The following is a 121982-nucleotide window of genomic DNA, read 5'->3' as shown; positions in this document are numbered from 1 at the left end:
GACCAGTGGAAATCTGTCCTTTTGTCTGACAAGTCCAAATTTGACATTTTTGGTTCCAACCGCCATGTCTTTGTGAGACGCTGAGTAGGTGAACGGATTATCTCTGCATGTGTGGTTCCCACCGTGAAGCATGGAGGAGGAGGAGGTGTGATGGGTCTTTGCTGGTGACATTGTCGTTGATTTATTTAGAATTCAAGGCACACTTAACCAGCCTGGCTACCACAACATTCTGCAGTGATACGCCATCACAGCCGGTTTGCGCTTAGTCGGAGTATTCTTTGTTTTTCAACAGGACAATGACCCAACACACCTCCAGGCTGTGTAAGGCCTATTTAACCAAGAAAGAGAGTGATGGCATGCTGCATCAGATGACATGGCCTCCACAATCACCCGACCTCAACCAAATTGAGATGGTTTGGGATGAGTTGGACCGCAGAGTGAAGGAAAAGCAGCCAACAAGTGCTCAGCATATGTGGGAACTCCTTCAAGACTGTTGGAAAAGCATTCCAGGTGAAGCTGGTTGAGAGAATGCCAAGTGTGCAAAGCTGTCATCAAGGCAAAGGGTGACTACTTTGAAGAATCTCAAATATAAAATATATTTTGATTTGTTTAACCCTTTTTTAGTTACTACATGATTCCACATGTTATTTCTTAGTTTAGATGTCTTCAATATTATTATACAATGTAGAAAATAGTAAAAAAATAAAGAAAAGCCCTCAAATGAGTAGGTGTGTCCAAACTTTTGACTGGTACTGTAACTTTACAGGTCCTTCAGAAAGTATTCAGACCCTTATTAATCCAGTGCTAGCCTCTCTACACTGGTTTTCTCTTAAGGCAAGGGCTGATTTCAAGGTTTTACTGCTAACCTACAAAGCGTTACATGGGCTTGCTCCTACCTATCTTTCCAATTTGGTCCTGTCATATATACTTACACGTACGCTATGGTCACAAGACGCAGGCCTCCTTATTGTCCCTATATTTTCTAAGCAAACAGCTGGAGGCAGGGCTTTCTCCTATAGAGCTCAATTTTTATGGAATGGTCTGCCTATCCATGTGAGAGACACAGACTTGGTCTCAACCTTTAAGTCTTTATTGAAGACTCATCTCTTCAGTAGGTCCTATGATTGAGTGTAGTCTGGCCCAGGAGTGAGAAAGGTGAAAGGAAAGGCACTGGAGCAACGGACCGCCCTTGCTGTCTCTGCCAGGCCGGTTCCACTCTCTCCACTGGGATTCTCTGCCTCAAACCCTATTACAGGGGCTGAGTCACTGGCTTACTGGTGCTCTTCCATGCCATCCCTAGGAGGGGTGCGTCACTTGAGTGGGTTGAGTCACTGCCGTGATCTTCCTGTCTGGGTTGGCGCCCGCCCTTGGGTTGTACCGTGAGGGAGATCTTTGTGGGCTATACTCGGCCTTGTCTCAGGATGGTAAGTTGGTGGTTGGAGATATCCCTCTAGTGGTGTGGGGGCTGTGCTTTGGCAAAGTGGGTGGGGTTATATCCTGCCTGTTTGGCCCTGTCCGGGGGTATCGTTGGGCGGTGCCACAGTGTCTCCCGACCACTCCTGTCTCAGCCTACGGTATTTATGCTGCAATAGTTTATGTGTTGGGGGGCTAGTGTCAGTCTGTTATATCTGGAGTATTTCTCCTGTCTTATCCGGTGTCCTGTGTGAATTTAAGTATGCTTTCTCTAATTCTCTCTCTCGGAGGACCTGAGCCCTAGGACCATGCCTCAGGACTACCTGGCCTGATGACTCCTTGCTGTCCTCAGTCCACCTGGCCGTGCTGCTGCTTCAACTGTTCTGCCTGCGGCTATGGAACCCTGACCTGTTCACCGGATGTGCTACCTGTCCCAGACCTGCTGTTTTCAACTCTCTAGAGACAGCAGGAGCGGTAGAGATACACTGAATGATCGGCTATGAAAAGCCAACTGACATTTACTCCTGAGGTGCTGACCTGTTGCACCCTCGACAACCACTGTGATTATTATTATTTGACCGTGCTAGTAATCTATGAACATTTGAACATCTTGGCCATGTTCTGTTATAATCTCCACAGCCAGAAGAGGACTGGCCACTCCTTATATCCTGGTTCCTCTTTAGGTTTCTTCCTAGGTTCTGGCCTTTCTAGGGAGTTTTTCCTAGCCACTGTGCTTCTACACCTGCATTGCTTGCTGTTTGGGGTTTTAGGCCGGGTTTCTGTACAGCACTTTGTGACATCAGCTGAAGTAAGAAGGGCTTTATAAATTAATGTGATTGATTGATTGACTTTTTCTACACTTTGTTACGTTACAGCCTTATTCTAAAATGTATTAAATTCTTTTGTTCCTCATCAATCCACACACAATACCCCATAATGACAAAGCAAAAACAGCTTGTTTAAAACATATCTATTTTTTAAATATCACATTTACATAAGTATTCAGATCCTTTACTCAGTACTTTAATGAAGCAACTTCTTTTGCGATTACAGCATCGTGTCTTCTTGGGTATGACGCTACAAGCTTGACACACCTATATTTGGGGAGTTTCTCCCAATCTTCTCAGCAGATCCTCTCAAGCTCAGTCAGGTTGGATGGGGAGCGTTGCTGCACAACTATTTTCAAGTCTACCGAGATGTTTGATCAGATTCAAGTCCACTCAAGGACATGCCGCTGAAAAACATCCCACCACCATGCTTCACCGTAGGGATGGTGCCAGGTTTACTCCATACTTGACGCTTGGCATTCAGGCCAAAGAGTTCAATCTTGGTTTCATCAGACCAAAGAATCTTGTAAACTCCAAGTGGGCTATCATGTGCCTTTTACTGAGGAGTGGTTTCCGTCTGGTCACTCTACCATAAAGGCCGTATTGATGGAGTGCTGCAGAGATGGTTGTCCTTCTGGAAGGTTCTCCCATCTCCACAGAGGAACTTTAGAGCTCTGTCAAAGTGACCATCGGGTTCTTGATCACCTCCCTGACCAAGGAAGGCCCTTCTCCCCCGATTGCTCAGTTTGGCCGGGCGGCCAGCTCTAGGAAGAGTCTTGGTGGTTCGATGGGGACCTTCCATGACATTCTATAACCAGCGCGAATATAAAATAGAGTTCATCTGTATTTTAATGTTACATGATCATGACTTTGTTGTGCCTTTACACAGGTCGGATGTCAATAACAAACATGGTATGGCTTGTGCATATATGGGCATGTGCTACAGTATAGTGAAGGAGGATGTGGTGTGATATTGACAGTGATGCAACGGCGTGACAGAGACTGTAAGGGCACATTATCTGTCCCCACAGTGCTGCTGCACAAAGAAAGTGAGGGACAAAGACCTTCAAGTAAAAAACCTTGAATGGCACACCAGAGGGACAGGGGCCAAACATGACTCATTTGTGGCTTCATCAGTGTGATTTATGGTCAATTGTGGTTAGAATGCTATGAACAAGGCAAGGGTCCTCAAAGGCTTGGCACTTACTGACACACCTTTTAAATTGTAGGGCTATTACATACTCACAATTGGAAAAGTTAAAGTTAGAGGGTTGAGACAAAGAAATGAGCCCAATGGACAATGCATTGCAAATAGCTTTCTCAATATGAGAAAATAAAAGTTAGCGCTCCAAGGAGCTTGAAGAGCATAATTATACATAATTATACATGGGAATTATGGGCATTTCATGTACAGTATTAACCAGAGCAGCCGTTCAATCAGTTGTCTTGGTGTAACCTTTTGGGAGGTTTCTGAATATTTGTAGTGCCACCCTGTGGCTGGTTTGAGTCACTGCATACAGAGTTACAAGTGCCTGCTGGGTAATATGTGGTGCAACATATTGTTATAAAATTATATACTTGATTTTTCACTCAAGCAAGTGCTGTACAGTACATTGGTAAAATCAACAATGTCTTGCAGTTGCCTTTAAATGCATGATTTGGTCACAGTTATGTTAACCATACTGTTATCATTGTGCATTTAAAGACATGCTCTGGAACTTTGACAACTACTAAGCATTTTTTAAACCTCCCGCTTTGAGCTGAATGTGTCAATTTGAATACATGCATAATATATAATTACTGTTTTAGCTCAGTTACACACAAAATCTATAGTTTTCCCCCACGTGGGCCAGCCACCTAGTAAGTGGAGTTCAACCAATGAGCTTCAGCCCCTCGCCATATTAGTGAGCAAACTTAACATGTGTAAATATTTGTATGAACTTAAGATTCAAAAACTGAGACATGAACTGAACAAGTTCCACAGACATGTGACTAACAGAAATGTAATAATGTGTCCTCGGTGTAACGCTCATTCCTTCGACGATAAACACAAATCCGACCATCACCCCTGGTGAGACAAAACCGCGACTCGTAAGTGAAGAGCACTTTTTGCCAGTCCTGTCTGGTCCAACGACGGTGGGTTTGCGCCCATAGGCAATGTTGTTGCCGGTGATGTCTGGTGAGGACCTGCCTTACAACAGGCCTACAGCCCTCAGTCCAGCCTCTCTCAGCCTATTGGGGACAGTCTGAGCACTGATGGAGGGATTGTGCATTCCTGGTGTAACACGGGCAGCAGTTGTTTCCATCCTGTACCTGTCCCGCAGGTGTGATGTTCAGATGTACCGATCCTGTGCAGGTGTTGTTACACGTGGTCTGCCACTGCGAGGACGATCAGCTGTCCATCCTGTCTCCCTGTAGCACTGTCTTAGGCGTCTCACAGTAAGGACATTGCAATTTATTGCCCTGGCCACATCTGCAGTCCTCATGCCTCCTTGCAGCATGCCTAAGGCACGTTCATGCAGATGAGCAGGGACCCTGGGCATCTTTCTTTTGGTGTTTTCCAGAGTCAGTAGAAAGGCCTCTTTAGTGTCCAAAGTTTTCATAAATGTGACCTTAATTTCCTATTTATTTGGATTTTTACGAATTATCTTTGAAAGACAGGGTCCTGAAAAAGGGACGTTTCTTTTTTTTGCTGAGTTTATAATAATATATGCCATTTATATGCCAATTTTTGCAGACCACTTTTGGCTCGGGAGCGCTACTTTCAGAACGACTGTCTAAAAAGTATACAAAATTACTGGAGAATCTCTTTAAGGTGATGGTTTGTTAGTACATAAAGTACTGTATGGCAAGGTAATAAATTCCAATATTACAGTTGAAGTCGGAAGTTTACATACACCTTAGCCAAATACATTTAAACTCAGTTTTTCACAATTCCTGACATTTAATCCGAGTAAAAATTCCCTGTCTTAGGTCATTTAGGATCACCACTTTATTTTAAGAATGTGAAATGTCAGAATAATAGCAGGGAGAATTATTTATTTAAGCTTTTATCTCACATTCCCAGTGGGTTAGAAGTTTACATATTCTCAATTAGTATTTGGTAGCATTGCCTTTAAACTGCTTAACTTGGGTCAAACGTTTCAGGTAGCCTTCCACAAGCTTCCTACAATAAGTTGGGTGAATTTTGGCCCATTCCTCCTGACAGAGCTGGTGTAACTGAGTCAGGTTTGTAGGCCTCCTTGCTCGCACACACGTTTTCAGTCCTGCCCACACATTTTCTATAGGTTTGAGGTCAGAGCTTTGTGATGGCCACTCCAATACCTTGACTTTGTTGTCCTTAAGCCATTTTGCCACAACGTTGGAAGTATGCTTGGGGTCATTGTCCATTTGGAAGACCCATTTGCACCAGTCCCTCTGTTTCCTGTTTCCTCCAACATCTTCACAAGGTCTTTTGCTGTTGTTCTGAGATTGATTTGCACTCAGGAAGGAGACAGAACGCGTCTCCTTCCTGAGCGGTATGACGGCTGCGTAGTCCCATGGTGTTAATACTTGCGTACTATTGTTTGTTCAGATGAACATGGTACCTTTTTTTTGGCTGATTTTTGATTTTCCCATGATGTCGAGCAAAGAGGCACTGAGTTTGAAGGTAGGCCTTGAAATACATCCACAGGTACACCTCCAATTGACTCAAATGATGTCAATAAGCCTATCAGAAGCTTCTAAAGCCATGACTTCATTTCCTGGAATTTTCCAAGCTGTTTAAAGACACTAAGTTGACTGTGCATGTAAACTTCTGACCCACTGGAATTGTGATACAGTGAATTATAAGTGAAATAATCTGTCTGTAAATAATTGTGGGAAAAATTACTTGTGTCATGTACAAAGTAGATGTCCTAACCGACTTGCCAAAACTATAGTTTGTTAACAAGAAATTAGTGGATTGGTTGAAAAATTTGTTTTAATGACTCCAACCTAAGTGTATGTAAACTTCCGACTTCAACTGTATGTCCAAAGCACATAATAATAATAATAATAATAATGGCATCAGAAGCAATCAAATCAAATCATCAAATCAAATTGTATTGGTCACATACACATGGTTAGCAGATGTTAATGCGAGTGTAGTGAAATGCTTGTGCTACTAGTTCCGACAGTGCAGTAATATCTAACAAATGATCTAACAATTCAACAACAACTACTTTATACACACCACGTAAAGGGATGGAATAAGAATATGTACATATAAATATATGGATGAGCGATGGCCGAGCGGCATTGGCAAGATGCAATAGATGGTATAAAACACAGTATATACATATGAGATGAGTAATGTAAGATATGTAAACATTATTAAAGAGGCATTATAGTGACTGGTGATCAATTTATTAAAGTGGCCAATGATTGAGTCTGTATGTAGGCAGCGGCCTCTCTGTGTTAGTGATGGCTGTTTAATAGTCTAATGGCCTTGAGAAAGAAGCTGTTTTTCAGTCTTTCAGTCCCACCTTTTGATGTACCTGTACTGACCTCGCCTTCTGGATGGTAGCGGTGTGAACAGGCAGTGGCTCGAGTGGTTGTTGTCCTTGATGATCTTTTTGGCCTTTCTGTAACAACGGGTGCTGTAGGTGTCCTGGAGGACAGGTAGTTTGCCCCCGGTGATGCGTTGTGCAGACCGCACCACCCTCTGGAGAGCCTTGCGGTTGATGGCTGTGCAGTTGCTGTACCAGGCAGTGATACAGACCGACAGGATGCTCTCAATTGTGCATCTGTAAAAGTTTCTGAGTGTTTTAGGTGACAAGCCACATTTCTTCAGCTTCCTGAGATTGAAGAGAAGCTGTTGCACCTTCTTCACCACACTGTCTGTGTGGGGGGATTATTTCAGTTTGTCCGTGATGTGTACGCCAAGGAACTTAAAACTTTCCACCTTCTCCACTACTGTCTCGTCGATGTGGATAGGGGGGTGCTCCCTCTGCTGTTTCCTGAAGTCATCGATCATCTCCTTTGTTTTGTTGAGTGAGAGGCTGTTTTCCTGACACCACACTTCGAGTGCCCTCACCTCCTCCCTGTAGGCTGTCTCGTCATTGTTGGTAATCAAGCCCACTACTGTTGTGTCATCTGGAAACTTGATGATTGATTTGGAGACGTGCATGGCCAAGCAGTCACGGGTGAACAGGGAGTACAGGAGGGGGCTGAGCACGCACCCTTGTGGGGCCCCAGTGTTGAGGATCAGCGAAGTGGAGATGTTGTTTCCTACTTTCACCACCTAGGGGCGGACCGTCAGAAAGTCCAGGACCCAATTGCACAGTGCAGGGTTGAGACCCAGGGCCTTAAGCTTAATGATGAGCTTGGATGGTACGATGGTGCGGAATGCTGAGCTGTAGTCAATGAACAGCATTCTTACATAGGTATTCCTCTTGCCCAGATAGGATAGGGCAGTGTGATGGCGATCGCATCGTCTGTGGACCTGTTGGGACGGTATGCAAACTGAAGTGGGTCTAGGGTGGCAGGTAAGGTGTCAGTAATATGATCATTGACTAGTCTCCCAAAGCACTTCATGATGACAGAAGTGAGTGCTACGGGGCGAAAGTCTGGGTCTAATATGGACCTGAATTAGTATTTACCACCATCTCTACTTGATCTTGCACAGTTGTCTTCCCTATCACCTTTCCTGCCTCTGTCTATCCATAATCCTCCAGTCACCCTGTATCCGTTCCTCTCTTCTTCTCTCGTCTATCTCTTGTCTTTCCTCTTCTTGTTGGGTTTCTTGTTGAGGATGTGTCTCAGGGTTCTGCTCATGTAGAAGGGTCTGGCTGCAGAGCCGTTGTGCACCTCCAGATCCACCACTGGGGACAGGAACACATAGCCAGTCACATACCACAGAAACTCTGTTAAATACCCCCATGTATTTAGAAAGTTGGGCCATTGCGGTTTCTGCATTACGTCACATTTAAATAACAACACAACATTCTATGGCATCAGTGGCAGCACCCTATTAACATTACAATGGGAATATTCAAATAATGACATGTATAGAATTAGAACAATATAAAACATTCTAAAAGCTGGCCAAACTCTAAATACAAGACATAACCTACTGCTAAACATTCTGAAACGCAGTCATATACCTCAACCTCACTGTTATTGTAAATTCCTTCAAAACCATTTCAAATACCAAACTCAAGTTTAGATACTTACCCTCAAATCACTGTTTCATAAAAGCCCTCTTGATCCCAACCAAGACACCTCTGATTTCCTCAAACCCACTGTTTGATAACAGGCCTACCCCAAAAACTTGAATATCCCAAACCAACGATCAATTTAAATGTCATTAACTCTTAAATACAATATACAAATAAAATATACAAATTAGGTATGAATCGCCTAGAAAATTTGCTATAATGAAATCATTCACATTTATTTAAAAAAAAGATTTCACATTTTCATGGTGTCATTGATACAAAAAGTGTTATCCTGTACAAAAACCTTAAATATCCTCAGAACAGATGTGTTACAGTACCTAGTATTAAAAACCGCACTACTGCAGTTCTGCACTATTCCATATAAAAATACCAAAAATGGCTTTAACATCCTTTTATAAACGGTATTTCAAAAGGTTCTCGGCGGTAGATCGTAAAACCACAAAACAATAAAGAGGAACATTTCTCCATTTAGAACTAGGCACATTTACTAGCAACTGCAGTCGGAATCCCTGAAAGGTGTCAGGGTCCATTCAAATCATTCACCATGAGCATCAAATGTGTTCAGAGGTCTTGACCTCCCTGAGCCTACATTATAACTGTCACTTACAGTGTAAAACCAATATCTAGTGTTACACCTTACAGTGTAAAACCAAAACATACTAAAAGTGTCTGTAACCATGTAATTTGTATTAATTTATTTTACCTTTATTTAAACTAGGCAAGTCAGTTAAGAACAAATTCTTATTTTCAATGACGGCCTAGGAACAGTGGGTTATCTGCCTTGTTCAGGGGCAAAACGACTGATTTTTACCTTGTCAGCTCGGGGATTTGATCTTGCAACCTTTCAGTTACTAGTCCAATGCTCTAACCACTAAGCTACCTGCCGCCCCTCAATTTAGGAGTATGTTCAGTTTATCTATCTGTAGCATTGCACTTTAAGTTTTGAACGATGTCTGTAACAGTGGCAATAATACATATGGTGGACCAAAAGTGCCTCTTCAACCAAAGACTAAACAGACATTAAAAGAATCATGCTAGACAGAAAAGCCACCTCAGGGTTATTTTCCAACACATGAGAGCACCTAAAAATAGCTCTGGGATGAAGTTTCCCCTAGGTACAGATCTAAGATCAGCTTGCCCTCCCCCAATCCTAACCTTAACTATTGTTGAGGAAAATGCTAAACTGACCCAAGATCAGTGTCGAAGGGCAACTTCACCCTACACATGACCTTACATTACAGTACATGGAACCATTGCACAACCACAGTAGTGTCACACGGGGGCGCCCTTGCCCTGCATCACCCCACAACCATCTGCAAAAGTACACCAATTGCATCCGAAATACAGAGATCTCCTTCTGCAGTGTATGTGCCTCTTGCAGTGTATTGGGCTAATGGCAATTTCACCCATGTCCACTGTGCTGCTGCAGCGCTCTCTAAGTAAGGCAGAGGCCAGCAGAGTGTGGACACAACAAAGAAAGGGACAGAAGCACTGCAGAGAAAAAAAGACTGATATTAGAAGTATCAGTGGCGGTGCAGGACAGAGCTCCGCCTCTTTCTAAACCCCACCCACATACACCACCCTCTTGGGTCCTGCCATGTCCTGCCAAGGCCTTCCTGGTCAGTCCTGACCAGTCAGGTCAACTCCATTCATGAGTCCAGCCCAGCCATAAGGCCCTGCTCTAGTATCCTCCAGACCACAATCACCCCCACACACAGACACTGAATGGGTCAGTCCAGTGTATCAAGTGTTCTGGCTATCAGGAGAAAGAGGTTCAGTGTTGTAGCCTATCAGGAGAAAAGGTTCAGTGTTGTGGCCTATCAGGAGAAAGAGGTTCAGTGTTGTGGCCTATCAGGAGGAAGCGTAGAGCTTGGCGCCCTGCTCTCTGCGGAGGATCCTGTGCAGTTGAGGGGACATGTAGAAGGGCTTGAGGGGCGAGCCGTCGTTCCTCTCCAGGTCTTCACCTGATCCAGGACCGACGGAAGACGAAGCATTGTCACAGAGGAGGAGAAAAGGAAGAGAGACAAGGAGGAGAGGAGCAGACAACGTATGGGTAGGAAGGCAGAGAGAGAAAGAGAGAAAGAGAAAGGAGTTTGAGCCAAACGATTTAGAAAGCCAAGCAGGGAAATTAATTAGGAAAAAAAGTTGATATAGGTTTCAGTCAGCCAAAATGGCCAGTGCATTATAGCCAACTGGTTCAGTGATTAGTATGCAGCGGAGGAAAAGTTCGATAAATATAATGCATATAGCACAGGCCCTATACAATAGTCTTCACTGCAAGAACATGCAATATAAATGATTGAATTAGTAAAACAATGACATTAGTGTAAAAAAAAAAAAAATCACGCAGTGCAAGAATAACCTTTTTCTGTCTTATGAAAAAAACTGTACACCGCTAATGATATAATAGAGAGCAACATCAAGTAGAAATGGAGAAGCATTGAATTAGCTCACAAAGCTGCAGTCAGTTCCAACACAGCCCCTGGAGTGTACTCCCTGTGTATCATATAAACACCCTCACACCCCAGACTGGCCTGTATTTAAAGAGATGAATGGTGTACTTACAGAAACATAGGAATAAGGTGTCCACACACATAGCATAGACGTTGAAGAAGCCATGGGCGATCAGGTAGGATCCTAGTATCACCGTCTGACAATGGCAGAAAAGTCCAAGTCAGTAAGCACAATAAAGCTTACCGTATGCTTCCCAGTCAAAACAGTTTGCTCATATATTATCACAAAATTGTGTGACGTTTGTGTTATTTTTGGTTTTCGGGAGTTTTTGTTCCAGCTGTTTGTGCAGACAAAAATATTTCTTGAGACAAGTCGAAGTTTGGTTGATTGGACAATAGTAATACTCCTAGTCGGAGTGGGATCGTGAAGTGTTTGTCAGTCAACGAGTGATGAGTAGTTTTAATGCACATTTTTTCTGCACCAAACATTTTATCTAAATGTAAAATTGTGCGAACAACATTAAGATTGCTGTTTTTTTCTAGTTATTCAAGCGAATGTCTTTAGGGAGTATAAGAGCACAGAAGTTGCGTCGCCTAGCCAAGTTCGGCTAGAAGCAAACAGAACCTACGTATGCGGACGCATTTATCAACAAGCAATGCTGACTCATATAATGTAAGTCTATTTCTTACCAGTAGGGGGACCCAGTAATAATTTAGTGATGGCACCTCCTCTTGAATAACTGGAATCTTACGGGTGAAGAAGAAGAATGCTAGAACACCTGGGGGGGGGGGGGGGAATCGGAATCCTTAATAACAAAATAACAACCTGAGCAAACACTGACAAATGTACAATTAGTGTAACATAGTATCTATGGACATTGTCTTATAGAGAAGGCCTCTGCCGAGTAGTTGTAGTACTATTTTCCAGCGTGTGTTGTTTGTTTAGTCTTGTTCATGCATTGGGTGATTTTAACATCAGCCCTCATAGTTAAACATACCACCAGTGTGTGGGAAAGGGAACTCACCAACACTCCCTGAAATAAGCACTTTTCCCAAGAAGAGGAGAAAGTCTGTCACCTTATCCAGCACTGCCACCCTACAGAGGAGACAACTCATTGGAGAAGCCCAGAGGCCCAGAGAGAGACAGTCACCACCATGAAAGACAGACAGACACAAAAAAAACTGTCTGAGGGACAGACAATCAAACGAACCGATACAAAAGACCTTGTTTTACCTTACTACGTTCCTCATCAGGAGGAAGAAAGCATCTTTGGCCGAAGTGCAGAAGCTCTTTCCATATATCGCCATCTACGGTGAGAAATTCAAAGTAAGACCATGTTATTCACGATTCCAACACTTTCTGTGAGATGGTTATCAAACTCACCATGATGTAGGCGTTCCTGTTCATGAACTTGATGAAATGTTCCAGGCACCAGAAGCAGCATTTGAGACAGCAAATCAGGAAGCGGGCAAAAGCATTGTGAGCACCTGAAAAATACATGATGATCATCTTCATGAAAATCTGCCATATAAATATACATACGAAAGGCAGTGGGTTAAGTACGAGCAGAAAACCCACCTTTGAGTTTGTGATCCAGATACTCTAGAACGATGCGAAACATCTGCACTAAGGCCAGGATCAGAGAGCCAAATGCCAGAGAGCCTGTGTGGTACCTGGGAGATACACAATACACTGTATTACTAATACAAAATAGAGCTTTATATCCACCACACGCACATACACACTTCCCATCATAGGTGTAAAACCCTCAACACACGTAGGAGCAGTTTCCTCGACACAGATTATGTCTCGTCTTGGATTTAAAGGCTTAATGGAGAATCTGAAATAGTTTATTAGTGTAGTACTAGGATAACTCCCTTAGGGAATATCTCTCCAAGCAAGATGTGCCATTATAAACTATACTGAACAAAAATATAAAAGCAAAATGCAACCATTTCAACAACTTTACTGAGGAAATCAGTCAATTTAAATTCATTAATTAGGCCATAATCTATGGATTTCACATGACTTCACATGATGATTTCACATGATTGGTCACAGATACCTTAAAAAAAAGGTAGGGGCGTGGATCAGAAAACCAGTCAGTATCTGATGTGACCAGTATTTTCCTCATGCAGCGTGACATTTCCTTCGCATAGAGATGATCAGGCTGTTGATTGTGGCCAGTGGAATGTTGTCCCACTCTTCTTCAATGGCTGTGCGAAGTTGCTGGATATGGGCAGGAACTGGAACACGCTGTTGTACATGTCGATCCAGAGCATTCCAAACATGACCAATGGGTGACATGTCTGGTGAGTATGCAGGCCATGGAAGAACTGGGACATTTTCATCTTCCAGTAATTGTGAACAGATCCTTGCGGCTGTGTATTATCATGTTGAATCATGAGGTGATGGCGGCGGATGAATGCCACAACAATGGGCATCAGGAGCTCGTCACGGTATCTCTGTGCATTCAAATTGCCATCAATAAAATGCAATTGTGTTCAGTGTCTGTAGCTTATACCTGCCCATACCATAACACCACCGCCACCATGGAGCACAACGTTGACATCAGCAAATCGCTCACCCACACAACGCCATACACGTGGTCTGCGGTTGTGAGGCCGGTTGGACGTAGTGCCAAATTCTCTAAAACTACGTTGGAGGCGGCTTATGGTAGAGAATTGAACATTAAATTCTCTGGCAACAGCTCTGGTGGACATTCCTGCAGCCAGCTTGCCAATTGCACAGTCCCTCAAAACTTGAGACATCTGTGGCATTGTATAGTGAAAAAACGGCACATTTTAGTGGCCTTTTATTGTCCCCAGCACCTGTGTAATGATCACGCTCTTTAATCAGTTTATTGATATGCCACACCGGTCAGCTGCATGGATTAATTTAGCAAACGAGAAATGCTCAATAACAGGGATGTAAACAAATTTGTGCAGAAAATGCATATGGAACATTTCTGGGATCTTTTATTTCAGCTCATGAAACATCGGACCAACACTTTCCATGTTAGTTCATATTTCTGTTCAGTGTCCAACTCAACACCATCTTCACCTTCCTTATGCGTTAAAAACCTATATGACTGAGTCAGCCTACCGTACAGCCCTGCTAAAGGAGGAAAACAAGGGGCATGATGGTATGTCTTGGGGCTTCTTCAGGGCCCAGTAGTAGGAAGCGAAAGCCCCGGCCAGGGTGCACTGTCCCAGGGCGATGGTAAAGTTGACCAGCCACAGGAACACCAGCAGGTTGCACAGCTGCAGCACAAAGATGTAGTGGTGGTAGAGGCTCTCGCCTCCGTAGAAGGCAAAGGTGCACTGGGAGCCGGGGCACACCGTGGTCACGTTGGTCAGACTGAACGTCTGGGGAGAGATAGGGGTGAGTTATTGGGTTAGAAGGAAATCGCACCCTATTCTCTATTTACTTCTGGCCAGAGTTTATAATGGCACCCTATTCCCTATACAGTTCACTACCTTTGGCCAGAGTTTACAACGGCAACCTATTCCCTATATTGGGAATAGGGTGCCATTTCAGTTTTAAATTGTAATGAAAGACCAAATGTAGCCAGAGTTAACAGATGTTGTCACTGGCTAGCTACAGTTGAATTCGGAAGTTTACATACACCTTAGCCAAATATATTTAAAATCAGTTTTTCACAATTCCTGACATTTAATCTGAGTAAAAATTCCCTGTCTTAGGTCAGTTAAGATCACCACTTTAATTTAAGAATGTGAAATGTCAGAATAATAGTAGAGAGCATGATTTACTTCAGCTTTTATTTCTTTCTTCACATTCCCAGTGGGTCAGAAGTTTACATACACTCAATTAGTATTTGGTAGCTGTCACGTCCTGGCCAGTATATAAGGTTAATTGTTTTGTAGTTTGGTCAGGGCGTGGCAGGGGGTATTTGTTTTCTGTGGTTCGGGGTGGTGTGTTTGTGTAAAGGGTGTTTAATTTAGTAATTCCGGGTTTTGGTTTATGTTTAGTAATTCTATGGTTAGTCTAGGTTGTGTGTTTCTATGTTTGGTTGATTGGGGTTGGGACTCTCAGTTGAAGGCAGGTGTTGTCTATCTGCCTTTGATTGAGAGTTCCATATATTAGGGTGTGTTTGTATGTGTGATTTGTGGGTGATTATTCTGTGTATAGCCTTGTGCCTTACCAGACTGTTTTTGTTGATCGTTCGTGTTTTTGTTATTTTGTATGTTCGTTTTGAAAAATAATTAAAAATCAAGATGAGCATTCACGTACCTGCTGCGTTTTGGTCCTCATTCACCGACAACAGCCGTGATAGAATCACCCACCACCAAAGGACCAAGCAGCAGAGGAAGGAGCAGACGGAGTTCGAGTTGGACTGGCGGGAGAAGTGGACTTGGGAGGAAGTTCTGGACGGGGCCGGACCCTGGCATCAGGCTGGGGATTATCGACGCCCGCAGGGGGAAATTGAGGCAGCCAAGGCAGAGAGGCGGTGGTACGAGGCCAAGTACGCGCTGAAGGAGAAGCACGAGAGGCACCCCCAAGAAAATTTTGGGGGGGGGCACACGGGTAGTTTGGCTAGGCGTAAGAAGAGCCGGAAGCCAGCTACTCGTGGTTATATGGAGGAGCGTATGGGGTGGAGAGCGCTATGTTTCGCTGAGGAGCGCACTATCTCACCCATACGCACGCACAGTCCGGTGCGCGTTATTCCAGCCCCTCGCAGGTGCCGTGCTAGAGCGGGCATCCAGCCTGGTAGGAGGATGCCTGCGCAGCGCATCTGGTCGCCGGTACGCCTCCGAGGACCAGGCTACCCAACTCCCGCTCTACGCACGGCTACCATCAGGCCCCTGCACAGCCCAGTCTGCCCTGTACGAGCACCCCGCTCGTACAGGGCTACTAGTTCCATCCAGCCAAGGCGGGTTGTGCAGGAGGTAAGATCTAGACCGGCTGTGCGCCTCCATAGCCCTGGGTTTCCAGCTCCTGTCTCTCGTGCGGACCCGGAAGTGCGTCAACCCAGTCCGACTCGTCCTGTTCCCGCTCCCGCACTAGCCTGGAGGTGCGTGTACATAATCTGGTAAGCCCAGTACCAGCACCACGCACCAGGCTACAAGTGCGTCAATCCAGCCTCGCCAGTCAACAGTCTTCATCAGAGCTGCCCGCCAGTCAACAGTCTTCATCAGAGCTGCCCGCCAGTCAACAGTCTTCATCAGAGCTGCCCGCCAGTCAACAGTCATCATCAGAGCTGCCCGCCAGTCAACAGTCATCATCAGAGCTGCCCGCCAGTCAACAGTCATCGTCAGAGCTGCCCGCCAGTCAACAGTCATCGTCAGAGCTGCCCGCCAGTCAACAGTCATCGTCAGAGCTGCCCGCCAGTCAACAGTCATCGTCAGAGCTGCCCGCCAGTCAACAGTCATCGTCAGAGCTGCCCGCCAGTCAACAGTCATCGTCAGAGCTGCCCGCCAGTCAACAGTCATCGTCAGAGCTGCCCGCCAGTCAACAGTCATCGTCAGAGCTGCCCGCCAGTCAACAGTCATCGTCAGAGCTGCCCGCCAGTCAACAGTCGTCAGAGCTGCCCGCCAGTCAACAGTCGTCAGAGCTGCCCGCCAGTCAACAGTCGCCAGAGAGGTCAGACTGCGCTGAACTGCCGGAGTGGCCAGACTGCGCTGAACTGCCGGAGTGGCCAGACTGCGCTGAACTGCCGGAGTGGCCAGACTGCGCTGAACTGCCGGAGTGGCCAGACTGCGCTGAACTGCCGGAGTGGCCAGACTGCGCTGAACTGCCGGAGTGGCCAGACTGCGCTGAACTGCCGGAGTGGCCAGACTGCGCTGAACTGCCGGAGTGGCCAGACTGCGCTGAACTGCCGGAGTGGCCAGACTGCGCTGAACTGCCGGAGTGGCCAGACTGCCCTGAACTGCCGGAGTGGCCAGACTGCCCTGAACTGCCGGAGTGGCCAGACTGCCCTGAACTGCCGGAGTGGCCAGACTGCCCTGAACTGCCGGAGTGGCCAGACTGCCCTGAACTGCCGGAGTGGCCAGACTGCCCTGAACTGCCGGAGTGGCCAGACTGCCCTGAACTGCCGGAGTGGCCAGACTGCCCTGAACTGCCGGAGTGGCCAGACTGCCCTGAACTGCCGGAGTGGCCAGACTGCCCTGAACTGCCGGAGTGGCCAGACTGCCCTGAACTGCCGGAGTGGCCAGACTGCCCTGAACTGCCGGAGTGGCCAGACTGCCCTGAACTGCCGGAGTGGCCAGACTGCCCAGACTGTCCCGAATTGCCAGACTGCCCAGACTGTCCCGAATTGCCAGACTGCCCAGACTGTCCCGAATTGCCAGACTGCCCAGACTGTCCCGAATTGCCAGACTGCCCAGACTGTCCCGAATTGCCAGACTGCCCAGACTGTCCCGAATTGCCAGACTGCCCAGACTCTCCCGAATTGCCAGACTGCCCAGACTCTCCCGAATTGCCAGACTGCCCCGACTGCCCCCGGCGAAGCCAGAGTGGCCCGACAGCCTGGAACGGCCGGAGCCAGAGCCACCTCCAGAAATAGGTGGGTTGGGGAGGGGGTGTAGCACAGTGCCGTCGTTGACGGCAGCCACCCTCCCTTCCCTCCCTTTAGAAAAGGGGACTTTTTGTTGGTGTTGCTTGGGGTTATTTTTTTGTTAAGGTGCTTCTGGGGTAGCACCTTTAAGGGGGGTACTGTCACGTCCTGGCCAGTATATAAGGTTAATTGTTTTGTAGTTTGGTCAGGGCGTGGCAGGGGGTATTTGTTTTCTGTGGTTCGGGGTGGTGTGTTTGTGTAAAGGGTGTTTAATTTAGTAATTCCGGGTTTTGGTTTATGTTTAGTAATTCTATGGTTAGTCTAGGTTGTGTGTTTCTATGTTTGGTTGATTGGGGTTGGGACTCTCAGTTGAAGGCAGGTGTTGTCTATCTGCCTTTGATTGAGAGTTCCATATATTAGGGTGTGTTTGTATGTGTGATTTGTGGGTGATTGTTCTGTGTTTCGCCTTGTGCCTTACCAGACTGTTTTTGTTGATCGTTCGTGTTTTTTTGTTATTTTGTATGTTCGTTTTGAAAGATAATTAAAAATCAAGATGAGCATTCACGTACCTGCTGCATTTTGGTCCTCATTCACCGACAACAACCGTGACAGTAGCATTGCCTTTAAATTGTTTAACTTGGGTCAATTTTTCAGGTAGCCTTCCACAAGCTTTCCACAATAAGTTGGGTGAATTTTGGCCCATTACCCCTGACAGAGCTTGTGTAACTGAGTCAGGTTTGTAAGCCTCCTTGCTCGCACACGCTTCTTCAGTTCTGCCCACAAATGTTCTATAGGTTTGAGGTCAGGGCTTTGTGATGGCCACTCCAAAACCTTGACTTTGTTGTCCTTAAGCCACTTTGCCACAACTTTGGAAGTATGCTTGGGGTCATTGTCCATTTGGAAGACCCATTTGGAACCAAGCTTTAACTTCCTGACTGATGTCTAGAGATGTTGCTTCAATATATCCACATAATTTTCCTCCCTCATGATGCCATCTATTTTGTGAAGTGCACCAGTCCCTCCTACAGCAAAGCACCCCCACAACATGATGCTGCCACCCCCGTGCTTCACGGTTGGGATGATGTTCTTTGGCTTGCAAGCCTCCCCCTTTTTCCTCCAATCATAATGATGTTTATTATGTTAAAACAGTTCTATTTTTGTTTCATCAGACCAGAGGACATTTCTCCATTCTTCCTTGCTGAGCGGCCTTTCAGGTTATGTCGATATAGGACTTGTTTACCTGTGGATATAGAAACTTTTGTACCTGTTTCCGCCAGCATCTTCACAAGGTCCTTTGCTGTTGTTCTGGGAATGATTTGCACTTTTCGCACCAAAGTACATTCATCTCGAGGAGACAGAACGCATCTCCTTCCTGAGTGGTATGACGGCTGCGTGGTCCCATGGTGTTTATACTTGCATACTATTGTTTGTACAGATGAACGTGGTACCTTCAGGCGTTTGGAAATTGCTCCCAAGGATGAACCAGACTTGTGGAGGTCTAAAAAGAAAAATCTGAGGTCTTGGCTGATATCTTTTGATTTTGCCATGATGTCAAGCAAAGAGGCACTGAGTTTGAAGGTAGGCCTTGAAATACATCCACAGTTACACCTCCAATTGACTCAAATTATGTCAATTAGCCTATCAGAAGCTTCTAAAGCCATGACATCATTTTCTGGAATTTTCCAAGCTGTTTAAAGGCACATTCAATTTAGTGTATGTAAACTTCTGACCCACTGGAATTGTGATACAGTGAGTTATAAGTGAAATAATCTGTCTGTAAACAATTGTTGGAAAAATGACTTGTATCATGCGGAAAGTAGATGTCCTAACCGACTTGCCAAAACTATAGTTTGTTAACAAGACATTTGTGGAGTGGTTGAAAAACGAGTTTTATTGACTCCAACCTAAGTGTATGTAAACTTCTGACTTCAACTGTATTCACAGCTGGATGATTTGTACTGCTGCCAAGCACACTGAGCTGAATTTCAATAAGCTGTAAACTGCTCCAATTCAGGGTTTCAAGGCCAATAACATACAGTATTCTAGGAGTGTGCAATACAGCAATAACGTCAATGTGACAAAGAGGAAGACAGTAAAAAGAAAAGCGAACCTCTGGATCACAGGTGAGGTTGGCATACATGCATTTGTCCTGCGTCGACATGACCTTGTAGACAGCATCGCCAGATGACGCTAAGAAGCTGAGGGCAAAACCAGTCAAGTGCAACACGGAAGAATAGAAGCAGTGATAAGTAACAAAATGTGTGCCTGCCTATGAGCCATCTACATTGGGATTTCCACTACGGGTTCAGCAGTTTCAATAGGTTCAATTCATCCAGTCTTTATCTCTATGATGCCATTGGTGACAGTTCAGGATGCTTCACATGTGTAGCTACAATGGGCAATGCTGCATGTAAAGATAACTGTGTAAAAGTGTACACACACAGTGAGGACGAGGCTGAGAAGACCTACATAGAGAGGATACACAGCAATGACTGCCCAGTATGCTATGCAGATGGCCAGCAGCACAAAAGTGATGATCGGGTAGAAGAGAGTGGACATGATGTAACCAATGGCCCTGGAGAAAAGAGAGAGACAGAGAAGGGGGAGAAAGTGTGAAAAAAGAATAGTTAAAAGTTTGAACTCACAGATGCTGGTTTCATTGGAAGTGACACAACAAGACGTCCGACTTAATCTCCTGAGAGAAGAACACCACTCACCTGCTCCCCTCCTCCAGCAGAGCGATGGCAATGCGTACTCTCCTCCTCAGGAATATCAGGATTACTATGATGACCGCCTCAATGACTGATAGGGAGATCACTGCAATACAAATTATTACTATTGAGTAGAAAAATGTATGTTCCTTTACAGCAGAGGTGGACAAAAAAAAAAATCGATCCTCTCAGGCCACAGCATCTCCTGGGGTTTGCCAAATTAATTTAAACAATATCAGGTTTAATTTTGTATTTTATGTAAATTCAGGGCTTGTCTGTAAAAGAGACCTTGGTCTCAGTATGACTCTCTGATAAAATAAAAGTTAAATAAAAATAAATCAATAAAATACAGGAAGGCCTACGGTTTCCCTGCTCTAATTCATTTGCTGATTGAGAAATAAAAACAAAACCAGCAGACACACCCAACTGCTTCCCTGCACCTTGTGACACACACAGTAAACTGAGTTGTGGCAGCCTTGTGCTAGGCTAGTGGGCCGTGATTGTTACTGTTGATGATATCTGGAAATGTGCATGTACACCCTGGCCCATCTACTGTTGCTAGACCCAATTCTGACTTGTGCTCTGATATCTGTTTCACTGATTTCTGCTCTTGTAAAATAATGTGTGGGTTCACAGCTCCAATCCAGATGTGTTGGTCATTACTGGGATGTGGTTAAGGAATACTGATGTTAACCTTTCTGGTTATCACCTTTTTCGGCAAGACAGATTTTCCAAAGGTGGGGGAGTGGCAATCTTTACCAAGGATCACCTTCAGTGCTCGGTTGTCTCCACCAAGTCTGTCCCCAAACAATTTGATTTGCTGGTTTTAAGCATTAAACTTTCAAATATCTCTTTGTTGACTGTTGCTGGGTGCCATGGTCCTCCATCAGCACCAGCCTGTACCCTACCTGCCCTAAACTCTCTCCTGACCCCTTACACTAAGTCTGAATTTGTCCTGCTAGGTGACCTCAACTGGGACATGCTTAAACCACCTGACCAAGTCCTAAAGAAATGGGACTCCCTAAATCTTTCTCAGATTATTACCAATCCCACAAGGTATGACTCCAAACACCCAGAAAAGGCTACTCTCCTCGATGTTATCCTCACAAATAATCCTGATAGGTATCAGTCTGGTGTTTTCTGTAATGACCTTAGTGATCACTGTTTTACAGCCCGTGGTCGTAATGGCTGCTCAGTGAAACGATCTGTCCTGATTTGTAATAGATGCTTGCTAAAAAACTTCAATGAGAAAGCCTTTCTTCATGAACTGGCCTCCGTAAAATGTTATAGAATCAGCTTGTCGAAGATGCTTGGACCTTCTTTTTTGATATTTTCAGTGGTATTGTCAACAAACACGCCCCCATAAAGAAAATGAGAATTAAAAACAGGTTCAGCCCCTGGTTCAACCGTGATCTTTTTTTTCTTAGTATTTTTATTTAACCTTTGTTTAACTAGGCAAATTAGTTAAGAACAAATTCTAATTTTCAATGACGGCCTAGGAACAGTGCGTTAACTGCCTTGTTCAGGGGCAGAACGACAGATTTTTACCTTGTCAGCTCGGGGATTCGATCTAGCAACCTTTCGGTTACTGGCCCAACGCTCTAACCAATAGGCTACCTGCCGCCCCAAAATTACTCCCCCTCAAGAATTGCATTTGGCGAAAGGCTCCACACGCGCATACTCAGGCTGACTGTGTCTGGATTAACAAGAAGTGTATCTTTAATCGTGTGTATAACACTTGTATCTTATATCAATGTTTATGATGAGTATTTCTGTAATTTGATGTGGCTCTCTGCATTTTCACCAGATGTTTGTTTGAGACAATGCATTTCTGAACATAACACGCCAATTTCAAATGAGGTTTATGCACATAAAGATTAACTTTATCGAACAAAACAAACATTTATTGTCTAACATGGAGACCTGGGAGTGCCACCAGATGAAGATCATCAAAGGTTAGTGATTCATTTTAATGCTATTTCTGACTTTTGTGACACCTCTCCTTGGTTGGAAAATGGCTGTATGGTCTTTGTGGCTAGGCGCTGACCTAACATAATCGCATGGTGTGCTTTCACCGTAAAGCCTTTTTGAAATCGGACACTGTGGTTGGATTAACAAGAAGTTTATCTTTAAATGGTGTATAATACTTGTATGTTTGAGGAATTTTAATTATGAGATTTCTGTTGTTTGAATTTGGTGCCCTGCAATTTCACTGGCTGTAGGCCAGGTGTTCCGCTAGCAGAACCCCCTTCCCAGAAAGGTTAAACTTCACCCCAAAAAAACATCTGGGTCATCGCCAAGCCTATCTCAAACCTTTTTAACCTGTTATGGATAGGGGGCAGTATTTTCACGTCCGGATAAAAAACGTACCCGATTTAATCTGATTATTACTCCTGCCCAGAAACTAGAATATGCATATAATTATTAACTTTGGATAGAAAACACTCCAAAGTTTCTAAAACTGTTTGAATGGTGTCTGTGAGTATAACAGAACTCATTTGGCAGGCCAAAACCTGAGAAGATTCTGTACAGGAAGTACCCTGTCTGACCATTTCTTGGCCTTCTTTGTCATCTCTATCCATTACAAAGGATCTCTGCTGTTACGTGACACTTCCTACGGCTCCCATGGGCTCTCAGAGCCCGGGAAAAAGCTGAATGACGTAATTCAAAGCCCTGGCTGAAACACACGAGCGCTTTTGCTAAGTGGTCTATCAGCGGACAAAGGGCTTCATGCTCGTGCACGAGACGACACCATGTTTTTATTTGATTTGGACTATTTTACACCATTTTAAAGACAAGACTCTCGTTAATCTAACCACACTGTCCGATTTCAAAAAGGCTTTACAACGAAAGCAAAACATTAGATTATGTCAGCAGAGTACCCAGCCAGAAATAATCAGACACCCATTTTTCAAGCTAGCATATAATGTCACAAAAACCCAAAAGACAGCTAAATGCAGCACTAACCTTTGATGATCTTCATCAGATGACACACCTAGGACATTATGTTATACAATACATGCATGTTTTGTTCAATCAAGTTTATATTTATATCAAAAACCAGCTTTTTACATTAGCATGTGACGTTCAGAACTAGCATACCCCCCGCAAACTTCCGGTGAATTTACTAAATTACTCACGATAAACGTTCACAAAAAGCATAACAATTATTTTAAGAATTATAGATACAGAACTCCTCTATGCACTCGATATGTCCGATTTTAAAATAGCTTTTCGGTGAAAGCACATTTTGCAATATTCTAAGTAGATAGCCCGGCATCACAGGGCTAGCTATTTAGACACCTAGCAAGTTTAGCACTCACCAAAGTCAGATTTACTATAAGAAAAATGTTATTACCTTTGAAGTTCTTCGTCAGAATGCACTCCCAGGACTTCTACTTCAATAACAAATGTTGGTTTGGTCCAAAATAATCCATTGTTATATCCAAATAGCGGCGTTTTGTTCGTGCGTTCAAGACACTATCCGAAAGGGTAAAGAAGGGTGACGAGCATGGCGCATTTCGTGACAAAAAAATTCTAAATATTCCATTACCGTACTTCGAAGCATGTCAACCGCTGTTTAAAATCCATTTTTATGCCATTTTTCTCGTAAAAAGCGATAATATTCCGACTGGGAATCTGCATTTAGGTAAACAGACGAAAGAAAATAAAGCATGGGGTCGACTCGGGCACGCGCCTAAGCCCATTGTCCTCTGATCGGCCACTTGCCAAAAGCGTAAATGTGTTTCAGCCTGGGGCTGCCTCGATATCATTCAGCTTTTTCCCGGGCTCTGAGAGCCGATGGGAGCCGTAGGAAGTGTCACGTTACAGCAAAGATCCTCAGTCTTCAATAAAAGAGCCAAGATGAACAACAACTTGTCAGACAGGCCACTTCCTGTAAGGAATCTTCTCAGGTTTTTGCCTGCCATATGAGTTCTGTTATACTCACAGACACCATTCAAACAGTTTTAGAAACTTTAGGGTGTTTTCTATCCAAAGCCAATAATTATATGCATATTCTAGTTACTGGGCAGGAGTAGTAACCAGATTAAATCGGGTACGTTTTTTATCCGGCCGTGTCAATACTGCCCCCTACCCCCAACAGGTTAAAGGTCCTCAATTATGTCACCATTGACCTTGATTCTAAGCAATATTGTGCTGCTATTTTTATTGACTTTGATACGGTAGACCATTCCATTCTTGTGGGCCGGCTAAGGAGTACTGGTGTCTCTGAGGGGTCTTTGGCCTAGTTTGCTAACTACCTCTCTCAAAGAGTGCAGTGTATAAAGTCAGAAAATCTGCTGTCTCAGCCACTGCCTGTCACCAAGGGAGTACCCCAAGGCTCGATGCTAGGCCCCACGCTCTTCTCAATTTACTTCAACATGATAGCTCAGGCAGTAGGAAGCTCTCTCATCCATTTATATGCAGATGATACAGTCTTATACTCAGTTGGCCCCTCTCCAGATTACGTGTTAAATGCTCTACAACAAAGCTTTCTTAGTGTCTTACAAGCATTCTCTACCCTTAACCTTGTTCAGAACACCTCCAAAACAAAGGTCATGTGGTTTGGTAAAAAGAATGCCCCTCTCCCCACAGGTGTGATTACTACCTCTGAGGGTTTAGAGCTGGAGGTAGCCACCTCATACAAGTACTTGGGAGTAAGGCTAGATGGTACACTGTCCTTCTCTCAGCACATATCAAAGCTGCAGCCTAAAGTTACATCTAGACTTGGGTTCCTCTATCGTAATCGCTCCTCTTTCACCCCAGCTGCCAAACTAACCTTGATTCAGATGACCATCCTACCCATGCTAGATTACGGAGACATCATTTATAGATCAGCAGGTAAGGGTGCTCTCGAGCGTCTAGATGTTCTTTACCATTCGGCCATCAGATGTGTCACCAATGCTCCTTATAGGACACATCACTGCACTCTATACTCCTCTGTAAACTGGTCATCTCTGTATACCCGTCGCAACACCCACTGGTTGATGCTTATTTATAAAACCCTCTTAGGCCTCACTTCCCACATTCTGAGATATCTACTGCAGCCCTCATCCTCCACATACAACACCCGTTCTGCCAGTCACATTCTGTTAAAGGTCCCCAAAGAACACACATCTCTGGGTCGCTGCTCTTTTCAGTTCGCTGCAGCTAGCGACAGGAACGAGCTGCAACAAACACACAAACTGGACAGTTTTATCACAATCTCTTCATTCAAAGACTCAATCATGGACACTCTTACTGACAGTTGTGGCTGCTTTGTGTGATGTATTGTTGTCTCTACCTTCTTGCCCTTTGTGCTGTTGTCTGTGCCCAATAATGTTTGTACCATGTGTTGTGCTGCTACCATGATGTGCTGCTGCCATGTTGTGTTGCTACCATGTTGTTGTTATGTTGTGTTGCTACTATGCTGTGTTGTCATGTGTTGCTGCATTGCTATGTTGTTGTCTTAGGTCTCTCTTTATGTAGCGTTGTCTCTCTTGCCGTGATGTGTGTTTTGTCCTATATTTATGTTTTATTTTTAATCCCAGGCCCCTGTCCCCGCAGGAGGCCTTTTGCCTTTTGGTAGGCCATCATTGTAAATAAGAATTTGTTCTTAACTGCCTTGCCTAGTTAAATAAAAAAGGTTAAATAAAATAAATAAATAAATAGTATCCCCCTGTGCTTAAATAGCGGGATAGTGGATGGTAACTCACTCAAGATGAGCCAGGTTTGACTGAGCTGCAGGTAAACCCTGAAGTCCGTCTGAAAGCCGATGTCAGAGATGGTAACATCACCATCACTGTGTGGCTTCCCTCTCAGTGTACTGAACTCCCAGTAGCAGTGCCAGATCCCTGAGAGAGAGAGAGAGAGAGAGAGAGAGAGAGAGAGAGAGAGAGAGAGAGAGAGAGAGAGAGAGAGAGAGAGAGAGAGAGAGAGAGAGAGAGAGAGAGAGAGAGAGAGAGAGAGAGAGAGAGAGAGAGAGAGAGAGAGAGAGAGAGAGAGAGAGAGAGAGAGAGAGAGAGAGAGAGAGAGAGAGAGATGTGAGAGGTTATCTGCTACATTTGGTTTTCCATGACAACAGGTGTTGGTTTGCCATGACAACAGAGGTGTTGGTGACAGTTGGATGTTAGAAGATGTGGACACTGACCCACAGAAATCTATATACAGTAGCGGTATGTTACTATAAGTACAGTATGGGCTAGTGGAGTGTGGGTACTGTACTCAGACTAAAGACAGCATTAGGCTCTTTTACTGAGGCTAAAGTTGCTGTTGATTAGTGGCAGAGTGTACTGTACTGTATTACTAACCATAGCCCACCACAGCGATGACTCCAAAGATGATGAGCCACAGGAGAACTCCGGCTGTGAACCGTAGCAGCAGGATAAAAGCCAGGCTGACCACCATAGTTATCACCAGACCTCTAGACACACACACACCTTTATGTCATAGTGACAACCACAGTAAAACACACATATGGCACTCACAGACGCACAGAAACGCGGCTCTTACATTAAGATCCAGTACCAGGAGCTGGCGTAATCCTCAAATATCTTCATGCCAACCTCCTTGGCATCTAGCAGACTGGTAATGCCACTGTGAGAGAGGAAGAGGAGGAGTGGGATAGACAAATATAGTGGGGTGGGAGAATTGTGGAAAGAAAAAAGGGAGATAGAGAGGGAGATGAAAGAGAGGGAGGGAGAAAGAGAGAGAGTGAGAACATGTCCACAGAGGCAGAAACATTGACTTATACTGACCTGTGTTGTATAACAGTGACTCTCTTGTTCACACAGCAGGTCATGACACACTGCAGTTTATTAGGGGGTTGTAAAACCCTGGGAGACTGCACAGGTTGTAGGCAGGCCTCCCTTATAAATGTCACAAGTCAACATCAGTGTTATCAAAGTGCTAGGAAGCAGTGATGCTCTCTATGACTCTGAAGCAGCAGGTTACTACTCTACAGCAGTTACAAATGAAACGTCTGATTAGAACAGGACAAAGAAATGGGTCTGGATTATTAATTATTCCTGAATCTCTTTCCGTCAAAACTACATGAACAAGCAGGGTATGGTAACGGTTCAATGTACAAACTGGAGAAAGAGGTAATAGCAAAAACCACCGAGAATAATTTGATCAGATATCCACTGTAACTACAGAGATTCTGTAAAATCATGCAAATATCTGGCTTTGTGATTCCTCATTATTGCATTGGTAAACTGGCAACGTTAACACAAGTTATATTGTTCATCATTTAAATTGTAGATATCTGAACTAAAATATTCCCAGATGCTTTTGCTCAGTAGATGATCAGATTCTACAGGACTGGTGGACAGCAGTAGCAAGAGACTAGAACCAACCTTCCACTGGAACTGTGTAGAATGCCTCCAGAGTCAAGCACTAATCTGTTTTATGAGGACAGCTACCTCACGTCAGGAGCAAAGCTCACTCTAGGCGTTCATTTAATCTGGGCCAACGTACTTCTATAAAAATCCCTATAGTAGCACAAAATACAATTTACTTAAGTAATTTTGTTGTTATGAAAAAGAGAGTCCCTGATCTCCATCAGTACTAATGAAATCATTTGTTAACTTGTATTTAACCAGGGAAAAACACATTGAGACCTAGGTCTCATTTGCAAATGTGCCTTGGGAACGATACAAAAAAATTATATTAGACAATTTAAAACACAAAATTAAATAAATAGCAAATATTATATACACAATCAAACAAAACAAACACCTTTATCAATATAAAAATCCCTAACCGTTCTCCTAAACTGACCCAGAGACAATAACACATCGAAACATTACTTGGAGATTATTCCACATGATAGAGACCTGGTAGGAAAAGGCAGATTTCCCCAACTCTGTGGATACACGTGGAGTACTGTGCTAATGTGCCTAATGCACTCCACAGACCAGAATTTAACAGATGGAGTTCAGCCAAACCTCCAGTCGAAAGCAAAATAATAGATGCAATGTTGAAGTGGTTGGTTGTAGGAAGTGTAATTGGCCTGAAATGCTCTGTCCTTGGACAGCTTGTTGAAGCTCTTGACATTCAGGGGGAAATATGGGAAAGGCACTGGGGTGGACAAATCACGTGTAAGGGTGAGATGAGTCCAGCCATGCCTGAGGGGTTCACCACCAGGCGAAAAGCTGAGAGATTACAAAAAACGGACCTTTAAAATTGCTGTATTTTTTTTAAAATGGGAAATGAAGGAGCTGTCACCCTAACAACAGTGGTTGAGGTCATACAAAGTTCAACATTTGGGTGAGATGAAAGATAGCATTACACCTGTCATAACAAAAGCATCACACCAGTCATAACAAAAACATTACACCAGTCAAAACAATAGCATTACACCGGTCATAACAAAAACATTAAACCAGTCAAAACAATAGCATTACACCAGTCATAACAAAAACATTACACCAGTCAAAACAATAGCATTACACCGGTCATAACAAAAACATTAAACCAGTCAAAACAAGAGCATTTCACCGGTGATAACAAAAACATTACACCAGTTAAAACAATACCATTACACCAGTCATAACAATAGCATTACACCAGACAAAACAATAGCATTGCACCAGTTAAAACAATAGCATTACATCTGTCAAAACAATAACATTACACAAGTTAAAACAATTGCATTACACCAGTCAAAACAATAGCATACCAGTCAAAACAATGAGGATGACATTAGACGACTAGTCAACAATAAGGACATCAATCTGAACCCCTACAAATCAGCCGGGCTAGACAATCTGGACCCTCTGATTCTAAAATTATCTGCCGAAATTGTTGCAACCCCCATTACTAGCCTGTTCAACCTCTCTTTCGTATCGTCTGAGATTACCAAAGATTGGAAAGCTGCCGTGGTCATCCCCCTCTTCAAAGGGGGAGACACTTTAGACCCAAACTGCTATAGACCTATATCTATCCTACCCTGCCTTTCTAAGGTTTTCGAAAGCCAGGTTAACAAACAGATTACCGACCATTTCGAATCCCACTTCTCCGCTATGCAATCTGGTTTCAGAGCTGGTCATGGGTGCACCTCAGCCAAACATACCCTCGTTAAACTGACTATCCTACCGATCCTCGACTTTGGCGATGTCATTTACAAAATAGCCTCCAACACTCTACTCAACAAATTGGATGCAGTCTATCACAGTGCCATCCGTTTTGTCACCAAAGCCCCATATACTACCCACCACTGCGACCTGTATGCTCTCGTTGGCTGGCCCTCGCTTCATACTCGTCGCCAAACCACTGGCACCAGGTCATCTACAAGTCTCTGCTAGGTAAAGCCCCGCCTTATCTCAGCTCACTGGTCACCATAGCAGCACCCACCCGTAGCACGCGCTCCAGCAGGTATATCTCACTGGTCACCCCCAAAGTCAATTCCTCCTTTGGCCGCCTTTCCTTACAGTTCTCTGCTGCCAATGACTGGAACGAACTGAAAACAAAATCACTGAAGCTGGAGACTCATATCTCCCTCACTAGCTTTAAGCACCAGCTGTCAGAGCAGCTCACAGATCATTGCACCTGTACATAGCCCATCTGTAAATAGCCCACCCAACCACCTCATCCCCATACTGTATTTATTTATTTATTTATCTTGCTCCTTTGCACCCCAGTATGTCTACTTGCACATTCATCTTCTGCACATCTACTATTCCAGTGTTTAATTGCTATATTGTAATTACTTCGCCACCATGGCCTATTTAAATAAAGGTGATACATTTTTTTTAAATAGAGCAGTCATAACATCAAGGCACAAGTACAGCAGATAAAGTGAGTGCCACTGAGTCTGGTGGCTTGACGCTTAGAGATAGATCTTCCTGGTTCAGAGACTGAGGGAAGGATAGGTTAGAGGACATCATCCCTGCTCTGTCAGAAGCAAAGAACACACTGTCAGAAACGGTCTTCAAAACAGTTTCATCTCATGACAAGGACATCAGAATACCACTTTCATTTTCAGCTTCGAAACTCAAGTTTTGTGTTCAGATTGACTTTCATAGACTGAGGTAGGCCTAAGAGCTATATATAACTTGTGCTAATTACTGTGGTAATAACGCTAATTACTACACTAATCTGAGGGTGCTCTTTTCCAGTTTTACTAAATGAAATCTTTGCAAACATTATGATAAGAAAGAAGGAACATGTTGACGAAGGAGCACATTGATGAAAGCCAGGGGGTGATGTGACACTCAGCTTTGAAAGACCAATGGTACATCAGCTGTAAGCTACATTGTTACTCTTTGTTAGGGCTTTGATATCGATGTAAACTCCACAACATACAACATTTAGAGGTAATCTGTCCCCTTTCCTTTCCACAGCCATAGTCAGAGGAGCAGCAGCAGATTACCGATGATGCACAGTCAAGTGGGAAGGTTAGTTTGAAGACAGCGAACTCGGGGCTACAGAAGGTTGAAATACTGTAATTAGTTTGAGACCTTTCCAATCCTTGCTGCATGGCGATAACTTGGCTATGAAGGAAAAGCATTCAACTGGTCATCAATTCCTTGTTTCAAAGGCAAACGGGTTTAAATCTATGCAACCATGGAATTTCATGCACTAATGATGGCAACTCATTGATACAAAACTATCAAGACACTGCATCTGTCTTAATTGCTCCTCTAATCATTCCCACCAGTTAATCTAAATTTATTGAAAGTTTTAAAGACTGTACATGCATAAGCATGAAGAAAGTCACTTAACTGTACTACTGTGAAGCTACAGCATACGTTGGATTTTCATGCAGACATGCATAGACGGCTTTCAATATGCATGAATGATCCACACTCCACACGCTATTGGGCATGAGTCTCATTGCCCAGTTATCCTACCCTGCAATAGCTGTCCAGTTGACTCTGGGTTCAAGGGTGGAATCCCTATGACCCAGGGGCACAACGTTCACTGGGGACGGAAGGGGTCATGTCCCCCCCACATTCTGAAATAGCATTTTTGTCATCCCAGTTTTATCATTTGAATATGATACAAAACGAGGTAACCGTGTGCTTTAGGACTATGCGGACGCCTCCGAGCGGTAGGCTGTTTGGAGTGTTTATCCAACTAGATAAAATAACAATAATAATAATAAATTATTATGTCCCCCCCACCTCTAAAACCAAAGTTGCGCCACTGGTTTCAATGCATTCGCATTCCCAAACATCAATGAGGCCTCAGTGAACAGATTTGTGCAGCGTTAATCTTTCAGGTCTGCTGGTCAAAATTATTCAACCATTTCATACCATCACCCATAATAGGTCTTCCACTTATGCAACAGTCTCCCTCAGCCTCGACAGTATTTCCACTACACAAAGAGACGTTGAGGAGAGCAGGACTTGGACAGAAATTACAACTATCAAATCAAGCTTTATACACTGCTCAAAAAAATAAAGGGAACACTTAAACAACACAATGTAACTCCAAGTCAATCACACTTCTGTGAAATCAAACTGTCCACTTAGGAAGCAACACTGATTGACAATACATTTCACATGTTGTTGTGCAAATGGAATAGACAACAGGTGGAAATTATAGGCAATTAGCAAGACACCCCCAATAAAGGAGTGGTTCTGCAGGTGGGGACCACAGACCACTTCTCAGTTCCTATGCTTCCTGGCTGATGTTTTGGTCACTTTTGAATGCTGGCGGTGCTTTAACTCTAGTGGTAGCATGAGACGGAGTCTACAACCCACACAAGTGGCTCAGATAGTGCAGCTCATCCAGGATGGCACATCATTGCGAGCTGTGGCAAAAAGGTTTGCTGTGTCTGTCAGCGTAGTGTCCAGAGCATGGAGGCGCTACCAGGAGACAGGCCAGTACACCAGGAGACGTGGAGGAGGCCGTAGGAGGGCAACAACCCAGCAGCAGGACCGCTACCTCCGCCTTTGTGCAAGGAGGAGCAGGAGAAGCACTGCCAGAGCCCTGCAAAATTACCTCCAGCAGGCCACAAATGTGCATGTGTCTGCTCAAACGGTCAGAAACAGACTCCATGAGGGTGGTATGAGGGCCCGACGTCCACAGGTGGGGGTTGTGCTTACAGCCCAACACCGTGCAGGACGTTTGGCATTTGCCAGAGAACACCAAGATTGGCAAATTCGCCACTGGCGCCCTGTGCTCTTCACAGATGAAAGCAGGTTCACACTGAGCACATAACAGACGTGACAGAGTCTGGAGACGCCGTGGAGAATGTTCTGCTGCCTGCAACATCCTCCAGCATGACCGGTTTGGCAGTGGGTCAGTCATGGTGTGGGGTGGCATTTCTTTGGGGGGCAGCACAGCCCTCCATGTGCTCGCCAGAGGTAGCCTGACTGCCATTAGGTACCGAGATGAGATCCTCAGACCCCTTGTGAGACCATATGCTGGTGCGGTTGGCCCTGGGTTCCTCCTAATGCAAGACAATGCTAGACCTCATGTGGCTGGAGTGTGTCAGCAGTTCCTGCAAGAGGAAGGCATTGATGCTATGGACTGGCCCACCCATTCCCCAGACCTGAATCCAATTGAGCACATCTGGGACATCATGTCTCGCTCCATCCACCAACGCCACGTTGCACCACAGACTGTCCAGGAGTTGGCGGATGCTTTAGTCCAGGTCTGGGAGGAGATCCCTCAAGAGACCATCCGCCACCTCATCAGGAGCATGCCCAGGCGTTGTAGGGAGATCATACAGGCACGTGGAGGCCACACACACTAGTGAGCCTCATTTTGACTTGTTTTAAGGACATTACATCAAAGTTGGATCAGCCTGTAGTGTCACGTCCAGGCCAGTATAAGGGTTAATTGTTATTGTAGTTTGGTCAGGACGTGGCAGAGGGTATTTGTTTTATGTGGTTCGGGGTGGTGTGTTAGTTAGGAGGGCGTTTGATTTATTATTTCCGGGTTTTGGGTTATGGTCTATGTTTATGTATTTCTATGTGTAGTCTAGTGAGTGTGTTTCTATGTTGAGTTAATTGGGGTGGACTTCCAATTGAAGGCAGCTGTTTGGTGTTGCCTTTGATTGGAAGTCCTATATTAGTTGGGTGTGTTTGTCTTGTATTTTGTGGGAGATTGTTCTTGGATTGCTGTGGTGCCTTCAAGGCTGTCATTTTGTCGTTCATCGTTTTGTTTATTTTTGTATACGTGTTTGTTTGGTTTTTCCTTCTTTTCCGGTAAATAAAGAAGATGAGTATACACATACCTGCTGCATTTTGGTCCTCCATTTCTAGCGACGACCGTGACATGTAGTGTGGTTTTCCACTTTAATTTTGAGTGTCTCCAAATCCAGACCTCCATGGGTTGATAAATTGGATTTCCATTGATTATGTTTGTGTGATTTTGTTGTCAGCACATTCAACTATGTAAAGAAAAAAGTATTTAATAAGATTATTTCTTTCATTCAGATCTAGGATGTGTTGTTTAAGTGTTCCCTTTATTTTTTTGAGCAGTATATATACACAGCACATTTCAGACATGGAATGCAACACAATGTGCTTTACAGAAAAATAAAAAGTAAATAAAATAAAAGCTGAAATATTTACTGCACAACAAACATAAGATAACAAAACTAAAGAATGACAGAAACTGAACAACTAAAAAGTACCCTAAGGAAACGCAAAGCTAAAAAATATTGTTTTAAGATCTCTTAAATATGTCCACAGTTTCAACCCCCCTCAGGTTCTCTGGCAGGCTATTCCAGAGGCTGGGGGCATAATAACTAAAAGCTGCCTCTCCATGCCTCTTGGTCCTATGCTTTGGGACAGTTAAAAGGCCAGTACCAGAGGACCTGAGAGCATTACAGTAGTCAAGTCTGCTTGTAATAAAAGCATGGATGAGTCTCTCTGTATCAGCCGGAGAGAGAAACGGCCACACCTTGGCAACGTTCCTCAGGTGGCAAAAAGCTATTTTAATCACGTTCTAATGTGTGATTCTAAATTTAGATCAGTATCTAAAATAACACCTAGGTTTTTTACCTGGTATTTTATCTTTATTGCCCAAGGTGCTTTGGCTCCAACAATAAGAACCTTGGTCTTGTCTTGATTTAGCTGGAGGAAGTTGTGAGACATCCAAGTATTTAAATCACTAATACAATATAATAATTTATACATGGAGCTAAAATCCTCTGATGACACAGAAATGTAAAATGGTGTATCGTCTGAGTAGCAGTGAAAATCAATGCTGTGCCTTCTGATAACGCTGCCAAGGGGTTACTGAACAGTATTTTTCACTGAGTTATGTTCACCAATGATGACAAAAAACTCTCGACAGGTAGGTCCTAAACCAATTTAGAACTGGACCGAAGAGGCCAACCCACCTCTCCAGTCTGTCCAGAAGGACATCATGGTCAACAGTGTTGAATGCAGCACTTAAATCTAAGAGGACAGAGAGCTGTTTGGCATCTGTGTTGGCTCCAAGATCATTTACTACCTGAACTAAGGCTGTCTCTGTGCTGTGGTGGGCACAAAACCCAGATTGGAATTTTTCAAAAATACAGTTGTCACATAAAAAAAATATTTAGCTGTTTGAACAGAAATTTCTCAAGAATTTTGCTTAGGAATGGAAGGTTGGAAATTGTCAAAAAATTGCTAAGAGCTGATGAATCTAGATGACTTTTCTTCAGAAGGGGTTCCACCATAGCAGTTTACAGTGCAGTGGAGAAAGTGCCTGTGAACAAGGAGTGATAACTAAAGGCTGCCTCTTCTTCAGATATGCAATTAAAAACAGTTTTGAAGAAGATGGTGGAGATTGGATCAAGAAGGCAGGTAGAAGGCTTAAGTTGTGAGATCACTTTGCTGAGCATGTCTGTGTCAACCAGGGAAAATTACTCTATAATGCCTTTGCATGGTAGGCTAGGGCACATATCATCAAGCTTCTCATCAGGTCTTGCTTGACTGATACCCAGCCTAACGTTGGTTTTCTTACCTCTAAAATATCCCACAAACTCATCACATTGAGATGTGGAGGAAAGTTCACATACTGTAGGTTGGCAGGGGGAGGATTTACAGGCCATCAATGGTCGAAAAGAGCACTGTCAAATTATTCGGATTAATTGTGATCAAGTAAAAAAATAAAAAATTGCCCGCCAGGCATTTCTAATTGCCCTTTAATATATGCCATATACAGTGCTTTCGGAAAGTATTCAGACCATTTCACTTTTTCCACATTTTGTTATGTCACAGCCTTATTCTAAAACAGATTAAATATTTTTTATCCTCATCAATCTACACACTATATCCCATAATGTAAAAGTGAAAACAGGTTTCCAGAAAGTTTTGCAAATGTATAAAAAAAACATCAAAATTAAATACCTTATTTACAAGTACAAGTATTCAAACCGTTTGCTATGAGACTCGAAATTGAGCTCAGGTGCATCTTGTTCCCATTGATCATCCTTGATGTTTCCACAACTTGATTGGAGTCCACCTGTGGTCAATTAAATTGATTGGGCAGAGAAGAATGGGAGAAACTCCCCAAATACAGGTGTGCCATGCTTGTAGCGCCATACCAAAGAAGACTCAAGGCTGTAATCGCTGAAAAAGGTGCTTCAACAAAGTACTGAGTCAAGGGTCTGAATACTTATGTAAATGTAATTTAATCAGTTTTAATTTTTTTGAAATTTGCAAAACAAAATCTAAAAACCTGTTTTTGCTTTGTCATTATGGGGTGTGTAGATGGATAAGGGAAAAACAACAACAATTTAATCAATTTTAGAATAAGGCTATAACATAACAAAATGAGGAAAAAGTCAAAGAGTACTGTCACGTTTACTCCCACTCAGGTGCTCGACGTCGGCAGTTGTCTCATCATTATGCAGACCTGCCACAATCGTTATGCGCACCTGCGCCTCATGACACTCCCCTGGACTCCATCACCTTCCTGATTACCTCCCCTATATCTGTCACTCCCCCTGGTTCTTTCCCTAGGTGTTATTGACTCTGTTTCAGTTTCGTGTCTGTACGCTTTTCCTGTTTTGTATTATGTTCTACTTATTATTATATTTGCACTCCCTGCACTTGCTTCCCGACTCCCAGCGTACACGTTACAGGTCTGAATATCTCCCGAATGCACTAAATATGTCATTAATAAATAGAAAGTAGCTTAGCTACTAAATATGTTAATTTTGTTGCAGTATTGGTTTACTTGAATTCCTATGGGTTATAAATGACCTTTGCAGTAAGTCTGATATCATTTGTATGGTAGCCTATCAGTCTATAAATAGACACAATAAATAGATGGCAATAGCTAGGTTTCAATCCAATTGGTGACAGATTTTCATGTGAATATTCTAAAATCCACATAAAGAAAATATGCTAATTTTCCACCAAACTGCCTCAACAACATTTTGACTACAACAAAGGGACGTTGAGGAGAGCAGGACTTACTTGGCAGCGTCCCTGAGATCGATCACACTCCTCGTTTTACCTAACCCGTCTTTGAAGTCCGTCTTGTTGGCGACGGTTAGCGTCCCGTTCCTGGTGATGAAGTCAGGGAAGCACCTTTGAAGGACTGAAACACACAAACAAATACTTAATGGCTAAGAATAATGTTTCAATGTCATACACTGTTGATAAGTATCACTTTCCTTTCCCAACCCCTAACACATAATGCCCCCTCCCAAAGAACCTAAGTCTTAGAATAGACAGTCTGAATCTTAAGTCACCATAACGATAGTGGAGGAACTGTGTGTAGAACCTGGATTCACTTACAAGGTCTGCTTGGCACTATCATAGATGGGCAGTCCTCATCTCTCAAGACGTGTGCAACTGACTAAAGGGAGACAAGAGAGGAAGAAGACGTCAAACAATATAAATTCAGTGATGTCAAATCCTCAGAGTTTAGTTTTTATACCAACTCATAGGTTAGGATGACTGGTAAGACATCCTATCACCATATCCTATGAGTTTGCCATTATCCAAAAGGACCATGAGGAGAGTGGGCGTGTGGCTGAGCTGAATAGGAACAGAACAGAAGGCTGTCATACATTAGACTGGTAGGGAACCCTTCCTGAGTCATTTGTCGTTTTATCACTCTGGTCTGGGTGCAGACTAAGCGCACACTCTTTTCCTCTCTCTCTTCCTCCCTCTCTCCCCCTTTCAGTCCCTCCCTCTTTGTCACAGAACTTTTACATCTCATTATGTTTCCTTTACATAATACATTACATAGGCCTAGTACTTATAAAGCAATATCGTGTTTTTCCGTATAATTAAATGTACAAGATATACTCTAATTGCAGCAACTAAATGACTAACTGATTCTAATAAGATTGCCATTCCAGAAGAGTCTTGGTCACTACTGACTTTTAGATGGATAACCATTACAGATGACATCTGTTCAGAACACTCAAGGACTTAATGAGGTGAGGCCATAAGTGTCTTGAGGCATCAGGTCTCTGTACCTTTCTAGGATTGTCGAAGCCCGGCTTGCAGAACTGCCTGTAATACTCCCAGTAGCTGTTGTTGTACCTGTAGTTGTACTGCATGTCTAGGTATGTGGCAAATCTGTCTGGGCACTTGGAGACACAGAGCTGAGAAGAGAGAGGTAGAGACAAACATTCATCAACGCTTAACAACAGAGAACACTGACCTTGTATAATCAAGCAAGAAAGAACAAGCAGGAACATAATAGTGTGCCGCGTAAAGAGGGACCTCTTACCTGGGTTGTAGGGCACTGGAGGTTAATGAGAACGGCAGGATTGGCACATTGCAATATGTTGAAGTAGAATAATATGGCTTTGTTGCTGTAACCACAGGGAAAGGGAGAGAATAGTCATTCGTTTTCCGACACATACACAATGACAGTTTTATTAGAAAACGCTGAGAACAAATGTTGTATTGAACTAATGGCAGATTGAGCTGCCTGTCAAACAGAGGCAGGACACAGTGTAAACACACAGGGTGCAGGGAAGCCTGTGGTTAATGCTACTTTAAATGCACTTTTCATACATGCCACACAAAGCCCTATACAAACAAGAGGGGGGATTACTGTACAGCAGGGCTCTGTACCCTGTTCCTGGAGAGCTACCCTCCTACAGGTTTTCACTCCATTCCCATTCCTGGAGAGCTACCCTCCTACAGGTTTTCAGTCCATTCCTGTTCCAGAAGAGCTACCCTCCTACAGGTTTTCACTCCATTCCTGTGCCAGAAGAGCTACCCTCCGAAGGTTTTTACTCCATTCCTGTGCCAGAAGAGCTACCCTCCGAAGGTTTTTACTCCATTCCTGTGCCAGAAGAGCTACCCTCCGAAGGTTTTTACTCCATTCCTGTGCCAGGAGAGCTACCCTCCGAAGGTTTTTACTCCATTCCTGTGCCAGAAGAGCTACCCTCCGAAGGTTTTTACTCCATTCCTGTGCCAGAAGAGCTACCCTCCGAAGGTTTTTACTCCATTCCTGTGCCAGAAGAGCTACCCTCCTGCAGGTTTTCACTCCATTCCTGTTCCTGGAGAGCTACCCTCCTTTACATTTTTGTCATTTAGCAGACATTCTTATCCAGAGCAATTTACAGTAGTGAGTGCATACATTTTGTACTTATTTTTCTTACAGGTCCCCCGTGGGAATTGAACCCACAACCATGGTGCTGCAAGCACCATGCTCTACTAACTGAGCCACACGGAAGCCACACCCTCCTGCAGGTTTTCGCTCCAACCCCAGTTGTAACTAACCTGATTCACCTTCTCAATCTGCTAATTATTAGAATCCGGTGCGCTAGATTAGGGTTGAGTGTAAACCTACAGGACAGTAGCTCTCCAGGAACAGGGTTGGAGAGCCCTGCTGAACATAGAAGGGTAGTTTAAAATGACTATGTTTCAAATATTACAGACTAATACAACTGACATTTACTGAGACCGGATATTAATCGTAGAGAAAAGCAGTTTGTCAGCATTATGATTTCTCGCACATTGTTCCTGCTGTATTGGAGGTGTCAAAAGTGTTTAAGCCGACACCCCTCGCAGGCTGTTTACAATCTCTTCCAAGTGCAGAATTCTTTTAGAGGATATTAATGTGAAGCCACACTTGTCCTAAGTGCAATGCAATGATATAGTACTATAACTATCCATAGTAACTATATAGTATCCATAGTACTGTAGATACAATACATTTTTCTCCAAACACAGATAGCGGTCTTTCTTTCGACTTACGCGTTGGGGGTCCCCTGCTGTCCACAGAACTGTCCGTGGCTGTCAGTGGGGTAGACCACCTTCCTGGGGTCGCCATGGATCCAGGCTGCAACCAGACAGACGGCCACATCATTAGCCTCATTCACAGCCCTGTCATATGTCAATCCCTCTGGACATGAATGAGTGATAGGATCTGCCTGACTGTGTATGTATTGGAATATTCTGACAGTCTGTAATGCACATGCACAAGTTGTCTCGACCTCTGAATGCTCAGCTATGAAAAGCCAATTGACATTTACTCCTGAGGTGCTGACCTGTTGCACCCTCTATAACCACTGTGATTATCTTCTTATGGATGGTGGCAGTATTGAGTAGCTTGGATGACTGACGTGCCCAGAGTAAACTGCCTGCTACTCACGCCCAGAAACTAAGATATGCATATTATTAGTAGATTTGGATAGAAAACACTCTGAAGTTTCTAAAACAGTTTGAATGATGTCTGTGAGTATAACAGAACTCATATGGCAGGCAAAAACCTGAGAATAAATCCAAACAGGAAGTGGTTTGTAGTTTTTCAAGTGATTGCCTATCCAAACTACAGTGTCTGTGGGGTCATTTTGCACTTGCTAAGGCTTCCACTAGATGTCAACAGTCTTTAGAACCTTGTTTGAGGCTTCTACTGTGAAGTGGGGATGGATAAGAGCTCCTGGAGTCAGATGACTGCCAGCAGGGCATGAGCCTCAGCCATGCGCACTCACGTGAGAGGTAGCTCAGTTCCATTGCATTTCTGAAGACAAAGGATTTCTCCGGTTGAAACTTTATTGCGGATTTATGATAAAAACATCCTAAAGATTGATTCTATACATCGTTTGACATGTTTCTACGAACTGTAATTGAATTTTTTGAGTTTCGTCTGACCTGCGCGTCGTGAATTTGGATTTGTGAACTGAAGGTACGAACAAAAAGGAGGTATTTGGACAAAGGATGGACTTTATCAAACAAAACAAACATTTATTGTGGAACGGGGCTTCCTGGGAGTGCATTCTGATAAAGATCATCAAAAGTAAGTGAATATTTATAATGCTATTTCTGAATATTGTTGACTCCAACATGGCAGATATATTGTATGGCATGTTTTTGTGTCTGAGCGCCATACACAGATTATTGCTTTTTCGGTAAAGCTTTTTTTAAATCTGGCACAGCGGTTGCATTAAGGAGAAGTTTATCTAAAGTTCCATGTATAACACTTGTATTTTCATCAACATTTATGATGAGTATTTCTGTAAATTGATGTGGCTCTCTGCAAAATCACCAGGTGTTTTGGAGGCAAAACATTACTGAACATAATGCGCCAATGTAAACTGAGATTTTTGGATATAAATATGAACTTTATCGAACAAAACATACATGTATTGTGTAACATGAAGTCCTATGAGTGCCATCTCATGAAGATCATCAAAGGTTAGTGATTCATTATCTCTATTTCTGCTTTTTGTGACTCTCTTTGGCTGGAAAATGGCTGTGTTTTTTTGTGTATAGGCGCTGACCTAACATAATCATATGGTTGGCTTTCGCCGTAAAGCCTTTTTGAAATCAGACACTGTGGCTGGATTAACAAGAGGTAAAGCTTTAAAATGGTGTATAATACTTGTATGTTTGAGGAATTTTAAATATGAGATTTTTGTTGTTTTGAATTTGGCACCCTGCACTTTCACTGGCTGTTGTCATATCGATCCCGCTAACGGGATTCAAGTCATAATAAGTTAATATCTGACCCTGCTGTTCATCTATGACTGTTTGAACATCTTGAAGAACGATCTGGCCTTAATGGCCATGTACTGTTATAATCTACACCCGGCACAGCCAGAAGAGGACTGGCCACCCCTCAGAGCCTGGTTCCTCTCTAGGTTTCTGCCTTTCTTGGGAGTTTTTCCAAGCCACCGTGCTTCTACATCTGCAATGTTGCTCTTTGGGGTTTTAGGTTTCTGTATAAGCACTTTGTGACAACTGCTGATGTAAAAAGGGCTTTATGTGACTGATTTGATTGACTACCATAATCACCTCAGCCCACAAGTACTGTACATCAGTATAAAAGAAGGTCAAATGGGATCCAATGTAGACTGCTGTTATGAATCACAATCAGAAGCCAGATATGAATATATTAGTGTGTCAAGCTGAGACCTGGCTGTTCAGCCATTACAGGACAACCCGAAAAAGTCTGTGAGAAACTTAGAGATTACAGAGTGATAATACGACTGAAAAGCACTAACAAAACCAAGGCCAAGGTAATCCAATCACTCCAACACTTTTTCCACCAGTCTGCATCTTTTGAGGCTTCAATTCACAATGCAATCCTGTGTTCAATAGTTTTTCTAACCTGTTCAAAACATAAACAGCAAATAATTACCTAGGAGGACAATAACATATTATTTTCTAGCCTGCCTCACACAGCTGGGAGGAAGAGAAAGAGAAGTTATGCACGAGGAAGAGCACAGGGGAGGAGAAAGAATGAAAAGCTCTTCACATAATTGCTGACATGCCAGTGTCTATTTGAAGTCACCTCCATTTTCATGGTTCTGGCTCTCTTAAAGTAATTGGGCAACAGACAGTCCTTCCTCTGCCCAGACTCGGACGTGACTACACTGCCAATGGAAGTCTGAGTGGGACTCCACTTTGAGAGAAGACATCACCGTTGATTTCATTTGACTCACTCAGGGTGTGTGTGTGTGTGTGTGTGTGTGTGTGTGTGTGTATGTGTGTGTGTGTGTGTGTGTGTGTGTGTGTGTGTGTGTGTGTGTGTGTGTGTGTGTGTGTGTGTGTGTGTGTGTTAGTCTGTATGTACAGACTTAGGTGTGTGTGTGTGAGGAGATTCACATGATTGATTCCAATCTACTGAGAGGAACACACTGGAGTATGGCTGTGTTTAGCTGCTCTAATTAAATGCCTTAAAAAGGCATGGAGGCCAGAGGACATCACCCATTTCTCTAGAGAACATGCTCTAACCTCCAATCAGAAGATTAGAAGCACAGATTAGGGAGAAGCCTTAGAGCAGTGGTTCCCAAACTTTTTATAGTCCCGTACCCCTTCAAACAATCCACCTTCAGCTGTGTACCCCCTCTAGCACCAGGGTCAGCACACTCTCAAATGTTGTTTTTTGCCATCATTGTAAGCCTGCCACACACACACTATACGATACATTTATTAAACATAAGAATGAGTGTGAGTTTTTGTCACAACCCGGCTTGTGGGAAGTGACTCTTATAGGACCAGTGCACAAATAATAATAATAATCAATAATTTTGCTTTTTATTTAACCATCTTACATATAAAACTTTATCATTCATTGAAAATTGTGAATAACTCACCACAGGTTAATGAGAACGGTGTGCTTGAAAGATACACATAACTCTGTAATGTTGGGTTGTATTGGAGAGAGTCTCAGTCTTAAATCATTTGCCAAACAGCCTGTGCCTGTATTTAGTTTTCATGCTAGTGAGGGCCAAGAATCCACTCTCACATAAGTATGTGGTTTCAAACGGCATCAGTGTCTTAACAGCGTGATTTGCCAAGGCAGGATACTCTGAGCGCAGCCCAATCCAGAAATCTGGCAGTGACTTCTGATTAAATTCAACTGTCACAGAACCGCTTGTTGCTATTTCGATGAGGCTCTCTTGTTCAGATATCGGTAAGTGGACTAGAGGCAGGGCATGAAAGGGATAACGAATCCAGTTGTTTGTGTCATCCATTTCAGAAACCTACCTGTGTAATTGCTTCGCTATATCACATTTGACATGGTCCGTAAGCTTGAGTTCATTTGTACACAAAAAAATCATACAATGATGGAAAGACCTGTGTGTTGTCCTTGTTAATGCAGACAGAGAAGAGCTCCAACTTCTTTATCATAGTCTCAATTTTGTCCCGCACATTGAATATAGTTGTGGAGAGTCCCTGTAATTCCAGAATCAGATCATTCAAGTGAGAAAAAACATCACCCAGATAGGCCAGTCGTGTGAGAAACTCGTCATCATGCAAGCGGTCAGACAAGTGAAAATTATGGTCAGTAAAGAGAACTGTAAGTGAGCTCGTCTCTCAACTCCAAAACAATGTGTCAATACTTTGCCCCTTGATAACCAGCGCGCTTCTGTATGTTGTAAAAACGTTACATGGTTGCTGCCCATATCATTGCATAGTGCATAAAATACACGAGAGTTCAGGGGCCTTGCTTTAACAAAGTCAACCATTTTCACTGTAGTGTCCAAAACATCTTTCAAGCTGTCAGGCATTCTCTTGGCAGCAAGAGCCTCTCGGTGGATGCTGCAGTGCACCCAAGTGGCATCGGGAACAACTGCTTGTATGCGCGTTACCACTCCACTGTGTCTCCCTGTCATGGTTTTTGCGCCATCAGTACAGATATCAACACATCTTGACCACCAAAGTCCATTTGATGTCACAAAGTTGTCCAGTACTTTAAAAATATCCTCTCCTGTTGTCCTGGTTTCCAGAAGAGGATGTCTTCCTTAATTGACCCCCCATAAACGTAACAGACATATACCAGGAGCTGTGCCAGGCCCTCCACGTCTGTTGAGTCATCCAGCTGTAATGCATAGAATTCACTGGCTTGTATCCAAAGCAGTAACTGTTTCAAAACATCTCCTGCCATGTCACTGATGCATCATGAAACAGTGTTGTTTGATGAAGTCTATGTCTGTATAGTGTTGTGGGCCTTTTCCCCCAGCATTGTCCCAGCCATATCCGCAGAAACAGGAAGAATTAAATCCTCCACAATAGTATGGGGCTTGCCTGTCCTAGCCACTCGGTAGCTCACCATATAAGGCGCTTTTAGCCCCTTTTATTAATGGTATCTGTTGCTTTTATACATGTCTTACTACTCAAAAGTCGTCTTAATTCTTGCTCAAAAAACTCTGTGGCTCATTTTTCAAATTTGCATGTTTTGTTTCTAAATGTCTGCGGAAGAGTGAAGGTTTCATTGAGTTGTGAGATAGTACTTTTGCACATATAACACACTGTGGCTGAGGAAAGGCACTACTCCCAATATAAGTGAACCCCAAATCAATGTAGTTCTCATCATATTTGCGCCTCTTCGATGGTCCAACGTCCCTGTTTGTTGTTCGGTGCTTTCCCGGGTAAGGGGGCAGTAGCTCTTCGGCTGCATCAGATTCACAACTGTCAGTGTCCATACTAGCTGGGCTAACAACAAATGTAGTTACTGATGCTAGCATTAGATGTGCTCGTGGAAGCAGAACACAACTTGTGTCGTCAACAGGTGCAGGTGTAGTACTGCTGGTAGTAGCAGTACTACCAGTAGAGCTGGTATGAGTCTCTATGGAAACGCGGGCCTTACTTTTTAAACCATTTATCAATTTTTGAGCAAACGGAATGAGCAGCAGCTACGTTTGGCTACATACAGACCGTTAGTGGAATTCCCGCGAGAGAGTAACGGTTAATGTGATTGGATGTTAATTATTTGACTAGGCTACCTGTATTTGACATTGTGTTGTTATTTCACTGAACACTAGATGGTTTAATTTTATTTTTGGCAGTGAAACGAGGCTACTCAGGCGAGAAAAAAACCTCACCCAAATGTATAGCTCCGTTGGAAAATATAAATGGACTGTTTGAAAATGTGAAGAAAAAAAAAAGGAAAAAAAAAAGTACATTTTGAAATGTGAATCACATTTTTATTTGGCGTACCCCCGACGGCATTGCAATACCTGCCATAGAGTAACCTCAGAAAACAGAAAGTGCCTCACATACAAACAGACTGATGTTACTAACTCCCGCTAATTAAGGAATGGGTCTGTCTCTGGGGAAATTCAGGCGCTCATATTTCTACCTCCCACACACTACACAATCAGAGGCTCTGTTGCTCAATGCAAAAATGGCATCAAATACAACACTAGCATCGATATGGCAACACAGTTGGTGGAATATATAGAACACAAAGACTGTCTAGATGAGAGCTAGGCACGCAGAAACTCACTAACTAACAAACATGAACACAGACGAACTCACACACACACCAACTTTCCTCACACCATCTGCTTAGACCAGTGTTTCCCAACCCTAGCACTCGAGAACCCTCAACAGTACACATTCTCATTGTAGTCCTAGACAAACACACCTCATTCAACTCATTGAGGGATTGATGATTCGTTGACAAGTTGATAAGTTGAATCAGGTGTGCTTGTCCAGGGCTACAATGAAATAGTGAACGGTTGGGAGTACTTGAGGACCAGTGTTGGGAAACACTGGCTTAGACCACATCCTTCTTTGAGGTACAACAGAGTGAAGCCTTCCCTGTGGCTCAGTTGGTAGAGCATGGTCTTTGCAACGCCAGCATGGTGTGTGCAACGCCAGGGTTGTGGGTTCGATTCCCACGGGGGGGGCCAGTAAAAAAAAAAAATGCATGAAATGTATGTATTCACTACTGTAAGTCGCTCTGGATAAGAGCGTCTGCTAAATGACTAAAATGTGAGTGGGACACTGGGACTTTATTGTTATGAAACCTCTATGTTCGATGAGATAGGCAGCAACATGACAACTCACCCACGGTGCCCAGAGCAATGTAGCCGAGGATGACGATGACGATGATGACACAGCACAACACATCCGTGCAGGCCCTGGGGAGAAGAGAGAAACAGAGAGAGTGTAATAGTTACTGTTATTGTTTATTCCACTTTTGTTTATTATCTAGTTCACTTGCTTTGGCAATGTTAACATACGTTTCCCATGCCAATAAAGCCCTTGTCATGACTGCCCTTGGGGGAGGATCATAGGCGCCCCCCCTCTCTCAATTCAAATAAATTCAAGGGGCTTTATTGGCATGGGAAACATATGTTAACATTGCCAAAGCAGGTGAACTAGATAATAAACAAAAGTGGAATAAACAATAAAAATGAACAGTAAACATTACAATCACAGAAGTTCCAAAATAATTAAGACATTTCAAATCTCATATTATGTATATATACAGTGTTGTAACGATGTGCAAATGGTTGAAGTACAAAACGGAAAATAAATAACAGAAATATGGGTTGTATTTACAATGGTGTTTGTTCTTCACTGGTTGACCTTTTCTTGTGGCAACAGGTCACAAATCTTGCTGCTGTGATGGCTCACTGTGGTATTTCACCCAGTAGATATTAGAGTTCATCAAAATTGTGGATCTGTGTAATCTGAGGGAAATATTTGTCTCTAATATGGTCATACATTTGGCAGGAGGTTAGGAAGTGCAGCTCAGTTTCCACCTAATTTTGTGGGCAGTGTGCACATAGCCTGTCTTCTCTTGAGAGCCAGGTCTGCCTACGGCGGCCAATAGCAAGGCTATGCTCACTGAGTCTGTACTTAGTCAAAGCTTTTCTTAAGTTTGGGTCAGTCACAGTGGTCAGGTATTCTGCCACTGCGTACTCTCTGTTTAGGGCCAAATAGCATTCTAGTTTGATCCGTTTTTTTGTCAATTTTTTCCTATATGTCAAGTAATTATATTTTTGTTTTCTCATGATTTGGTAGGGTCTAATTGTGTTGCTGTCCTGAGGCTCTGTAGGGCCTGTATGTGTTTGTGAACAGAGCCCCAGGACCAGCTTGCATAGGGGACTCTTCTCCAGGTTCATCTCTCTGTAGGTGATGGCTTTGTTAAGGAAGGTTTGGGAATCGCTTCCTTTTTAGGTGGTTGTAGAATTTAACGTCTCTTTTTTGGATTTTGATAATTAGCGGGAATCAGCCTAATTCTGCTCTGCATGCATTATTTGGAGTTTTATGTTGTACACTAAGGACATTTTTGCAGAATTCTGCATGCAGAGTCTCAATTTGGTGTTTGTCCCATTTTGTGAATTCTTGGTTGGTGAGCGGACCTCAGACCTCACAACCATAAAGGGCAATGGGTTCTATAACTGATTCAAATATTTTTAGTCAGATCCTAATTGGTATGTCGAATTTTATGTTCCTTTTGATGGCATAGAAGGCCCTTCTTGCCTTGTCTCTCAGATCGTTCACAGCTTTGCGGAAAATACCTGTGGCGCTGATGTTTAGGCCAAGGTATGTATCATTTTTTGTGTGCTCTAGGGCAACGGTGTCTAAATGGAATTTGAATTTGTGGTCCTGGCAAGTGGACCTTTTTTGGAACACCATTATTTTTGTCTTACTGAGATTTACTGTCATGGCCCAGGTCTGTCAGAATCTGTGCAGAAGATCTAGGTGCCGCTGAACTGGGCAGGGTGTCTATTAATCTGTTGCTCCTGTTGGGGCTGCTTTTGAGAGCGATGTCCTTTAGGGTCCGGGCGAAGGTGGCTTGTATAGCTGAACCTGGTCATAAAGGTTTTTCAAGTCCAGGGTGGAGTGGTGGGCCAGGTAAACATTTGGTTTTGAGGCACATTCACGAGAAATACTTGCATTTACCCGCTGTATAGTAGCAGGGTGGAAGTATTTTTGTGGTAGCAAGGTGGGGATAACCACTTGTGCGTTGGGGAAAGTGGAAGAAGATTTTGTGGAAGAAGTGCTGTGGCCACCCTTTCCTGCTGTGCTCTCAGGTCATTTGTGCCTGTGTGTAATATTATTTGTCTGGGTGAACCTAGTTGGGGGTGCTCAGAGGGGGTGGGATCCCTAGGCTTGGGGTTCTTCATTAAGTCCCTCTCCCCCTTTGGACATGCAGTATGAGGAGAGAGGATTTCACAGTGGAACAAAGAAGCTGTTCTGACAAACTCCTACATCCCCAAAATTGGAGAATTAAACAATATTTCTTGAGAATGTGGAACCGGTCAGTGGGGAAGCAAAGAATGACCATGTCGAAATTGTTTCATTTGGGGACCTCATGAAAGACAGGAGACATACATTACTGTTTCTTTGTTTTTATACACAACAGTGTGATCTTGGTCTTCTAAATGAGAATCGTTTTTCATATAAAGTGACCACACCACGTGAATACAGACATTTACATCGGCGTCATGTAACACCCCCTTTTCTATTTCAGTATAAAAACCACGATGAAATTTACATTAGATCAGAAAACACGTAGCTGTAACTACATGTTGAAATGGTTGGCAATTTAAATATAGTCAAGAGAACACAGGGACCAGGTCCCCACGTTGGGATGGCTATCCCTCTATAGACCAAGCAGATTAAGGCGTGAGCCAAAATGGTTTAAACTACAACTCTACAAAAGGACAAGACCAGAGAACGTGGAGATCATCCACACGCTGAAACAATGAAAAAAATCTCCAAACTAAAGACCAATTATTCAGGCTGCACCTGTTTAAATACTTTAGTCTGGTAAAAGCATCCATCCTAAAAACATTTCCGAATGGTACTCTGTCTTATCCATTATAACAACCAACAACTACGGAAGACTTTGATCTCTGGTGGACAAACCAGACACTTTCTGTCGACAATCTATCTAGCAGATGGACCGGCGATCACAGAGAGGGACAACAAAGGCATACACCAGTCTCAACGTCAACAGTTAAGAGGCAACTCCGGGGTGCTGGACTTCTAGGCAGAGTTCCTCTGTCCAGTGTCTGTGTTCTTTTGCCCTATTTTCTTTTTATTGGCCAGTCTGAGATATGGCTTTTTCTTTGCAACTCTGCCTAGAAGGCCATCATCCTGGAGTCGCCTCTTCACTGTTGACGTTGAGACTGGTGTTTTGCGGGTACTATTTAATGATTCTGCCAGATGAGAACTTGTGAGGCATGTGTTTCTCAAACTAGACATTCTAATGTACTTGTCTTCTTGCTCAGTTGTGCACTGGGGCCTCCCACTCCTCTGTCTATTCTGGTTAGAGCCAGTTTGCACTGTTCTGTGAAGTAGTACACCGCGTTGTACGAGATCTTCAGTTTTTTGGCAATTTCTCGCATGGAATAGACTTCATTTCTCAGAACAAGAATAGACTGATGAGTTTCAGAATAAAGTTATTTGTTTCTGACCATTTTGAGCCTGTAATCGAACCCACAAATGCTAACGCTCCAGATACTCAACTAGTCTAAAGAAGGCCAGTTTTATTGCTTCTTTATTAAGCACAAAAGTTTTCAGCTGTGCTAAAACATAATTGCGAAAGGGTTTTCTAATGATCAATTAGTCTTTTAAAATGATTAACTTGGATTAGCTAACACAACATGCCATTGGAACACAGGAGTGATGATTGCTGATAATGGGCCTCTGTATGCCTATGTAGAAATTCCATTAAAAATCTGCCGTTTCCAGCTACAATAGTCATTTACAACATTAACAATGTCTACACTGTATTTCTGATCAATTTGATGTTATTTTAAATGGACAAAAAAAATTGCTTTTCTTTCAAAAACAAAAGGAATTTCTAAGTGACCCCAAACTTTTGAGTGGTAGTGTATGTAGTGGGTCCATTCTGTTCTCCCGCTCTTTCTTATCTGTCCCCACCTCTTTCCTTTGCCTACCAAGCCGTCATATGGTTTCGTCCACTAGGGACTTTTTCTTGGTATCATGTTAGTAACCAATGTATGACCTATTGTGTGAGTTTATGTAATTCTGTGATTGATTAGTTAGTAAATAAATAATTAAGCCAATTTGTATAACGCTGATTCATGATTTATGATGCTAGGGTTCGTACAGATATCTAAGGGTTTGCGACATTCAGGAATGCGATTGATGCGGTAATAAAACATTAATAGAAGACCGTAATCGATAAGATATGAAAATATCTGAAGAGTTAATTTGGGAAATAGAGACTCCTATAAACATTTTACTGTGGTGCCCCGACTTCCTAGTTAATTAAAGTTACATGATTAGTTTAATCACATAAGGAATAATTACACAAAAAATTGATTTGATAATTTAACAGTCTTCACATTTAATGACAGCAAACGCTACGACACCCTTAAATTAAATTGAGAGATAAATAAAGAGAGAGATAAATAGAGAGAGAGAAAGAGCGAGATCAGCGAGAGAGAGAAAGATCAGCAAGAGAGAGAGAGAGAAAGAGACAGAGGAAGAGAGAAAATAGAGAAAGAGAGATCAGGGAGAGAGCGCGAATCAGATCAGAGAGAGCGAATTAAATTGAGAAATAGAGAGACAGCGAGAGAGAGAGAGAGAGAGAGAGAGAGAGAGAGTCGATTAGATGAGACTAGTACCCAGGGCTCTGCCCCTGCCATGGCATACATCCCTGATAGTAGGCTTTTACTTGAGCTCCTAAGCTGGGAGCAGCATTTGCCAGCAGACCAGACCAGGTGGCATGTTAAGACTGTGAGCTCAGAGAAAAACATTCTGAGCTACACTGAATTTCTAATGAGACAAAGCCCCCATTTTTCCATATCTACCTACACACGTATCTACCTACAGACGATTAACGTTCTGGAAAAAAAATATATACAGTGGGGGAAAAAAGTATTTGATCCCCTGCTGATTTTGTACGTTTGCCCACTGATAAAGAAAGGATCAGTCTATAATTTTAATGGTAGGTTGAGCTTTTTGGCATCAACTCAACTCGCCGTGTTTGGAGGAGGAGGAATGCTGCCTATGACCCCAAGAACACCATCCCCACCGTCAAACATGGAGGTGGAAACGTTATGTTTTGGGGGTGTTTTTCTGCTAAGGGGACAGAACAACTTCACCGCATCATTTGACGGGGCCATGTACTGTCAAATCTTGGGTGAGAACCTCCTTCCCTCAGCCAGGGCATTGAAAATGGGTCGTGGATGGGTATTCCAGCATGACAATGACCCAAAACACACGGCCAAGGCAACAAAGGAGTAGCTCAAGAAGAAGCACATTAAGGTCCTGGAGTGGCCTAGCCAATCTCCAGACCTTAATCCCATAGAAAATCTGTGGAGGGAGCTGAAGGTTCGAGTTGCCAAACGTCAGCCTCGAAACCTTAATGACTTGGAGAAGATCTGCAAAGAGGAGTGGGACAAAATCACTCCTGAGATGTGTGCAAACCTGGTGGCCAACTACAAGAAACGTCTGACCTCTGTGATTGCCAACAAGGGTTTTGCCACCAAGTACTAAGTCATGTTTTGCAGAGGGGTCAAATACTTATTTCCCTCATTAAAATGGTAATCATTTTATAACATTTTTGACATGCGTTTTTCTGGATTTTTTTGTTGTTATTCTGTCTCTCACTGTTCATATAAACCTACCATTAAAATTATAGACTGATAATTTCTTTGTAAGTGGGCAAACGTACAATATCAGCAGGGGATCAAATACTTTTTTCCCCCACTGTATAACATGTGGAAAGGGGGAAAATTATTATTATTTGTTTTTCACAAGCGTAGCAGGATGGGCTATTAGCTGAACAATAGACTATTCAACCATATATATATATATATATACAGGTCTTGGCTCCCAAGTGGCGCAGCGGTTTAACCTGTTAGGGCTAGGGGGCAGCATTGACACGGCTGGATAAAAAACATACCCGATTTAATCTGGTTACCACTCCTACTCAGTAACTAGAATATGCATATACTTATTACATATGGATAGAAAACACCCTAAATTTTCTAAAACTGTTTGAATGGTGTCTGTGAGTATAACAGAACTCAAATGGCAGGTCAAAACCTGAGAGATTCCTTTACAGGAAGTGGCCTGTCTGACCATTTGTTGAACTTCTTTTCCACAGGATAGCCGTGGCTGTTACGTAGGTGGGACGAATTCGTCCCGCCTAGCCTAGAGAGGCTAAGGCACTGCATCTTTGTGCAAGAGGCTTTACTACAGTTCCTGGTTCGAATTCAGACTGCATCACATCCGGCCGTGATTGGGAGTGACATAGGGCGGCGCACAATTGGCCCAGTGTCATCCGGGTTTGGCCGGGGTATGCCTTCATTGTAAATAAGAATTTGTTCTTACATGACTTGCCTGTTAAATAAAGGTTCAATTTAAAAAAACAACTGGCGGCAACCGCAGCGCAATCAATAGGAGGTGAACAGTGGTTGATGCTGAAAATATAGCTAACTTGTTAAGCAAGTGCTGCACACCAACAGATGGAGAAGACCTACACCAATCGAGCAATTCATTTCAACAATAATCTTCATTTTAGTTAGACTTTACAAACAACAAGAGGGCTTAATTGGAGTCTATTTCTTCTGAGCCTAGACCTATATAAAATAACTGGCTGAGGTAGGCTCTGAGGCTTAACAGCCTAATAGAAGTAGGATTTTTTTTAAATTAGGCCTACTTACAATTGCAACCGGTCTCTCGTCCGCACGACACAGGGGTTCTTTAGCTAAATAGCTCAGTACTGTACTGCCGACCGTCACGTTGTACAGCGCCATATTTTCCGTTCCATCCTAACAGAAACCCAGAGGTTTTTTCATGGAATAGAAACACCATAATATTAATGTAATTAATTAAGCAAGTACCAGTCAATAGTTTGGACACACCTCCTCATTCCAGGATTTTTCTATATTTTTACTATTTTCTACATTGTAGAATAATAGTGAAGACATCCCCACCGTAGCAGGTGTAGCCCATCATGCAAATGTTTCCTATTAGCAGGACAATAGACTTTTTATAACCCGGCAGATTACAGATTGCCTTTGCCGATCGCTCATCATCTTCATTCATCAGTGAGTCGATGGTTTGAATAGTCTTACTGGAAATTAAATACAAGTTGAAAATGTGCAGCGTACAGTAAAGACCAGCAGTCGATTTATTTAAGCATTATTTTTAGCATTATTAGGCCTACATTAAAGTATTGTCGCTTACTGTACCTGTTCATTTTCCTGGGCTTCGAGTTCAGCGTAAAACAGGCATCTGATGATAGTTTTTGCGAATAGCTGTCAGTGACCAAAATCCCCAAGTCTACCAGTATTTTTGAAATGTCTCCAGAAGATTTTTCGTTCCTCCTGAAAGCCCTAATCTGCTCACTTAAATGAATAGAGATCCTGGTCATGGTGCTACAGTATAATCAAAGTGAGGACAATCGGCAATCTACTGTATACTTATAGCCTATAATAACCTGAAAGTCACACCTTTCCTCACCCCGCCCAAAACTCCACCCTCAACACAGTTACCATTCAAAAACGAGCTGTTTATCTAAAAAAAATGACATTGCGACCAAAGAGAACAGACGAAATGTACATCGTTTTCATCAAACCAGCTTCTTTCTATGGTGCTACTCATTCCAGTGTTGGACTGTAATCACCAGAGGACTTGAAAATGAGCCGGAGCTGAGAGGATCACCAAAACTAAAGGTATTTTGGTTTCAGAGCATTTTATAAAAAATAAAAAAAGGTATATAGCCTATCAATGTGTAGACATACTGTGTAATAAAATCGATAATTGTGTACTAAAAACATTAACGTATTTTTGCAGAGCTTACAACCATGCCGACAACCATCCGTGGAGATCAGTGGACAAAGGGCTGGGCAACGGGCAGCATCGGAAAAACGCATAGTTGCAAAGAAAGCGGTTAGTTAAGCTAGATTCTTAAAATGTGTATGCAACATTTGTGTGTTGGAGTCACTTTTAAATTCTTAATAGATCTACCGTTTCTATCATAGGCCACTGAAATCGATGGGTGCTCAGGGCGGTACCATTCTGCTCATCTGATGAAGGTGCTCATGGGTGAGATTCAAACTTTGAAGACTGAGATCGAGTCACTGAAGGCAGACCAGCAGAAAGTGAAACATCTGAGGGCAGAGATACGTGTGACAGCTGATGCACTGGTCCAGAGCCAGGCGGTATTGGCGGAGAGTCACTCCTCATTAGCGGAGAGTCAGGCGGCATTGGCGGAGAGTCAGGTGGAGAATGACGCATTGAAAAGGGCGAGGAACGAGATGGAGTCACAATCCATGCCAGGCACACCTGTGAGCTCTGGAACTCCACCTCCTACAGGCAGAGTCAACATACGTGGCGGGTTCGTCAGGTCGTCGGTTCACCCTGACCTTTCCATTCCTCTTCTGACAACAGAACTTGACCAACTGCTCACCAGGCACAGCAAAGACCGCCCAGACAGATAAGCTGTTCTGCTATTCCAAGGATGTGAAACTGAAGAGAGATACCACGAGTAGGCACAGAATACAAACTGGGATGGATCCTGAGGCAGATATGGCTTACCAGTGAACCTCCGGGTGTTCATCATTAATACTGTGTCTCAGAAGTTTCCATCCATGACTGATGCAACCCTAAAAAGCATTAAAGACAGAGTTAATGAGTACTTGAGGTCACCGAGAAAGTCTTGACATGGCCTGCTCTCCCTTATGTAAGGAATTAGGCACTTTATGTAACGGTCGGCGTATGAAGTAGACCAAGGCGCAGCGGGTTGAGTGCTCATTTTAACGTTTTATTTTAATAAATTGAACACTTAACAAAAATAACAAAACGGACGACAGCTAAACAGTATTGCAGGCTAAACACAGCAGTGCAAAAACAACTTCCCACAAGGGACATGTGAAAACAGGGCTACCTAAGTATGACTCCCAATCAGCAACAACAATGTACAGCTGTTCCTGATTGAGAGCCATACCAGGCCAACACAAAGAAATACACAACATAGACAGATCATAGAAATACAAAACATAGAACATAACCAAAAACCCCGGAATACTCTAAACAAACACCCCTCTACATAAACACATATCCCAACAAACCCCGAACCACATAAAACAAACACCCCCCTGCCACGTCCTGACTAAACTACAATAACAAATAACCCCTTTACTGGTCAGAACGTGACACTTTAACATGTTTACTACAGTATTTACTGTAGGCTATGTTTACTTGTCAAACTGCACAGTAGCCTAAAAAACAAATACAGGTGGCTTATATCTTCAAAATGCTTTAAATGCTTTATTATCCAAATGTGAAAGCATATACTGTACAGTACTGTATTTCTTCATCAGCATCTTTATGCTTTCGTTAATAAAATGATAAATATACTCTTTCAAAATGCTGATGTTTATTTAGTTATGGATCCATAACGAATTACTTGTTCAAATATTCCATGATATTCTTAAGATATGTGTTGATGGAATATAAGCAAGTGATGTCTGCTAAATAATCAATTTAGGTTTCTCCAGAAATAAATAATAAAAAATAACAAACTGGCTTTATTTACATATAAGTGAGAATTTCTCACTCCAAGAATTGCCTTTTTCCTCGCTCACTCTAGGTTAAATGAAAACGAAATCTCCAAAATATTTTTACTTTTTAAACAAAGCAATTATTATTATTAATTAATTTAGAATTATATAAAAGCCCCTTAGGATATGTGAGAATATCTAACGGAAAATGCCCCTTAGATATTAGAGTCCTCCAATCCTCTAAATGTAATTATTGGCAGAGTCACGTCATTGGAAAAAATATTTTCGATATACTTTAGGTCTACCGTAGGCGAAATGAGTCTCACTAATGTTGAGTAATGTGCTGTTAAAAATGGTGTAGGTCTTATTTATTTAAATAGGATATAGAAGTTAGAAGCAAAAGCCTACAACTATTTAACACCGTTTCGCGCTGCTCTGAGGCAAGCATGGAGACTGGTCTTGATAAATCAATGAGATTTTTATTTTCACTTAATCTCCATTTGGGTATTGATTAGACAATAATTAGAAAATGAGGGTGCAGAAAACAATGGCTGACAAATAGATAACGTGCCACAGAATGCTGCAGCAGCCCACAAGGTGTGCTGGAGTATGACAACTTTTCTGTATATACAGAAATAAGACAGATTTACATTTGAGTCATTTAGCAGACGCTCTACCAACTGAGCCACAGGGAACTTAATGTTGTTTACACTGTGCCAAAGTGTCAGAAGAATTATATTTACAATAATACTAACAATTTTTCCTTGATCTAATTATTTATATTAATATTATTATGATGATGATCATTATAATAATAAGTAAGGTCATTATCATTAGTAGGTTTAGTATAGCAGCCTTATATAACCACCATTATAATAATAAGTAATGTCATTATCATTAGTAGGGTTAGTATAGCAGCCTAATATAACCACCATTATAATAATAAGTAATGTCATTATCATTAGTAGGGTTAGTATAACAGCCTTATATAACCACCATTATAATAATAAGTAATGTCATTATCATTAGTAGGTTTAGTATAGCAGCCTTATATAACCACCATTATAATAATAAGTAATGTCATTATCATTAGTAGGGTTAGTATAACAGCCTTATATAACCACCATTATAATAATAAGTAATGTCATTATCATTAGTAGGGTTAGTATAGCAGCCTTATTTAACCACCATTATAATAATAAGTAATGTCATTATCATTAGTAGGGTTAGTATAGCAGCCTAATATAACCATCATTATAATAATAAGTAATGTCATTATCATTAGTAGGGTTAGTATAGCAGCCTTATATAACCACCATTATAATAATAAGTAATGTCATTATCATTAGTAGGGTTAGTATAGCAGCCTTATATAACCACCATTATAATAATAAGTAATGTCATTATCATTAGTAGGGTTAGTATAGCAGCCTTATATAACCACCATTATAATAATAAGTAATGTCATTATCATTAGTAGGGTTAGTATAGCAGCCTTATATAACCACCATTATAATAATAAGTAATGTCATTATCATTAGTAGGGTTAGTATAGCAGCCTTATATAACCACCATTGATCTGTAGGTCTAAGAGCCCATCCTGCTTAGTCTTAATACTGTAACTTACTGAGGCCTATTTTTCAATACTTATATAGGCTACTGTATCAATCTATAATGTATATGTTCATGTCATCACACAGCATACGAGTTATTCATGATGTGAAATACAATCAAGAATTGTAGTTTTAAAATAACTGTAGTAAAGGCTTTTCAGAAAATAATAATAATACATTCAGACTCTCTGGTACGCTTATAATTTATTGTGTTGTCAACATTGTTCAAACGGTCCGAAAAATGACATCGTAATCTAACGGCACCTGTTAGGCACACATAGGCTTGATATGTACGCAGCGTTTGCTCTATACCTTACTTTTCTTGATATTTTCCGAAGGCAGTGGTATTTTCATACATACAGTGCCTTCAGAAAGTATTCACACCCCTTGACTTGTTTCACATTTTGTTGTGTTACTGCCTGAATTAAATTGAGATTTTGTGTCACTGGTATACACACACACACTACCCCATAATTTTAAAGTAGAATTGTTTTGAGAAATGTTTACAAATTAAAAATTAAAAGCTGAAATACCAAGACATTGTATTTTTGTATAATTCTTTTTATTTCACCTTTATTTAACCAGGTAGGCAAGTTGAGAACAAGTTCTCATTCACAACTGCGACCTGGTCAAGATAAAGCAAAGCAGTGTGACACAAAGAACACATGGAATAAACAAACGTACAGTCAGTAACACAATAGAAAGATCTGTGTACAGTACGTGCAAATGAAGTAAGGAGGTAAGGCAATAGATAGGCCAATAGTGGCGAAGTAATTACAATTTAGCAATTTACACTGGAGTGATATGCAGATGAGGATGTGCAAGTAGAAATACTGGTGTGCCAAAGAGTGGCCTAGTTACGAGTTTTTACTTAATTTGGCTGAAAATATATGGCAAGACTTGAAAATAGCTGTATAGCAAAGATTATAACAACCAACTCGACAGAGCTTGAAGAATTTTAAAAATAATAATGTGCAAATATTGTACAATCCAGGTGTGCAAAGTCTTAGAAACTTACCCAGATAGACTCACAACTGTAATTGCTGGCAAAGTTTATTCTAACATGTATTGACTCAGGGGTGAGAATACTTATGTAAATGAGATATTTCTGTATTTCCATTTCAATACATTTGCTAACATTTCTAAAACATGTTTTCACTTTGTCATTATGGGGTATTGTGTGTGTAGATGGGTGAGAAACAAAATCAATTTAATCCATTTTGAATTCAGGCTATAACAACAAAGTGTGGAATAAGTCAAGGGGTATGAATACATTCTAAAGGCACTATCTGTTTTACAGCGTAGAAATTAAAGCACTTTATGTAGCTAGTCCCCCCCGGGTGCTAAACCTCATTTAGATATATCATTGAATAATGTGGCAATTTAGCAAGTTGGAGAGACTAAACTGCTGAGTGTAACCCTAGATAGTAAACTGTCATGGTCAAAACATATAGACTCAATAGTTGCTCAAATGGGAAGAGATCTGTCAATGATAGGGTGTTGGTCTGTATTCTTGACATCTCAGTCGACCAGACAGGTCCTACACACCCTAGTTTTGTCGTACCTGGACTACTGCCCAGCTGTTTGGTCATGTGTGGCAAAGAGGGACATTGCAGAAGGTCGAGAACAAAGCAGCATGTATCGCACTTAGATGTCCACACCACACAGTTCAGACACTCATCGGCACAACACATGCAACCAGAGGTCTCTTCACAATCCCCAGGTCCAGAACAGAGGCTGGGAAACGCACAGTATTAAATAAAGCCATAACAACATGGAACTCTGCCACCCCAGTTAACTCAAGCTAGCAATAAAACCAGATAAAAAAACACCTTACTGCAGAAAAGGGGACTGTGAAGGGACAGACATTTTATATATCTTGTATTGTAATTTTCACTGCATTATGCATTTGACCTAGATATTATGTGTATGTACTGATATTTAGGCTATGTGTGACGTCTTAAATGTATGTATTTCAGTCCTTGACTAATAATGTTCCCTACTATGTATTGTGTCATGTTTATGTGGACCACAGGAAGAGTAGCTGATGCTTTTGCAGCAGCTAATGGGGATCCTAACGCCGTACCAATACCAATGTTGAGTAATTTTTTCTTTCTAAGTGAGCAGTTAAGATGTTTCTGAACACTTCTAAATGAATCCTAATAACGTCATCATTAAGAAAAATCATGAATGAATCATGAATAATGAAGAGTGAGATGCCGTTCAGAAGCTACAACAAATTAGGGTTAGCATTTGAGGGCTATGATCTGTGCCTCTAACCTTCTCGCTCATTATTCACGATTCATTCATGATTATCCACAATCATGTTCTCATTCACATGAATGTAGAAGTGTTCAAAAACATATATTTCTACTTCTTACACCAAAATATACTGCTAAAAAAAATAAAGGGAACACTTAAACAACACAATGTAACTCCAAGTCAATCACACTTCTGTGAAACCAAACTGTCCACTTAAGAAGCAACACTGATTGACAATACATTTCACATGCTGTTGTGCAAATGGAATAGACAACAGGTGGAAATTATAGGCAATTAGCAAGACACCCCCAATAAAGGAGTGGTTCTGCAGGTGGTAACCACAGACCACTTCTCAGTTCCTATGCTTCCTGGCTGATGTTTTGGTCACTTATGAATGCTGGCGGTGCTTTCACTCTAGTGGTAGCATGAGACGGAGTCTACAACCCACACAAGTGGCTCAGGTAGTGCAGCTCATCCAGGATGGTACATCAATGCGAGCTGTGGCAAGAAGGTTTGCTGTGTCTGTCAGCGTAGTGTCCAGAGCATGGAGGCGCTACCAGGAGACAGGCCAGTACATCAGGAGATGTGGAGGAGGCCGTAGGAGGGCAACATCCCAGCAGCAGGACCGCTACCTCCGCCTTTGTGCAAGGAGGAGCAGGAGGAGCACTGCCAGAGCCCTGCAAAATTACCTCCAGCAGGCCACAAATGTGCATGTGTCTGCTCAAACGGTCAGAAACAGACTCCATGAGGGTGGTATGAGGGCCCGACGTCCACAGGTGGGGGTTGTGCTTACAGCCCAACACCGTGCAGGACGTTTGGCATTTGCCAGAGAACACCAAGATTGGCAAATTCGCCACTGGCGCCCTGTGCTCTTCACAGATGAAAGCAGGTTCACACTGAGCACATGTGACAGACGTGAGAGTCTGGAGACGCCGTGGAGAATGTTCTGCTGCCTGCAACATCCTCCAGCATGACCGGTTTGGCGGTGGGTCAGTCATGGTGAGGGGTGGCATTTCTTTGGGGGGCCGCACAGCCCTCCATGTGCTCGCCAGAGGTAGCCTGACTGCCATTAGGTACTGAGATGAGATCCTCAGACCCCTTGTGAGACCATATGCTGGTGAGGTTGGCCCTGGGTTCCTCCTAATGCAAGACAATTATAGACCTCATGTGGCTGGAGTGTGTCAGCAGTTCCTGCAAGAGGAAGGCATTGATGCTATGGACTGGCCTGCCTGTTCCCCAGACCTGAATCCAATTGAGCACATCTGGGACATCATGTCTCGCTCCATCCACCAACGCCACGTTGCACCACAGACTGTCCAGGAGTTGGAGTTAGTGTTCCCTTTATTTTTTTGAGCGGTGTACATTACTGTTCAAAAGTTTGGGGTCACTTAGAAATGTTTTTTAAAGAAATTCACATTTCTTGTCCATTAAAACACCATCAAATTGATCAGAAATACAGTGTAGTTATTGTTGTAAAATGACTATTGTAGCTGGAAACGTCAGATTTTTTATGGACTATCTACATAGGTATACAGAGGCCCATTATCAGCAACCATCACTCCTGTGTTCTAATATCACGTTGTATTAGCTAATCCAAGTTTATCATTTTAAAAGGCTAATTGATCATTAGAAAACCCCTTTGCAATTATGTTAGCACAGCTGAAAACTGTTGTGCTGCTAAAGAAGCAATAAGCAATGTCTAGTTTGAGAGACAGATGCCTCACAAGTCCTCAACTGGCAGCTTCTTTAAATAGACAAATAAACAAAACACTAGTCTCAATGTCAACAGTGAAGAGGTGACTCCGGGATGCTGGCTTTCTAGGCAGAGTTCCTCTATTTTAATGGACAAAAAAAATCTGCAAAAACAAGGACAATCTCTCAAAAACAAGGACATTTCTAAGTGATCCCAAACTTTTGAACGGTTGAATGTAGCCCTTCTCTGGATACTGTGTTAACAAACCTCCAGACGAGCTTCAATGCCATGCAACCCTCCTTCCGTGACCTCCAACTGCTCTTAAGTGCAAGCAAAACTAAATGCATGCTCTTCAACCGATTGCTGCCCGCGCCCACTTACCCACCCGTCTAGCATCACTACTCTGGGTGGTTCTGATTTAGAATATGTGGACAACTACAAATACCTAGGTGTCTTGTTAGACTGTAAACTCTCCTTCCAGACTCACATTAAGCATCTCCAATCCAAAATTACATCTAGAATCGGCTTCCTATTTCGCAACAAAGCCTCCTTCACTCATGCTGCCAAACATACCCTCGTAAAACTGACTATCCTACCGATCCTTGACTTCGGGGATGTCATTTACAAAATAGCCTCCAACACTCTATTCAGCAAATTGGATGTAGTCTATCACAGTGCCATCTGTTTTGTCACCAAAGCCCCATATACTACCCACCACTGCGACATGTACGCTCTCGTTGGCTGGCCCTTGCTTCATATTCGTCGCCAAACCCACTGTCTCCAGGTCATCGATAAGTCTTTTATAGGTATAGCCCCACCTTATCTCAGCTCACTGGTCACCATAACAACACCCACCTGTAGCACGCGCTCCAGCAGGTATATTTCACTGGTCACCCCCAAAGCCAACTCCTTCTTTGACTGCCATTCCCTCCAGTTCTCTGCTGCCAATGACTGGAATGAATTGCAAACAAATCACTGAAGCTGGAGTCTTATATCTCCCTCTCGAACTTTAAGCATCAGCTGTCAGAGCAGCTTACCGATAATTGCACCTGTACATAGCCCATCATTAAATAGCCCACCCAACTACCTCATCCCCATATTGTTTTTGTTTTTCTGCTCCTTTGCACCCCAGTATCTCTACTTGCACATTCATCTTCTGCACATCTATCACTCCAGTGTTTAATTCCTAAATTGTAATTATTTCGCCACTATGGCCTATTTATTGCCTTACCTCCTTAATCTCACTACATTTGCACACACTGTATAAATACTTTTCTATTGTGTTATTGACTGTACGTTTGTGTATCCCATGTGTAACCCTGTGTTGTTTGTGTTGCACTGCTTTGCTCTATCTTGGCCAGGTCACAGTTGTAAATGAGAACTTGTTCTCAACTGGCCTACCTGGTTAAATAAAGGTGAAATAAAAATAAAATGAAAAATTGTGTAAGTACACACACATTATTCACCATTCAGTTCCTATTGGGCAAAACATAATCCAAAACCAGGGCTGTCAGAGTTAACCAGTTTACTCTGGTTCACTTTTTCTGATTTGATTGCACTAATTGTTTTTAAATCGTGATTAATCGCAATGTCGTAAATCATTCAAAATACACAACCTACACAGCAAAAAACAACAATATGTCAAAACAAGTTGACATTGACAAGTTACCTGATTTTGCTAACCGTTACTTTTTACAAAATCAAGACGTCAATATTTTGTAATGCTTCTTGTATAACTAATCTTAAAATTACAGCTCAATTAGATCAAATTATGAATTTCCTATTAATATCACAGCGAATCCTGCGATTTACTTAATGTTTTTTTATTGTTTGAAATCCCGATCCAAAACAATCCGCAAATGCATCAAACTAGATTGTAGTCACAAGCTTGACGTAGTCATTGCGTGCTAGAAATGCACAAACGTTTAGGTAACTAAATGTGGCTCTTAAACAGATTTAGATGGCATTGCACAGTTTAAGCTTTGCATCACAAATTATCCTGGAATGTTTTGCAAAGTGCTGTTGCAATTAAGCAGAATGTTTATGGCCCTACATAAATACCGTAGGTAATTGCCACTGCATTAGCATTCCACTCTAATGAGTTGTTATGTGAAAGTGGGGCATGTTGGAGTTCAACAATAAAGACGATTGAGATTCCTTCCCAGTTACCGTGTCTTCAGAAAGTATTCACACCCTTTGACTTTCTCTACAAATTTGTTGGGTTAAAAAGTGGGATTAAAATGGATTTGTCCTTTTTTCAACAATCTAGACAAAATATTCTGTTTTCAAGCCGATTTCACTCAAAACTGTAACTAGGGCACTCAAGAAAATTCAATGCTGTCTTGGTAAGCAACTCCAGTGTATATTTTGCCTTGTGTTTTAGGTTATTGTCCTGCTGAAAGGTGAATTTTCCCCCCAGTGTCTGTTGGAAAGCAGACTGAACCAGGTTTTCCTTTAGGATCCTGCCTGTGCTTAGTTCTAAATGGTTTATTTTTATCATAAAAAACTCCCTAGTCCTTGCCCATGACAAGCATACCCATAACATGGTGCAGCCATCACCATGCTTGAAAATGTGAAGAGTGGTACTCAGTGATGTGGTTTGTTAAATTTGCCCCAAACATAATGCTTTCTACTCAGGTCATAAAGTTAATTTCTTTGCCACATTGATTGCATTTTTACTTTAGTGTCTTGTTGTAAACAGAATGCAAGTTTTGGAATATTTGTATTCTGTACAGGCTACCTTCTTTTCACTCTGTCATTTAGGTTAGTACTGTGGAGTAACTACAATGTTGTTAATCCATCCTCAGTTCTCTCCTATCACAGCCATTCAATTCTATAATTGTTTTAAAGTCACAATTGGCCTCATGGTGAAATCCCTGAGCGATTTCCTTCCTCTCTGGCAATGGAGTTAGGAAGGACGCCTGTATCTTTGTAGTGACTGGGTGTATTGATACACCATTCAAAGTGTAATTAATAAGTTCACCATGCTAAAAGGGATATTCAATGTCTGCTTTTTAAAACTGTTTTAGCCATCTACCAATAAATGCCCTTCTTTGCGAGTCATTGGAAAACCTGTGTGGTTGAATCTGTGTTTGACTGAGGGACCTTACCGATAATTGTATGTGTGGGGTACAGGGATGATGTAGTCATTCAAAAATCATGTTAAACACTACTACTGCACACAGAGTGAGTCCATGCAACTTATTATGTGACTTGTTAAGCACATTTTCACCCCTGAACTAATTTTGGGTTGACATAACAAAGAGGTTTGATACTTACTGAATCAAGACATTCCAGCTTTTCATTTTGAAATAATTTGTAAAAATGTCTAAAAATATAATTCCACTTTGACTTTATGGGGTATTGTGTGTAGACCAAACAAAACGACATTTAATCCATTGTAAATGTAGGCTGTAACATAACAAAATGTGAAAACAGTCAAGGGGTGTGAATACTTTCTGATTTTACGGTAAATAGATGAGATCCAAAAGTACAGACCTATAACACACATCTGTCTCACTGCTGAATTAAATGTCTATCACCAATCTCATCTGAATTACATGAAGTCTGGAGACATCATAATTAAATTGTGAACGTCCAATTTGAGATATCTCCTCAAATTATATTGCCCATAAATCCCCTTCAGCTAATGACTGACCCATAGACCATCTGTTCAGATCAGCATCCTCCTGTCAAAGACACCATTACCCACAAAAACTGTCAATTCAAACCCCGTGTGTTAAGGCAAGGGTTGTTAGTCGGACACCGTACAGTTGTGCTCGGGTGTGCCGAGTTGTGGTTTATTACCTATGTCAATGACATTGGGAGACATATTGTGTGGATGACACTGTTTTCTGTTCAAGTGGCAGCAGTTTGACTTTGCTTTTGAAAAACATACACATGGTTAGCAGATGTTATTGCGAGGAGCGATGCATCAATACGACATTTATGGCCGTTATCAATATCCAATATTTTACATTTTAGCAGCCTTTTAAGCATTCTAGTAGAGATAAATAGTTAACACACACACGGACACTGTGGTCTAAGGCACTGCATCTCAGTGCGAGAGGCGTCACTACAGTCCCTGGTTTGAATCCAGGCTGTATCACATCTGGCCGTGATTGGGAGTCCCATAGGGCAGCGCACAATTGTCCCAGCGTCGTCCGGGGTAGGCGGTCATTGTAAATAAGAATTTGTTCTTAACCAACTTGCCTAGTTAAATAAAGGTTACACACACACACACACACACACACACACACACACACACACACACACACACACACACACACACACACACACACACACACACATACACACACACACACACACACACACACAAAAGTAAATTATTGGCATTTACATATGTCCCCATTACCAGTAAAACATAATCAAAACCTACTTCTTTCACTTACTTGCTGTGCTGTTTCGTTCAGTCGTTTCATTCTCAACCAGGATTTCATCATGCATGTCAAGCAGTGAAGTTTCATCCGTGGCCTCTCTTCCTCGGTGCGTACTGTCACTGTGTCCATTTCCATCTTGTCCAGCTGTGTCTGTAACATTTCACGTAAACCCTGTTCCTTGTCTACATCGAAGTAGCGGTCCTTGTACCTAGCATCGAGCATGGTGGCGACACAGTAAAGAGACTCAGAGAGAATGCCACCGAATCGCTTGTTCACTGCTTCGAGTACTTTTGCAAGTTTTAACCCCACGGTCTGTCAGCAGTTTTGTTGAGCAGGCGTTTCAATGCCATGACAGAGGGTACCACGTCTGCTGCAGACTCAGTTTAGCTTATTTCTCCAGTCAGTTTTTCTAATGGAGCTAGGAGTGTTCATGTTTCCATGTTTCAAACATGTTCTCAAATGCCATTGAAAAATGGCAGCAGCGATATGAGAACCAGCACATTCTTGAGCATGCAATACATCTTTCCTCAGTATGAAATCCTCGTGGACCCACTGTGCTGTCAGACTCATAATGCTCATGGGGCTGACATCGCTGGTCCAAATGTCAGTCGTGAAACTAATAGCAGTGACGCCCATAGCAAGTAGCTCATGGATGTGAGTCTCAACAATACTGTGTAAATCCGGTAGGGCAACATCTGAAAAATAGTGTGTACCGGGGATGGACCAGTCGGCGAAAGCAAAAATCCTCCACGACAGAGCACAGCTGATTGTCAAGGGAAATGAATTCCATTATCTTGGCATTAACGGATTTTGCCTTCGAGTTGTCTCGCCCAAATTTTCTTAATCTTTCAAATGACTGTGTCACGTTCGTCGTATGAAGGAGACCAAGGCGCAGCGTGCGTATCGTTCCACATCTTTATTATATAGTTGTAACGCCCTGGCCATAGAGAGGGGTTTTTGTTCTTTATTTTGGTTAGGCCAGGGTGTTACATTGGGTGGGCGTTCTATGTTATTTTTCTAGGTTTTTTGTATTTCTTTGTTTTGGGCTGTGTGTGGCTCCCAATCAGGCACAGCTGAAGTTCGTTGTTGTTGATTGGGAGTCACACATAAGGAGCATGTTTTTCCTTTGGGTTTTGTGGGGGATTGTTTTCTGTCTCGTTCGTTTTTGACCAGACAGGACTGTTAGCTATCATTGCTGTTTGATGTTTTGTTTATAGTGGTTCATTTTATTAAATATTTATAATGAATCCACAACCTCCGCTGCATCTTGGTTTTCTTGCGACGACAGCCGTTACAATAGTGAAACTTAGCCAAACAAACAATAAACTATAAACAAACAACAAATCGTGACGACAGAGGTGCAACATGCACTAACTCAAAATAATCTCCCACAAACACAGGTGGGAAAAACAACTACTTAAATATGATCCCCAATTAGAGACAACGATGACCAGCTGCCTCTAATTGGGGATCATACAAAAATCCCAACATAGAAAAAAGAAACTAGAACCAAATCAACATAGAACTAAATAAACTAGATAAACCCCCCCAGTCACGCCCTGACCTACTCTACCATAGAAAATAAGAGCTCTCTATGGTCAGGACGTGACAGACTGCTTGACTTGAACTTGTTTAGTTGGTGGAAGTGTGCGCTAGGTATTTTTCTGTTTTTGTTCTGTGTGGTGCTGTATTTTTCGTGTCGTCATTACGTCATCTACTTACGATATATAGGTATGCACATCAGCTTTGACATCGGTTTTGCACAAATCTGCATTGAACTAGACATCGGGGCGATGTTGGCATTTTTAGCTAATATCGTCCGATTCCGATATGCTCACCGATATATCGTGCATCCCTAATTGTGAGTGTAGCGAAATGCTTCTGCTTCTAGTTCCGACAGTGCAGCAATATCTAACAAGTAGTTCTCTGATAATTCAACAACAACTACCTAATACACACAAATCTAAGTATTGGGATGGAATAAGAATATATACATATAAATATATGGATGAGTGATAGCCGAGCAGCACAGGCAAGATGCAATAGATGGTATAAAATACAGTATACATATGGGATGAGTAATGCAAGATATGTAAACATTATTAAAATTACTAGTGATCTATTTATTCAAGAGGCCAATGATTTCAAGTCTGTATGTAGGCAGCAGCCTCTCTGTGTTAGTGACGGCTGTTTAACAATCTGATGGCCTTGAGATTGAAAAATAGCTTCGGTCTCTCGGTCCCAGCTTTGACGCACCTGTACTGACCTCGCCTTCTGGATGGTAGCTGGGTGAACAGGCAGTGGCTCTGGTGGTTGTTGCCCTTGATTATCTTTTTGGCCTACCTGTGACATCGGGTGCTGTCGGTGTCCTGGAGGGCAGGTAGTTTGCCCCCGGTGATGCATTGTGCAGACCGCACCACCCTCTGGAGAGCCCTGCGGTTGTGGGCGGAGCAGTTGCCGTACCAGGCGGTGATATAGCCCAACAGGATGCTCTCAATTTTGCATCTAGAAAAGTTTGTGAAGGTTTTAGGTGACAAGCCAAATTTATTTCGCCTCCTGAGGCCTCCTTGCTCACACAAGCTTTTCCAGTTCTGCCCACAAATGTTCTATAGGATTGAGGTCAGGCCTTTGTGATGGCCACTCCAATACCTTGACATTGTTGTCCTTAAGCCATTTGCCACAACTTTGGAAGTATGCTTGGGGTCATTGCCCATTTGGAAGACCCATTTGCGACCAAGCTTTAACTTCCTGACTGATGTCTTGAGATGTTGCTTCAATATATAATTTTACATCCTCATGATGCCATCTATTTTGTGAAGTGCACCAGTCCCTCCTGCAGCAAAGCACCCCCACAACATGATGCTGCCACCCCCGTGCTTCACGGTTGGGATGGTGTTCTTCGGCTTGCAAGCCTCCCCCTTTTTCCTCCAAACATAACGATGGTCATTATGGCTTTCATTATGGCTTTTTTTATGGTTTCATCAAATCAGAGGACATTTCTCCAAAAAGTACAACCTTTGTCCCCATGTGCAGTTGCAAACCATAGTCTGTTTAAAGACACAGTCAACTTAGTGTATGTAAACTTCTGACCCACTGGAATTGTGATACAGTGAATTATAAGTGAAATAATCTGTCTGTAAACAATTGTTGGAAAAATTACTTCTGTCATGCATAAAGTAGATGTCCTAACCGACTTCCCAAACTATTGTTTGTTAACAAGAAATTTGTGGAGTGGTCGAAAAAGTAGTTTTAATGACTCCAACCAAAGTGTATGTAAACTTCCGACTTCAACCGTATATAGGCCCATTATCAGCAACCATCACTCCTGTGTTCCAATGGCACGTTGTGTTAGCTAATCCAGGTTTATCATTTTAAAAGGCTAATTGATCATTAGAAAACCCTTTTGCAGTTATGTTAGCACAGATGAAAACTGTTGTGCTCATTAATGAACCAATAAAACTGGCCTTTAGACTATTTGAATATCTGGAGCATCAGCATTTGTGGTTTCGATTACTGGCTCAAAATGGTCAGAAACAAAGCCTTTCTTCTGAAACTCGTCAGTGTATTCTTGTTCTGAGAAATGACGGCTATTCCATGCGAGAAATTGCAAAGAAACTGTAGATCTCGTACAACGCTGTGTGCTACTCCCTTCACAGAACAGCCCAAACTGTCTCTAACCAGAATAGAAAGAGCAGTGGGAGGCCCCGGTGCACAACTGAGCAAGAGGACATTAGAGGATATTAGTGTGTCTAGTTTGAGAAATAGACGCCTCACAAGTCCTCAACTGGCAGCTTCATTAAATAGTACCCGCAAAACACCAGTCTCAACGTCAACAGTGAAAAGTGTCTTCAGGATGCTGCCTTTCTAGGCAGAGTTGCAAAGAAAAAGACATATCTCAGACTGGCCAATAAAAATAAAAGATTAAGATGGGCAAAATAACACAGGACACTGGACAGAGGAACTCTGCCTAGAAGGTCAGCATCCAGGAGTCACCTCTTCACTGTTGATGTTGAGACTGGTGTCAAGGTGTCTGAATACTTCCCGAATGCACTGTATATATATTTGATGGCAGAGACTCAAAGAATGACATGTCTATAGCGTGATGGTTATGGAACTCAGACTTCAAAGGCTATGCCACATTTTGAAAACAGACCCAGACAAAGGGAGTTAAGGCAGAACTCCATCACACTGACTACATTCCTGTAGAGACTTCATGTAGAGATGGTTAATTTGATACAGTGTGAAGTGGAGCTATGCCACCTCAGGCACTGCCTGCTCTAATATTAAACACTGTATTAAAAAAGAGATGAGGGACTACTTTTTCATTTCATTCAAGGCAAGGAACAAGAGCTGTTAGGAGTTGAGTCAGGTACTGTAGTGGACCAGCGGGTAGCTAGGAATTATGGGTGATTAGTCGCTGAGATCCAGGGGGTGGGACTCCGAAGCAGACCTTCTAACACCTCTTCACTGCCTTACTGTGAGGTCAGTCTTCACTGTCTTCTACCCAACCCCCCAGGGCCTAGAAACTACCTCATTAAGGCAAAGTCAAAGCTGGCACTACACAGCTAATACAAATAACCACCTTTGAGTCATTCAAAGGTGAACGCTGAAAGGAAGATGCCAAAGGAGAGAAAAAAAACAACGTCTCTTTTATCTACGAGAAGCAAACGCAGCCGGAATGCAAATGTGGTCCACTGTCAAATTCCTTTTCTAGTCTAAACCCATTCTGATTTCCAAACCTGGCCTGCCTTAGATCTCCCTCCATATCTGAACCAAAAGCCAATCGGCTAGAACAAGTTCTTTCCACCTGCTGGGTTGGTGTTTGTGTGTGCTGCTAGTCTACATGCTGTGAGGCAGTGAATACTGGCTGGTATTCTTGCAATGCCATGTGAAGCTGTGTGACAGAGTGTATTATTCGTAAAGCTCACTCCACTTAGAGAGCCATGGCTGTGGTGGTGATAACTGGTTAGACGCTGCTACAGAGTAGCCTGGGTGCCATTCTGGTGTGGTGGTGATAACTGGTTAGACGCTGCTACAGAGTAGCCTGGGTGCCATTCTGGTGTGGTGGTGATAACTGGTTAGACGCTGCTACAGAGTAGCCTGGGTGCCATTCTGGTGTGGTGGTGATAACTGGTTAGACGCTGCTACAGAGTAGCCTGGGTGCCATTCTGGTGTGGTGGTGATAACTGGTTAGACGCTGCTACAGAGTAGCCTGGGTGCCATTCTGGTGTGGTGGTGATAACTGGTTAGACGCTGCTACAGAGTAGCCTGGGTGCCATTCTGGTGTGGTGGTGATAACTGGTTAGACGCTGCTACAGAGTAGCCTGGGTGCCATTCTGGTGTGGTGGTGATAACTGGTTAGACGCTGCTACAGAGTAGCCTGGGTGCCATTCTGGTGTGGTGGTGATAACTGGTTAGACGCTGCTACAGAGTAGCCTGGGTGCCATTCTGGTGTGGTGGTGATAACTGGTTAGACGCTGCTACAGAGTAGCCTGGGTGCCATTCTGGTGTGGTGGTGATAACTGGTTAGACGCTGCTACAGAGTAGCCTGGGTGCCATTCTGGTGTGGTGGTGATAACTGGTTAGACGCTGCTACAGAGTAGCCTGGGTGCCATTCTGGTGTGGTGGTGATAACTGGTTAGACGCTGCTACAGAGTAGCCTGGGTGCCATTCTGGTGTGGTGGTGATAACTGGTTAGACGCTGCTACAGAGTAGCCTGGGTGCCATTCTGGTGTGGTGGTGATAACTGGTTAGACGCTGCTACAGAGTAGCCTGGGTGCCATTCTGGTGTGGTGGTGATAACTGGTTAGACGCTGCTACAGAGTAGCCTGGGTGCCATTCTGGTGTGGTGGTGATAACTGGTTAGACGCTGCTACAGAGTAGCCTGGGTGCCATTCTGGTGTGGTGGTGATAACTGGTTAGACGCTGCTACAGAGTAGCCTGGGTGCCATTCTGGTGTGGTGGTGATAACTGGTTAGACGCTGCTACAGAGTAGCCTGGGTGCCATTCTGGTGTGGTGGTGATAACTGGTTAGACGCTGCTACAGAGTAGCCTGGGTGCCATTCTGGTGTGGTGGTAATAACTGGTTAGACGCTGCTACAGAGTAGCCTGGGTGCCATTCTGGTGTGGTGGTGATAACTGGTTAAACGCTGCTACAGAGTAGCCTGGGTGCCATTCTGGTGTGGTGGTAATAACTGGTTAGACGCTGCTACAGAGTAGCCTGGGTGCCATTCTGGTGTGTCACCACCGCCTGTCTCCAGCACATAATGAGAATTAACAGGGAGTTAACAGGGAGAGAGTTTGGGAGAAAGGATTCCCACATGCTGTAACACACTGGGAAATGTCTAACCATCTGGAGAGCCAACAGGGATAGCAATGGAAGGCAGGAGGGTTTTGAATGTTTTTTAACTTTCCTGCCTTGACTTAAAAGATGTGCAGTCCACTGTTCACCGTCAATTACATTATTTCAACTCATACATTATTCAGACGTACTTTACAGATTGATATGCCGCTCGTACAACAGCAGAATTGTAGGCAGAATTAGTCAGAAAGCTACAATATGTGCCCATTTCTCTACTCTTGGAGAACTGTTAACCACAGGTACGGACTTCATTTTGGCAGTGAGCTTCACTTCTCTCCCAGTTCTAATTAAAAAAGCCTACAAGCAAGAGAAACATAAAAGTGCCTTCACTCAGTCCACACAGATGTAGGAGTTATACGAGCTGGAGAGGGTGGGATAGAGAGGAGATGGAGAGGGTGAGATAGAGAGGAGATGGAGAGGGTGGGATACAGAGGAGATGGAGGGATAGAGAGGAGATGGAGAGGAGATTGAGAGGGTGGGATAGAGAGGAGATGGAGAGGGTGAGATAGAGAGGAGATGGAGAGGGTGGGATACAGAGGAGATGGAGAGGGTGGGATAGAGAGGAGATGGAGAGGAGATTGAGAGGGTGGGATAGAGAGGAGATGGAGAGGGTGGGATAGAGAGGGTGGGATAGAGAGGAGATGGAGAGGATGGGATAGAGAGGAGATGGAGAGGGTGGGATAGAGAGGAGATGGAGAGGAGATTGAGAGGGTGGGATAGAGAGGAGATGGAGAGGGTGGGATAGAGAGGAGATGGAGAGGGTGGAATAGAGAGGTTAGGATAGAGAGGATATGGAGAGGGTGGGATAGAGAGGAGATGGAGGGATAGAGAGGAGATGGAGATGGAGGGTTAGAGAGGAGATGGAGATGGAGGGTTAGAGAGGAGATGGAGACGGTAGGATAGAGAGGAGATGGAGACGGTGGGATAGAGAGGAGATGGAGAGGGTGGGATAGAGAGGAGATGGAGAGGGTGGGATAGAGAGGAGATGGAGAGGGTGGGATAGAGAGGGTGGGGTAGAGAGGGTGAGATACAGAGGAGATGGAGGGATAGAGAGGAGATGGAGAGATAGAGATGGAGAGATAGAGATGGAGAGATAGAGAGGGTGGGATAGAGAGGGTGGGTTAGAGAGGAGATGGAGAGGGCGGGATAGAGAGGAGATGGAGAGGAGATTGAGAGGGTGGGATAGAGAGGAGATGGAGAGGGTGGGATAGAGAGGAGATGGAGAGGAGATTGAGAGGGTGGGATAGAGAGGAGATGGAGAGGGTGGGATAGAGAGGAGATTGAGAGGGTGGGATAGAGAGGAGATGGAGAGGGTGGGATAGAGAGGAGATGGAGAGGGTGGGATAGAGAGGAGATGGAGAGGGTGGGATAGAGAGGAGATGGAGAGGGTGGGATAGAGAGGAGATGGAGAGGGTGGGATAGAGAGGAGATGGAGAAGAGATTGAGAGGGTGGGATAGAGAGGAGATGGAGAGGGTGGGATAGAGAGGGTGGGATAGAGAGGAGATGGAGAGGATGGGATAGAGAGGAGATGGAGAGGGTGGGATAGAGAGGAGATGGAGGGATAGAGAGGAGATGGAGAGATAGAGAGGAGATGGAGATGGAGGGTTAGAGAGGAGATGGAGATGGAGGGTTAGAGAGGAGATGGAGACGGTAGGATAGAGAGGAGATGGAGACGGTGGGAGAGAGAGGAGATGGAGAGGGTGGGATAGAGAGGAGATGGAGAGGGTGGGATAGAGAGGGTGGGGTAGAGAGGATATGGAGAGGGTGAGATACAGAGGAGATGGAGGGATAGAGAGGAGATGGAGAGATAGAGATGGAGAGATAGAGATGGAGAGATAGAGAGGGTGGGATAGAGAGGGTGGGTTAGAGAGGAGATGGAGAGGGCGGGATAGAGAGGAGATGGAGAGGAGATTGAGAGGGTGGGATAGAGAGGAGATGGAGAGGGTGGGATAGAGAGGAGATGGAGAGGGTGGGATAGAGAGGAGATGGAGAGGAGATTGAGAGGGTGGGATAGAGAGGAGATGGAGAGGGTGGGATAGAGAGGAGATTGAGAGGGTGGGATAGAGAGGAGATGGAGATGGTGGGATAGAGAGGAGATGGAGAGGGTGGGATAGAGAGGAGATGGAGAGGGTGGGATAGAGAGGAGATGGAGAGGGTGGGATAGAGAGGAGATGGAGAGGGTGGGATAGAGAGGAGATGGAGAAGAGATGGAGAGGGTGGGATAGAGAGGAGATGGAGAGGGTGGGATAGAGAGGAGATGGAGAGGGTGGGATAGAGAGGAGATGGAGAGGGTGGGATAGAGAGGAGATGGAGAGGGTGGAATAGAGAGGGTGGGATAGAGAGGAGATGAAGAGGGTGGGATACAGAGGAGATGGAGGGATAGAGAGGAGATGGAGAAGGAGGGTTAGAGAGGAGATGGAGACGGTGGGATAGAGAGGAGATGGAGAGGGTGAGATACAGAGGAGATGGAGGGATAGAGAGGAGATGGAGAGATAGAGATGGAGAGGGTGGGATAGAGAGGAGATGGAGAGGGTGGGATAGAGAGGGTGGGGTAGAGAGGATATGGAGAGGGTGGGATAGAGAGGAGATGGAGAGGGTGGGATAGAGAGGAGATGGAGAGGAGATGGAGAGGGTGGGATAGAGAGGAGATGGAGAGGGTGGGATAGAGAGGAGATGGAGAGGGTGGGATAGAGAGGAGATGGAGAGGGTGGGATAGAGAGGAGATGGAGAGGGTGGGATAGAGAGGAGATGGAGAGGGTGGGATAGAGAGGAGATTGAGAGGGTGGGATAGAGAGGAGATGGAGAGGGTGGGATAGAGAGGAGATGGAGAGGAGATTGAGAGGGTGGGATAGAGAGGAGATTGAGAGGGTGGGATAGAGAGGAGATGGAGAGGGTGGGATAGAGAGGAGATGGAGAGGAGATGGAGAGGGTGGGATAGAGAGGAGATGGAGAGGAGATTGAGAGGAGATGGAGAGGGTGGGATAGAGAGGAGATTGAGAGGAGATTGAGAGGGTGGGATAGAGAGGCTCAGGAGGACCTGAACATGCTTTCCCAGCTGCTTGTGAAACTGGTCTTGAATATATTCTACAGTATGAAGTAATGATACGCTTCAGTGGTCCAAAGAGAATAAGCACAACTTTGAAAGGCTATCAGACATACGCAGCTGCATACTAAGTTACCAATGTTGTTTACTATGTTGTCTTGTGAGATGACATAGTCAAGTGAGAACCAAACAAATGCAAACAAGACATAGCAACATGGCATTGGTCAATGGGCCAGATAAAGGTCAAACATTCAACCTCTGACTGCTTCCTTGTTAAATGAAAATAGGTCAAAACAGGATCTTATATTGCAGTTCACACGCTAAACCCCCTATGATATGTGAGTGTGTAAACTCCAGACCACCATGTGACTAATAGCCATTGATCTGTGTGATGTAGCAAAGAGACCTGCCAGCCCTCAGCCTCTCTCGATTAACACTGTCTGGCAAACGATCAATGTGTTGACACGCAAAGAAGCTTATGAAACAGTGTGGTTCTGAAAGAATGCACAGTTAAATTCTAGGTCAGTTTTACAAGATGACTATAGGTATATCTTTGGGGCAGAGAAAAAAGGAGAGAGAAAAAATAACACTTTTGTAAAGAAGAATCTAGGCCTCACTATCAATAGGCTGCTGAACGTCCATCATGCCGCTTATTACAAGCTTATTACTGTACATGTCTGGTCCCGTGTGGCTCAGTTGGTAGAGCATGGCACTTGAAATACCAGGGTTGTGGGTTTGATTCCCACGGGCGACCAGTGCGAATTACAATGTATGCACTCACTACTATAAGTCGCTCTGGATAAGAGCGTCTGATCAATGACTAAAATGAAAATGTAATGTCTCTATAGCTTCTTCAGCTGAAAAAAGTCAAAATAAACATGCAAGGGAAGTTGGAGTTGACCAGTGAGTACAGTACCTGTTATGGATAGGTCCTCTGAAGCTCGGGTCAAAGTTGCGTGGCTCACCTGTAAGGGAAGCAGATCATAGTGTGGTTCCCATTCGTAAACCAAGAGTCTGTTACCTCTAACATGCAACACAGCGGTGTCTTGCAGAACTACTCGGCTTAGAAACAGGGAAATCTATAATATTGATAAGACAATTTACATGTACGGTGAACAAGTATATGCCGCCTTTCTGATTTACTCTATTTTTGTATATTTTTGATTCTGAATGTTATCAGATCTTCAACCAAAATGTAGTATTAGATAAAGGGAACCTGAGTTTACAAATACATATATTTTTTTATGAACAAAGTTATGCAACATCCCATTCCCCTGTGTGAAAAAGTAATTGCCCCTTTACACTCAATAACTGGTTGTGCCACCTTTAGCTGTAATGACTGCAACCAAACACTTCCTGTAGTTGCTGATCAGTCTCTCACATCTTACTGTGGAATGCAGTGTTTGGTTTTTCTCCAGACATAAATGGGACCCATCTCATCCAAAAAGTTGACTCAAGTTTGCTGAAAAGCAACTGGATGATCACCGAGACTCTTTGAAGGAAGAATGTTCTATGGATAGATGAGTAAAAAGTATAACTTTTTGGATGGCATGGGTCCAATTATGCCTGGTGAAAACCAAACACTGCATCCCACAGTAAGAACCTCATACCAACGGTCAAGCATGGTGGTGGTAGTATGATGGTTTGGGGATGCTTTGCTCCTTTAGGACCTGGATGACTTCCCTTAATAGAAGGAACCATGAATTCTGCTCTGTATCAGAGAATTCTACAGGAGAATGTAAAGCCTTCCGTCTGAGCTAAAGTGAAGCTGGGTCATGTAGCAAGACAATGATCCAAAACACACAATCAAGTCTACATTAAAATAGTGAAATAGCAAAACATTTGAAGTTTTGGAATGGCCTAGTCAAAGTCCAGACCTAATCCCAATTGAGATGTTGTGGCAGGACTTGAAACGAGCAGTTCATGCTTGAAAACCCACAAATGTTGCTCAGTTAAAGTAGTTCTGCATGGAAAAGTGGGCCAAAATTCCTCCACAGTGACATGAGAGACTGATCAACAACTACAGGAAGTGTTTGTTGAGTCAGTGCAGCTAAAGGTGGCACAACCAGTTATTGAGTGTAAAGGGGCAATTACTTTTTCACACAGGGGCTTTGGGTGTTGTATAACTTTGTTTAGGAAATAAATGAAAGAAGTATGTAATCATTGTGTTATTTGTTCACTCAGGGTCCATTTATCTAATGTCAGGTTTGGGTTGAACATCTGATGGCATTCAGTATCAAAAATATGCAAAAAAGTAGAGAAAATTAAAAAGGGGGCAAATACTTTTTCACAGCACTGCATGAGATCAAAAGAGAAGTTATTGTATGTAGACAATAGAGCAGAAATAAAGTGTTCAAAAACGGTCCTCCAGCAACATACAGTAACTGCAAATGGTCTTACTGACAGGAACGGTGATCAATGAGAGAGAAACAACACATGTACCAGTTGGCCCTGCAATAAGCATAACATTCAACTGCCTGGGAGGGCACTAACAACTAGGTCAGTTCACAGCTCCTCCCTGTAGCTTCAGTCCAAATGGCACCCTACTCCCCTAACAGTGCATAACTTCCTACCGCTAAAAAGTAGTGGACTATGTAGAGGTCTGCCATTTGAGACACATCCTGTGTAGCAGGACTGAGATGCTAACATGATGCCAAGCTACTATGTGTATGTGTTCGTGCTTGCTTGAGTGTGAGAGTGTGTCCACGTGCACATCCCAACGTGTGTTTGTATGTGTGCTGTATATGTTTGCCGGTGCCCCCGTGGAGTTGCAGTATGAACTGTTCCTGTGAGCACATTCATCACACAGAGAGTGTAATTTCTCAGAGCAACATGAGTGGGCCTATCTCCCATCTGTCTCTGAAGGCCTGCTTCTGCTCTCAGAGATACAGCCCACTTGGCAGAACCCAGCACCGGGGACACTGTACTACGCACTTGGCCTCCTCACTGAGCACTCATGAATCACTGGGTGTCATTGGCTGAGAGAGAGAGTGAGAAATATACATGGCAACGCTCTCATGTTGACGATCAATCACGTGACTGAGGTGTTCAACATTTCCGGTTGAAGACATTGTCTCCATCAGCACTGTCCCGATATTCAGGCATCACATTCAGAGGAGGTAATTAGTTATTTATGCAATGCAAAATGTAAAAGTACCAGATTTGAGGGACTTGAACCCATAACCCCCTGTGCCAGAGACGCTGTGCTCCTCCAATCCACTGAGTATTCAGTCGATTGTTCTCTACCGCAATGACGTTGTATTTTGGTTCTAAATAAAGACGCCCAGGACCTTGGAGATTTTCTAGGATTAATCTGCATCTCTCAGCCAAGGACAGAGTCACAGGACCAGGTGCAGTCAGCAGGAGACTACAGCAACCTTGGAATTCAGATAAGAGAGAGCGTAGATGTAGACTTGTGTTAACAGCCTGGTCACGTTTTGCATGACAATGACCACAGGACAAGACATCACAAACAGATCTGGGACCAGGATACCGAGTTAGCTATTTCCTTATATAGCACATCAAGTTATTTTAACAGGCAAACCACATCGATATGTTTGACACACGGATGCACATCTGTGCTGTAAAGATATGAGACATCAATGATGCAGTGACAAACCACTGTGATGATTTAGCCTGCCATGTTCCCAGCAGTGACAAACCACTGTGATGATTTAGCCTGCCATGTTCCCAGCAGTGACAAACCACTGATGATTTAGCCTGCCATGTTCCCAGCAGTGACAAACCACTGTGATGATTTAGCCTGCCATGTTCCCAGCAGTGACAAACCACTGTGATGATTTAGCCTGCCATGTTCCCAGCAGTGACAAACCACTGTGATGATTTAGCCTGCCATGTTCCCAGCAGTGACAAACCACTATGATGATTTAGCCTGCCATGTTCCCAGCAGTGACAAACCACTGTGATGATTTAGCCTGCCATGTTCCCAGCAGTGACAAACCACTATGATGATTTAGCCTGCCATGTTCCCAGCAGTGACAAACCACTATGATGATTTAGCCTGCCATGTTCCCAGCAGTGACAAACCACTGTGATGATTTAGCCTGCCATGTTCCCAGCAGTGACAAACCACTGATGATTTAGCCTGTCATGTTCCCAGCAGTGACAAACCACTGTGATGATTTAGCCTGCCATGTTCCCAGCAGTGACAAACCACTGTGATGATTTAGCCTGCCATGTTCCCAGCAGTGACAAACCACTGTGATGATTTAGCCTGCCATGTTCCCAGCAGTGACAAACCACTATGATGATTTAGCCTGCCATGTTCCCAGCAGTGACAAACCACTATGATGATTTAGCCTGCCATGTTCCCAGCAGTGACAAACCACTGATGATTTAGCCTGCCATGTTCCCAGCAGTGACAAACCACTATGATGATTTAGCCTGCCATGTTCCCAGCAGTGACAAACCACTGATGATTTAGCCTGCCATGTTCCCAGACACCAAGGTCATGACAGCAACACCATCTATTTCCTCAGGAAAAAGCAGCAAAACATCCGCATTGTCCTGAACTACCATCTAACCACCTTCGTATCTGTGTGACCCGGACACAGATGTTTACACATTTCCCTTTGATGAGTGCAACATGTCGGGATGGACCCCAGGACACCAGCACAGTCATAGAGAAGGTTTCAACAGAACTTTCAAAGACAGTTCACTTAACTGCCAATGGCAAATGGCCAAACTAATTCACCATTGACAGTTCCTACAATATATGGCTTCAGAGCAGATATTAGGAACCAGGTCCTGTGCAGTAAGAGATTGGTTTGATCTGTGTCAGCACGTCCGCATGGCGCATGTTGTTGTTTGTATATCCCGGTGGATGTTCCTACAAACCAGCGGCCAGCAGGTAGCATTAGATGAACGAACATCAGAGATTATTAGAGGTCCAGCTGCCGTGGGTTGTGAGCTGACTACTGTATCAGTTGGACCGGGATTCAAGCAGCCAGGTAGATTATAAATCGAGAGAAAAATCATTTTCATTGACCTTGTTGTGTGAACATTTCAAGCGACTGAGTGCTCCCTGGTCTTTGTCATCCATCGTGGTGAAAACAGACTGGTCTGCACGAAGGGGGGGAATTGCGGAAGCTAATTCATACAGAGATGAAGGGAAGCTAATGTTGAGAGGACAGATTGCGCAACAGTGAGGGGCAGGAGAATATTGTTTCGGGAGGGCTTGCAATATCGCTCCCCACTTCATTGACAAACACCACAGTGTCCAACAGGGGAACGAATGGGGGGCCGTGGGCCTCGGCCAACTGTTAGGGTGTAAAGAGAGGACACCAGCTTGGCGTGGGTGGCTCATCATACTATTGTCTGAATACTCTCTTGGACGTAAAACACAAGTTATCAGGGGACTCAGTGAACACCTAAGAACATTATTCAACAACATGAGTAGCTGAAATGCACTAGATTCTCATCAGTACACACAAAACCAGGATTTGCTTATTGGGCACCACCTGTGAGACCTGACTGCTTGGCTTTATTGCCTGAGTGCTTGGCTCACCACAGTAGCCTGCCCTGTTCCTCCTCTCAGAAGAATTCTGAGCTTTACTCTGATTCTGAAAAGTGATTTCAGTCCCATTATACAGTACCGAGGGCCTGCCAATCAATCGGTAACACTGGACCACCAGTAGAGTCGGCCCTGGATGACGACTTAACCAGTGTAGAGAGTAGTGGATGTGTGATGTGCTGGGGTCAGTCAGGCTGAATGAAGGGCTGTAGTCAACAACATTTGGAAAATGCCTCCAAGGCATACTGTGGAAGTTAGCTAACGTAGTGTTTTGGCTAATGTTGCCTGGTGCCTGCTAGGCTACTCTACTCTCAGTGTGTTGGCTCTGTTGCCTGCTAGGCTCCTCTACTCTCAGTGTGTTGGCTCTGTTGCCTGGTGCCTGCTAGGCTCCTCTACTCTCAGTGTGTTGGCTCTGTTGCCTGGTGCCTGCTAGGCTCCTCTACTCTCAGTGTGTTGGCTCTGTTGCCTGGTGCCTGCTAGGCTCCTCTACTCTCAGTGTGTTGGCTCTGTTGCCTGGTGCCTGCTAGGCTCCTCTACTCTCAGTGTGTTGGCTCTGTTGCCTGGTGCCTGCTAGGCTCCTCTACTCTCAGTGTGTTGGCTCTGTTGCCTGGTGCCTGCTAGGCTCCTCTACTCTCAGTGTGTTGGCTCTGTTGCCTGCTAGGCTCCTCTACTCTCAGTGTGTTGGCTCTGTTGCCTGGTGCCTGCTAGGCTCCTCTACTCTCAGTGCGTTGGCTCTGTTGCCTGCTAGGCTCCTCTACTCTCAGTGCGTTGGCTCTGTTGCCTGCTAGGCTCCTTTACTCTCAGTGTGTTGGCTCTGTTGCCTGCTAGGCTCCTCTACTCTCAGTGTGTTGGCTCTGTTGCCTGCTAGGCTCCTCTACTCTCAGTGTGTTGGCTCTGTTGCCTGCTAGGCTCCTCTACTCTCAGTGTGTTGGCTCTGGTGCCTGCCAGGCTCCTCTACTCTGTGTGTTGGCTCTGTTGCCTGGTGCCTGCTAGGCTCCTCTACTCTGTGTGTTGGCTCTATTGCCTGCTAGGCTCCTCTACTCTCAGTGTGTTGGCTCTGTTGCCTGGTGCCTGCTAGGCTCCTCTACTCTCAGTGTGTTGGCTCTGGTGCCTGCTAGGCTCCTCTACTCTCAGTGTGTTGGCTCTGTTGCCTGCCAGGCTCCTCTACTCTCAGTGTGTTGGCTCTGTTGCCTGCTAGGCTCCTCTACTCTCAGTGCATTGGCTCTGTTGCCTGCTAGGCTCCTCTACTCTCAGTGTGTTGGCTATGTTGCCTGCCAGGCTCCTCTACTCTCAGTGTGTTGGCTCTGTTGCCTGCTAGGCTCCTCTACTCTCAGTGTGTTGGCTCTGTTGCCTGCTAGGCTCCTCTACTCTCAGTGCGTTGGCTCTGTTGCCTGGTGCCTGCTAGGCGTCCTCTACTCTGTGTGTTGGCTCTATTGCCTGCTAGGCTCCTCTACTCTCAGTGTGTTGGCTCTGTTGCCTGGTGCCTGCTAGGCTCCTCTACTCTCAGTGTGTTGGCTCTGGTGCCTGCTAGGCTCCTCTACTCTCAGTGCATTGGCTCTGTTGCCTGCTAGGCTCCTCTACTCTCAGTGTGTTGGCTATGTTGCCTGCCAGGCTCCTCTACTCTCAGTGTGTTGGCTCTGTTGCCTGCTAGGCTCCTCTACTCTCAGTGCGTTGGCTCTGTTGCCTGCTAGGCTCCTCTACTCTCAGTGCGTTGGCTCTGTTGCCTGCTAGGCTCCTCTACTCTCAGTGTGTTGGCTCTGTTGCCTGCCAGGCTCCTCTACTCTCAGTGTGTTGGCTCTGTTGCCTGCCAGGCTCCTCTACTCTGTGTGTTGGCTCTGTTGCCTGCCAGGCTCCTCTACTCTCAGTGTGTTGGCTCTGTTGCCTGCCAGGCTCCTCTACTCTCAGTGTGTTGGCTCTGTTGCCTGGTGCCTGCTAGGCTCCTCTACTCTCAGTGTGTTGGCTCTGTTGCCTGGTGCCTGCTAGGCTCCTCTACTCTCAGTGTGTTGGCTCTGTTGCCTGGTGCCTGCTAGGCTCCTCTACTCTCAGTGTGTTGGCTCTGTTGCCTGCCAGGCTCCTCTACTCTCAGTGTGTTGGCTCTGTTGCCTGCCAGGCTCCTCTACTCTCAGTGTGTTGGCTCTGTTGCCTGTTGCCTGCCAGGCTCCCCTACTCTCAGTGTGTTGGCTCTGTTGCCTGTTAGGCTCCTCTACTCTCAGTGTGTTGGCTCTGTTACCTGCTAGGCTCCTCTACTCTCAGTGTGTTGGCTCTGTTGCCTGGTGCCTGCTAGGCTCCTCTACTCTCAGTGTGTTGGCTCTGTTGCCTGCTAGGCTCCTCTACTCTCAGTGTGTTGGCTCTGTTGCCTGCCAGGCTCCTCTACTCTCAGTGTGTTGGCTCTGTTGCCTGCTAGGCTCCTCTACTCTCAGTGTGTTGGCTCTGTTGCCTGGTGCCTGCTAGGCTCCTCTACTCTCAGTGTGTTGGCTCTGTTGCCTGGTGCCTGCTAGGCTCCTCTACTCTCAGTGCGTTGGCTCTGTTGCCTGCTAGGCTCCTCTACTCTCAGTGTGTTGGCTCTGTTGCCTTCTAGGCTCCTCTACTCTCAGTGTGTTGGCTCTGGTGCCTGCTAGGCTCCTCTACTCTCAGTGTGTTGGCTCTGTTGCCTGCTAGGCTCCTCTACTCTCAGTGTGTTGGCTCTGTTGCCTGGTGCCTGCTAGGCTCCTCTACTCTCAGTGTATTGGCTCTGTTGCCTGCTAGGCTCCTCTACTCTCAGTGTGTTGGCTCTGTTGCCTGGTGCCTGCTAGGCTCCTCTACTCTCAGTGTGTTGGCTCTGTTGCCTGCTAGGCTCCTCTACTCTCAGTGTGTTGGCTCTGTTGCCTGCTAGGCTCCTCTACTCTCAGTGTGTTGGCTCTGTTGCCTGCCAGGCTCCTCTACTCTCAGTGTGTTGGCTCTGTTGCCTGCTAGGCTCCTCTACTCTCAGTGTGTTGGCTCTGTTGCCTGGTGCCTGCTAGGCTCCTCTACTCTCAGTGTGTTGGCTCTGTTGCCTGGTGCCTGCTAGGCTCCTCTACTCTCAGTGTGTTGGCTCTGTTGCGTGGTGCCTGCCAGGCTCCTCTACTCTCAGTGTGTTGGCTCTGTTGCCTGCCAGGCTCCTCTACTCTCAGTGTGTTGGCTCTGTTGCCTGGTGCCTGCCAGGCTCCTCTACTCTCAGTGTGTTGGCTCTGTTGCCTGCCAGGCTCCTCGACTCTCAGTGCGTTGGCTCTGTTGCCTGGTGCCTGCCAGGCTCCTCTACTCTCAGTGCGTTGGCTCTGTTGCCTGGTGCCTGCCAGGCTCCTCTACTCTCAGTGTGTTGGCTCTGTTGCCTGCCAGGCTCCTCTACTCTCAGTGTGTTGGTTCTGTTGCCTGCCAGGCTCCTCTACTCTCAGTGTGTTGGCTCATCTCACGTTGAGGTGTTGTTACATAAGACAGATGATGATGCAGGTTGTGTACATAGAGCACAGACAATATGTTGATGTGTGTAGTATGCATGCATAAACAAAGTTTAGGAATGAGGATGTTAGCAGGGTGTATATGTAAAGGATCAAATCACATTTTATTTGTCACATGCGCCAAATACAACAGGTGTAGACCTTACCGGGAAATGCTTACTTACAAGCCCTTCTTAAAACTGCGTCGATGGTTAAGAAAATATTTACCCCCAAAAATAAAAGACCAACAATAAAATAACAATAACGAGTCTTTATACAGGGGGTACCAGTACCGAGTAAATGTGCGGAGGTACAGGTTAGTTGAGGTAATATGTACATGTTGGTAGGGGTAGTGACTATGCATAGATAATAAACAGCGAGTAGCAGCAGCGTACAAAAAATACAAATAGTCTGGGTAGCCATTTGATTACCTGTTCAGCAGAAGTATGGCTTGGGGGTAGAAGCTGTTAAGAAGTCTTTTGGACCTGGACTTGGCGCTCCTGTACTGCTTGCCGTGTGGTAGCAGAGAGAAAAGTCTATGAGTAGGGTGGCTGGAGACTTTGCCAATTGTTAGGGCGTTCCTCTGACACCGCCTGGTATAGAGGTCCTAGATGGCAGGACGTTTGGCCCCAGTGATGTACTGGACTGTAAGCACTACCCTCTGTAGCGTTTTGCGGTCGGAGGCTAAGCAGATGCCATACCAGGCGGTGATGCAACCCGTTAGGATGCTCTCGATGGTGCAGTTCTAGAACTTTGAGAATCTAAGGACCCATGCCAAATCTTTTCAGTCTCCTGAGGGGGAATAGGTTTTGTCGTGCCCTCTTCACAACTGTCTTGGTGTGCTTGGACCATTATATTTTTGTTGGTGATGTGGACACCAAGGAACTTGAAGCTCTCAACCTGCTTCACTACAGCCCTGTCAATGAGAATGGGGACGTGCTTGGTCCTCCTTTTCCTGTAGTCCACGATCATCTCCTTTGTCTTGATCACGTTGAGGGAGAGGTTGTTATCCTGGCACCACACTGCCAGGTCACTGACCTCCTCCCTATATGCTGTCTCATCATCGTTGGTGATCAGGCATACCACCGTTGTGTCGTTGGCAAACTTAATGATGGTGTTGGAATTGTGCTTGGCCACTCAGTCATGGTTAAACAGGGAGTACAGGAGGGGACTAAGCACGCACCAAAAATGGGTCCCCGTGTTGAGGATCAGCGTGGCAGATGTGTTGTTGCCTACCCTTACCACCTGGGGGCGGCCCGTCAGGAAGTCCAGGATTCAGTTGCAGAGGGAGGTGCTTAATGATGAGCTTTGAGGGCACTATGGTGTTGGACACTGAGCTGTAGTTAATGAACAGCATTCGCACATAGGTGTTTTGTTTGTCCAGGTGGGAAAGGGTAGTGTGGAGTGCAATAGAAATTGCTGTGGATCTGTTGGGGCGGTATGCAAATTGGAGAGGGTCTAGGGTTTCTGGGATGTTTGTGATGATGTGAGCCATGACCAGCTTTTCAAAGCACTTCATGGCTACAGACGAGAGTGCTACGGGTCGGTAGTCATTTAGGCAGGTTAGCTTGGTGTTCTTGGGCACAGGGACTATGGTGGTCTGCTTGAAACATGTAGTTATTACAGACTAGGTCAAGGACAGGTTGAAAACGTCAGTGAAGACACTTGCCAGTTGGTCAGCGCATGCTTCGAGTACATGTCCTGGTAATCTGTCTGCTCTTGCGGCCTTGTGAATGTTGACCTGTCTAAAGGTTTTACTCACAAAGCGGGGGAAAATCCCCGCCTTATCTCAGCTCACTGGTCACCATAGCAGCACCCACCCGTAGCACGCGCTCCAGCCGGTATATTTCACTGGTCACCCCCAAAGCCAATTCCTCCTTCAGCCGCCTTTCCTTCCAGTTCTCTGCTGCCAATGACTGGAACGAACTGAGAAAAAAAAATCACTGAAGCTGGAGACTCATATCTCCCTCACTAGCTTTAAGCACCAACTGTCAGAGCAGCTCACAGATCACTGCACCTGTACATAGCCCATCTGTAAATAGCCCATCCAACTACCTCATCCCCATAATGTTATTTATTTTTGCTCCTTTGCACCCCAGTATCTCTACTTGCACATTCATCTTCTGCACATTCAGCCAATATTGTAATTATTTCGCCACTATGGCCTATTTATTGCCTTACCTCCCTTATCCTACCTCATTTGCACACACTGTATATAGACTTTTTCTATCGTATTACTTACTGTATGTTTGTTTATTCCATGTGTAACTCTGTGTTGTTGTTTGTGTCGCACTGCTTTGCTTTATCTTGGCCAGGTCGCAGTTGTAAATGAGAACTTGTTCTCAACTAGCCTACCTGGTTATATAAAGGTGAAATAAAATTTAAAACATACAAAAATTGGCTACGGAGCGCAAGATCACACAGTCGTCTGGAACAGCTGGTGCTCTCATGCGTGCTTCAGTGTTGCTTGCCTCGAAGCGAGCATAGAAGTAATTTAGCTCGTCTGTTAGGCTCGTGTCACTGGGCAGTTCACGGCTGGGCTTCCGTTTGTTGTTACGCTGCTTGCTAAGCAAGTACCGCTTCCTCCTGAGTCGGCACACACTGAGGCTCGAACCCAGGACTTCTGTCTTGCTAGCGCACGTGACCACCCTCCTCAAGCATCTTACCAGTGTTTTCCATTTCTCCAAGAGAAAAAAAACCCAATAGGATTTCTTCAGCCCAGCAAATGAACTGTGGTGATTATAGCTACTCTCTGGGGCGTTGAGGGCAGACTGGGTATGACATTACACATCAGGTTCAGACAGAGGATTTGTCACTAATCCTCATACTCCAATCCCATTTGCATCCTCAGTCTGCCATAGCGATAGCATTATGGGTCAATGTACACCACAGAACTGACTGCATTGACTGTGACATTCTGTACAGAACAGATGGATAGTTTCACTCCAACCACATTCCACTTCCAATCATTCTGTGACTAATCAATGGATATAGGACAGCTTCAACTAGACAATCTCTAGCATCCTTTCAAAGCCCTGTAAATGTGACATTGTACAGAGATTAATTCTGTCATTATCATTGGTGGAACAGGATGTTCTTGGTAGAGGGCTATGAGAGGGCTTGAAAAAAGGGATGCCAGACTGAATGCATGTGTCTGTTATAAAACATTTTTCAGGTCACAAAAACAGCTGCATATCATTTTATTAAAACACCTCTTAATTGAGATATTGGCCTATTGGGATTGTGTACGTTATTGTCCTAATATACAACATAAATACAGTACGGCACCGTTTCTCCCTGCGCCCTCTCTTTCTCCCCATTTCTCCCTGCGCCCTCTCTTTCTCCCCGTTTCTCCCTGCGCCCTAGCTTTCTCCCCGTTTCTCCCTGCGCCCTCTCTTTCTCCCCGTTTCTCCCTGCGCCCTCTCTTTCTCCCCGTTTCTCCCTGCGCCTCTCTTTCTCCCCGTTTCTCCCTGCGCCCTCTCTTTCTCCCCGTTTCTCACCGTTTCTCCCTGCGCCCTCTCTTTCTCCCTCGTTTCTCCCCGTTTCTCCCTGCGCCTCTCTTTCTCCTCGTTTCTCCCCGTTTCTCCCTGCGCCCTCTCTTTCTCCTCGTTTCTCCCCGTTTCTCCCTGCGCCCTCTCTTTCTCCTCGTTTCTCCCCGTTTCTCCCTGCGCCCTCTCTTTCTCCCAATATCTCCCCATTTCTCCCATCGCGCCCTCTCTTTCTCCCCGTTTCTCACCGTTTCTCCCTGCGCCCTCTCTTTCTCCTCGTTTCTCCCTGCGCCCTCTCTTTCTCCCCGTTTCTCCCAGCGTCCTCTCTTTCTCCCCGTTTCTCCCAGCGTCCTCTCTTTCTCCCCGTTTCTCCCTGCGCACTCTACATTTAAACTCAGTTTTTCACAATTCCTGACATTTAATTCTAGTAAAAATTCCCTGTCTTAGGTCAGTTAGGATCACCACTTTATTTTAAGAATGTGAAATGTCAGAATAATAGTAGAGAGAATGACATATTTCAGCTTTTATTTCTTTCATCACATTCCCAGTGGGTCAGAAGTTTACATACACTCAATTAGCATTTGGTAGCATTGCCTTCAAATTGTTCAACTTGGGTCAAACGTTTCAGGTAGCCTTCCACAAGCTTCCCACGATAAGTTGGATGGATTTTGGCCCATTCCTCCTGACAGAGTTGGTGTAACTGAGTCAGGTTTGTAGGCCTCCTTGCTCGCACACGCTTTTATCAGTTCTGCGCACAAATTTTCAATGGGATTGAGGCCAGGGCTTTGTGATGGCCACTCCAATACCTTGACTTTGTTGTCCTTAAGCCATTTTGCCACAGCGTTGGAAGTATGCTTGGGGTCATTGTCCATTTGGAAGACCCATTTGCGACCAAGCTTTAACTTCCTGACTGATGTCTTGAGATGTTGCTTCAGTATATCCACATCATTTTCAATCCTCATGATGCCATCTATTTTGTGAAGTTCACCAGTCCCTCCTGTAGCAAAGCAACAATTTCAAAGATTCTACTGAGTTACAGCCCATATAAGGAAATCAGCCAATTTAAATACATAGATTAGGGCCTAATGAATTTATTTCACATGACTGCAAATACAGATATGCATCCTTTGGTCACCTTTTTTTTAAGGTAAGGGCGTGGATCAGAAAGTAGAGAGAGAGGTAGAGAGAGGGGCAGAGTAGAGCGAGAGGTAGAGAGAGAGAGACAGTAAAGGGTCAGAGTAGAGAGAGACAGTAGAGGGGCAGAGTAGAGAGACAGTAGAGGGACAGAGTAGAGAGAGGGTCAGAGTAGAGAGAGACAGTAGAGGGACATAGTAGAGAGAGACAGTAGAGGGGCAGAGTAGAGAGAGACAGTAGAGGGGCAGAGTAGAGAGAGACAGTAGAGGGACAGAGTAGAGAGAGACAGTAGAGGGACAGAGTAAAGAGAGGGGCAGAGTAGAGAGAGACAGTAGAGGGACAGAGTAGAGAGAGGGGCAGAGTAGAGAGAGACAGTAGAGGGACAGAGTAGAGAGAGACAGTAGAGGGACAGAGTAGAGAGAGACAGTAGAGGGACAGAGTAGAGAGAGAAAGAGAGGGACAGAGTAGAGAGAGGGGCAGAGTAGATAGGGAGGCAGACTAGAGAGAGAGAGAGAGAGAGAGAGAGAGAGAGAGAGAGAGAGAGAGAGGGGGGCAAAGTAGAGAGAGGTAGAGAGAGAGAGAGGTAGAGAGAGAGACAGTAGAGGGGCAGAGTAGAGAGAGGGGCAGAGTAGAGAGAGACAGTAGAGGGGCAGAGTAGAGAGAGACAGTAGAGGGGCAGAGTAGAGAGAGAGAGAGAGAGACAGTAGAGGGGCAGAGTAGATAGGGAGGCAGACTAGAGAGAGAGGGGTAGAGTGAGAGAAGGGCAGAGTAAATAGAGAGGCAGACTAGAGAGAGAGAGAGAGAGAGAGAGAGAGGGGGGGCAAAGTAGAGAGGTAGAGAGAGAGAGACAGTAGAGAGGGGCAGAGTAGAGAGAGAGAGTAGAGAGGGTCAGAGTAGAGAGAGACAGTAGAGGGTCAGAGTAGAGAGAGACAGTAGAGGGGCAGAGTAGAGAGAGGGGCAGAGTAGAGAGAGACAGTAGAGGGACAGAGTAGAGAGAGAGAGTAGAGGGACAGAGAGAGACAGTAGAGGGACAGAGTAGAGAGAGAGAGTAGAGGGGCAGAGTAGAGAGAGACAGTAGAGGGGCAGAGTAGAGAGAGACAGTAGAGGGACAGAGTAGAGAGAGAAAGAGAGGGACAGAGAGACAGTAGAGGGGCAGAGTAGAGAGAGAGAGTAGAGGGTCAGAGTAGAGAGAGACAGTAGAGGGGCAGAGTAGAGAGAGACAGTAGAGGGACAGAGTAGAGAGAGGGGCAGAGTAGAGAGAGACAGTAGAGGGACAGAGTAGAGAGAGAGAGTAGAGGGACAGAGAGAGACAGTAGAGGGACAGAGTAGAGAGAGAGAGTAGAGGGTCAGAGTAGAGAGAGACAGTAGAGGGGCAGAGTAGAGAGAGACAGTAGAGGGACAGAGTAGAGAGAGAAAGAGAGGGACAGAGTAGAGAGAGACAGTAGAGGGGCAGAGTAGAGAGAGGGGCAGAGTAGAGAGAGACAGTAGAGGGGCAGAGTAGAGAGAGGGGCAGAGTAGAGAGAGACAGTAGAGGGGCAGAGTAGAGAGAGGGGCAGAGTAGAGAGAGACAGTAGAGGGGCAGAGTAGAGAGAGGGGCAGAGTAGAGAGAGACAGTAGAGGGACAGAGTAGAGAGAGACAGTAGAGGGGCAGAGTAGAGAGAGAGAAAGAGAGGGACAGAGTAGAGAGAGGGGCAGAGTAGATAGGGAGGCAGACTAGAGAGAGAGAGAGAGAGAGAGAGAGAGAGAGAGAGAGGGGGGCAGAGTAGAGAGAGGTAGAGAGAGAGAGACAGTAGAGGGGCAGAGTAGAGGGAGAGAGTAGAGGGGCAGAGTAGAGAGGGGCAGAGTAGATAGGGAGGCAGACTAGAGAGAGAGGGGTAGAGTGACAGAAGGGCAGAGTAAATAGAGAGGCAGACTAGAGAGAGAGAGAGCGGCAGAGTAGAGTGAGAGAAGAGCAGAGTAGAAAGAGAGAGAGAGGGCAACTCATCCCAAACCATCTCAAATGGGTTGAGGTTGGGTGATTGTGGAGGCCAGGTCATCTGATGCAGCACTGGTGACTGCTGACACTGTCAGTGATTTATTTAGAATTCAAGGCACACTTAACCAGCATGGCTACCACAGCATTCTGCAGCGATACGCCATACCATCTGGTTTGCACTTAGTGGGACTATCATTTGTTTTTCAACAGGACAATGACCCCAAACACACCTCCAGGCTGTGTAAGGGCTATTTGACCAAGAAGGAGAGTGATGGAGTGCTGCCTCCACAATTACCTGACCTCAACCCAACTGAGATGGTTTGGGATGAGTTAGACAGCAGAGTGAAGGAAAAGCAGCCAACAAGTGCTCAGCATATGTGGGAACTCTTTCAAGACTGTTGGAAAAGCATTCCAGGTGAAGCTGCTTGAGAGAATGCCAAGAGTGTGCAAAGCTGTCATCAAGGCGAAGGTTGGCTACTTGATGAATCTCAAATATATTTTGATTTGTTTAACACTTAGTACATGATTCCACATGAGATTTCATAGTTTATATCTTCACTATTATTCTACAATGTAGAACATTGTAAAAATAAAGAAAAACCCTTCAATGCGTAGATGTCCTAAAACATTTGACCGGCAGTGTGTGTGCGTATACACACACACACATTTCTTTTTAAATTAGCATCTGCTCAGAAAACAGAAAATCGCCGTGGGTCACCAGTTCTCCTTTGAGAGACAAGAACTCCAAATGTCTGGACTTATAGTACCAACTCCTGAGTCCTCCCTGAGCTTAACTCGGTCCACAATAGATCATCTGCCCGTGCAGGTATCAAACCCACAACGTTTATGTCACAACCACCTTGCTCAAGCCAACTGAGCCCCCGGAACTACACTGGGCTGGAATATCTGGAGTGGACTCTCACTGAGTTAGTACATTAAGACATGAGTAGTATTTAAAACATCTCCCTGTTACCAGCCTTGTAAACACACCACACTGACATCCACTCTGTAGGGGAAAGAGGCAGCAGGGTACAGGATGGGCTCCCACTGGGGGTTTGGGTTAGCATTTCAGCGTCAGCCTCTGGCAGCTAGCCTACAGCAAACAGAGAGGCAGAGTAGAGAGAGAGTAGAGAGGTAGAGTAGAGAGAGAGAGAGGCAGAGTAGAGAGAGGTAGAGTAGAGAGGGGTAGAGACAGGGGCACAGTAGAGAGAGAGAGGGGGGCAGAGAATAGAGAGAGAGGGGCACAGTAGAGAGAGAGAGGGGGCAGAGTAGAGAGAGGCAGAGTAGAGAGGGGTAGAGACAGGGGCACAGTAGAGGGAGGGAGGGGGCAGTGTAGAGAGAGAGAGGGGGCAGAGTAGAGAGAGAGAGCGAGAGAGGGGGCAGAGTAGAGAGAGAGAGAGAGAGAGAGGGCAGAGTAGAGAGAGAGAGAGAGAGAGAGAGCAGATTAGAGAGAGAGAGAGAGAGAGAGAGAGAGAGAGAGAGAGAGAGAGAGAGAGAGAGAGGGCAGAGTAGAGAGAGAGAGACAGAGAGGCAGAGTAGAGAGAGAGGTAGAGAGAGAGAGAGAGAGAGAGAGAGAGAGAGAGGGCAGAGTAGAGAGAGAGGGCAGAGTAGAGAGAGAGAGAGAGAGGCAGAGTAGAGAGAGAGAGAGGGCGAGAGAGAGGGCAGAGTAGAGAGAGGGGGGGGTGAAGAGTAGAGAGAGAGAGAGGGGGCAGAGTAGAGAGAGAGAGGGGGGCAGAGTAGAGAGAGAGGGGGGGCAGAGTAGAGAGAGAGAGAGAGAGAGGGCAGAGTAGAGAGAGAGAGGGGCAGAGTAGAGAGAGAGAGAGAGAGAGAGAGGGCAGAGTAGAGCGAGAGAGAGGGGGAAGCGTAGAGCGAGAGATAGGGGGAAGAGTAGAGTGAGAGAGAGGGGGAAGAGTAGAGAGAGAGAGAGGGAGAGAGAGGGCAGAGTAGAGAGAGGGTGGGAGAGTAGAGAGAGAGAGGGGGCAGAGTAGAGAGAGAGAGAGGGCAGAGTAGAGAGAGAGAGGGGCAGAGTAGAGAGAGAGAGAGAGAGAGAGAGGGCAGAGTAGAGCGAGAGAGAGGGGGTAGAGTAGAGCGAGGGGGGAAGAGTAGAGCGAGAGAGAGGGGGAAGAGTAGAGCGAGAGAGAGGGGGAAGAGTAGAGAGAGAGGGGGAAGAGTAGAGAGAGAGAGAGAGAGAGAGGGCAGAGTAGAGAGAGAGTGGGAGAGTAGAGAGAGAGAGAGGGGGGCAGAGTAGAGAGAGGGGGGTGATGGGTAGAGAGAGGGGGGTGAAGAGTAGAGAGAGAGGGGGCAGAGTAGAGAGAGAGGGGGGCAGAGTAGAGAGAGAGAGAGAGGGGGCAGAGTAGAGAGAGAGAGGGGCAGAGTATAGAGTGAGAGAGGGGGCAGAGTAGAGAGAGAGAGAGAGAGAGAAAGAGGGCAGAGTAGAGCGAGAGAGGGGGCAGAGTATAGAGCGAGAGAGGGGGCAGAGTAGAGAGAGAGAGAGAGAGAGAGAGAGAGAGAGAGAGAGAGAGAGAGAGAGAGAGAGAGAGGGCAGAGTAGAGAGAGAGAGAGGGGCAGAGTAGAGAGAGAGAGGGGCAGAGTAGAGAGAGAGAGAGGGGCAGAGTAGAGAGAGAGAGAGGGCAGAGTAGAGAGCGAGAGAGGGGCAGAGTAGAGAGAGAGGGGCAGAGTAAGAGAGAGAGAGAGAGAGAGAGAGAGAGAGAGAGAGAGAGAGAGAGAGAGAGAGAGAGAGAGAGAGAGAGAGAGAGATTGGGGGGCAGAGTAGACAGCGAGGCAGGCAGTGTTTGGGGGATTGTGACCTTGGCTACTTGTGTGATGTAGCAGGGTGTGATGAGACAGAAATGCAGCAAGGTCCCCAGGCACATCAGTAGCAGCCCTGTGTTCCTGTGAAATGAGTCTGTCATGCTGGATCAGTGACAAGCTCAACAGGCTTTGGTTTGGGTTTATATGGATTTTAAGGTTGAGTCATGGAATGACGCCTGTTTCTTCATGTCCGTCTTGTGTAATGTGGAGGTTCAGGGAGAGACACAGCTTAAATGCTTAGCTACACACACAATGTTTCTTTATTGTTATTCACACACTACATATTGCATTTCAGACTGCCTCCTCTCCCTTATACAGCGGAGCTTCGATGTCGAGCAAAACAACTCGCTAACGCGACTCTGTTGTCAATTTGCCTGAGGTTGCATGGGGTGTTACAGGACCCAAAGCAATCAGAATTACTTGCCTTCACTGATTAAGTGACAGTAAGAATTGGTTCTGGATCAGCCTCCTAACGTGATCAATGTCAGGAAGAAGATGGGGTTATCCTCAGGCTAGAGGATCTCATAAGCGTATGCCTCTACCACTCTCTCCTTTCCTTCCCATCTCTCACAGTCATTTTGTAATTCAGATCAGCCTGGAGTTGGCTGAGAAAGCGGTGCAACGCAGCACATCCCTGAGGTGTTATGCAAGTCCCTCACCTCTCCACATACAGAATAAATAACACAGCAGCTGACTTTCATCTCAGGATAATGATCCATGGAATCTGTTGATAGACCTGAATCATTCAGTACATCACCAACCTCACAGTAGCAGAGACTCAACACAAGACAAAGACCTGAATCTGTTTTCTATGTGTGTTGGAACTGCAGCTGTCTCACTCGCTATACACACTTTGTTTCTTTGAGTTGTGTTTAATAAATCATTGTCAGTTTTAACCAATCAGCATCCAGGATTAGATTAGAGCCACTCGTCGTATAATGTCAGCTAGCCCACTAGCCCAATAAAGAAAGGGACTGTATTCATGCTGCAAACTGGATATCCAAAGCCTTCGTGCATAGCGTTGCCTGTAACAGGGAGAGATAGCTGGACATTTAGAGCCAAACTCTGTTCAATTCACACAGGGTTTACAAAAGGCAATTCATGTTTGCCTGTCGTGATACGAAGCGAGTTTGTGGAAGTATTTACGGACTCAAGCCTGCCAGCACTGTAAATACCTTTCTGTAGTCTGTAAAAACATCAGGGAACCGTGATATCCTACTGTAGTAGCCAGAGAAAACCACCACAGAATTTCATAGGGGAAGAACCTCATTCAATAGAATGAGTAGGGGCATTATAAAGAGTCCATTACAGTGTGTAGGAGTACCACCCAGCGATCACTCTTCATATTATGTGTGGTAGCAGAGGCCCCTAAAAGCAGCAGGTAGCCTAGTGGTTAGAGCGTTGGGCCAGTAATCGAAAGGTTACTAGATCGAATCCCCGAGCTGACAAGGTAAAAATCTGTCGTTCTGCCCCTGAACAAGGCAGTTAACCCACTGTTCCTACGCTGTCATTGTAAATAACAGTTTGTTCTTAACTTACTTGCCCAGTTAAATAAAAATAAAAAGCCAATCATGGCACTTATTCCTGTCTGAAGGGATGAGGCATCTGAACTACGACTGCAGTAGTTTATAAGGAGAGGACAGTCTTTGAAAAAACTATTCCTAGCTCTTTGTCAGCCTCTGTGAAAAGTCTGCATTGCCTGGGTGTGAGAATGCCACGCTCAGGCAACCTGACCATGTGAGAAATGTGTTCATTAACAAGGTGACCAGCTCAACACTTTTGTTGCTGAACGCGACTCATTCTAAACAGTCTCTTACGAACTTGTCAGAGAGTGATAATTCAGTATGTTGTACCTTTATGAATGACTGAACCTGTCTGGGATGGTCTACCTTTATGAATGACTGAACCTGTCTGGGATAGGGGACAGTATGTTGTACCTTTATGAATGACTGAACCTGTCTGGGATGTTCTACCTTTATGAATGACTGAACCTGTCTGGGATGGTCTACCTTTATGAATGACTGAACCTGTCTGGGATGGTCTACCTTTATGAATGACTGAACCTGTCTGGGATGGTCTACCTTTATGAATGACTGAACCTGTCTGGGATAGGGGGCAGTATGCTCTACCTTTATGAATGACTGAACCTGTCTGGGATAGGGGACAGTATGTTCTACCTTTATGAATGACTGAACCTGTCTGGGATGGTCTACCTTTATGAATGACTGAACCTGTCTGGGATAGGGGACAGTATGGTCTACCTTTATGAATGACTGAACCTGTCTGGGATAGGGGACAGTATGTTGTACCTTTATGAATGACTGAACCTGTCTGGGATAGGGGACAGTATGTTGTACCTTTATGAATGACTGAACCTGTCTGGGATGGGGGCAGTATGTTGTACCTTTATGAATGACTGAACCTGTCTGGGATGGGGACAGTATGTTCTACCTTTATGAATGACTGAACCTGTCTGGGATAGGGGACAGTATGTTCTACCTTTATGAATGACTGAACCTGTCTGGGATGGGGGCAGTATGTTGTACCTTTATGAATGACTGAACCTGTCTGGGATAGGGGACAGTATGTTCTACCTTTATGAATGACTGAACCTGTCTGGGATAGGGGACAGTATGTTCTACCTTTATGAATGACTGAACCTGTCTGGGATAGGGGACAGTATGTTGTACCTTTATGAATGACTGAACCTGTCTGGGATAGGGGACAGTATGTTGTACCTTTATGAATGACTGAACCTGTCTGGGATGGGGACAGTATGTTCTACCTTTATGAATGACTGAACCTGTCTGGGATAGGGGACAGTATGTTCTACCTTTATGAATGACTGAACCTGTCTGGGATAGGGGACAGTATGTTCTACCTTTATGAATGACTGAACCTGTCTGGGATAGGGGACAGTATGTTCTACCTTTATGAATGACTGAACCTGTCTGGGATAGGGGACAGTATGTTCTACCTTTATGAATGACTGAACCTGTCTGGGATGGGGGCAGTATGTTGTACCTTTATGAATGACTGAACCTGTCTGGGATAGGGGACAGTATGTTCTACCTTTATGAATGACTGAACCTGTCTGGGATGGGGACAGTATGTTCTACCTTTATGAATGACTGAACCTGTCTGGGATAGGGGACAGTATGTTCTACCTTTATGAATGACTGAACCTGTCTGGGATGGGGGCAGTATGTTCTACCTTTATGAATGACTGAACCTGTCTGGGATGGGGGCAGTATGTTCTACCTTTATGAATGACTGAACCTGTCTGGGATAGGGGACAGTATGTTCTACCTTTATGAATGACTGAACCTGTCTGGGATAGGGGACAGTATGTTCTACCTTTATGAATGACTGAACCTGTCTGGGATGGGGGCAGTATGTTGTACCTTTATGAATGACTGAACCTGTCTGGGATAGGGGACAGTATGTTCTACCTTTATGAATGACTGAACCTGTCTGGGATAGGGGACAGTATGTTCTACCTTTATGAATGACTGAACCTGTCTGGGATAGGGGACAGTATGTTCTACCTTTATGAATGACTGAACCTGTCTGGGATAGGGGACAGTATGTTCTACCTTTATGAATGACTGAACCTGTCTGGGATAGGGGACAGTATGTTCTACCTTTATGAATGACTGAACCTGTCTGGGATAGGGGACAGTATGTTCTACCTTTATGAATGACTGAACCTGTCTGGGATAGGGGGCAGTATGTTCTACCTTTATGAATGACTGAACCTGTCTGGGATAGGGGACAGTATGTTCTACCTTTATGAATGACTGAACCTGTCTGGGATAGGGGCAGTATGTTGTACCTTTATGAATGACTGAACCTGTCTGGGATAGGGGACAGTATGTTCTACCTTTATGAATGACTGAACCTGTCTGGGATGGTCTACCTTTATGAATGACTGAACCTGTCTGGGATAGGGGACAGTATGTTCTACCTTTATGAATGACTGAACCTGTCTGGGATGGGGGCAGTATGTTGTACCTTTATGAATGACTGAACCTGTCTGGGATAGGTGGCAGTATGCTCTACCTTAATGAATGACTGAACCTGTCTGGGATAGGGGACAGTATGTTCTACCTTTATGAATGACTGAACCTGTCTGGGATGGTCTACCTTTATGAATGACTGAACCTGTCTGGGATGTTCTACCTTTATGAATGACTGAACCTGTCTGGGATGGTCTACCTTTATGAATGACTGAACCTGTCTGGGATGGTCTACCTTTATGAATGACTGAACCTGTCTGGGATAGGGGGCAGTATGCTCTACCTTTATGAATGACTGAACATCATTCAGGATGCATTACTGATGAAAGTATTGGCTGTGGATCCATTATAAAAGGTTGAGGATGAATGAAGGGACTGTCTATGACTGTGCAAATGTATGATTTAACATGTTTATTTGTCTGTAAAAATGCACTAGAAGTGTGAATGTTGGTGTGTGATGGAAAGTGCACAAATTGAGCATGTCTGCAAGTGTGTATTGATGCTTGATTGACTAGTGTCCGTGTCCGTGCGTGTGTGTGTGTGTGTGTGTGTGTGTGTGTGTGTGTGTGTGTGTGTGTGTGTGTGTGTGTGTGTGTGTGTGTGTGTGTGTGTGTGTGTGTGTGTGTGTGTGTGTGTGTGTGTGTGTGTGTGTGTGTGTGACCATCACCACGCATTTCCATTTGCTAGAGAGGCAGGTTGGCGAGGACTATAGAGTTTTTGCACCTAGCATCCCTCTCTGCTTGACAGCCCTGCCCCGAGCTGCCTGGGAAAGGCCATTTGGACAGGCTGGCTGACTGAGCACCAGCACCAGAGAGGCCACTTGGACACAGCAGCTGACCTGAACACGGGGAGTCGGCACAACTCCATCCCATGCTCCACTGGCCAGGCTGCATTTAAAGACGCAGGGCCTCGTTTCCTTTTCAGATGGAGGAGCGTAAGATTATCCCAAATCTTTTGACAATAAACACCAAAATGTTGCATTGGCACAAGCATGATCAACTCACATGTACCATAAGCACTATTCATTCTAAAATGCTGAAATGTAATGAAGTACTGTATGTACAGCTTCCTCTGCTTCAACACAATGTTCAAGTGTGGGCTGAATTCTGAGTGGGCAGTTGGAGGTCTCAAGAGATGGCAGCGAGAGTCTATTTCACTGCAGCCAATCCTCATCTCCAACTGACAGGCTACAAACATGATTGGCAGGGGCCTGGAGTCATGGGAACTGAGTGAAACACAGGGTCAGTGTCTAGGGAGAGATGAGAGACACTGCAGCTTTCCCATGAAGTCATACTGAGTAGATTGACTATGTCACTTACTGACAATGACAATTCTATATACCTCTGCCAGTTGTCACAGCATGAAGTGGACTGGCTGAATTAGTGGTCTTTTGACAAATTCACCAATAATATGGATGGCTTGACCCGAATTATAATGATTGCTCATGTACAGAAAAGATTGATTATAATGAGGGTTCACCTCCTATGATAATGACTGTAAAACCGTTACTTATAAGATGCCATGACATGCACTGTCTATAATAACCAAGACTATTATACTGTAATTACATAAGCCATAGCTTGCATATCTCTGCATGCACTACTATAAGGGAAAGGTAAAGGTGGATACCTATTCAGTACAACTGAATTCCTTCAACTGAAATGGATCTTCTGAATCAGAGGTGAGGGGGCTGCCTTAATCAACATCCACGTCTTCTATTAGTGCTCCTTTGTCTGACAATCTGTGGTAAACTGTGTTATTACTGTGTTACTGCTTATGGAAGCTGTCGTTTCACACTTGAAACACTGTAGTAATGTGGTTTCTATGGCATCTGGCACGAGTCCCGGATTTTCACAGACACCCTAACAAAGAGGACCAGCTAATGGACAGTAAATCTTCACAGAGATTGAATATCCATATAACGACCAGGGAACAACTCTCACTTAGGGACAAAGGGAAAAATCTATTGTCTTTTACATCGTTTGCCTTGTATTTTATAATAACAATGGACATGATTTATGAGTATTGTTGTTCGTCTTGGCTTTCAGATGCAATTCACTTTTTTTCTTCATCAAAACAATACCTTTAAGTTTCATCTGTTGTCAAGGGTTGGGGGAAAGAAAACAGTCTTAAATCATTAGAATTAGGCTATAGTATGTGTTTAATACTGTAACAATAACATGTTGTACCAATACGGTTAGCTAGGTTCACTACATACCAAGTGTCAATCCCCAAGAGGTTACACTGTATAATGTTAAAAAATACATTTAAAAAACTACGGTTGATAGTTCCACTGGTGTTACATTTCATGATTCGAGTGACAGAAACAACATCTTAACGTTACCATTTTTATATCCAGTAGCCTACTTTCAAATTAAAATATGATCGCGAAGCAATTTCTAATTTGTTAGGCTCCATTCATGATGAAGTGACATAACATTGGTACATTGTATCTCACTTCAATGTTACATTTAGTAAATCAGCCCTAGCGCTAAAAGCCGCCCCAGTAACCAAAGTCAGGATAGCGTTTGAAGAATATCGTTGTAGGCTACCCTTTGTTGTCTTGAAGAAACAACGTGAGGTTACCGACCTTAAACAAAGACGAATGTGGCGACTCACCATAGTATGAAGGAGGAATGTCTGTCTTTCTAGCCATTGCACCTCAGACAGGAGATTCTGCACCGTCTTTGAGGTGGCATATGAGGCTTGAGATGTGAACAGAGCGTTTTAGTGGCCCAGTCTACTGAATAGAGCAGCTCCAGCCTTGGTTTGAGCTGTCTCCACCACGCAGCGGAGCGGCAGCGGAGCGCCAGCGGTGTTTACAGCACGATATATCGTCATCAACCGTGTGATTAAAACCCTTAAAGGCACACAGACACCAGGGCTGATCGCAATGAAAATGTTTTACATGAATCTCGATGTAGACCTGATTCACACTTGACACACAGTGGCAATCATCTATATTGTGAATTTATTAGTAAAATTTGAAAGTAATACAGTCACACTACAGTTGGTCATGCTTTATTTGGATAGTCTGGATAGTACATCTGTAGATGCTCTACCAACAAACGATCTGTTGATAAGCAACTCCATGCTAAGGTTACAGTTAGGGTTAGGATCAGAATAAAGGTTAGGGTAAGTATTGAGTTTAGGGTTAGGATAAGGGTTAAGGTTAGGGTTAGGGTTAGTAGCTAGTTGAAATGGTACTGATAGTCTGTAGAGCATCTACAGATGGAATATCCAAATAAAGTCAGCCTACTATATCCCTCTTTATAAAACGGGGTGGTACGAGCCCTGAATGCTGATTGGCTGACAGCCGTGGTATATCAGACCGTATACCCCAGGTATGACAAATCATTTATTTTTACTGCTCTAATTAAGTTGGTAACCAGTTTATAACAGCAATAAGGCGCCTCAGGGGTTTGTGATATATGGCCAATATACCACGGCTAAGGGCTGTGTCCAGGCACTCCACGTTGCATCATGCTAAGAACAGCCCTTAGCCGTGGTATATTGCCAATATACCACCCCTCCTCGTGCCTTATTGCTTAATTATGCTACTGTATATGTGACATTATGAATGTTTGCTACACTATGCAGTGTTTCCTCCTTCCAGTAACACGTCTGTGTTGTAGGCCCGGACAAACTCACCTTATTCAACTAAATTAGTTTGTAAGAGTACCACACAGCGATCATCAGTCTTTATATTACGTGTGGTAGCAGAGGCACCTAAAAAGCCAATCATGGCAGCTATTCCTGTGTGAAGGGATGACGCATCTCATTTAAGGTTTGATGATTAGTTGACAAGTTAAATCAGGTGTGTTTTTCCGGGGCCACAGCAAAAATGTGTACTGTTGGGAGGTACTGGAGGACTGGAGTTTGGAAACATTGGCCCATAGCTTTCTCTCAAACAGCTTTCACTATTTTACTGTGCAAAATCTCTTGAGTTTAACATGGACCCTTTGTGGAGAAACACTGTCCTCTGCAGGACTTCTTGTGACAGCACAGATCCTATCTATATTTTACAGCTACAGTGCCTTCAGAAAGTATTCATACCCCTTGACTTATTCCACATTTTGTTGTGTTACAGCCTGAATTCAAAACGAATTAAATAGATATTTGTTCTCACCCATCTACACACAATACCCCATAATGATAAAAGTGAAAACATGTTTTTAGAATTGTTGCCATTTTATTGAAAATAAAATACAGAAATATCTAATTTACTTAAGTATTCACACCCCCGAATTAATGCTTTGTAGAAGCACCTTTGGCGGCAATCACAGCTCTGAGTTGTCTTGGGTATGTCTGTATCAGCTTTGCATATCTGGATTTGGGGATTTTCTCCCATTATTTCTTGCAGATCTTCTCAAGCTCTGTTAAATTAGATGGGGATCAGTTGTGAACAGCAATCTTCAAGTATTTCCACAGATTTTCAATGGGATTCAAGTCTGGGCTTTGGCTGGTCCACTCAAGGACTTTCACATTCTTGTTCTGAATCCATTCCAGCGTTGTTTTGGCTGTATGCTTCAGATCCTTGTCCTGTTGGAAAGATCACCTGTACTCCACACACAGAGACACGTACAAGCTCTCCCCCGCCCTCCATTTGGTAAATCTGACCACAACTCTATCCTCCTGATTCCTGCTTAGAAGCAAAAATTAAAGCAGGAAGCACCAGTGACTCGGTCTATAAAAAACTGGTCAGATGAAGCAGATGCTAAACTACAGGACTGTTTTGCTATCACAGACTGAAACATGTTCCGGGATTCTTCCGATGGCACTGAGGAGTACACCACGTCAATCACTGGCTTTATCAATAAGTGCATCTGGAACGTCGTCCCCACAGTGACCATACGTACATACCCCGACCAGAAGCCAGGGATTACAGGCAACATTCGCACTGAGCTAACGGGTAGTGCTGCCGCTTTCAAGGTGCGGGACTCTAACCCGGAAGCGTACAAGAAATCCTGCTATGCCCTGCGATGAACCATCAAACAGGCAAAGCGTCAATACAGGGCTAAGATTGAATCATACTACACCGGCTCTGACGCTCGTCTTATGTGGCAGGGCTCGCAAACTATTACAGACTACAAAGGGAAGCACAGCCGCGAGCTGCCTAGTGACACGAGTCTACCAGACGAGCTAAATCACTTCTATGTTCGCTTCGAGGTAAGCAACACTGAGGCATGCATGAGAGCATCAGTTGTTCCGGATGACTGTGTGATCACGCTCTCCGTAGCCGACGTGACTAAGACCATTAAACAGGTCAACATACACAAGGCTGCGGGGCCAGACAGATTACCAGGACGTGTGCTCTGGGCATGTGCTGACCAACTTGCAGGTGTCTTCACTGACATTTTCAACATCTCCCTGATTGAGTCTGTAATACCAACATGTTTCAAGCAGACCACCATAGTCCCTGTGCCCAAAAACACAAAGGCAACCTGCCTAAATGACTACAGACCCATAGCACTCATGTCCGTAGCCATGAAATGCTTTGAAAGGCTAGTAATGGCTCACATCAACACCATCATCCCAGAAACTCTAGACCCACTCCAATTTGCATACCGCACAAACAGATCCACAGATGATGCAATCTCTATTGCACTCCACACTGCCCTTTCCCACCTGGACAAAACGAACACTTATCTGAGAATGCTATTCATTGACTACAGCTCAGCGTTCAACACCATAGTACCCTCAAAGCTCATCACTAAACTAAGTATCCTGGGACTAAACACCTCCCTCTGCAACTGGATCCTGGACTTCCTGACGGGCCGCCCCGCAGGTGGTGAGGGTAGGTAGCAACACATCTGCCATGCTGATCCTCAACACTGGAGCCCCCCAGGGGTGCGTGCTCAGTCCCCTCCTGTACTCCCTGTTCACCCATGACTGCATTGCCAGGCACGACACCAACACCATCATCAAGTTTGCAGATGACACAACAGTGGTAGGCCTGATTACCAACAACGACGAGCCTATAGAGAGGAGGTCAGAGACCTGGCCAGGTGGTGCCAGAATAACAACCTATCCCTCAACATAACCAAGACTGAGGAGATGATTGTGGACTACAGGAAAAGGAGGACTGAGTACGCCCCCATTCTTATCAATGGGGCTGTAGTGGAGCAGGTTGAGAGCTTCAAGTTCCTTGGTGTCCACATCACCAACAAACTAGAATGGACCAAACACACCAAGACAGTCGTGAAGAGGGCACGACAAAGCCTATTCCCCCTCAGGAAACTAAAAAGATTTGGCATGGGTCCTAAGATCCTCAAAAGGTTCTACAGCTGCAACATCAAGAGCATCCTGACTGGTTGCATCACTGCCTGTTACGGCAATTACAGAGGGTAGTGCGTATGGCCCAGTACATCACTGGGGCTAAGCTGCCTGGCATCCAGGACCTCTACACCAGGCAGTGTCAGAGGAAGGCCCTAAAAATTGTCAAAGACCCCAGCCACCCCAGTCATAAACTGTTCTCTCTACTTCCTTCCACATGGCAAGCGGTACCTGAGTGCCAAGTCTAGGACAAAATGGTTTCTCAACAGTTTTTACCCCCAAGCCATAAGACTCCTGAACAGATAATCAAATGGCTACCTGGACTATTTGCATTGTGTGCCCCCCTCAACCCCTCTTTTACACTGCTGCTACACTCTGTTTTTCCTATATGCACAGTCACTTTAACTGTACATTCATGTACATAGGTACATACTACCTCAATTAGCCCGACCAACCAGTGCTCCCGCACATTGGCTAACCAGGCTATCTGCATTTTACTGTAAGGTCTACTACACCTGTTGTATTCGGCGCACGTGACAAATATACTTTGATTTGATTTTGAAATCTTCGCCCCAGTCTAAGGTTGTTGGCATTCTGAATCAGGTTCTCATTAAGGATTGACCTGTATTTGGCTGCCTTCATTGTTCCCTCTATCCTTACCAGTCTCCCAGTCCCCATAGCATGATGATGCAACCACCATGCTTCACGGTAGGGATGGTGTTAGATGGGTGATGAGCTGTGCTTGGTTTTCACCAGACATAGCGCTTTGCATTCAGGCCAAAGAGTACAATTTTTGTATCATCAGACCACAGGATCTTTTGCATTATGATCTCAGAGTCTTTCATTACTTTCTGCAAACTCCAAGTGTGCTGTCATGTGCCTTTTTCTCAGGAGTTGCTTCCATCTGGCCACTCTCCCATAAATCCCAGATTGGGGAAGTGCTGTAGAGACTGTTGTCCTTCTGGCAGGTTCTCCCATCTCAGCCAAGGAACTCTGTAGTTCTGTCAGATTGGTCACTGGGTTCTTGGTCACCTCCCTGACCAAGGTCCTTCTTGCCCGGTTGCTCAGTTTGGTCGGACGGCCAGCTATAGGCAGAGTCTGGGTAGTTCCATATTTTTTCAATTTCCCAATGATGGAGACCACTGTGTTCTTGGAAATGTTCAACACTCTAGAAATGGTTTTGTACCCTTTTCCAGATATATACCTCATGACAATTCCATCTCGGAGGTCTACGGATAGCTCCTTTAACTTCCTGGTATAGTTTCTGCTCTGACATGCACAATCGGGGCAATAGCATACATAATAGTATCATTCGCATATAGATGAAGTTTACCATTTAACCAGCTTCAGTTAGCTTCACATTCCAGCTCAGGCTTCATCCGTACTAGGAAGGTGGATATTGTTTGTCCTCCTGCCGCTAACTCTAGCAGGCTTGTAACTGCGCATGCATGTTGCACATGGCTAGTCAAACTCTGAGCTCTTCACTAACCCTCCTGTTCGTTTCATGTTAATTAGTTCTGTGTTCCCGGTCCAAAATGAACGCCCTATTATGGCTGATTATAAATCCATAATAATACATATACTATCACCAAATGTTGTGCTAGATCTTTTTATCAATTTACGTTCTTGTGAACATTACAAGTTTTGAACTTCTATTTGCTATTTATGCCTTGTAGGCCTCATTGACCTGAGCTCATACATCTCGTTTTTGAGTAACAAACGCATAATATATGGATTATTTTGACTATAACAAATACTCAGATGAAACATATTGTGCTATTTATCACAGACTACTTTGTGTCAAAGTTTAAACAAGGACTCTCTCCTCCTCACCAGTGTCATGATCAAAGATATGATCAAGAGACTCACATACAGTATATTGTTTGGTCATTGTTGTAAGGTTCTGCTTTTCTTTTCTAGGTTCTGCTTTTCTTTTCAACCTTGTGTTCTTGAACGTAGCCCTGTTTCTTTGTGTTCTTGAACGTAGCCCTGTTTCTTTGTGTTCTGGAACATAGCCCTGTCTTTCATTTTTGTTCATTGATTTCACCTGTGTTTGTTTCTCACCTGGTCTCATCCGCTCCCTATTTAGTTCAGTTCTTTCTGTTTGTATGGTTGTGAGGTGTTGTTTGTTTTTGACTACCTACCTGTGACCATGATTCCTGCCTTCTGCGAAGGCTTAATAAACATCTGCACATCTTTTTCTCCCTGAGTATTCATTACAATTGTGCTGCCACAGAATGAATTTTGAACAAAGCCTCAAAAAAGCTTTATATACCAGAGCTGCAAGAAAAGTTATATATATTATTGAAACAAAGTTGCGATTGTTTGAGAATGCCAACAGGTGTGGTTCCCATGGGGGAAAGATTCTATTGGGGAAAGGTTACATTACATTACATTACATTTAAGTCATTTAGCAGACGCTCTTATCCAGAGCGACTTACAAAAAAAAAGGTTCCCATGGGGGTTGCCATGGAAGCCAAGAAGGGGAGTGAGGTGTGTGTGTGCTCAAACACACATGCACGTGGGGGTCTGGGAAAGGAAGTGTGTCCATCTGATGAATGGGCATGTGCCTGAACTCAATTTTATACACTAATTGTAGTTTCACCCATTCATTTCTAATGACCGGTCAGTTTTGACCGGGAACACCACAGGTGTACAAAGCTACATGGGGCGGCAGGTAGTGTAGTGGTTAGAGCGTTGGGCAAGTAACTGCAAGGCCAATGGTATTCCAAGGTGCATTCTCAGTGCATGCGCAAAACAACTGGTAGGCATATTCACAGTTATTTTCAACCTCTCCTTGTCCTAAGTTGAGTACCATTATTCCTGTTCCCAAGAACTCTAAGGCATCATGCCAAAATGACTACCGCCCTGTAGCACTCACTGTAATCATGGGGCTTTGACAGGCTTGTCGTTGCCACATTAACACCATCATCCCAGACACCCTAGACCCACTCCAATTTGCACACCGTCCCAACAGATCCACAGATGACACAATCTCAATCGTACTCCACACTGCCCTTTCTCACCTGGACAAATGGTACACCTATGTGAGAATGCTGTTCATTGACTACAGCTCAGCGTTCAACACCATAGTGCCCACAAAGCTCATCACTAAGCTAAGGACCCTGGGACTTATTAACACTTCCCTCTGCAACTGAATCCTGGACTTCCTGACGAGCCGCACCAGGTGGTAAGGGCAACAACACATCTGCCATGCTGATCCTCAACACTGGGGCCCCTCGGGGATGCGTGCTTAGTCCCCTCCTGTACTTCCTGTTCAACCACAACTGCGTGGCCAAGCATGACTCCAACAATTTGTGTCGTAAGTTTGCTGACAACGATGAGACAGCCTACAGGGAGGACGTCAGAGACCTGGCAGTGTGGTGCCAGGACAACAACCTCTCCCTCAATGTGAGCAAGACAAAGGAGCTGATCATGAACTATAGGAAAAGGAGGGCCAAACAGGGCCTGATTAACATCAACAGGGCTGAAGTGGAGCGGGTCGACAGTTTAAAGTTCCTTGGTGTCCACCTCAGCAAAGAACTATCATGGTCCAAACACACCAAGACAGTTGTGAAGAGGGCACGACAACACCTTTTCCCACTCACAAGACTGAAAAGATTTGGCATGGGCCCCCAGATCCTCAAAACGTTCTACAGCTGCACCATCGAGAGCATCCTGCTCGGCACCTGACCGTAAGGCGCTACAGAGGGTAGTGCGTACGGCCCAGTACATCACTGGGGCCAAGCTTCCTGACGTCCAGGACCTATATAGGCGGTGTCAGAGGAAAGCCCAAAAAATTGTCACGCCAGTCAACCCTAGTCATAGACTGTTCTCTCTGCTACCGCACGGCAAGCGGTACCGGAGCGCCAAGTCTAGGACCAAAAGGCTCCTTAACAGCCATAAGCAGTAAGACTGCTGAACAATTAATCAAATGGCCACCCGGACTATTTACATTGCCCGTCCCCCCCCCCCCCCTTGGTTTTTACACTGCTGCTAGTCGCTGTTTATTTATGCATAGTCACTTTACAAACTAACCTGTACCCCCGCACATTGACACGGTACCGGTACCCCCTGTATATAGCCTCGTTATTGTTATGTAATTTTTACTTGAGTATATTTAGTAAATATTTTCTTAACTCTATTTCTTAAACTGCGTTATTGGTTAAGGGCTTGTAAGTAAGCATTTCACAGTAAGGTTGTTGTATTCTGTTGTATTCGGCGCATGTGACAAATACAATTTGATTTGATTTAACTCCTCAAACCTGCTTAGTAGAATACCCATCAGGTGTGGCCAATTATTAGGTGTGGCCAACACACCTGAACACACTCAAATTGGTCTATGTTCTAGGTTAGTGGTTTTCTATGTTCAGTCTAGTTTTCTACTTCTATGTTTAGGGTTTGTTGATTGACCTTCAATTGGAGGCAGCTGTTCCTCGTTGCCTCTGATTGAAGGTCCTATGTATAGGGGTGTTTTTGTAATGGGATTTGTGGGTAGTTGTTTCCTGTTTTGTGTCTGTGCACATGACAGGACTGTTTAGTGGCGTTCGTTGTTTTGTATACGTGATTTGTTTGTTTGTCCTTCTTTTGATTTAAAGAGGATGAGTATACGCGTTCCCGCTGCACCTTGGTCCAATCCTTACGACGCCCGTTACAGAACTACTGACTGTTGAGAATGAAGTTGATGGTAAATGTATACATATATGGAAAGGTTTGAATAATAAAACACAGTTTTGGGTCCAATTAAAACAAATTTAAAACACACATTTAAAATGTGTAGGTGAAGATGCATTGAATTCAAAGACATGCCATCTTCTTTCTCTCACACACACACACACACACACACACACACACACACACACACACACACACACACACACACACACACACACACACACACACACACACACACACACACACACACACACAGGCTACATTAGATGGGCATGGCCAGGGAGTGGCAGCAGAAGGTAGAAAAAGCCATAGAGTATACATACTGTAGTAGGCTATAGGCTTGATCCTGGATGTAGTGTGTGACGAACTTTAACATAAAATACAATGACTTCATCATTATTTTACAACCTATGCCTAGTCATCAAATAAGAGGGAATCTGTTTTAATTCCACTATGATTATTAAAGTGCAATTGTTATTTGATACTAGACTAATCAACTCCAAGTGGCTTAGCAACCACCAGATCACCGTCCCTGATTATGTGGCCTGATTACCAAAGCATTTACACCCAAAACTGCTTTCTCTCTCTAATGCTGCTGTCGATGAAACTCATTTAAATTACTCAAGTTGCCCAAGGGCAATCATTAAAAAGGGATTGACTTCCCCCAGGCAGATAGAATGGTGATTTACTGATTTTCTGCACTGAAATGAGGAGTCGTTTATGGAGATGAAAATTGTAGTAACTGTTTTCTGCTTTACAGATTATACATCTTGATTAGTCCTGGAGATCAGAATGCATTCAATGCAGTTTGAGATATTGAATTCCCTCAGAAATATACACTATAGCTCTGGTATTAACGATGACATCCAATCCACTACAGTTTTATTGACCTAAGTTGCTCATGCAATCTCTTGTGATGCCTTTCTATGCTAAACTATAAGTGGTGTATATACAGTACGTACTTGGCTGTAGATTGCATTTGGATTACTGTTACAGTGCTATTTGGGTTGTTAATTGGACTTGTTCTGACATTTCTAGATTTCTTTGTAAAAATAATATATATATATATATATCACTGTATATATATGTATATATATATATACAGTCCCAGTGAAAGGTTTGGACACACCTACTCATTCAAGGGTTTTTCTTTACTTTTGCTGTTTTCTACATTGTAGAATAATAGCGAAGAAATCCAAACTATGAAATAACACATATGGAATCATGTAGTAACCAAAAAAAGTATTAAACAAATCAAAATATATGTATATTTGAGATTCTTCAAAATAGCTACCTTTTGCCTTGATGACAGCTTTGCACACTCTTGGCATGCTCTCAACCAGCTCCATGAGGTAGTAAAGATACCTTAGTTGAAAATGACTCAAGTAAAAGTGAAAGTCACCCAGTAAAATGTTACTTGAGTAAAAGTCTAAAAGTATTTGGTTTTAAATCTACTTAAGTATCAAAAGTAAATGGAACAGCTAAAATGTACTTAAGTATCAAAAAAAATGTATGGAGTACATTATTTTCTAAGTACAATATGCATAAGACCAACATGCAAGAAATAAAATAATAATATTAACTATTATTATTATTATATTAACACATGCTTATTAAATCAAAAAACAGTTTATTGGTCACTTACACAGTTTAGCAGATATTATAGCGGGAGAAGCAACATGCTTATGTTACTAGCTCCTAACAATGCAGTAAAATGTCAAATATTTGTGAACTTCCCACTTCAACTCTATATCAATTATCCAACAAGTTAACATACACTTCGGTTGGTGTCATTAAAACTCCTTTTTCAACCACTCAACAAATTCTTGTTAACAAACTATAGTTTTGGCAAGTCGGTGAGGAAATCTACTTTGTGCATGACACAAATCATTTTCCAACAATTGTTTACAGACAGATTATTTCACTTATAATTCACTGTATCACAATTCCAGTGGGTCAGACATTTACATACACTAAGTTGACTGTGCCTTTAAACAGCTTGGAAAATTCCAGAAAATTATGTCATGGCTTTAGAAGCTTCTGACAGGCTAATTTACATACTTTGAGTCAATTGGAGGTGTACCTGTGGATGTATTTCAAGGCCAACCTTCAAACTCAGTGCCTCTTTGCATGACATCATGGGAAAATCAAAACAAATCAGCCAAGAACTCAGAAAAAAATGTGTAGACCTCCACAGGTCTTGTTCATCCTTGGGAGCCGAAGAACACCATCCCAACCGTGAAGCACGGGGGGTTGCAGGATCATGTTGTGGGGGTGCTTTGCTGCAGGAGGGACTGGTGCACTTCACAAAATAGCTGGCATCACGAGGAAGGAAAATTATGTGGATATAATGAAGCAACATCTCAAGACATCAGTCAGGATGTTAAAGCTTGGTCGCAAATGGGTCCTCCAAATGGACAATGACCCCAAGCATACTTCCAAAATTGTGGCAAAAAGGCTTAAGGGCACCAAAGTCAAGGTATTGGAGTGGCCATCACAAAGTCCTGACCTCAAACCTATAGAGAATGTGTGGGAGCAAGGAGGCCTACAAACCTGACTCAGTTACACCAGCTCTGTCAGGAGGAATGGGCCAAAATTCATCCAACTTATCGTGGGAAGCTTGTGGAAGGCTACCCGAAACGTTTGACCCAAGTTGAACAATTTAAAGGCAATGCTACCAAATGCTAATTGAGTGTATGTAAACTTCTGACCCACTGGGAATGTGATGAAAGCTGAAATAAATCATTCTCTCTACTAGTATTCTGACATTTCACATTCTTAAAATAAAGTGGTGATCCTAACTGACCTAAGACAGGGAATTTTTATTAGGATTAAATGTCAGGAATTGAGAAAAACTGAGTTTAAATGTATTTGGCTAAGGTGTATGTAAACTTCAGACTTCAACTGTATTATACCAACCTGGTCTCAGCTATGCAAGTATGATATGTTCTGTTTCGTATGGTATGTATTAGTTTGTAGATGTCCATCACCCATTTAATTTAATATGATGAGAATTACAATTCGTATAATACTATACATTTCAGAAAGTATTCCAACCCCTTGGCTATTTCCACATTTTGTTGCGTTACAGCCTAATTCTAAAATTGATTAAATTGTTTTTTTCTTCATCAATCTACACACAATAGCACATAATGACAAAGTAAAAACTGTTTTTTAGAAATGTCACATTTACATAAGCATTCAGACCCTTTACTCAGCACTTTGGCAGCGATTACAGCCTCAAGTCGTCTTGTGCAGGACGCTACAAGCTTGACACACCTGTATTTGGGGAGTTTCTCCCATTATTTTCTGCAGATCCTCTCAAGCTCTGTCAGGTTGGATGGGGAGTGTTGCTGCACAGCTATTTTCAGGTTTCTCCAGAGATGTTCGATTGGGTTCAAGTCGGAGCTCTGGCTGGGCCACTCAAGGACATTCAAAGTCCTGTCCTGAGGCCACTCCTGCGTTGTCTTGGCTGTGTGCTTTGGGTCGTTGTCCTGTTGGAAGTTGAACCGTTGCCCCTGTCTGACATCCTGAGCGCTTTGGAGCAGGTTTTTATCAAGGATCTCTCTGTACTTTTCTCCGTTCATCTTTCCCTCAATCCAGACTAGTCTCCCTGTCACTGAAAATCATCCCCCCAGCATGATGCTGCCACCACCATGCTTCACCGTAGGGATGATGCCAGGTTTCCTCTAGACGTGACGCTTGGCATTCAGGTTTTTATCAAGGATCTCTCTGTACTTTTCTCTGTTCATCTTTCCCTCAATCCAGACTAGTCTCACTGTCACTGAAAAAATCTCCCCAGCATGATGGTGCCACCACCATGCTTCACCGTAGGGATGGTGCCAGGTTTCCTCCAGACGTGACGCTTGGCATTCAGGCCAAAGAGTTCAATCTTGGTTTCATCAGACCAGAGAATCTTGTTTCTCATGGTGTGATAGTCCATTAAGTCCCTTTTGGCAAACCCCAAGCGGCCTGTCATGTGCCTTTTACTGAGGAGTGGCTTCCATCTGGCCTCTCTATCATAAAGGCCTGATTGGTGGAGTGCTGCAGAGATGGTTGTCCTTCTGGAAGGTTCTCCCATCTCCACAGAGAAACTCTAGAGCTCTGTCAGAGTGACCATCGGGTTCTTGGTCACCTCCTTGACCAAGGCCCTACACCCAATTGCTCAGTTTGGCCAAACGGCCAGCTCTAGGAAGAGTCTTGGTGGTTCCAAACTTCTTCCATTTAAGAATGATGGAGGCCACTGTTCTTGTGGTCCTTCAATGCTGCAGAAATGTTTTAGTACCCTTTCCCAGATCTGTGTCTCGACACAATCCTGTCTCGGAGCTCTACGGACAATTCCTTCGACCTCATGGCTTGGCTTTTGCTCTGACAAGAACTGTCAACTGTGGGACCTTATATAGACAGGTGTGTGCCTTTCCAAATCATGTCAAATCAATTGAATTTACCACAGGTGGACTCCAATCAAGTTGTAGAAACATCTCAAGGATGATCAATGGAAACAGGATGCACCTGAGCTCAATTTGGTGTCTCATAGCAAAGGGTTTGAATACTTAAGTAAATAAGGTATTTTTGTTTTTATTTGTAATATATTTGCACCCACATTTTTTTTAAATAATATTTGATATAATGGGATATTTTGTGTAGACTGATGAGGATTAAATATACACTGCTCAAAAAAATAAAGGGAACACTTAAACAACACAATGTAACTCCAAGTCAATCACACTTCTGTGAAATCAAACTGTCCAGTTAGGAAGCAACACTGATTGACAATAAATTTCACATGCTGTTGTGCAAATGGAATAGACAACAGGTGGAAATTATAGGCAATTAGCAAGACACCCCCAATAAAGGAGTGGTTCTGCAGGTGGGGACCACAGACCACTTCTCAGTTCCTATGCTTCCTGGCTGATGTTTTGGTCACTTTTGAATGCTGGCGGTGCTTTCACTCTAGTGGTAGCATGAGACGGAGTCTACAACCCACACAAGTGGCTCAGGTAGTGCAGCTCATCCAGGATGGCACATCAATGCGAGCTGTGGCAAAAAGGTTTGCTGTGTCTGTCAGAGTAGTGTCCAGAGCATGGAGGCGCACCCAGGAGACAGGCCAGTACATCAGGAGACGTGGAGGAGGCCGTAGGAGGGCAACAACCCAGCAGTAGGACCGCTACCTCCGCCTTTGTGCAAGGAGGAGCAGGAGAAGCACTGCCAGAGCCCTGCAAAATGACCTCCAGCAGGCCACAAATGTGCATGTGTCTGCTCAAACGGTCAGAAACAGACTCCATGAGGGTGGTATGAGGGCCCGACATCCACAGGTGGGGGTTGTGCTTACAGCCCAACACCGTGCAGGACGTTTGGCATTTGCCAGAGAACACCAAGATTGGAAAATTCGCCACTGGCGCCCTGTGCTCTTCACAGATGAAAGCAGGTTCACACTGAGCACGCGACAGACGTGACAGAGTCTGGAGACGCCGTGGAGAACGTTCTGCTGCCTGCAACATCCTCCAGCATGACCGGTTTGGCGGTGGGTCAGTCATGGTGTGGGGTGGCATTTCTTTGAGGGGCCGCACAGCCCTCCATGTGCTCGCCAGAGGTAGCCTGACTGCCATTAGGTACCGAGATGAGATCCTCAGACCCCTTGTGAGACCATATGCTGGTGCGGTTGGCCCTGGGTTCCTCCTAATGCAAGACAATGCTAGACCTCATGTGGCTGGAGTGTGTCAGCAGTTCCTGCAAGAGGAAGGCATTGATGCTATGGACTGGCCCGCCCGTTCCCCAGACCTGAATCCAATTGAGCACATCTGGGACATCATGTCTCGCTCCATCCACCAATGCCACATTGCACCACAGACTGTCCAGGAGTTGGCGGATGCTTTAGTCCAGGTCTGGGAGGAGATCCTTCAGAAGACCATCCGTCACCTCATCAGAAGCATGCCCAGGCGTTGTAGGGAGGTCATACAGGCACGTGGAGGCCACACACACTACTGAGCCTCATTTTGACTTGTTTTAAGGACATTACATCAAAGTTGGATCAGCCTGTAGTGTGGTTTTCCACTTTAATTTTGAGTGTGACTCCAAATCCAGACCTCCATGGGTTGATAAATTGGATTTCCATTGATTATTTTTGTGTGATTTTGTTGTCAGCACATTCAACTATGTAAAGAAAAAAGTATTTAATAAGATTATTTATTTCATTCAGATCTAGGATGTGTTGTTTAATTGTTCCCTTTATTTTTTTGAGCAGTATATATTGTGTATATATATATATATATATATATATATATATATATATATATATATATTATATATATAATTATTTTAGATTAAGGCTGTAATAAAATGGCCGTAATAAAAGGCCATAAAAGGCTGTAATAAAATGTGGAAAAAGGAAAGGGGTCTGAATATTTTCCAAATGCACTGTATGTTCCGAATTTGAAAAATATACAATATGTTAGGAATTCTCAAAACGTACTACATGTTACGAATTTGCGAAATGTATGATATGAATTCTAGATAGGTGGCTAGGTGGCTAATGTTAGTTTGCTGGCTAAAGTTAGCTAGGCTAGGGGTTAGGGGCTAGGGTTAAGGTTAAAGTTACATTTAGGAGTTAGGTTAAAGGGTTAAGTTTAGGGGAAGGGTTAGCTAAAACAGTTAAGGTTAGTGTTAGGGGAAGGCTTAGCTAACATGCTAAGTAGTTGCAAAGTAGCAAAAAAGTAGTTAGTAGTTGAAACGTTGCTAATTAGCTAAAATGCTAAAGTTGTCCATGATGAGATTCAAACTCAAATCTTTTGAGTCGTTAGGCGTTCGTGTTATTCACCCACCCATCTACAGCTGTGCTGTCTTAATTTGACCTGTTTCTCACAGCAGGAAAATAATCCTGCAGCAACAGGAAATGTGAGTTATTATGTGCATTGTAATTCATGGAAATTTTTGTATGGGTTGATATATTTTATGTCAGGGCAAATCAAGTCTGACATTTTTAAGTGGAAATTACAAACCTTGGAAGCCTTTTTAAACACTACCTGCACCGCAGAAAAATTATCTGTGACAACAGAGTGATCTAATTACGATAGCAGATTAGTAATTGCACAGACATTGAAGTTGCATTAGGCAGATTGAAAAAGCCTGATTAACAAGAATCACTAAAATGTCCCGGAGTAGCACTTTGCCAAAAAGCTGCCTGTCGCACCATCTGACTGAAATAACGAGGAACAACCAACAGCTTGTTAATTGCATAATCTATAATATTAGTACATGCCAGATGTGACGGGTTACTGGTGTTCCCATCTCTCTCTTGTTTCCAGGCTGACGATTTGCTGCTGCTACACTATTTGCAGACACAATGGGTCATTTTCCATTTGCAATTTTAGAGCTGAAGTGAGTTGACAATCAGTGCGGGGACGGCAGGGCCATGCTTCTCTAGACTAGCTCTGTTTCTACTCAGCGGGTAATGAGGAACTGTGGTTGTAATCGACCCCAGTGACTCCCTGGTACTGAAACCCAACTAGTTCCAAAATAAGGAAGGGAAGTGATTCAGTAGAGTTCTCTCGGCAATGCTTTTGCTCTCGAAAAACAAACAAACAAACCAACAAAACAACGGGAAAAATTATCGCAATAACAAAACAAACTTGAGAGTATTCTGTTGTGAAAGATCAGGTCCATCTGAAAGAGGAAATTGCATCCACAAAAGGTATGATGGGTATTGCACTGGTAATACAGAGGCTTTCCTCAAAGATTAAGTTGTTATAGTGACTAGATAGTGACTATCTGGCATGAAGTATAGTCATGTGAAGTGTACAGTACACCTGCCGATAGAGAATTGACCATTCTACTCAGGTAGTAGTATCTTCTGTCAGATATCGATTCACTGGGAGATGCTGATATGTGGAGTCTCTTGGTAGTTGATACAGTCTCAGACCCACCGGGGACTGCAGAGTCAAAGCTCCCACCCAGAATCTGTCCAGAATAAATTAACATTCAGCAGCTTTGTCCATCCTATACTGTATCTTCCCTGTTATTGTCTGTTGGAGGTTGTGTTGTGTCTACTGCACTGCCTCCCATATAGCTCCTTTTAGTTTGTGTGGCTATCTATCCACATACCGCCTCCTATGCTTTTCTGCTAACCAATGTGTATTCCTATAAAATACCAGATAATACAATATTTACTGTGACATACTGTACTTTTTAAAAATGTTTTACAGGTAACTGGCTGCCAGTAAATTCCCTGAAGAAAAAAAACTGGAATGTGTTACAGTGTAGAATATGACACTTCAGAGTGCTGGACAATGGAGTGAGTGACAAAAATCATGAAGAATATCAAACAGATGCAAGCAGAGCTGCCTATTCCTCTTCTGTATTGTGTCTAGTGCAGCTTGGGCGAGCCGCCGTCTGTCGTTTTACTGTAAAGGAGAGCCTAGTTAATTAAAAAACATTTTTTGTTCCACAGACAGCATTTGCTTCCTTTCTGTCACTGTGGTCCCCTAAGCTTGTAATATAATACACTGCTGAAAAAAATAAAGGGAACACTAAAATAACACATCCTAGATCTGAATGAATGAAATAATCTTATTAAATACTTTTTTCTTTACATAGTTGAATGTGCTGACAACAAACTCACACAAAAATAATCAATGGAAATCCAATTTATCAACCCATGGAGGTCTGGATTTGGAGTCACACTCAAAATTAAAGTGGAGAACCACACTACAGGCTGATCCAACTTTGATGTAATGTCCTTAAAACAAGTCAAAATGAGGCTCAGTAGTGTGTGTGGCCTCCACGTGCCTGTATGACCTCCCTACAACGCCTGGGCATGCTCCTGATGAGGTGGCGGTTGGTCTCCTGAGGGATCTCCTCCCAGACCTGGACTAAAGCATCCGCCAACTCCTGGACAGTCTGTGGTGCAACGTGGCGTTGGTGGATGGAGCGAGACATGATGTCCCAGATGTGCTCAATTGGATTCAGGTGTAGGGAATGGGCGGGCCAGTCCATAGCATCAATGCCTTCCTCTTGCAGGAACTGCTGACACACTCCAGCCACATGAGGTCTAGCATTGTCTTGCATTAGGAGGAACCCAGGGCCAACCGCACCAGCATATGGTCTCACAAGGGGTCTGAGGATCTCACCTCGGTACCTAATGGCAGTCAGGCTACCTCTGGCGTGCACATGGAGGGCTGTGCGGCCCCCCAAAGAAATGCCACCACACCATGACTGACCCACCGCCAAACCGGTCATGCTGGAGGATGTTGCAGGCAGCAGAACGTCTCCAGACTCTGTCACGTCTGTCACATGTGCTCAGTGTGAACCTGCTTTCATCTGTGAAGAGCATAGGGCGCCAGTGGCAAATTTGCCAATCTTGGTGTTCTCTGGCAAATGCCAAACGTCCTGCACGGTGTTGGGCTGTAAGCACAACCCCCACCTGTGGACGTCGGGCCCTCATACCACCCTCATGGAATCTGTTTCTGACCGTTTGAGCAGACACATGCACATTTGTGGCCTGCTGGAGGTCATTTTGCAGGGCTCTGGCAGTGCTCCTCCTGCTCCTCCTTGCACAAAGGCGGAGGTAGCGGTCATGCTGCAGGGTTGTTGCCCTCCTAAAGCCTCCGACACGTCTACTGATGTACTGGCCTGTCTCCTGGTAGCGCCTCCATGCTCTGGACACTATGCTGACAGACACAGCAAACTTTCTTGCCACAGCTCGCATTGATGTGCCATCCTGGATGAGCTGCACTACCTGAGCCACTTGTGTGGGTTGTAGACTCCGTCTCATGCTACCACTAGAGTGAAAGCACCGCCAGCATTCAAAAGTGACCAAAACATCAACCAGGAAGCATAGGAACTGAGAAGTGGTCTGTGGTCCCCACCTGCAGAACCACTCCTTTATTGGTGGTGTCTTGCTAATTGCCTATAATTTCCACCTGTTGTCTATTCCATTTGCACAACAGCATGTGAAATGTATTGTCAATCAGTGTTGCTTCCTAAGTGGACAGTTTGATTTCACAGAAGTGTGATTGACTTGGAGTTACATTGTGTTGTTTAAGTGTTCCCTTTATTTTTTTGAGCAGTATATATGCCATTTAGCTTGGACACTTCTATCCAAAGCAATTTACAATCATGCACGAATACATTTATTTTAATGTATGGATGGTCCTTGGAATCGAACCCACTACCCTGCCGTTACAAGCGCCATGCTCTACCAGCATAATACCTCAGGAAGCTATCTAATTAAACATACAGTATATACTGTCTGCTGGAAACACTGGGGAATAGTCAGCTAATCCATCCAAGCATGGTCTTTCACTTCAATAAAAAAATTATCAGCCCGTAGTTATACTCTGCATTATCCAACAGTACAGTGAATCGACCTGTCATTAAATAGTCTCCCTAGGCGAACAGGTTGCCCCCCCAACCCCCTATGTAAACAATGTTCCAGCATAGGTCTGGGATTTCCGAGACTAGTCGTTGGCAATCATGAATTCCCTATTTGGTATATATTGTTAGGGATGTGTGTTGTAAAGACAAATATATGATATTGTCACAGTCAGTTTGAAGAATGATGTTGTTTTGCTGCACAAACATGTGAATATGTCAGAGAGAGAGAGAGAGAGAGAGAGAGAGAGAGAGAGAGAGTGTGTGTGTGTGTGTGTGTGTGTGTGTGTGTGTGTGTGTGTGTGTGTGTGTGTGTGTGTGTGTGTGTGTGTGTGTGTGTGTGTGTGTGTGTGTGTGTGTGTGTGTGTGTGTGTGTGTTTATCTTCTACTTCACAGCATTGACTGTACTCTTGCCCCATATGACCCTATCAGGGAGATGCAGAGCCAGAAAGCGTAGTGGAATAGAACTGGGAATGCAACCCATTTGAGATCAATAAGCCCAAAGCATGGTCTCTCCCTGTAGATTTTCTTGTGTGCTGCATGTTCATGTGGCCTTGAAGGACCTTGAAACCGGTGTGGTATAATTTATTCCCACCCAATTGAATACAGTGCCTTGCAAAACCCTCCTTGGATTTCTTCACATTTTATTGTGTTACAAAGTGGGATTAATATGAATTGAATTGTAATTTTTTTGTCAACACTCTACACAAAATACTCTGTAATGTGAAAGTGGCAAAAAATATTTTTTTTTAAGATTAACCTAAATGTTATAAGTAAAATATAGGCGTTGCATAAGTATTCAGCTCCCTGAGTCAATGCATGTTAGAAAAACCTTTGGCAGCGATCACAGCTGTGAGTCTTCTTGGGTAAGTCTCTACGAGCTTTAAACACCTGGATTGTGCAATATTAGCCCATTATTATTTTCATAATTTGTCAAGCTCTGTCAAGATGTGTCTGTTGGAAAGCAGACTGAACAAGGTTTCCTTTAGGATTTTGTCTGTGCTTAGCTACATCCTGTTTCTTTTTATCCTGAAAAACTCCCCAGTATTTGCCCATGTCAAGCATACCCATACCATGATGCAGCCACCACCATGCTGGACAATAAGAAGGCAGTTACTCAGTGATGTGTTACATTGTGTTAAATTTGCCCCAAACATAAGGCTTTGCATTTAGTCCAAAATGTGTACTCCTTTGCCATCTTTTTTGCAGTATTACTTTAGTGCCTTGTTGCATACAAGATGCATGTCAATCAAGTCATTATTGTGGAGTTACTACAATGTTGTTGATCCATCCTGAGTTTTCTCCCATCACAGCCATTGCTCTGTAATTGTTTTTAAATCACCAATGGCCTCATGGTAACATCCCTGAGCCGTTTCATTCCTGTCCTGCAGCTCAGTTCAGAAGGATGACTGTATCTTTGATGTGTCTGGATGGTTTAATATATAATCCACAGCATAAGTATTAACTTAACCAGGCTTAAAGACATATTCAATGTCTGATTTGTTATTGTTACCCAACTACCAATCACTATCCTTCTTTATGAGGATTTTGAAAATCTCCTTGGTCTTTATAGTTGAATCTGTGCTTAAATTCCAATACTTAACTGATGGTATAGGGGACAGAGGAAAGGTTAGTCATTCAAAAATCATGTCAGCCCCTATTATTTCACACAGAGTGAGTCAATGTCATTTATTATGTGATATGTCAAGCCAAATTTTACCCCCTGAACTAATTTAGGCTTGCCTGAGCAAAGGGGCTGAATACATATGCAATTACTATATTTTAGTTGTCAAATTTTTAGAAATAAAAAAAATATATAATTTTTCTTCCACTTTGACATTACAGAGTATTTTGTGTAAATCTAATAAAATCTATTTGAATCCCACTTTGTAACACAATATAATGTAAACAAATCCAAGGAGTATGAATACTTTTGCAAGGCACTGTATGTCCCCACTGGGCACACACTGGTTGAATCAACGTTGTTCCACATCATTTCAATTAAATTACGTTGAACCAACGTGGAATAGACATTGAATTGACGTCTGTGCCCAGGGGGTCAATTGTTGAATTGTTTTCTGATGTGACAGTGTCCCTGTGGCTTGCCAACAGCTAGCCAGGACAATAGCTTTTCACAGGAAGAATGAACAGTATTTTTCACTTCCTGCAGTGACATCTTCTCCATTAACCTCTACCAGTCTCTCTCAGGTCCTATTCATGAGGTTCGTTTTGGGTAATTTTCATGTGCCCTTATACACCCTTTCATCATTAGTCATAGTGGAATGAGTGCAGTGTTAAACCAGTTTGAATTAGCTATGCGTACAACACACTGGAGCCATATCCCTTCCAGACCAAATGTCCTTAGACATATCAAAAGATATGAAATAAAATGAATGTGTGCATGTGAATATAAGACTTTGAATAGTACTAATTACACTAACCCCATGCCGATTACACTAATTAGGGCAATGATATTATTAAAATGTACATCTATAAGCCAAACTGAAAAGAGAGCAAACAATGACACACACTTTTACTACTTTAACTTAGGCTAATGCATTGTTTTCTATTGATATTTAAAATGACGTTGTTTGCCAGTGGCACCTCCCTCAAGCTGAAGGCCACTGTATCTTCAAACTTAGGTGAGCAGCTTCAGACTAGAATTCAGCTTCTAGCAAATCTGCTCTCCCATGGGGATCTCTGCTCTGGTTACCACATTTAGATGAGAAGATGGTATGAGGCTATACAAATTAAATGTATTATCATTATTATTGTATTATCATTTATCTATTCACATTGGGGCTCCCAATGTATTTTGCATGGCAACACTTGGCAGGTGACTGGAAATGTGTACTCTTGTTGAGACTACTCACAGACAAGAGGTCAAGACATTTATGGCACAGGTAGTAGTGGACACACAGGTGGTAGTGGACACACAGGTGGTAGTGGACACACAGGTAGTAGTGGACACAGGTGGTAGTGGACACACAGGTGGTAGTGCACACACAGGTGGTAGTGGACACACAGGTGGTAGTGGACACACAGGTGGTAGTACACACACAGGTGGTAGTGGACACACAGGTGGTAGTACACACACAGGTGGTAGTGGACACACAGGTGGTAGTGGACACACAGGTAGTAGTGGACACAGGTGGTAGTGGACACACAGGTGGTAGTGCACACACAGGTGGTAGTGGACACACAGGTGGTAGTGGACACACAGGTGGTAGTACACACACAGGTGGTAGTGGACACACAGGTGGTAGTACACACACAGGTGGTAGTGGACACACAGGTGGTAGTGGACACAGGTGGTAGTGGACACACAGGTGGTAGTGGACACAGGTGGTAGTGGACACACAGGTGGTAGTGGACACACAGGTGGTAGTGGACACACAGGTGGTAGTGGACACACAGGTGGTAGTGGACACACAGGTGGTAGTGGACACGCAGGTGGTACCACAGAGTTGCTAGTTCAAGTCCTGCCCATGGTGCTCTCCCACTACCTTATGCCTTATGGTTACATAATTAAATAAATAAGAATAGCTAGTGTAAAGTATAGTGTACCTATTACCTATTATGAAATAGTATCCCACAATCTGGTTGTTTGGCTATAATATAAAATGAAAATGAATTAAATAAACATGATTCTACATATTTCCATAGCCTAT

General features: G+C 44.0%; 1 protein-coding gene across 3 annotated transcripts; it reads right to left on the bottom strand.

The window, feature by feature from the left end:
• Positions 1–7649: 7649 nt before the first annotated feature.
• LOC106574020 (choline transporter-like protein 5-B) lies at positions 7650–99815 on the bottom strand. 3 transcript variants are annotated; one of them, XM_014149529.2, is made up of 22 exons: positions 99613–99815; positions 75498–75546; positions 45772–45845; positions 39226–39310; positions 37745–37829; positions 37488–37616; positions 36799–36859; positions 36475–36598; positions 26615–26698; positions 26413–26525; positions 25819–25956; positions 20129–20228; positions 19894–19986; positions 19522–19609; positions 14000–14262; positions 12473–12567; positions 12278–12381; positions 12128–12201; positions 11919–11989; positions 11584–11672; positions 11006–11090; positions 7650–8083 (listed from the first exon to the last, which is right to left on the bottom strand). In XM_014149529.2, exons 1-22 carry the CDS (start codon positions 99647–99649, stop codon positions 7971–7973), a joined length of 2154 nt encoding a protein of 717 aa, XP_014005004.1. In that variant the 5' UTR covers positions 99650–99815; the 3' UTR covers positions 7650–7970. The 3 variants fall into 3 exon arrangements, with proteins under 3 accessions (XP_014005004.1, XP_014005003.1, XP_014005006.1); XM_014149528.2 differs by lacking the exon at positions 7650–8083 and adding an exon at positions 8625–10404; XM_014149531.2 differs by lacking the exons at positions 7650–8083; positions 75498–75546 and adding an exon at positions 8625–10404 and having other exon boundaries at positions 99613–99807.
• Between the last annotated feature and the right edge of the window lie 22167 nt (positions 99816–121982).

Source organism: Salmo salar, chromosome ssa16 (genome assembly GCF_905237065.1).
Source record: "Salmo salar chromosome ssa16, Ssal_v3.1, whole genome shotgun sequence".
NCBI lineage: Eukaryota > Metazoa > Chordata > Actinopteri > Salmoniformes > Salmonidae > Salmo > Salmo salar.
The sequence above is the reverse complement of the archived record's forward strand: the minus strand, read 5'-3'. Positions and strand labels throughout refer to the sequence as shown.

Bases quoted from the DNA above. Each gene is read 5' to 3' on its own strand.
- LOC106574020 (XM_014149529.2), bottom strand. From the start codon at position 99,649: ATGGCTAGAAAGACAGACATTCCTCCTTCATACTATG. The intron at 19,987-20,128 runs GTGAGTGGTGTT...TCTTTTCTCCAG, and splicing joins CTGCTGGAGGAGGGGAGCAG to GGCCATTGGTTACATCATGT. The intron at 14,263-19,521 runs GTTCGCTTTTCT...ATCTCTCCCCAG, and splicing joins ACCTCACCTGTGATCCAGAG to ACGTTCAGTCTGACCAACGT.